The sequence below is a fragment of the Simochromis diagramma genome, unplaced genomic scaffold, assembly GCF_900408965.1.
Source record: "Simochromis diagramma unplaced genomic scaffold, fSimDia1.1 OVJJ01000545.1, whole genome shotgun sequence".
Lineage (NCBI taxonomy): Eukaryota > Metazoa > Chordata > Actinopteri > Cichliformes > Cichlidae > Simochromis > Simochromis diagramma.
In genome coordinates this window covers 3,603,931-3,739,506 of record NW_024387371.1, presented here as the reverse complement: position 1 = coordinate 3,739,506, position 135,576 = coordinate 3,603,931, and the positions used below count along the sequence as shown (strand labels likewise).

Genomic DNA, 135,576 nt, shown 5'->3' with positions numbered 1-135,576 from the left:
TAATGTAATCTATACTTAGGAAAAGGTAAAATATAGAATGAACAAGATGAATTATCTGGTCCAGTTTTATTCTGTTAGGCAGATTTCTGTTAACTTTAGCGCGAGCTATATAGGCTATGCTCTTTCTTCCCATTCCCATTTCTGCCTTCATTTAACAGAGAAGCACTAGATGCATGTTTTACCATATCTTTTATTAAAAATACCTTAAATGAACAGCAGATTCTCTCTCTCTTGATACCACCAGAAGCTTGATTTCATTCATTAACAACATACATGTAAATATAAGTCCCTGTCTGGTTGGATTTCTTTTTTGGCTTCCGTCCTCCAGCTCATTTGAGGGAGACACACACATAGACACACACAACTGCTAATGGAACTGTTGCCAGGAGGAAACATGTCCTCATAAAAAAAATGTGGATGAGATTAAGCACTGTATGTTCCACCACTGATCACAGCATCTCATGACGTTAATGCGACTGACATCAACAGTAAATGCAACCTTTTAAAAACAGAGTACCTGTATGCTGGACTTAGAGGTCGCAATGAGCGAATCTTAACACTCCATAAAAGCACGAATGAATCATCTCAGGTGCTTGTTCAGCAAATAGGCATAAAAACACTGGAAAAGCAATTTATTGCTAAAAAGATATTGCTTTGAAACACTTTTGTTTTTATGAAAGCAACAAATATACAAAGAATCCAAAGCAGTGTTTGGTGATGAGTCTGAGAAACCATGCAGTCTGTAAAAGTATCAAATAAATTGCCTCAAATTGGTATATGACTCATCTATTTTTTAACCTTCTCTCATCCCTGTGTGTAAAATGTTTTGGTGTGTTGATGACCATTATAAATGTCATCTGCAATTATTCTTCAGAGATTTGTCAGAAACCATGAATGCTTTGATTAAAAAACCCTGTTACCATGAATCAAAATGAAAATTCAAAGCAAAACAACGTTGAATTTGAGATATTTGATGTCCTACCATAATCCCAGTGATAGGCCAATTAGACATAATTTATACTAGCATTATAGTTATACTAATGGCATCATAAATTAAGGTAATTAATGCCCTAGCATTCCTGCCAAAATACTTATCTTCATAAAACACTTGGATGGCTCTTTTTAAACTTCATATTTAAAAGTTGTGACACTAAACTTTGTTGACTCATACTCTGTTGACTTATTAATTTAAGGTTTTATGTGTCAGGACAATAAAAATCATCTGGTTCTTAGCAGGTCTTAAAATTATTCAAATACAACTTCAGATGAACAACAACGCATGATATATTACTTTGTGTCATTGTTTATTTATCAAAAATGAAGCCAAAACATAGAAGGTGTGTGTTACTACTTCCATAGAAATTAAGTGGGTAAGTAGCAGCCAAGCATTGCGAATCACAAGCACTTGATTAAATAATCATCAGCAAGAGGAGCACATCTATAAAAGTGAAGGGTTATAGGATGGTTTCCAGACAAGCTGAAGTCCATCATTCTGCAGTGAGAAACATTATTCACAAGTGGGAAACGTTCAAGACAGTTGCCAATCTTCCTAGGAATGAATAGCCCACCAAATTCACCCCAGGGTCACATCGTGCAATGCTTAGAGAAACTGATGAAATTTGTCAAGGTTTTTATAAAGCTGAATATGAAATTACCACGTAAAACAGGTTATTCTGTTTATGCCCTTTCCTAGCTAGTTAGATGCTGAAGCACCACCCAAAAAACTTTATTTACATCTGCACCGTAAATGCATCACAGGGTTCAGAAGGAAAAGTGTTGGAGATGTCATTTTTATTATTACTGAGCAAGTATCTACATCCTGTCACTGGAAGCAACACCAGGCTGCAGCACAAGAAAAATCAACTCATTCAATAGTACTATGCATTAACCTGTCTATCCGATTTAATTACTCATTAACTGAAGGCGTGCCAAAAAGTAACTGCCAGTATTTGCCAAAAAGTGATTGCTGGGTTTTAAACTGCTGTAAATGACTTGTTGGCGGCCTATAATCAGTGAAACATATCTCTTATGAATGATATCAAGTCATTTTTAGCTAGAAAGAATATTCCTGTCACAAGGTAGAAGCTGCAATCAGTTTTTGGCAAAGTGACTTTTATATATCCTTTATTTAACCAGGTTAAAAGGGTCACCGAGATTAAAAAAAATATAATCTTCAAGAGAAGCCAAGAACACAGCAAAAAACGTAAATGATGTGACATAAGCCAGAAAAGGACTGGAACACAGAAATAATGCAAAGTCATACAGATACTTGCAAAACAGATCATTTCTTTATTTCCTTTTGATTACAGTTTATCACATAAAAATAACCAGATAGAAACATCAGCAGTCAAGTTTTGTCACGTCACGTAGGTGAATTTAATTTTTCACACGCTATTCATGCTATCTTGTGATAATGAATTTATATGGTGCCCTAACCACGATGGCTGATAACCCACTAAGCTACGGAAATAATGGACTCACTAAAGGTTTTGGTGAACTAACAAATCCTAAATGGCCGAACAACAACCGTTATGATTGAAATATTAATTTCCTGAGCAGCACTGCAGGGGATTTTCCATTAGAAATTAGATTAGAAAGCACATTTCTGCGACATTTCAGATTGTCCATAAAATCTACTTTAAAAAAAAAAATCTTCTTTAGATCTCAATAAACCATCAAGCGCCCAAGAGCATCACAGGTATGCACAAAGTGTCAAGTTTTTTGATCTAACGTTCAAAGAAGCTGCCGTTTGCCTTGATGATAGCACTGGAAATATCTTACTGAGCTGCTGTTTGTCACTTGGAATGGTTTTCCACTGATGCCGTTTTCTCACAGACCTTATTATGGTCACAGTTGATCATGATTTAGAAGTAATAACCCATGAAACAGCATTACCAACGTGGCATCATGAAGACAAAGAGCCCGTTGATCAATCAAAAATAAATCTGTTGCCAGTAATTGCATGAAATTTGTCCTTTGTGAAATTAAAGAAACATCCTGTATCATCACAGACCCTAGCGTTCATACCTGTGGCTTCGGTTCATCTTGGATTTCCGCTACTCAACTCACACTGGAGGCAAAAGGGGAGGAGAGAGGAGGTCCCTCAGGACAGAGAATCAACCGTTGCCTATATTCTCTGCGCATAATTGAACAAATTAGCAATGAACAGCTGTTACCTGTTAAAATGACCCGCTTTCATTTTATCACCATGGACAAGAGGTCTGATAGCATCTGCATGCTGCAGCTGTCAGCCATTCTGATTAGGTTGCCAATTCCGGCTTTCAATATATCATGACAAACATAATTACCTCAACATCTCTTTTTATGGATTCTACAAATCGCCTGGCGCACAGAGCATGCCAAGTGACCATCAATTACAGCCACGGTCTGCTGGTAGCACGTCCACTTGGCTGCTTCGACTTTGTCAACCTCTTTCCTTTCGGAGAAAAGATGGTCTTTAATGTTACTGTAGCTGAAAGCCTATTTCACGTTTTTAAATTAAGATAATAGCGGGTGCACGAACTTAATAGTCTGACCTCAAAGCCTCCCTGCTATAGACTTAACAGTGGTACCACCTCTTGTAACCCCATGAAGTAGAAAGAAACTACTTGCTGTGACGTCATCCTTTTGCTATTCAGGGAGTTCAAGATAGAAGACCTGAGCAATAATAGCCATTTATAAAGTTTTGGCATTTATACTGTTGCAGTTAAGTGGCTGTAAAAGAGTAGTTAGAATCAAAAGAGTACAGGTTAATTGCCTTAAAGTGAATGAAAAAAACGACCCCATGGTGATGGATTTTAAATGAGGGTGGAAATTTCTGTTGATTGTACAAAAAGAAAGAGCAAAGTGAAATAAAAAACAAAGAAAGTTATAGTCACGATTAGATTCAAGTTCTAAAGAAACAAAAAGGTAATCCTCTTAAATATTATACTGCGAGAAAAGACAAAAAGGCGCTAATTTCTTTCATTATAAAATGAAGAAAAGATTGTGGAGGCTGATGTTAAAGGAGTCACTTGGTCACATGGGTATTATCAACGCAAACTCCCCCTCTGTCAGTTACAGTATTTACTCTATGTTAGCTTTAGGTCTTTTTGGCTTGTCAGGAGTTGCTAGAGAATCAGCCCTTTTATACACGAGTATCAATATGAAGTAGCTGATGCTGATTCAGTTCAGAAAATGGAATAACGTGTTATTTTCCACACTGGCATCATTTTAACCCTTGGATGCACAACCTACCAATACCTACACTCTTCCACGAGTGGGGTCAAAAATGACCCCAAATAAAATCAATGCATTTTGCTATAAACTCGGTTGTTATTTTTCAAAATCTTTAAAACAAAGAGTTGTAATATTTTCATAGTTGAGATATTCCTCATAAAACATGTTTGTGCCATGAGGCACTTTGCATTTTTATTTATTTTTTTCATTAATTTTAAGAAATTGCAGTTTTGTATCACTTGCATCACTTTTGTATGCTTGCTCGGCATATACTGCAGAAGCTGGGTCTTCCCTCTGAAAGGCACAAGTTGTTCATCCACTGTAACACAATCACTGAGGATGAATTTCTGCCTGCAGTTGACCAGGAACAGGCCCCATATGTAGCAGAAAGCTGCCATGTGGTTTGTTTTCAGTCGGTAGGTTCTGGTCCTCTTGTCATCAAAGTGCAAGAAACGGCGAATATCTTCAAATCTTTGAATTGACATAGTGGCCTTGTACAATGGGTTATGCAGAGGACTCCCGAAAAACACACCAACTGGTACATCCCAGTTCTTCTCACTTCCTGCAAGAGTGGTCAATCAAATGAAGGCCAGGAGCTTATGTTTGATTACATTTTTCCACTCTTTTCCCCTGTCTGTGGCTACTCTTTGTGCCTCCATGTTTGTGCATGTCAGCACCTCTTCCATTATATTATCAGACATGAACATCTTCCATGCATCTATTGGGGAGGCAGTACTAAACCCAGGTGCAAGCCCTGGCCGACTAATTCAGAATATTGTGGCTAGAGCAGTAAGAGGGGCTCATTGTGTTAGACTCAATATCCATTTCCTCTTCAGAGGACTCATCAGAGGACTCCTCTGTGTCTGACTGGCCTTGTTCAGTGGGGGGGACAGTAGTCTGGGTCCTGTATATCTTAGATGTCAGATTCTGAGTCAATGCCTCTGATGGGCTCTTCATCCCATCCATCCTGGATCATTTGTAGGGCCACAGGGATCCTAGCTGGCCTCATAGCAGCGATGCTACTTTAGATATTTAAAGAAAAAAAACATCAGAAAGGACAATATTTGAAATGCACCGAAAACTATAAACAGGGCTGCACATAAGTGGTCCACAGGTGTGCAATCGCTGTTAAAATAAAAGACGCACACCAGATAAGAAGTTGGAACGTGCGTTTGCGTACATTAAATGTTCTGCAGGAGGACAGACATTTCTTCAGAACTCTTAAAGATGTCAAAGAACCAAGCTCTGTAAGCAATTACTTTGGTGTTCTTCCACGGCAAAAGAAGCGCGTGTTCTCAGAATTTCCGGGAATACTTTTATTTTGACAGCAAATGCACACCTGCAGACCACTTATGTGCAGCCCTGACTATAAATCATGTATGTTAATGTGTAAAAATTAATTCCTGATCCATCAGAAGTGTAAGTGGGACAGTCAGAGTTGCTAAGAATGAACGTTTCTTAGAAGATTCCATAGGAACTGCTTGGGGTCATTTTTGACCCCACTTGTGGAAGAGTGGGGTAGTGATACAAAAACTGGATATTTTTTAATTAATGAAAACATAAATAAAAATGCAAATGGCCTCATGTTACAAACTCATTTTATGAGGAATACCTGGAATATGAATATATTACAACTTTTCATTTTAAAGATTTTGAAGAAAAACAACCCCAAGGGTGCATCTAAGGGTTAAAAAAGATCTTTGCGACACATTCAGTGATGGAAATATAAAGAACACTTGTCTTTGTTTTAACTCTGCATTTCCTCTGAATTCAGATTAAATGTCGAACACCTGCCTGTTCAGCATTATTACTGCAATTTGTAGTTTACAATTAGCTCGACAAAAGCTTTAGACAAATTCCCACAGACCTCAGCGGGTGTTATTTTGTGGGTACAAAGACATCAAAATGTGACATTTCTAATTAGTTTCTGTATGAATATATTTTAAGTAACACCTTTATCGTTAGTTTTCCTTGACGACAGCACAAGAAACATCCTATGAAGGAAAAAAAAAACATGCGCTGCAGTCAGCTTCAACCTTTGAAATACTGGACATTATTCCACGAGCCAAACGATGTCTCATCTTAGAGGCATCTTAAATCCTCCTCCTCCTCGATTATGTGGTCACACAGTACACCAATCAACAGCTGACCTTTTACTGTAGGAACAGACATAAACACAGCAGGAGGAATGTGGGTGTGATATGTAGGCTAAGCAGTCAGGGAGAAATGATGAAGTAGAGAGGATTGGTTATCTACAGATTGTCTCATTTGTGCAGAATAGTGATTTGGAATAGATCTCTTTTGGATCACAAGTCTTTACTTGGAAACTTCCAGCTCTGGACGGCAGCGATTACACAAAGCATCAAGAAATTTAGTTAGAAGAGCTAAGTGGTAACATAAAACAAGCCAAAGGAAGATAGAGACTCAATTAGCTAAGTCCCCAATAAGGTACACTGTAAACTCTTGAGACCCTATTTTTGCGGAAATGAAGAAGATAGAAGATTTTCAACCGAGCAAGCGAGCGCTAAGGGGATTTAAATGTAAGGCATTTCACACCCACCAAAACCATACAAACACTTTTTCTGTCGAGGGTTTTCTCAGACAGCCTAGTGTAGCTACTTCCCCAATTCCCAGTGCAGCATCTTCAGATTAATACTTCATATTTTAGTTATGAAAGCAAAGTGTTTATTGTTTCATAAAAAAATAAAGAAATTTCCTGAACATGGATTTTTTTATTTTATGTTATTGTGCAAATGTACAAAAGGATTTCATCTGAAGATTTTATCATAGGATGCACAAATAACTGCTGTCCATGGATATTAAAATATTTGGGTTTGTGTGTATGTGTTGTGAATGTAATTTCAAACAAAGCATGCACAGAGAAAAAAAAAAATACAACACAGCAGTAGTTAATACAGCAGCTCCATCCAGGGCCATATCTTGAACCTGAGTGTAGGTAAGTGCTGACAGGCGGTCAGATTGTGCTGACAGTGTGTGTATGTGAGTGATAGATAGCTACTCAGTGAGTAGCTGTGGAGCATAATATGATTTAAATGTAAGAATGGAATCTAAATCTGATTTCAGATAGTACTATGGGCCCAGAGCTTCTCTCCTTTACCCCCGTCCCTCGCCAGCCATAATGCGGTCAGCTGCAGCTGTTTTCTCCGAGGTGTGGTCTCACTGACCCGGGAGGACAGATTATCAGTTTCAATCTCAGCCTTTAGATGCCTCTTTGAAATGAATCAAAACACTCCACCTTGCCAATGGTGTGTGATCTTGGGTTCTTAGAAAGCGTGAAGCGACTACATTCTGTCGATGCGGTGACTTGTGGAAAGGAGTGGAAACTTTCGTGATTGTTTCCCCTGCGTGGTTTGACTGTTTGAACCCGCTCTCATTTCTCTGGAGATCCCACTCCTCCCCTATGGTGCATTCATTCTCTGAAAGGATTAGATGAGGAGTTCACTTCAGGGGCATCAGGCAATCTGCATACAATAGTCCACCACAACTGTGAATAAATCAACATTGATGTAAGACAATAAAGTCAATGCGGTGTGGCTATTTGTTTATTCTTATTACACTATTACACAGAGCTATGCACTTTGGATCATTCGGAGTAAATGCATTACTTAAAGAGGATTCAGAACACAGACTGCCTATGCCATCTCTATTTCACTCAATGCGTGCTCCATCTGTGTCCCCAGAGGTGGTCCGGCAGTCCACTAAAGCAGCCATTAGACGGATATCCAATCAGACTTGGGCCATTCGCTTCTTCCAGCATCTTCTTCTGTCTGCCACATCCTCGGGCTATCATAGAGGAAATGAAAGTCACTGATGGAGAATCTGAGGTAATGGTATGGATAGATAGATGACTGGTCTGAGTGTGTTTTCAAAGCTCTCTTGGTGTATATATATATAAACACTGACATGACTGAAAAACCACAGGATAATCACGCCTGCTTTGCGAGGAGTAATGTCATCGAGTGTATAGGAAAATTGCATCGCGGGAGGATGGTTATCAGTCAGGGTTGTAATGTTATTGTTAGCGATGAGAGCTTGTCTAGGTCTGGATTGATTTAATGCCGGAAAGTTTCCCAGCACGGGCTCACCCTGACCTTTCAGGGGAAAAATTAGATTTTGGAACTTGCCTCCCATGTAGCTGCCAAGTCACTGAGGTACTGTTAGTCCAGACCCACAAAACCACTCCAACCAGTCAGTCATGAGGGGAAACAGCCAATTCAATGCTAATAGGTTCAACGCTAATGCTAAATTCTATTTTTGTCAGAAAAATCATAACAGAAGCCATAACAGTTTTCTTGTCTTCAGCTAGCACTTTGATATGTGCAGTGAAAACTGATTTGTCGAAATCTGCTGCAGATAAATTGGTGCTGTAAAACAATGCACATACACCTGCAATTAGAGTAGATAATTATGGCTGCTGCTTGTTTCACCTCTTTGAATTCTTTTTTCCAAGATAACTTTGAGATAGCAGAGAAACTTGAAAGCAAAATTACCTCTGACAAGCAACTTTCTCGTGTTGCCATTCATAGACATGCATTTGCATGCATGCACAGTCACACATTCGCACACACTGTACTGTAAAAAAGAAAGAAAGAAAAAAGCAGTAAACAGTGCAAGTATTTAAAAACCTGAATGTCTCTGATAATAATCCTAAACCAAACCTTTCAGATCTGACAGCTTGAAAATGTCAAGACAGACGAGATTTTTCCCCCCCTAAATTATTAACATAGAAATGGAACTGGCATTTCCGATTCTGCAAGATAATATGTAATCTTGACATTTATCTGTTTATAGATTCAACATCCAAATCCAATCTTTGATATTTGCAGGCTTTTGTCTTTTTTAGTCCCCATAGGAAAAACATTTCACTGCTGTGTTAGAATAGACACAGCGGGTAGCTTTAAGTGGAGTCCGATTTTCAACAATTGGGATGCTGTGAAAAATATAAATAACAGAATTCAATAATGTGAAAATCTTTTATACCATATGTTTAATTAAAAAATTGTACAAAGAAAAGATATCAGATGTCCAAACCAAAAAAAAGGGGAAAATGTTGAATTTAATTCCAAGATTGAACAGATTGTCAGTTGGACATGTCTCTAACAGTCTTTTCAGCTCACTGTGCCGAACGTTATCAAGAATCGTGTCCTAACCTGGAAATAAATAAAAATTGCATAGCCTTTGATTTTCTGACCTTTTAACTTAAAATCTAATAATAATAATAATAATAGTAACATAGGCTTTGATTCCAGACCTTTTAACTATAATTTTGCTTTATTGTTGGTGTCTTGATGTTTTAGAGGCCCATAAAAAAGCTCCTCTCCTATTGCTTGAACACCTCAGCATCTCCTCCAGTGATGGGAGCAGGGTTCAAAATAAAAAGCAACTCACAGTTGTAAGACCCAAACGTCCGTCAGGCAATGCCTCTCGAAAACACAAACAAACTCTGGCATCAGACTTGTTGGAGTTTTTAACTCATGGTGAGTTTCAACTAAGCAGGTGCACATATTGCTGTTTTTCACTGTTGCTGTGGGGCATGCTTATTTATCTGCTCCGATCCCTGTGGTAAAGTTGGTAGCCAGCTGTTTAACAGTGGCCCATCACGCTAGTTATTTATTTATTTATTTTTTGTATTGTTCTGAAAGCACACTGTTGAGCAGACCAGCAAGGGAGGACTACAAGGAAGAATTAGCTTTAAAGGCTGCTGCTACTGATGATGAAGTTTGGTGACAGAGTTTTACTTATACAGACGCATGACGATATGCTGTGAAGAAGTATTTTTTCCCTCAATTCTTTCCCCCCCCCATTTGTTACACTTACATGTTTCCAATCGCCAAACATAATTTTAAAAGGAAGTTGTATAATGATCTAATTTATTAGCAGAAAAATGGTATCCAAACCTAACTGGTCTTACGTGAAAAAGTAATTGCTCTGCCATGTTAAATCATGAATTAACTGTGATTAACTACATTTTTTGGAAAGCAACTCAAATTCACTGGCCACACCCAGGTCCGATTACTGCCAGACCTGTTCAATCAGGAAATCATCTAAATAGAACCTGTGTGACAGAGGAGGCGGTGCAGCGCAACACATCATACCACAATCTCAAGAACAGAGGAGGAACAATAGTCACTGACATCTATCTATCTACAAAGCCATTTTTAAGCCTTTGGGACTGCAGCGAACCACAGTGAAAGCCATTATCTACAAATGGAGTAAACTAGCGGCAGTTGTGAACCTTCCCAGGAGTGGATGGCCTACCAGAATTACTACAAGAGTAGCATCAATGACTCGTCCAGGAGGTCACAAAAACCCCAGAATAGCATCTAAAGGTCTAACTTGTTTCATTTAAAGTCAGTGTTCATAATTCAACAACAAAAAAGAGACTGCCCCAGTGTCCGTGGCAAAGTAGCCAAAAAGCATCTTGATGATCCACATAACTTGTATGCCGTGGACTGACGAGACAAAAGTTGAAATTTATGGAATGTTTGAGTCCCGTTACATGTGGCATAAAACTAACACACCATTTTATAAAAAGAACATCATACCATCACACCTGGTGGTAGTAGGGCAGATATGTAGGGGGGAAAAAAGCAGAAAGAGGGGGAAATACTTTTTTCAAAGCCTTGTGGCTTTTAATTTATTTTCCAGGTTTGTTGAAGAAACACGATACATGTTAAGAAACCGTTTATTTAACAGAAGCTGTTTAGCCGCAGCGTCTGACTCGAGGAATGGCAGTGTCAGCACTGAGCCTGTCTGCCTGTCCGCTGTTTTGGCCACAAATAAAATGTCCAACGCTCACTGCAAAGGTTCCCATGAAATTTGGAACTGATTGTCCCCCGAGGATATTCCTCATATTTTTCCCATTCCCTCTTTCACGATAAAGCTCACATCAGTGGTTTTAAGTAAATTGTCTCACCAACTACGAAAAGGGAGACATTTGAGGCACAATTTAATGCCCCTACTAGAGTTACCTAAATTTAGCACTTTTATGACTTTTTGCCACATGTCATCAACAGGTCAAAACTTGCTTTGCAGCTGATTACAAACTAAACTGGTGTCACCCCTTCATCCTTGGCTATACCTTACTTTAAGTGCTAAGTAGCAAATATTAGCAAGGTGGCACCCTGTTAAACATTAGTATGTTAATACATCATTACAGTATGAGTATGTTAGCATGCTGACATTAACAATGAAACGCACACGTGCTCATTCTTGATGAAGTTTCAAAGTACATGTGAAAGTCATGCATAATCACCTCGGACAGGTGTCCACTATATTTAAACCATATGCAAGCAAGTTCTACTGGGGATCAAAGGAGCCCTGCTCACCACATTTTTAAGTATGTATACTGCACTTCTAGAATATATCAAAATATGTGAAATATATTCGCTCATCTTCATAACTGTCAGTCAAAGACATTATCCTGTGAGCAGCCAGCAGCCTCTCATTATGCAAAATCAAACAAGGCAGTGGAATTGAGTTTGGTGTCCCAGAGTAACATAAGCAAATATAGCCTGACAACTCATATTGGAGAAGACTTAGAAGTCTGCCTATGCCTGGATATCAATACAACAAAGACAATGGTTTGGGCACCTACAGGCATGAGATACCTTGTCTGCAGAGGGAACAGAACAAACAACTCTGTAAGCCTCAAATCCACCAAATCTGAAGGAATACGGGGAAGTGCTTTGGTATGATCCTTCTACGGAAATGTCCATCTGTGTGCGAGTGTGTGTTTTTGTGTATAAATATCCTTAGATCTTCTAAACAGCTAAAGTTATGAAGTCAGTGCTTGTATACAATGATAATACAGCTGTTATCCTTACAGACCAATGTTACACAGAAACGCATTCCCAACTTCCTGTTTTGATGGGTAAGAGTCTCTTTCATTTATTTATTTTTTAAGTAACATGTGGTGATAAAAGATATATATTTAATTAGCGATCAAACAAATTCTCAGGTTCTGCAGCTGTCAGAGATCTCAGTTCTAATGTGGTGCGCCAGTGCCCTCCTGTGGAGCTCTGCTCTGCACCTCGGCTACAGCTTGTATCTGCTCTCTTCACTGCTACTTGCTAAAAAGAAAAAGGAATGCTGAGGCATTAAAGTAAGAAAAGAAACAGTGTCCTGGCTTAATAAAGTGCCATAAAGTGAGGAAATGGATGTACGAAAGAGTACGGTAAACAGAATTTTAAGGGGCGAAAAATGTAAATCAGTTTGTGAATCCATTTTCTTTTCTTTTTTAAAATAGATTTTAATTAGTGTAATTACTTATTTAGCTCTTTATTTATTAATTTTTTTTAAAAAAAAGGTTTTTTATTAAATGTTTCATGTTATTTCTATATGTCATTTTTATTGATAAACAGTTCATTTTGGAAATTATTATTGTTTTTGTTAAAATATCAAATAATGAATTTTTTTACAAAGAAATTTTTAGATAATTTATTATATTTGTTTAGACATTAATAAAGTAAAGTTTGTAAATGAATTGACTATTGCATAATATTATTGTCCAATAAATCATTAATTCATGAAAAGCATTATTACAATTACTTTTCCCAAGGGGCTACTTAAGTAAGAAGAGCTCCACTTAGTATTCATTTTATCTCTTTATGAGCTAAATGGTATGGACTTCCACAACAATACCAGTTTTCCATGTGGCCCCTTGGGTTTAATTATTCCCCACATCTGCTCTAGGTCCTCAATACACAAGGACAGCTTCAGGACTGTGGACTGTAAATAAAAGATGGCTGCAACCAAGCAACATAAAAAAAAAGACATTTTCCTTTTTTTCGCACATCTATTTATGTGAAATAAAAAAGGAGTCAAGAAAAATGTTGAAGCTTTTTTTATATTAAGGTACATCACAGTGAAATAGTGTAGCATGTAACTTCAAGTGCCAAAGCTGTGTAAACCGTACTGTATCACTTCAAAGTTTGCATGATGTAACAAAACTCTTCTTTAGTTTTCCTGTTGTGGTGAATGAAAAGACATTTTTGACTGAAAAATAAGATTACAGTGATGGATCACTAAACCTAAACCTCTTCATGACTTCTGGTCTTAACTTAATCTAAAGACTGGCATTACCTTTACTGTAGTTCTTTAAAGAAGTCAGCAAGAGGTTGGGAGATTAAAAGTTGAAGTTTTATTCTGAGCAAAACATCTTTTGATAACATTTCAAGGTTGGAGGGGAAATTAATTCTTAGTGTTCTACTATAACAGGCTTCTATTTATGTGATTTTGTGGACCAGGACTCGTCATTCTTGTGCCTAATGGGTGCAGAATATTAGAATTTTTTTAACGTGGAAAGAGAGAAACCACTAAAGGCATGTTATCCTTTTACATCACATTTGTCTTTTTCTGAGAGGACATTTTACTACCTATTGAAAAGCATGAACAAAAAGCACTGTGAGGAATCATTTTAGAAATATAAAAGCTCCTTGAGTTGAGCACGTATTTTAGAATTTCTACTTCATGGTCTACTTCTTTGATGCATCTGAATAGTTTGAAAGCTATTTACTATGAGCTGTAGAACACTTTCACACCCAGAAGAGATGGAAAATTCAGATGTTATGATTGGACAAGACATAATGTAGTTTGTCAAATCAATATTATGAATTACAATCAGACCATGAAACAGTCCACCTTCTAACTTCATTAGGACTTGACCACGAAGCTCCCAGCACCAGTGTTTGTGCTGATGTTAATGCCAGAGAAGATTTGGAAGTCTGCAGTCTTGAATCAGCAGAGGGTTGCTAATGTTTTCAAATTTGGATAGGGGCTTGATTTTATGCCTCTTTGGTAATGGGACTGAAAATGTCTGAATTCCAATTCCACATTGTGAACCTGTCAGAAATTAAGACCATTAAGACAGAAATAGTTGTTTATGTTTTATTTGGAGAACTTTTTCTCTCAATCCATTATAAAATAGCAATTAAAAACCTTTTTGTTTGAAAATCCTCTATTTACATATAAACAAGTAGCTGTGCAAATTTTACAAGATATTGGCAAAAAAGCATAATATTTTTGTCTCCTTTTGTCACATAATTGTACAAGAAAAATAAGACATTTTTTCATAATTCAAAATTGTCAAGTAAATCTACAAGTAGATTGAGTATATACTTAATCTACTTAAGTATATACAGTAATAAAACTTGCTGATAAACATCTTGTCATAAAATGCTAAAAGGTATAAAGACCAAAATTAGTATGTGCACAAAAATATAAACAATTTATAGAAGGTATGTTCATTTGATTGATTAGTTTTAGAAAACTGATCTGTCAAAGTGCAGTTGTTGCTCTGCATTTCACGTTTACCCAAAATAACCTCTATCATTCATAAATAAAAAAAAGTGTGGACATTCAACTTATTGAAAAAAATGTAATTCAATTAAATCGCTGAAATTAGTAATAATATTGAATCGATTTTAAAATTGACTTTAAAAATCACATTACAGTAAAAATACCCCCAACCTGGCTATGTTAAATTATTAAGAGCCATTTCATTTCCAAAATCATAACAACCTAGTCTTACTTGGTAAGTCTTTAGTTCTGTGGGTGACATTAAATAAAGGCATCATAAAAAACAAAAACAAACAAAAACCGGCTTATTTATTTGCGACAATTTTCAAAAAAAAGGAGTAAAATTACCATTTTTGTTTTCAGAATTTAAATTTTTCATTTTTCTCTGCTCTTCTAAATATGTGGACCGTGAGCTCGCTTCCACTGCAGAAAATCTGCCGCTAAAAGTTTACACCGATGACTGCAATCACACTGTGATGAATAACAATTTCTTTGGAGAGGATTTTCACTGTGATTCAGTTCTTGACGTAAATGTCATACTGACATCAGTGAAGAAATGTATTAACGCTACTAGCAGCTGGAGATGGGAAAGGAAATCTCAGTACTAAACAGTTGCAGTCAAAGTTTTGCAGCTCCACCAATAACAGCGTATACTCTCAGTACGCTTTGTTTATCATTTCTACATGCACAAGTGCAACAGAAGTCACATTCTGTTGTTCAGACAAACTACAGATGACGGTGGCAACCTGCTAGCAACTGCAAGGAGATGTTCAGTGCAGCACCATATACTTCTAGGGAACCAACTTCACATTAGAAACAGCAACAACCTCGAGCAAACATTCACCAATCATTGGCAGAATACATCCTTTTCCCTGGCAACAAGTGGTTACCAAGGGTCACTGACCAGCCTAACTGCTGCCTGAATGGACCATAAGAAATTTATTTCACAGTAGTTGCCAGCAACCTACAGTACCTACTTTCAACTGGTTGGAAAAATGCACATTTTCCCCTTCTGACTGGCGATTACCAGATGGTTGCCAACCGATCTCTAGGCTTGTATGTGGGGTGTAAAAATCGCAGCAGTGCTGGAGCGCTCCAGAGGTTTAAAAGGAGATGGCCCAAATTTAAGTCAGGTAAAGCTGACAGGTAAAGGGTGGAGTCACGATACCTTATGAGTACATCTTACCTAGTTGCTTTTAATTACTGACGAGCGACATAAAGTATTTAAATTCTCTGTAGAAAATACAAGACCCTAATTAAAAAGACTTCAAAATTTGTGCAAGAACTCTCACCATAAATCAGAAATCCTATGACAGTGAGCTCTAATACCACCTCTACACTGCACACAATACATGACACATAAAATATCATTGATTCCAATCACAGACAAAGATAAAAAAAGAAATAAAACAAAACAAAACAACAGCCAACCAACAACGACAACTGTATCCCTAAAAAATCCTCTCATTCTACAAATCTGGAGAGAAGTGTTGGATATATAAAATTCCTTGATCAACACATTCTAATCCATATGGCTTAAACTGTTAAGAAGGCAACTCAGCAGATGATAAGACTGGTTAAGATTAATCTCTGTAAAACGATCCACAGGCATTGCTAAAATATAGTATAAATGTACGATAAATTAAAATCTCTGTTAACGACTTAAATAAACAAGAGTGTCTGCCAAGCACTTCAAAGAGATTTGCTGCTACAGCACAGACGCCACTGACACACGTTCTAAATCTGAAGTGTTCGGTTTGGTAAAGACATTGTTCTTTTGTGTAGCATGAGGCAGTGCATCTTCATCGAGTGTGGTTGGTTGTAACTGCAGAGCTGAGAGGCGCACTGAATTCAGGGCCAAGTTCCAATATTTGCTCCATTTCTCCACTGAAAATACAAAAGTCCTTTTCTTTAAGAGGCTTTTAAAAGCCAAGGTCTCTTCAGCATGACTCCCACAGACAGATGCCTCATAATTCAACAGTGGGTGATCAAAGGAAGTACCGGCAGGAAGGGTCGGAGCCGATGGTCCACTCTGCCTCCTTAATGCCACTGAGTGAAACTAGTCATTTTAATGCGGGTGCTATTTGAGGAAGCCTTTATAGAGCAGGTGTGAGTGACTGGTTCCTCTTTCATTCTCCAGACAGAAGAGCAGGTCCCTGAGGTTGACTCTAGTGATGCGCTGTCGCATAAACTGTCTGGAGCCTGTTCCACCTGAGCCTCCAGTCTGAGAGGGACACGACCCTGATCCCTGGAGGGTGAAACAAAGCAAGGACACTCAATTTTTCATCAACTGCTTTTGTGAATCCAGAAAACTTCAAAATAAGCACATCCCTACTTTGGGTTAATCACACCTCACCTCTGCATTGGCACCTCTACCCGGTGAGTCCATTTTCCGCTTTTTCCTTGGGCCGATTGCTGCCAGCGCTGTTAGGTTGGCTTCTCTCTGCCTGATTTGAGCCAGCTCCTGCTGCTGCATCTGAAATACAAGTAGTAACACATACATTCAACGTACAGGCAAACTCATAACAATGCTTCAAAAAGAAAGCAATCACCCAGGATATTATTTTAGCATATACTTACTTCTTTGGCCTTCTGTTTCAGTCGGAGTTGCTCCGGGTCTTCTTGCCGTGACCGAGACTGAAATAATATCGAGGACATTTTAATATTTCAAAAAGGATATGTAGAATTTATTAAATGACTTGTTTTATTCATTCACTCTCTCAGTTTCCATGTCTGGCATTTGGTGATGGCAGGGAAAATGTATATTAATGACAATGACCCAAGAGCACTCACTTGCCTTCTCTGTATAATTATGCATACAAGATTGTTTCTGTCAGTGATACCGTGTGTCCTTGTTCGAATGCTGTTACCTTGGCAGCTTTCAAGAGGATCTCTCTCTCCTGCTCTTCCTTCCTTTGCTTCTCCATTTGATCCAGCTGCTCAAAGAATTTGAACTGGGTTCGCACATCGCTCGCCTGCTCATACTGTTCATCTTCCTGGAATTGGCATGAAAAGCGAGGACAGACAGGAAAATGAAACAAGAGATCTTAAAACACAGTAGTGAGTGGGTCTCCCCTACTCTACAATTGCAATCGATTATCACCTTAAAAGTCAAGTTCTTCTGCTGTGCAACATGTGACACCTTTTCCAGTATGTCTTGCAGGCGCTGCTGTGTGGCATGGGAAATGTAGTTGATCACATCTGTGCCCAACTCACTGACACTGAACTTCTTACCTGTCGCAACAGGAGTGAGTATGGATAAAGCTTTAGACGGTGTCAGCATACTGAGGAACATGCTGTGCATTTTCTCGGCAGTGTACGTCTCTCACCAATGTCCAGAACTATCCGGGTGAGTAAAGAGGTGGAAAGGAAGGTCTCGTCCTTACAGGAACGAGTCACCATGCCAACAAGCTCGGAGTTGGTTGCTAAGATACGGGCACTCTCTTCTGACAAGTTGACTCCTGCCATTGAGGCCACATCGTTGATATCGTCATCGTCCCTGGAGAAGAGACAAAAACAGTTTTCTTACTTTTTGTGTCTTAAGCACATTTATACAGAATAAATACAACATTAAAAAAACCCAACACAACACACACAGAGTACTTGGCACTGTATGATGACAAAGAGAGGTGTTATCCTTAACAGAGATGGGCAGTAACGTGTTACTGTAATCTGATTACTTTTTTCAAGTAACGAGTAAAGTAAGGGATTACTATTGCAAAAACGGTAATTAGATTACCGTTACTTTCCCATAGGAACGCTGCGTTACTGTGTTACTAAAACCGTGATTTTTTTGCGAGAATGTCTCATGACAGTGACGTAAGCCAGGTAGTGACAACAGCTGTGTGCAGATCAACAATGGATCACATATCGATTGTGGGAGAGAGTATGAGCGTGCAGCGTTTAAAGCGTGGAAGCACTGACCTTACTTTGAGTTTGATTCCATAAAAAGTTACAAAAACATTAGTGTCCGTTGTGCGTGGGAAGAAAACTTCTTTTTACAGCGAACAAAACCCCTAAACAAGCACCGAGTGCGCAACGACGTAATGGGAAATTCACAGAGAAACTCGCGGATTCTTCAACTGACCGCAGCACACCTGCACCAGGGTAAACCTCCGCCTACTCTACTCCTGCTTTACAGGTGAAAATAGAGCAAAAGGACCGCTGAATCTTTGACTTTATTTATTTTCTGCTGTGTTTTACTTGCATCTATTTGAAAGACTGAGTGTAAACACAAAAAATATTTTATTTTATGTGCTGGAATGTGCAGAAAATAGGTTTAAATGTTAAACTAATTTATTCAAGTCAGAGAATGTTGCATATAATTAAATTTTTGCTTGATGCATAAAGTTAAAAGATTAAAACTGATAAAACAAGTTAAAAAAAAAAAAGATAATTTTCCATTTGATTACATTTTGTATGATGGATTATGCAGAAAAAGTAGAATTGGGCTGAAAGCTCTATCGCTTTATCACCTCTTCAGGTTGTAAATCGTGTTTTTAAAAAGTAACTAAGTAATTAATTACTTTTGAAAATAAGTAATCAGTAAAGTAACGGGATTACTTTTTGGGGGAAGTAATCAGTAATTAGTTACTGATTACTTTTTTTAAGTAACTTGACCAACACTGATCCTTAATATGGGTATTCACAGGTGTACAGCTCTGGCTGTGGTCCCAATCACCTGTATTTATAACCTTCTATTCATGAGGCAACCAATTAGAAGCACTTGTTTAACACAGTTAATGAACTAAGGAGCTGCACAAAGGATAATAAAGTAAATAATTTCTGTTCTGAATTGTGAAAAGCTACTCTAGTAGAGGCCAAGACTGAAAATATGGTGCTAGAAGTCAGTATGACAGGTAAACTTTAAGATAAAAGTAACAACAGCAATAAATTGCATCAATTTATCTTATGGTTGGCACATAAAAAGTTATGACATCACGTAAGTTTCTATGGATACTTAATTCTCTGTGACCGCATATACAGATACTGGTATTTAACAGTGAGTTGGATTTCTTTTTTTTTTTTGGTCTCTCGTACCTGAAAGTGCCTCCTCCTTCCTTCAGCTTGTTCTTCTGAGCTGCACCGAAGGAAGGCTGACTGAAAGCTTGTATTCCTTTGGGTGCTGGAGCCAATGTCTGCTTCACTGCTGGTACTAAAAATCATAAACAGTAGCAAAAACAGGTTTTCTGTAGTGAATTTAGACTAATGAAAGGCAGCTGCACCTAAAACTATTAGAGCACACAGTAGAATTTGAATATACACTTGACTCTTGTATTCTTGGACTTTGTGTCTTGCAATTACAAACAGTAGCCACAAGGTGGTAGCACTTCCATAGACGTGTTAAATGCATTAAAGACAGAAGCTAAACTCAAGCGGAACAGCTGCAATTTAGTGGATTTTAGTGATGCTATTGCATTAGTGGACCATGGGGATGTTTCCATGGATATCCATTTGAAACTGTATGAGGTACCAAAGTAATGAAATCCAACACTGAGACTGAACATTGAAACTAACTGTACATTGATCAGTGATAAACCAGTAATAAATATCAGTTAAGCATTAAACAAATATTAATATGACCCACTTGTTTGTAGCTGTTTGATAACCTGTGGCTGGCCCACGATGATGCGACTGTGAGTTTGTCCTCTCAGTGTTACCACGGCAGACTGAGCCAGCGTCACCGGTGGCCTCACAATGGTCCCCTGTTGCTGTGGTACTATCTGTGCACATTCAGAAAAAGACTAAGAATGAGAAACCTAAAAGAAAGCACACAAATGAAAGAAGTAGAGACAGGCATATATTCAGAAGCGTCCACTTGTTCATACATGTTCATCAATATATTCCAATACAGGTAATAGCAAAAAAAAAAAAAAAAACATTACCAGTCCCGGTTTACTGTGAGGCGTCTGTGTAAGGCTGATAACTGTGGTTTTGGTTGTGGCAGGGCTGGTGGTTGTAGTGATGGTGGTGGAGAGAGGAGGTCGCAGCACCACAGCAGTGAGTGCTGTGGAGGCTGCTGCTGCAGGCTGAGGGCTCAGCTGAGGCAGCAGGCTTTGTTGGATGAAGGCCTCTGAATCTGGGGTCATCTGGCGCAGCGCTGGAAGACTTCTCTACAGTCAGAATGAATGAAGTGTGTATGTATTCAGTTCATAATGTGAATGAGTCAGTTAGTTGTGGTTATTGTGCTGCGGTCTTGGCCAGAGTACTCTTTAAAAAGAGAGGCTTTTACCTGGATAAGTAAAGAATATAATAGAAAGAAATCTAACAGAAGCAGCTCTTAGTGATAAATGATTAAATTTCTATCATTTCTACACATCACATAGTACTCTAAAGAAACTGTAGTGCATAGAATTTAGTTTATGATGTAAGTGAAGTTCATTATGTAAGTGGAGTTCAGAAAAGTTTTTTTTCTTTTTCATTTCTGTTCTTTGACTTTTCAACAAGAAACTATTGCAGAAGCTATATGAAACAACATGCTTTAGAGATTTTTAAATATTATGAAATAGCTTTATTGATTTGATTATGAAAGAGAAATGCAGAGAGAATAAATTTGCCCCATCCTTTCTAGATTTTTAAAGCTACCTGTCTGGCTACTACATCACCATGTCAGCCAGCAGAGCAGATATTTCCTCTAGTTTTTCAGTAGCATTTAAGTCCATGTGTGACAAATTGCTATAGCTTTTGGCCTGGTCCTGATTAAGGCTGCAAATCCTCCGCTCACCTGCACTCTAATCTCTGTCATGGAGTGGGTACATGTGTGTGAATGCACACCTAGCAGTAGAAGTCACCAACCACTGGCTTCTTTTTGATACAGTGAATTTTAGGATTAGCGTTAACTGCTGCCTACAAAACAGGTAAAAGATGGCTTGCAAATTTTACTTTCCAAAATGCTGTTAAAAAATTGGTCAAGGTGAAGACCAACACAACCTTCAGATAAAGTTGCATTTGTTTGGCAGGAATGCAAATTAAAGTCCCATGTGACCACAAAGGAGCTTACCTTTATATTGTGGAGCATCTACATTATCAGCTTTCGGCCCAAAATCACATGATAACAATTGACAACACTGAGTAAACTGTTAAGGGGGAAAATATTCTGCTTTGAGGCTAGAAATAAGGTTTCCATGAAATATTAATCAATTTAAGCAAAAATGCTGCAGTGATCCTAAGCATGCCTCAGAACCATTATTGAAAATCTGTGGGCAGATCCTAAACATACCCAATGGACAAGATGTGCAATAATGTGAGAAAATTCTCTAATCAAAGACAAGAATCTTGATGGCTTTTAAGTTTGTGAGTAATACAGTGCTCAAATGTAAGTCCCAAAGTTACAGAACAATGTAATAACTTTGGTTTTGTCTGCAGGTGTGTCACTAATCTCACCTTGAGAAAAGGTACAAGGTATGGCTGCGGTGATGAGTTGAGCTCCTGGTATAACCTACTGGTAAAATCTTCTGGCTCTATCTTTGCTTCCTGTTACAAGGAAAAAAAAAACAAAAACATGATGGATGAGAATACATCATACATAAATAAACTTTGAAGGAATTTCACCAGGAGAAAGATTAAGTGTCAACCCAGAGAAGGTAAGAGGGAGAGAAGTACCAGTAGGTTCTTGACGAGCTCCTTAACATTGGCTGTGGTCTCAGACGACTGTTTCCCGCTGGATGCCAGCTTGATCAGTGTCGACAGAAAATTTCTACATTTTTTCACATTCTCCAGCGTCTCCTGCAAGCACACACAAATATTTTCTCTCAAATATTTACATAATACATGAAAAAAAAAACATTAAATAGGGTGGAGGGAAAAAGGTATTTTTTGCTGTTCATCAATCATGGTTAGCAATTCTCTCTTACAGCTGTGACAGGTGTCGGAGTGACAGGGGTTGCAGTAGCTCCAACGAGCCCCACCCTCTGTGCTACTGCTGTGGAGGCAGATCCGGGCTGCACTGTGGTGGCGGTTCCTAGCGGCTGTCCTGCGGTGGTAGCAACTCCTCCCAGCATGATGGTGTTCTGTGTGTGTCAGTGAATATGCACTTGAAATTAGACCCAAGAAAAATGATGAGGTCAGAAACAGCTTTAACACGAGCAGGCCTGTTGAACAGTGCATTTCCTTTTTTTCACATAACACTGGTGTTCTATGAATTTTACTTTTTATATACACAAACGCTTTAGAGCTTACTTTAAAAGCATGATCTGGGAAAAAAAACTAACAAGGTTTAGCAAAAATATATTTAAGGAATTTCCATGGCAATAAGGACATAAAAGATGAATAGAAGCAGCAATGTTTTTAAAAGTGAGCAAACAAGCCAGCCAGAGAGGAACTGAAAACAACTGTGTTGACCTTGTTGCAAAATCCCATCCTTTCACGCCACAGTTAGACCGTTTGGCAGAAAAATTGACCATATAATCTATGAAACAGATTCTGTGCTTGCTTTTTTTAAAAACCATCTCACAGTAGGAAATCAGTCCTAACGAGTTCATGGAGGATACATTCAGCTTTTACTTGAGCAACAGTAATAAGAGTCTTACTTTAATATTCTCATATACCAAGAACCTTCTGCACAGCTGTTCTCAGCAGGTGTACAGTAACAGGCACACATTCCCTGACAAATAGAAAAATTATGAAGTGTAATTCATTTCAAATAACAACAACACTCTGCAGACACTTCAGACACACCGCTGGCAATTCTAACTGAAGCAAATGTCATGTAAGTAGCAGCATGAGTTAGACTAATTTGGGTCAACTGTGTGAGATTAATGGAAACAGGATGTGACCGAGATCATAGTGAGGACCACTTGTCCAGATGTAGAAGATGAGAGAGTAGTGGTTTTAATCCAGGTCACAAGGGGGTATGAGAAACAACGACAATGAGATTTGTTTGTTTTTTCCTAAAAAAAAAAAAAAAAAACCTTTAAATTATTCTTAATGTTAAAGATGATTGAAAAGATGCCTGGGTATGGCTATATGTAGGAACTGTTAAAAACAAATTGGGAATGATTCAAAAACTACACAGGAGTTTACGACCAAAATTACATGAAACCATTCAAGGTTCAGAGAATTTGGAAAAATCTCTGCACACAAGGAATGAGGCCAAAATCCAGCACTGAATAGATGTTATGTTTGGGCTGTTAGGCAGACCTACATTAAAAACAGAGATGATTCTGTAGTGAAAAATCACATGAGCATGAGATTGGAAAAACTTTAAAAACTACTGTCAGTGAAAACAGTTCATAAGTGCATCTACAGGGGCAATTTAAGACAACTTTTTAAGATACTCTTTCCCTTGGTTTTAGTCTATTGTAGGGTCTCAGATCTATACATTTTTCTAAAAAAAAAAACATGTTGAAATTTGATCATTTGATTTACAGGTGATTCTATTCCTACTTTAATAATGTTTTACACAGCTTCGCTCTGGACAAGAGTATGCAATGCCTGGGTTCAAACCAGGCCAGGATGTTTGACTTAATCCATTAGGGATAGTATGAAAAAACAGAGCTTCCCAAGGAAAACCGCAAGAGCATAGGGGGAAAATGCAAACTGAGCCTATGGGTTACACTTGGTGTTATGGAAATGAATCATTTGATTTAAATATAGTGAGAGTTTACCTGCAGAACAGGAGGCCTCTGTAGTGCGGTGGTAGCTGTCACAGTGGTCTGAACTGTGGAACACTGTTTAATAATGGTGGTGGGAGTAACAGGACGAGCCAGCAGTGGTGCACCTGGTGCCTGCAAGGACATATAAAAGAAGATGTTACGCTTTTGGCAGACAGTGGAGCAGCAGGGGTTTTTCGGACACATGCTATATTGCTTAATAATAAATAAATAAATAAATAACAAAAATCAGAAAATATTGAAAAAGTTACATATTAGTAGTAGTATATAGTATATGTTTTTAAGTTGGATGCAACAGTTATTCTGTGGAACGAAAATTAAATCAGAAATACTTGTTTTGTAAATGTTTACCAAGCAGAGGCACAGTATTTATGTTGAAGCAGTAACCAAAACTCAATTATAAACAGAAAGTAAAATAGTGATTAAGTTTATCCTTAATTTGAAGTTACAAGAGAGGTGTAATGTGAAAGAAGTTCAGCACAGCTTTCTTTGCATTACCTGGCATGTCAAAAACTAAAACCCCTGCTAGAAGTGAATGGGTATCACTTCAGTGGTTATCTACTTCCAGTGTTAACGCAGGCTTTCTGCCTCAGGCTCTGTGGACGCTCACAAAAAAAGGGGGCATTTTACGCATCACGAGTGCCGCCTACTTCGATCAGATGACGATAAAACGTGATAAAAATCTATAAAGAGCATAAAAATTTTACATGCAATATAAAAGAAAGGAAAATGCAACCCCATTACAAGTAAGATAGGAAATTAATGCAGCAGAAAATCATTAATCTCGGGATTTAGCGCACTGAGGTGTAAAATAAACATTTCTATTTGAGTTAATCATTTTAATGCCGAGTGCACTCTCAGTCCTGCTTAGTTCTAAAATGACGGCTGCATGTTAGAGCTCTGAAACTTTCAACTGGACACATTTAAACATTAAATGGTACTGTCCCAAAGCCTGATAAGGGGACTGAAAATCACTTTAGTGAAAATTCAGTGAAAATGTGACAATTTACAGGTGACTTTAAATTAAAAACCCTGAGCACGGCCTGCTTCCAACCAGGTTATGTGTTTAGCATAAGTTATCACTGTGAAAACCAGATAAAAAGGAACATATTTATGTATATGTAGCTTTAAAAATGATATGTTAATGTTACTGGTATAGACAGCATTGAATATGTCTATGAATCACTGTAGATGGGATGTGGATGACCAGAGAAGAAAAAAAAAAAATCAATAAAAGACAACTAATTTGAATTAATATAACTGATGTTGGGAATATAAACAAGAGTTTACTGGTTTTGCCTACTGAACTTTATTTCAGTAAAAATTCACTTGTACTCTTTTACTGTTAAAGACTTATAAATCAAATGTGAATTGGGAGGAATTACCTTTTTTGGGTTCTGAGAAAAAGTCTGAGAACCAACTGTTACAGAAGGTTTACAGAACTGTACAGGTATCTGAGTCATATTTTCTGCGTTTGACTGTATCTAGCAGATCTGTACCTGTAGGGATGTGATCTGGACAGGTGGAGTGCTTGTGGGAGCTGGAGGTCGTGGAGTCATGGCGCTTTGTGACTGCGACTGAGCTTGCATTTGAGCCAAAGCCTGCTGGGGAATCATCAGCAGTTGCCCACTCTCACTGCGAACCAAGACCATTCCTGTACGTGCCAAATATCCAAGGAGTTAAAATATTAAAAGGTCATTATCTTCCTGTCCCAATGAGTTACCAAAAAAAAAAAGGATGTATGCACGCATGTATGCATCAATAGTGAGCCCTATTTAGTCCTAAGCCACTCAGCAACTTGTCAAACCAAAATGAGCCACAAGCATGTTAGCAGAGTCTGACTGATATATGTGACAATATTAAAACATTTATTTTGTTAGGAGTATAATGCAGGAGAGAGAGACTTGGGGCAATAAAGGAATAGTTTATACAGAAGAACAGCCCCATTTCAGTCTTTACAAAACTCTGTCTGCAAAAGAGCAGAGCAATCAGTGATGCAGGGATGAGCGGCGTCTTCAAAGTAAATAGAACTAATAGTAAAGTTAATAAACAATTACCCCACCATTTTCCTGTCTCAACATAACTCTTAAATGCTTAAATATGTATGCCAGTATACCCATATTTATTATTATTGGAATTTTATATTTATAAAAAATTGATATTACCAGAAAAAAACATTATCAGTCAGGGTCTATATGGCAGCATAAATAAAAAAAGTTCAAGTCACAATCCACCATGCAAAAAGCTAAAAACATTCTTGTTTCTGCTCAAAATAACATGTCTTCTTGCCACCAATTTATTTTTATTGTATGGCAGTGTAATACTATGCACCACAGCCTTATGTCAACAGTGTCTGTTAAAGAGGTGACAACATGACTCTACTACATAATAATAACACAGACATTCTAAGACTGGCCAAATAAATGGCCAGAGTTGTTTCATCAAGGCTACAAAGTGGGAATACCTTGGAATCAGAATCAGAAGACTTTATTTATCCCCAAGGGGCAATTAAATCTGCCATGGAAGAAATCTGCCATTAATACAGTGGCCTACAACAAAGAACTATATCCTACAGAGAGGCCACAAAGGGGATTTTCCATTCTACACTGCAAATAGATGCATTTGTCAAAAATGATGTTGTTTGTTTTAGGTCTGTATTTGATCTGGATTCATTTTCTAATATAATAATTCTTTATTTTATGCTATACTGAGCATAAAATAGAATCACTGCACTTTTACAAAACCCTGAAATAACAGTTCACAACTGAGACAAAAATGCTAACCTGAAGACTTTGCATACTCAACACATGCATCCCAGAAAGTTGATTCAGTTCATTTGAACGTGGCATTATCAGTCAGAGAAATGTTTCATTATGCATTCAAGTGACTTTATCAGTCAGTCACTTGGATAAGTGATGAAATATTTCTCCCACTGAAAACAGTGCACCCAGAAAGAGGGAATCAACTTTCTGGGACTTCCTTACATGCATTATTGAGCATGCATCAATACATTTTAACACATGCATCCAAACACACGTAATGCTTGAGAGATATCCTGTATATTTTATCCAGCTGGTGCTATTATAATAGGATGTAATCGTCTCAGACAAGAAACTAAAAAGAATCAATAGACTGGAATGGACAGCTACACTGATAAACTATATGAAGAATGTGTTGGCTGAGTTCCACTGAGTCCTGCTTTTAATCTGCTACAGAACCCTGGCCACCTCTAAAGTTGCTACTAAGCTACTACAATGTGTTTCAAATCATCTATTGCCTGCAAAGGCATCTCGGGAAACCGTTAAAGTTAATAATAATAATAATAATAATAATAATAATAATAATAATAATCTTCCACATGCGCTCAGACTTTACAACTCAATTACCTGGAGGCAGCTGAATGTTTTGGATATTTGGGGCGTTTTGTTGAGGCTGAGCGAGTCGAGGAGCTAACACCTGTGGAACAATAGTTCGTATTCCACCGGGAGGAGTTGCAGCAACTGTTGAAGGTACTGAAGTCCTCAAGCCCTGCAAAACAGTCGGACTCCTCACTGTCGCTGTCGTCCCTGTAGCAACAACTGAAGCCACAACGTGGGCACCAGTAGGCAAGATAACTTTTGGGCAGTCAGTTTTGCTAGCAGGAGAGCCAGTTGTGCTGGTAACACTGACAGACGGTGACGTTAAAACTGTGGTTGGACTGCCTGTACTTGGTGAAGGGTTCATGGAGGTTTGCATAGGTGGCCTCACCAGCGTGATTGTGGGAACAGTTTTCACAGAAGGCTGGGACGAGATAACAGACGAAGTCACAACATTTTGCGCGTTCAAAGTAGCTCGGATAATAGTACTAGGTGTTCCAGGCAGACCTGCTGCGCTTGGTTTGCTCACAGAAACAGGTCCGTTGTTGAGGAGTGTGACAGCACCGGGCTGCGAGTTGTTGCTGTCAGCGGGTCCGCCTGCGGTTATTTGACAGTTCATCACCACGGCACCTCCATTCAGAGTTTGCGCATCGGTCGCTCCAGGTCTGCCAGCGCCAGCTGTTGCATCTAGTGTAACCATAACAACTCCGCTGGCTGCGTCCGACTTGGACTGACTCTGAGTGGCTGTCACACTCGGTCCTGCCGTCGATGTGATCCCTGCTGCCCCATCCATGCTTGAACCCAGGGACCCCGTACTGTTACTGACACCTCCTTGCGCTCCTGTCCCTGCAGCAGCGGAAACACATGAAAACAAGGGGAGGGTCGAGCAACTCTCCGATTCGCTTTAGTTTCGGGACACAGACAAGTGAAGCCAAATAAGCTATAACCAGCTGAGTAACGTGACCAAAATTAGCTAATGTTAGCTAACCGGAGTGCGCAGCTATCTTACCTGCTTTAGCAAGCTCTTGTTGTGAAAGTCCCATTTTGCTACCCTGAACATTTAAACTACTACCTACAGCTGAGTTTCCGCCATGATTTTCTGCAGACGGGGCCCTAGCGGTTGTGTTATCGCGCCTTGTTTCTGTTAGCTCAGACTCCAGGGATCCAACTAGGTCACTAACTACTTTTTCGTCCACCTCTGTGCTCAAGAAAACATCACCCAGCAAATCGGAGCCCGCCGCCATCTTTTCCCAGCTACGCTCGTTCGTGAGACGCATGCGCCGATTGGATGCATCCTCCGTGACGCGACCTTAACTCGCCTCATGATTGGCTGTTGGATAAAAATAAAACCTGGAACAAATGGTTGCGAGCTGCAGTGTAAAGTGCCACCGCAGTCGGACTATTTCGCTGGAAATAAGCGACACCGCTCACAGAGCTGTGCCTTGTGGAGCATTAGCACATCGAAGAAACTGTCAGATAGTTCTCATGCACCATCACATGATTTCAAAGATGTTTGCATTACACTATTTTACTCTCTGAACAATCCAAAATGGCTGCGTTGATGCTATTTTTCCAGGACACCCGCAGTAACCGCCTAGTGCTCACAGACAGTAGTGATGTGAAACTACCTGGATAGTAAACTTTTGAGAGTGCAGATCAGCACTTAGGCAGCCAGTTTGCATGGTTGTTTGTGCATCACAGGACTCAGCCTTTTAACGCCGTGACTGTGATTTTTGTTGCAACTTATAAAAATTATCTAAAAAATGTTTTTATGAAAAAAAATATGTACCATAAGCACAATCATAATTATTGATCGAATTCGTAACAAATCATAGATTACGAAAAATTTCAAACGAATGGGTCACAAGTGAGTTAAATCAAGCCGTGGTGATTGGCATTCATTTTATTGCCATCAATGATTGCCAGGTGCTTCAATCAGGTCAGCTGTGTACGCCTATAAATTGTTTCCGGTTTTACTAGGACTCGAAATGTGCCGTGTGATGAGTCTTTATAGAAGTTTATAGCAACGGCCCCGGATATTCTCGAGCCATGGCTTCGAAGCCATACATTGGCTGTAAAGTATCACTCCTCTCAAAAGCCCAAAATCGTTATGAAGGGATTTTGTATACTATTGATGCAGCGAACAGCACAGTAGTTCTGGCAGAAGGTGAGTTATTTAGCTATCAGTGTTCTTGAAAATCTGTCAGCGTTTCAAAAACTTGCTTTTTAAGTTTTTTCTCCATTTCTAGTTATTGTCATTTAATCTTAGCTGCTGGCAAAGTTTCTGGGCTGCCTTTCCTCATAACAGCCATCCCTCAAGAGTCTCTCCACCTAAAGCAATGCATTACCAGGGACTGTAACATCTAGTCCTTTTAACTGAATTGGAAAGAAACTGGGCAAGTGAAATATGGGTGGAACTTTCCTAACTTTATCCATTGTTTTTCTTTTCACTAGTCAAGTGTTTTGGAACTGAGGGACGGCCAACAGATAGGCCAACGTCACCCAAAGATGATGTCTATGAGTACATTACTTTCCGGGGAAGTGATATTAAGGATATTACACTGGGTGAACCTCCAAGGTATCACCATGGCCTGCCTCAGGATCCTGCAATAATACAGGTGTACAAAAACTGCTTGGTTACACCCTCCTTCTAAAAACAGACTAAGTATGTATATGTGTGTTTAAACATTAACATATTTGGTTCATCCAGACCTCCAGTTCAGGCGCTTCAAGCATCCAATCTACCGTTGGATCACTCAGCCCCTTAAGGATGCCTGCCTACAACCAGGTTGCTGCTAGCTCTCTGCTTAATCAGCAGTATGTTGCAGCTCTCGGCCTTGGTAAATCAATGACAGCAAGTTTCTAACAAGTTAATTGACTAAAAAAATAAAATTTAAATGGGTTCTTTCTATACTACACACTTCGTATCCTTCACCCAGGGCCTTTACTTCAAGGCTTACTTGCTCAAAGAGGTCCCATGGTGGAAAAGGCTGTTCAAACCGTCAGTGTAAAGACATTTAGGCAGAGGAGAGGTGCGAGTGGATCCCAGCAGCAGGAGCAACAAGAAGAACAAGGACAGCAGCAGCAGCGGAATAGGAGGCAGCCCAAGGGGACGAGAGGAACAAATATTCAAACCACAAGGGTCACTGAAGCCACCAGTGAGTAAACAATGTTGCAGCAATGAGAAGGAAATGCTGTTAAAGTACTGTGATGTTTCCTAAGTGAAACAGGTTGCTTAACTGTGGAGGAGTATGTATGTTTTGGGGAAAATAATGGGGTATTTTTCTAGGCAGCTACATGCACTTAAAACTAAGTGTAGCTGTTGTGGGTGTCTTTGCAGTGCAATCAGACCCAAGTGGATCCACTTCTCAGGACAGTCAGCAGCAAAATGCTGAAACCAGGCCACCTGCTAGAAAAAGACAAGGTATTAAACATGCAAGTTTCCAGTAGACTTGAAAATCAGAAAGGACATCCTTGTATACAAAACAAACTTGAGGTGCACTTAATAAAAAAAAAAAAATAATAATAATAATCTTAGGACCTCGACGGCGCAGGAACCGCAGAAGAGGCCAGCTGATGGTGGCTGATGCTCCATCTCCCACCCTTAAATTTGACACAGACTTTGATTTTGATTCCTCAAACGCGCAATTCATTAAGGAGGTGCTTGAGGAGAAGTTCCAGGAGAGGCTGACTCCAAAAGGTTGGTTATCAGCTGAAGTTGCCAATAATGCACCACTTTTTTTTTTTTTTTTTTTTTTTTTTTTTTTAAATCACCTGCTTTGTCAGTTAATTCTCTTTGAAGGAATGCTGTCAATTTAAAGGTATGCATTATTAATGTTGTGGCATTTTCATGGAAGTTGTGCTCTCATGTAACTCTGTTTGAATGAGTTAAAGGTGTGGTGACAAAAATGAATGTTTGAATAGAAGTAAATTTGCATTCAGGTAAAATAAGCCTTCTAATGCCATGTTTCTCTCTGGCATAGATAGATCTATCTAGTGGTTGCTTGTGTGGGGTTTTCTTTTTTTTTTTATTTAAATAAATCCAATAGCTGAAAACCAGGGAATTGCTCTGTCCTTCCACTGTCAGTACCTTTTTTTTTTTTTTTTTTTTTTCTGTTTTCAGATGGGAATTCTGAGGGAAGGGAAACGGAGGGGTTGCAGCTGAGTTCAGGGGAGGATCGTTTTGGTCCAAAGTGCTACTATGACAAAGCAAAGTGTTTCTTTGACAACATCTCATCTGATAATGGGCTCAGGTAATCAGCTGACTCTCTTTGTCTTATATAAAAGCTGGTCTTTGTACAGATATGTGCTCATGGCTATTTATGTACATCAATGGTTTCAGACTGACGTGGGCAGAGGAGCGAAAGCGCAATCTGGAGACTTTTGGTGTCCCTGGGCGTTTCCTGAGGGGCCAAGGATTCAGAGGTGGATATACCAGAAGAGGACGAGGTGCTGCTCGAGTCTAACTCAAAGAAATGCAACTGGGCGGCTGTACAGATCAGTTTCATACAAAGGCAGTAGAGTAAAGCCACCTTGAATGATTCCGTACCCTATTTCTGGAAGGTACTGGATCCCCTGTAAGAACCTTGCCCCCCTTTTCTTGACAGACCTTTTGATGTTTAGCACAGTGAAGAAATCACAAGGGCAATAATGAAGGCTGTATTGCATTTGGAAGAGGTGCTATGCTGTGCATGTTTGTTTACAGTCTGTTTACTGGGATACGTGATGGAACTAAGCCATCATTATTACAGCTGTGCTGTAACCAGTCAAAACGTCTGTCATTAAAAAGTTTAACATTATTTCTTTGACATTTGACCTTGTTTTTATGTGGGTAAAATTTCCTCCAACTTTTTTTTTTTTTTTTTTTTTTGTGTTTAAAAGGGGGAAACCATGAATGCTTCAGTTTCTACTTTCGTTTGCTACTTGCACATTTGTAAATTCTTGCTTTTGCCTTTTGGGAGTATTAATCAGATTTGTCCATTTAATGTTGCATAGTATTAATATAATGAACTAAAGGCGCTTTCAGACTTAATTTGGTATAATCAAGGGAATGAGTTGAATGTAAATAAAATGGATGTGCTGATACACCTGTTATGAGACTAAAAGACATTTTGTTGCACAAGTAAGCATTTAAAAATTCTTAGTTGTACAATCCTAATTATAAATAATCTGGGATAGTATCTGTGTTCTATGGCTGTTTCTTTGTCCTTTTAAGAAGGATCACTCCTTTAAACAACGTTTGCAATATATTCAAGATTCTATTATATAAACTGGCAAAAAAAAAATTTTTTTAAAGAGTAAATGTCACACTGAATTATAAGATTACACGTTCCCTGATTCAGCACTTGATGGGCAAGTGCTGTTGTAAAAAGTGTAAACACTCCACAGTGACCGGTGGGATTCCCACATTTCCTGAAATGCTGAAAGCAACTTTGGCTACAGCTGATCCTTAAAGCTTTTGCGCACTGAGCAGCGTGTGCTCCAAGCAGACTGGTTTCTTGAATCAAACGATACCCCGTCTACAGTGAGGGAAAGTGGTAGGCTACTCACTGCCTGGACTATACCAAAATCTGAGGGAGAGGGATTTGTCCCTTACCATCATATCCCTTTATATGCATGTAATTATTTGCACGCAGATAATAAATAATAGCTTAAGGGAAATGCTCTTTTTAATGCCATTCAGATAAGTCAAGTGTTTTCTAATTTTCCATCTTTCGCGACATGGCTCTGGTTTGGTCAGTACCCCTATTCCTGGTAATGGAGAAACTATGTAACCAAATAGAAGGCTGCGCTCGAGATAATAAATATTAGAATAAAAGCGGCTCTTTTATTTCCCATATGACAAAATGTCGGTGGCGTTTTCATCGGCGCGCCCCAGAAGTAAAGGGGAGGTGACACAGCAAACCATTCAAAAGGTAAAAAAAATCCTAAAACGTCGCGACATTTCTATTTAGATATTCTAGCATGGGAGTATGTGATCCCCCTCCAGTGCAGAGAAAGTAGCCAGTGGTGAATATCAAAGAAATGGCAACTGGTATTGTAACGTTACAGTCAATTGAAGGTGCGAACCAAACAAAGCCATCGCGGTGATGTAGACGAGCGCTCGGCTTAACGCCGGCTGGATCTCTGCTTTCTTGGTGATGTTGTCTGTCATCCTCGCAGATATTTTGAGACGAATGGGAATATTTTAGTGTGAGAAATTGGAAATCAGCTTTATATTTCCTCGCAAGATGGTTAACAAGAATTCTCAAAGCAGCAGCTCTGCCCTGGTGTTTAATTAAGTAGGCTATAGATTGAAATTGAAGGCAGGTGTTACAGTATAGGTCCTAGGGCACCGCTTTTATCCTTGATTGAACCGTTTAGCGCGAAAGTAAAACGTAAACCCTATCCTTGAAAGCCAGACTTTCAACCGGCGTCCTAAATAAAGACAGTGAAAAATGAGTTCTTCTTTTGGCTCTGTTATATAAAAAGAAAATGAAAAAGATGACCCAGAAAAAAACACTCAAGGGCTGGATAAAGTTCTGAGAATCAAGCACAGCACTGTTTTAATAGAGTATTTGTTAGTTAATAATTTACTATACACTTATAGGACTTCAGATACAGTGGAATGAAGTTGTTTTATTATTTTCCAAAGATGCTGGATGAAAATCATCATTTAATACAGTGCATAATGGATTACCAAAGCAAAGGCAAGACGGCTGAATGCACACAGTAAGTGGTTTTTTCTTTCCTCCCTGACCAGTACCTGCTAAATATCAAAGCATAGCACAATTAAGACTGGTTTTCTTCTTCTTCTTCCTCCAGGTATCAGCAGATCCTGCACAGAAATCTTGTTTACTTGGCCACAATAGCTGATTCAAATCAGAACATGCAGTCATTACTACCTGCGGTAAGTGTGATTTGTGACTCCAGTAATAGCAACTATGAAATATAAGTATACACTGTGTCCACTGAGAAAATAGAACATTAATCGAAAACAGAAAATAGATGCATATAAATACAGTGTGAAAAAAATGAACTGCATATCATTTATGACTGCCGCTACTTAAATATTACGTCTCTACACCTTTAGCCTCCGACTTCCAGTATGTCTTTGGGTTCTGGAGGGATGGGCCAGAGTGGGGGACATGCTCAAAGTAACCTCAATGACAACATGGGACCAGCACTGCCCCCGACATCAATGATGCAGAGCCAAATGAGTAATGGTGAGAGTTAATTGCATACCTGCGTTTTACAGATAAGCCCTGAATCACTTATTTCAGCCCAAAGATGCCTCCCGATTTTGTTGTCTGCCCAGTGTCTTGCTTGCTCGTCTGATTCTGACTTAGTTGCATGTTTGTCTGCAGACACAGTACCATGTCTTGTCTGCCACAGTGCCCGCACTTCTATATTGCTTCATTGCCTTTAAGTATCTGTGGTTTTAAGTTCAGCCAATGAGTCAGATTGTTTCACAGTTATGTTACTATATTCCCTCTTCTTGTGAAAAAAATATACACACATCCTTAACGTGCGTTACTCTACCTTTGTTCAACCATGCACGTCTCCTGTGAAGATGAACTGAATGTGGGGCCGTGGTTAACATGATATGGCACCACAGGGGAATGTGTGGTGGCTGCTCTGACTGTGCGTGTGTGTTGTCAGGGCCCAGCCATGCCCCCATGCAGCAGCAATCTGGTCAGGTGCAGTCGGCTATTCCCTCCACCTCCCTCAGCCTGCCAGCAAGCAGCTATGGCAGCTCGGTCCCTGGGTACAGCCACGCTGCGCCCTCCTCCCAGGGCAGCATGATCCAGGGCCCTGGGCCTGGTTATGGCTCTTCCTCCTCTTCTTCCTCCACATCCTCATCCTCTTCTTCCTCCTCCCGCAGCAACCTCAACATGCATTCCAACCAAGGTGAGCCAGGTATCGTAAAGCCCAGTCATCAGGAATTGGTCTCTAAACCATCATGATCTGATAGTCAGGAGTTACCATCTCTCGAGATGCAAGATGCCGTACTTGTTGTTTACTCGTTTATGTGTATTATGCAAGATTTGGCATTTAGAGGATGGGAATGATGAAAATAATCTTTTCAAGTTTTCAGGGTGAAATACTGTACATGGTAGCTGTGCCCCTTTTGAGCTTGCATAAAAAACATGCTTGCATGCATATCTTAAACTTTCCTCCTGTGTAACAGACAAATACGAAACACATTCAGTTCATCAGTGAGGTGTCCTGCCTCCCTCCTTCTTCCCTTTGCTTCAGGTTTAACTTCTCCTACTTTTTGAGATGCACCCCTTCTTTCCCTGGATGTCCGTGTGTATTTATCGTACTTCTGTTAATGCGCTGACTTCGCTGGCTTTGTTTACACTTAAAGCAGCATCTTGAAAGCATTTCTTTAAAGATATTTTTTTAAAAGACCCTTGACTGCTGTATGCTATGGATCCCTTTTGGCTTTCCCCTTGTGTCCTGATTGCCTTGGACCTCCTTCTACATTTGTTTGTTTGTGTAACTATACACATTTCTGTCAGGCTCAGATCTGGAAATTCTGCTTATGCTCCAGAAGGCTGTGCATTCTGAAGCATAAGCAGAATTTATCAGCATTATAGATGAAGTTTATCTCTATATATTAATGTACAAGATCTCCCCCTCCCCCCCAAATAATCCCACCTCCTCCACAGTCTCCATGATGCACCAGCAGTCTGCCACACCACACTACTCCTCAGCCCAAGCTGGGGGGCAACATTATCAGGGACAGCAGGCTATGGGCATGATGGGTCAGGGCAGTCAAGGAAACAGCATGATGTCTCAGAGGCCCATGGGATCCTACCGCTCTTCTCAGCAAGGTAGGTGGCAAGATTTCTTTACGCTGCTTTGGTATGGCTGTTGTTTCAGTGAGTTTATTTGGACTGATTTGTGTACTTATGTACACTTGTGTGGGTGGGTGTGTGTGAACACCTGAATGTCTGGCGAATAGTTTTCCAGGTCTTCCAAGTGTGACGGTGGTTGCCAGTATCTAAGTTTTGAGATGGATTGAGATGAAAGCCATAGTTGCTGCAAAAGCCCCTGATAAGTAGGTAGTATTGGTAGTATGATGTTCCAAGATTATAAAACGAGAGTGATATTAGACATCTGGAATTGTGTAGGCTCTAGTTGCCTTCCTGTAACTTTAAGAAGTAGCCTGGAGATGTATCACTTGTGTCACTTTAAGTTCCCATCTCTGTAAATCACTTAACTTGCAATGTCAGTGCGTGCCTAATAATAGCTCCACTCTGTCCCTTTGTGTCTTTCAAAGGGTGCAGGCTTTGAAGGCATGTAGTAACTTAGATTTAGAAGAAGGATGTGATACTAATTCCAGTGCAACAGGCCGTACCCTATTGCATTATAGTGTGAAGTGCTTCCAGATAGATGTGTGTTACAGGAATATTGTGTCCATGGTTAAGCTGTGTGGATTTCCCACCAGCCTTTGGTTGTGCAGCAGCTGGAAGGGATATTTTGATTATCTATAGCTAATTGGTCATATCTGGAAGTGCAAAAGACATGTACAGTTGTGGTGAGAAGTTTATATGCACTCATCATGGACATGGATGTCATGGTAATCTGGCATTTTAAATGATTTGAATGATTTCTCTGAACTGTTCTTGGAATGATTGTACAGCAATCAGTTGTCTTTAGTGCATTTGTTGTTAATTTAATGAAACTGAAACCAAATATCAGTGTGGATGTATGTATATATTGTAACCTGTCTGAACCTGTGTGAATCTGAATTTATTGAATTAAAGATGTATGTTGTACAATCATTCCACCCCAGAAAAATCATCAAAACCCTGAAATTTGCATGACATCTGCCCATGGTGAGTGAATATAAACTTCTGACCACAACTGTATGTTTTAGATTGCTTTGGTATGAGTGCGTTCTGTGATTCTGCCCATCTTTGTATGGAATTTTTGGCTTTGTTGTAGATTGAAGGGAGATTAGACTATGCTGACTTTTGTTACAGTTTTCAGAGTACTTGTTATTTTGTAATTTTTTTATTCTCTAAGATCCAGTTCAGATAAAAAAAAAAAAAAACGGAAGTGGAATCTGGAGTTTCTGCACACCACCACCAAACAAATCCTAATTTTCCAGAATAACAGACCTTCTGTACTTCACACTTTATCTTCAAAAATTGCATATCATGCATTTTTCATTCAACCAAGCAGTGCAATTGTTTCACTTCAATTACTATATCTAAAATTTGGGTAAAAAAATAAATCTTCCTTCATATTATTTTTATTTAATATTATCAATTTAATCTATTGAAAATCATTTTCAGTGACTTGTACAGTACTCTATTTACACATAAATTATAAAAACATCATTACTGTAATATTAATTATTTTTATTTTAAGCTATTTTTAGTTCTCCTGGCCACAGCCACTTAGTGTCCAACACATGGCCAGTTGGTTTGACCAGTTGTTTAACCAATCATGGTCTTACCTGTCTTGCAGGATCTGCACAGCAGTACATGGGACAAGACGAGTTCTACGGAGAGCAGTATGGACACACTCAGAGCTCCAGCGAGCCCATAAACCAGCAGTATTACCCTGATGGTAATCATGCACATCCATAAACTTCATACACACAGCTTTCAAACACACAACCCGCATTGTAGGTCATTCCATTTCCCTTTAGCACTGTCCTACAGGCCTGAGCCAGATTTATTGCTGAAGCTCTTCCTCCCAACTTTTCACTGTGGGAGACAAAAGTAATGAAAAAAAAATTGAAAACTCTGACATTGGTCTATTTTCTGCCACTGTGTCTGTGTCCATACTGTCCCCTTTGGTGTGCCGAAATTTCAGATTTCAGAGAGCGATATAGCAGCGTGTCACAGAGAGAGCTCAAACTTCATCTGGGGTGGTTTTTAAAAAAAAAAAAATGCTTTGTGTAATACGTTGAAGTGAAAAGGCTGGCAAAATGGTGTTCGTGTGAAAATTTGTTGACAGACATTTATTATGAATGTTTCAGCTGCAACCTGCAAATAATAACTTCTCTTTCGTCTGTCACTGGATTTTGCCTTAGCAGAGGAGTTTTTGCATGTGTTGAATCGTGTTCTCTGCAGGTCACGGGGAGTATTCATATCAACAGTCCTCTTATGGGGAACAAGGGTATGATAGATCATTTGATGAATCCTCACAACATTACTATGAAGGAGGTAATAACATTTCTTAATTTAAATTGCATTTCTATATTTTATTGTTTAAATAAATACTTAACTATAGTAATGTGCATCTGATATGTCTACCTCCAGGTAACTCTCAGTACAGTCAACAGCAGGCCCAGTATCAACAGAGCTCTGGCCAGCAGCAAGCCTTCAGCCAACAGCAGTACTCTTCTCAACAAGGCTACAGTGGACAGCCCCAGGGATATGGTGAGAGTGACTCATACAGTCGGTTTTGTGCATCCAGGCAAATTTAAACACGCACATAAAACAACTGAAAACATCCACCTAATTGAACTCCTGTGCTACAGGTCCAGTCCAGGGAGGATCGTCTCAATATTCTCAGTATCAGCAGAGTCAAAGCCAACAGTATGGATCCTACCGATCTTCCCAGGGAGGCCCTGGTGCGCAGACGCAGAGGCCGTTCTCCTATGAACAGGTACATGAGATGTTTTAACTTAAAGCAAAATATATTTATTATTTAGGTATAGACATACTGGCACAAGTCTGTGCACGAAACAAGAGTAATAAAATAACACAGGACCTTGCTAGACCCCTTTGTCTCAAAGAATTGTAATTGAATTTGACCATGATCTAAAACACTGTTTCCTGTTTCCTTATATAATTACACAGAGCAACAGAAAATCAGATTCATGTAGGACCAGTGAAGTAAAAAAAGATGTTGTAGTGTGTGTCTGTTTTAGTACTAATAGAAACATATACTCTGAAAGCACCATGCAGACAGTTGTGGTCAGACGTTTACATGCATTCATCATCAGCATGAATATGGTGTAAATGTTCATTTCCCACGGTGGAGAGCATGCATCTTTAATGAATAACTTGTTCTTATGTACATGCTTCTTTAATGACTTAAAACCAAGAATTGGGTGCACATCTTTGAAATTATTTTTGGGTTTTTTGTAATCCACACAGGCTCAAAATGTTATATACAGACTAAAATATATACCTACATCTCCAGTAGTATTTGGTTAAATGTTCTTTAGCAATTTGCACCTCAACCAGACACTTCTAGTAGCCATCAACAAGCTTCTGACATAATCCAAGTTCAGTATTTGGCTGCTCTCATTGGCAGAACTGGTGGAGTTAATTTAAATTGGCTGGTTTCCCAGCAGAGAACCTTTTAAGCATAGTCCAAAGATTTTCAGATTTGCAGATTCCACTTCATTTCATGTTTGAACCTTGGGAATTCCCTGGGTTGTTTCTGAGTATCCTAAACAATTTCCTCTCATCTGAGGGTGACATTTTGGTCTTCTTCCAGATCCTGGCAAAGTAGTGACACATGTGAATAATTTATATTTATTTATAATTGTTTGAATTAATGATCCTGGAATCTACAGCTGTTTTGAATTGGCTCTAAGAGACCGTCCCAACTTGATTAAATCTACAATTCTCCTTTTTAGATCTCCACTTTAGAGTTTCCCAGACATTTCCCATTGTTTTAAGTATCGGTCTACATCTTGAAGATGTATGTTAGAGTCATTCCACTAAAAAGAACAGTTCAAAAAATAACTAAAAACCAAATATTGTCTTTAAATTTATGCCCATGATGAGTATATGTAAATGTCCAACCACAACTTTAAGCAGTATATAAATAAATAAATAAATAAATCAAATTAAACATATATTTTTTCTAATTTCAGGGTCAATATGGAAATTATCAGCAATGAGGCAGCACAATGTTTTGCTGGTGGAAGAAAATGTGCGATGGAACATTCAACAGTAATGAACTGGGCTCAGCTATGGATTAGATCAGGCTGCCATCAGATTTATTATCCTCTCATTAATCATCATTCTAGCTAAAATAATTAATCCAGTCAAATGTGATGCTTCCCTCCTCCGTTTTAATTTCAACAGGGTTGTAGCTGGTTGTGGTGCTTGCAAAACCAAGGCAGTTAATGTAACCATTCTATACAAGCTACTAAAAAGGGCGCTGTGGAGTTGTCACATGCACCTCAGCCACATGCACAAATAAACTTGTTCTCTGTCCCCTACCTTTATTGTTTTAAGAGCTTTTGATGTTATTTTATTTTTGGTGCACAGCGCAAGTGAGACTGTGGGACTACAAAAAAAAAGCTTATTAGCCTTGAAGAGAATATTCTTTGATATTTGATAGAAGACTATAAATCTTGCTCTTATTCCTGGTATAAACACTGTTATATCTCATGGTACATCCTTAAAAAAAGGTGAAAATGTTGGTCGTTAAACCTGACTTGATCATGGGGTTTGTCTGTGTTAGTCAAACTGTGATGTGTTGCTGTGTGGTATAACATTATGTGTTTTCACTCTCTACATATGTCTTGCTGAGGTAATCGACATAATAGATAGTTGACAGACGAAAACTTAAAAATGTGTATCATTGTCCATGATAATCTTACATCGTGGTAGTATTTTTGACACTATATTTTGAGTGGCATCGCTCTGCGCCGGCTTATAGCGTCTGTGCAGAGGTAAGGAGTGTTGCGCTCTGATGCCATAAAGTAATGATTTTTACATAAAATTGCATTGCCACTTTGTCTGCACTTTATTTTACAGTGACAGTTTATGTATTGTCTAATATTTTGTATCGTAGCGTGATTCAGGCTGTTTTTAAGAGATGATACTCAAAAAGCCAAAGTAACACAGGAACAGAACAGTAACATGTCCTGCACCTCAACTTCAATAAGTGCAATACACTCAGCTCCGTCAGTCATGTTGAGGTTGGCTCTTACGGTGAACTTTACGTGATTATATGTAGTTTTTTTTGTTTGTTTGTTTGTTTTGTTTTTTTACATACAGCTGTGATAAAGACAGAGATTGTTTGTCTCAAGTTATTCAGTGTTATGTTACAGGAAAAGAACAGAATGTGATAGACTATTTAAGAATATTACTTCTTTATTTACGTGACTTAGAGGCAGATATGTGAATATATCAAACATAAATCTTACTACTTTAGCAGTTTTTTTTTCTTTGTAATTTTTTTTATTGCTATTATTTGTATTAGATCAAGGATTTCATGTAAGAAAAATAATACAATTGTTGCAGCAGTATAATTTTTGTACTTGTACAAGAATTTACCTTTTTCATATTTATTATCGATCGATCTATCTGCAAGTTATTTCTTTGTTTATTTAGTTAAAAAGAAATCAGACAACTTTTTTTTTTATTTCTGTGGTTGTGAGGGTCCAACTTAGCAGTATTCTGTTATAACATCTTGTTGTAACTCAACTTACCTCAGAGGGGAAGAATAACACAACAACTGTGGTCATTCTGCAGGGGTTATCAAGGATGGGAGATACCTGGCTGTCAAACAGCTGATTAACTATGTACCACTTAACACTGACAATCACAGGCGTCTCTAAATTGGTATCAGTTTCTCATTTTTACTGTGAACCAAACATGTGCGGCAAGTCGTTTTCCAGTTCTACGTAGTGTGTCATCACTCATGGGTGGTATGCCTTGTTAGTGTGCGTGTCGGTGTGTGTGTGGATGTGCGAGAAGGAGAGTTTGATGTGCATAATCCAAATATGAATGTTATCTACTTATCTATTGTAAGACTGCATCGCCTGATCTTTTCTGCTGTCTTTTGTTACTATTTGCTATACAAAAATAAATTGACATTCACCTTTTGTGTGTCTGGATTTTGTCATCTGAACGTGAGTCAGAGATTCTTTAATATTTCATTGTATGCTCATTGGTCACTTCATTAGGCACACCTGTTCTTCAGATTACTAGGCAATAATTTAGACAACTTAATATGCTCAGGTTTAAGCCAAGCATCAGAATGAGGAAGAAATGTGATTTCTTTACTTTGTAGTTGCTGGTGCCTGGTGGGCCATCTCTAGGGTTTCCAAAGAAGGGTCTCAAAAAGAGAAAATATCCAGTGAAGAGCAATTCAGAGTAAAAATGTCGCCAGAGAAGAATGGCCAAACTGCTTTGAGCTAAGAGGAAGGCAGCTTCTTAAATCTATTCAAAGAAGAAGTAAGGCAATTTTAAAGGCAAAAGGGGGTTTCAACCTGGTACTTGTAAGGTTTACTTAATAAAGTCTCCATCATGTGTAGATTGCAACATGGTTAGGTCACAACCAAACTTCAGGAGCCCTTTTTTTTTTGTTAAGGTAGACACATTTTAGAGTTTTGAGTTGAAAATATGAGTTCTTTGGCGGTTCAGGTATGAGGTTTTCTTTTCTTTTGTAGCACAGCAGGTGGCGGTAGTGGACCGCAAAGCAACGGCAAAGACTGATTTTGACCGGTGGGGCTTCCGTAGATGTGGTGGTCGTAGTCGGTAAACGTGTGATGGGTAGTTGCGATCGTTTTGAAAACGCCAAATAATTATACATATATAAGGGAAATCCATGAATGGACATTTAGATTTTATAAACCCTTACCTAGTTCCCCGATAGTTTCCTGTTTATCACGCTGGTGGAGATGCGTATTAACGTAAACGGTCGACGTGACATTGACAGATCGCTTTTAGCTACTTTAAAACTGTAACCGGTGTCTGTTTGTTGAACGCTATAATGTTGGCAGCGTTGTCTCGATTTAAAATCCCTCGCCGACCATCCTCGGAATTACTTTTAAGATGTATTTTCAAACAAAAGGTCGAAAGAGGTGAGCTGAGCCCCCTCACACTCAGTTCTGTGACTTGCAGTAGGAAAGTCGGCGGTGTCAGAGATGTCAGCACCTCGAGTACACTGTGCACCAAAGTCCGCGGAAACTCCAAGAAAAGGGAGATGTCTGAAAAGAAACTGGTATGTTAAGTTAAAGCGTATTTTACACGTCTTATTTCTCTGGATATTTGCATATTTACAAAGCATAAACACACCTGTTGTGGAGACTATCAGAGTCGTAAGCATGGTTCACTCTACTGTGAAATTGCTTCTTTTTGCGCCTCACAGACCCGTCACTTTGTGGACCACCGCCGTGTGAAGCTGGTGGCTGGGTCAGGGGGTAAAGGGGCCAGCAGCTTTCACAGTGAGCCTCGGAAAGAGTGGGGTGGACCTGATGGAGGGAATGGAGGTGATGGAGGAAGCGTCATTATAAAGGGTAAGTTTGATTGGTTACAGGAATGTTTATTTGCACTATTTGCTATGTAGAAGTCAATATACTCTCAAGAGCAAACATAATTTTTCAATCTTCCGTTGTTCAGTTTCTGTGAGCCTGTGTGAATTGAAGCCTCAGCTTTTTGCTCTTAGCTGGCAGGAGTGGCGCCCGATGTAGTTTTTATGCTGCTGTAGCCCAACTGCTTCAAGGTTCAGCAGGTTGTCTTCCTATCAGCTCACCTCTGACCTCTGAAATCAACAAGGCATCTTCACCTGCTGAGAACTGCTGCTCACTGGATATTTTCTCTTTTCAAGACTGTTATGTACAAATCTTTGAGACCATTGTGCTGGAAAATTCCAGTAAACGAGTTTCTAAAATACTCACACCAGCCCTCCTGGCACCAACAATCCAGTCACATTCAAAGCAACTTAAGTCATGTTTCTTCGCCATATGGTACTCTGTTTAAACTTGAGCAATTGGTCTTGACCGTGTCAAGATGTTTTATACATTGAGATGTTGCCATCTGATTAAATATATGTTTTAATGAGCACCTGGTGTACCTAATGAAGTGGCCGGTGAGTGTGTATAGACAGGAACCAAAGCCAGGATCAAATGGACAATAAATTCTTCAATAAGAATGAGTTTCTTCATGCTTTTATACGTATTCCTTTTTTGTCTGCTTTCAGCTGACCGCTTTGTCAAATCATTAGCACAAGTAGTTCCACTTTACAAGGGGGAGGATGGGGAATCGGGAGGCAGCAAGAACTGTTATGGTCGGAATGGCAGCCCAACCTACATTCGTGTGAGTCCCTGCATTTCATCATAAACGGCACCCACTTTGATCATGAGTCTGGCCTGACCTTACTTAACCTCTCCTGTGATGTTTTGTGTGTGTGTGTGTGTTTGCTTTTTTAAATCTGTAAAGGTACCATTAGGAACTGTAGTCAAGGAGCAGGGCAAAACCATACTGGACATGACTGAGCATGGTCAGGAGTATCTTGCTGCATTTGGAGGGGCTGGAGGGAAAGGGAACCGATTCTTTCTGTCAAATGAAAACCGTTCTCCAATGACAGCTACTCCTGGAATAACAGGCCAGGAGCGGCTCCTTCAACTGGAGCTACGTACCATGGCACATGCTGGACTTGTGAGCAGACCCTGTTTCTGAAGAGAAAACTGGCATCAGACTTTTCATCAATGCAGATGTATTGAAGTGTTTTTATTCTCTTTCATCCCATCAGGTTGGCTTTCCAAACGCTGGGAAATCATCTCTGTTGAGAGCCATCACCAATGCTAGACCTGCTGTGGCTGCTTACCCTTTTACAACTCTCAATCCTCATGTGGGCATAGTCAAGTACAGGGATCATGAGCAAGTTGCAGGTAGGTGGTTTTAAGCAAAGATTCTAATTGTCTATTGTAGGAGGAAAAAAAAGGTTATTATTATAGTATATTACAGTATGATAAAGTTGAATGATGTTGTGATTTTTTTTAAATTTTATCTTAACTTTATGCAGTTGCTGACATCCCAGGGATTATTCGAGGAGCCCATCTAAATCGAGGCTTAGGAATCTCCTTCTTGCGCCACATAGAGCGCTGTCGTTTCCTCCTTTTTGTTCTGGACTTGTCGGCTCAAGAGCCCTGGACCCAGCTCCAACATTTGCGTTATGAACTGGACCAGTATGAACCTGGACTGTCCCAGCGGCCTCAGGCTATCATAGCCAACAAAATGGACCTATCTGAGGCCCAGGAAAAGCTGGAAACTCTTAAAAGCCACGTTTCCCAGAGGGTCATCCCTGTTTCAGCTCTCACAGGACAAAACACAGAGGAGCTCATTCTCCACCTGAGAGAGTTGTATGATGGCTACATCCAAGGGGGAGGTGATGGGTGAAGGGAAATTCAGTGGTAGGAAAAACTGGCTACTTGCTTAATAGAAAATGTGTATGATGAATATTTATATTGGACAATTTAGTCAGTATTTTAATTTCTCAATAAATAAATAAAATAATAAATAAAACATAAGAGTTTGGTGTTTAATTAATGATGGTATTTACACATACAATATTTAAATGTATTATTTTATAAAAGATGAACAGCAAAAAAGATTTTCAATGCTGCCTTTAAGTTTTACTTGATCAATTTTTTTTTAAAGATATGATTTGTCAGGAGCAAAGTTATTGAGAGCTGAAAGTAGATGGAATTCCTTGCTAAACCAGCAGAGGGCATGTTTGTCATGTTTTATTGAACCTCAGTGGTAGTTATGTAAATAAAGCTCCATATAGTCAAAGTAAAGACATCTGAGGGTTTGTGGAGAACTTAGTACAGTTACTGTGGTGAGCAGGAAACTTCAATTGATTTTTACAAGCTCATAAAAAGATTGGTGGTTGTGTATGTGTGTGTAAATCTTTAGAAAGTGGTGTCACTACAAGCTAATATTTTGGGGTAAATCTAAATATGACTTGCAGCTTTCTCTCCTGGAGCTGATGTGGTTTCAGAAATGTGTGTTAAATTTTCTGTCAGTGAACGTTATATGAGTTTTGAATTGAACAGAGTAAAATAGCCCATTATTGTCATTGTACGTTGTGGGTACACCGCAGCAGCTGTGCAGGAATAAATAACAAACAGGAGAAATATATACAAAATGCTTGGTCAGAGTAGAGACTATGTCCGAAAAGCCCAGGGGAAGAAGGAGTTTGAGAGATAGATATGTGTAAAATGCTAATTATAAAATCAGTACAGCCAGTTGGATAAACGTTGTTGTCTATCTGAGTTTATAATTTATAATGTTTATAATTTGATTATCAAGTCTGGTCCTCCTTTCATGTGGAAGCAATGGGCCACATTCCTAGCTATAATATGGTATAGCTCTTTGTGCACTTTGCGCAAAACAAACCATGTTAATAAGCTATATTCATTTTGTAAGTCTAAATGCGGTTTTTAAATAATTAAAAAAGCTTTTACTTACAAAGCTGCACAATCACGTTCCTCCACCAGGGGGCGGAAGAATCAACAAAAAACAGCCCTGATACGCTGCAACTTTTAAAGTTAAATTTTAACAAAGGATTTGATAATGTTTGCAGGCACAAATAATAATTGCCATATCATTGTAACCTGTTTCTGGTCAAGAGATAAATAGACCTTCCAACTCAGGTTTGTTCACCATCATCTGGAAAAAAACAAAGATTTTTTTTCTCTTTAGCTAACAGCGGTTTTCTTCACGAGCTAGCATAATAAGTGTGTCCTGTTTGGTGTTGTAAGTCAAGGATCAAGTAGACCGGAATTTCGCTATATATGATCTTTTTTCTTAACCAACAAGAGGTTAAGAAGTCTGTAAAACCTCATAGCTGATTTTATTTCCTTTTTACTTTATCTCTGGATAAGTTAATTTAAAACAAAAATGTAACCCAAGCAATTCGATTTAAAACTACAGTTTGATAAATGTATATGTATTGCTTATGCTTCTTATGTCTATTACTTCTTATGTCAATAAGATGTATACAGCACTGAAAGCAGTGTCTGATGTTTTCAGAGTGATGTGTTAAATGACCCAGTATATCATCAAATGCCTCTGGGGAAGGATTAGCTGCCAGCCCGGGAAAACAAGGTCAGGAAGAGCACACTCAGCAATTTCTCCACTTTTAATTAAGTGTAGGGATGAACCTTTACAAGAGGTACTTACATCACTTTCCAGAATAAATAATAAATAATTTTTTTTTTTTTTTTGCCATAACATTATCAGGGTTAAAGTTGCTGCTTATCATTAAAAGAGAAAACTCACAGGAGAATTGTATTTTTGTCTTTATGTATTGATCATCTTTAGCTATAACAACAACATTTACAAGTTATCTTATTCATAATACTTGATTAATTTTGATCATGTGTCCTACCTGTAAACAGCAGCATGGCCAACAAAATAATTCCCTCTCCTCCTAGTGCAGATTTCATTACATGACAGTTTGGGATTTCTGAGTATAAGCAGCTGCAAACAGTAACTGACAGGTTGTGGAAAGCTGATTTCCCCTGGTGGTCAGAAACTTCTAGCAACAGCTCATGGTGATCGGAATGAACTGTAGGCTCTTTAACCAAGTTGACTGAATAACCTGTGTGTCCCAAATGAATGCATTTTCAATTGCATTGCTAACAGTCAGTGGATTTTTTTTTAATTTACCTAAAGGAGGCTCAGAAATTTATTCAATATATTATTTTTGTGAGTAATATAAGGTTGAGTATCTGCAGACTCTAAAGCTTACCAGTGACAGGGTCAATCTTCCACTTGCCCTCAACATCTCCATGGAGCTTGAAGGTGAAAGGGCCACTGTAGGGCTCAACATCTGAGTCTAAGGCTGTGATGTTGGCAAAGGATTGTCCGTCAGATTGGCACATTTCAATTGTGCTTACAACCAGGTATGGAGTATGATCATTGTCATCTCTAACATAGATACTAAGAGTTGCAGTGCTTGTCATTTGTGGTTTCCCTGGTGATTAAAAAGTATTGCACCTTGTTTAGAAATGTAATGAGGAAATGTAAATGAATAATGGGCCAAATATGTGAATACTTATTGATTCATACCATCGTCAACAGCACATATTGTGACTACATAAATGTTGTCTTTAACAAACTCTGACTCTCGATCCAAGGGCTTTGATGTTGTTATGTTTCCAGTGTCAGGGTCCACTTTAATCCAACCAGCTGGATCGTGTCCTATCATGTATCTGAAATGGTTTGTTAGACATTTTCAAAGTGTCTACTGATGTAGTAATGCTGTATGTTTTTGTCTTGTAGAAGTGACATGTAGTTGTATAGTTGTCAAGACTTACTTAAATGTGTTTTTGTTGGCAACATCAGGGTCTTTAGCTGTGAGTGTTGCCAGGTATTGGCCTTCCTTAACATTCTCAGTGACCACAGTTTCTATGGAAGTCTTGTCAAAAACTGGAGGCTCATTGACATCCTCAACAGCCACGATCACTTGACGGCTGGATGCAACTGCTCCAGCCACGAAGCTCATTGCAGACCCAGTAGCAGCGGAACCAGATATGGTAACTACTTCCCAAAGATCAGTGGAGCTGTGTTTTTCCACTTTGCATGAATAACAGGGGATCTCATTCTCTACAGTGATAGTTATATTCTTCAGAGCACCATCTTCGTAGTTTAAAGCCTGTAAAAGTAATTAAGATTCAAATCTTGTTTGGACTATTCAAAATAAGTTGCTGTTCATCAAGTATTTACATTTTTTAACTTCTACCTCTGCAAAACGTAGATATGGTTAAAGCTTTAGGTGCTCTGTCTGAGGGTCTGATATCAACTCTGGGAATCAGGGAGTCAACTCTGCAATTTGAGTGATTGTAAAATGTAATTGTAAATATGTGTGTGTTACATAATCACAAAAATACCTTTTCCACATGGAGTAGCCCATCGTTTGTCTCAGGATCTGTAGTTATTCTAAAGTTGTTGTTTGTGTCTCCTTGGATTGTATATTTGGCTCTCCAGGCTGGGGTTCCTCTGGTGTCTTCATCATGAACTTGTATACGTGACACAAGAACATTTGTCTGTCCTTCTTTCACTTTTTCTGGGCCCTCAGGTCACAAAACAGAAAGTTGTAAAATAGGAAATGATTTTGATTGAATAAATTTGTCACGTTTGATGATTAAGATTAGGTACAAGATTAGGTATTAGATTAAGATTATGATTTCAGATTAGGCACAGGTGTGTCGGCTGCAGATTGGAGGCGCTTCTGGATCAGGGGTCACCACGCTCTCACTCTCCCGGAAGCGCGAACGTCCAAACATAGCTGGGCTTGGAGGGCCGGGGGAAGAAGGCGGGAGAGAAACACACACGCACCACACAAAACACACCACAAGCAGGATGTCCAGAAAGGACCGTCCGACTGTGACACAAATATTGTGACTGAAATAAGTAACTGCTAACTGTTTGCTGTGTGATGACAGGAAGGTGATTATTTCCATCTTCTATATTGATTATGATGGTGCAGGAGCTGGATAGTGGTTTTTCTCCATTGTCTTTGGCCTCCACTATAATGGTGTATTTCTCAGCTGTCTGAAGGAGAAAAATAAAATATTGCTCATCTTGAATGTAAATGGATGTCAAACATATTGAATTTAGTTGTACTATTGAAATTTGAAGAGATTCATGTTGAAAGATTAAAATGGAAAGTTTTAATTTGAGAATTTTGCCATCAAGCAGTAATTTCTCTCACCTCATGGTCCAGACATCCTTTAAAAGAAATGACTCCAATGCCTGTCTCATTGATCTCTTTGAAGTAGAACTCAAGATCCTTAGGTTTAGGTTCGACTGAAACTATGTTAAGGTCAACTTTGCTATATATCTCACTTATGTCTTGATCTGTTGCTTGAATTCTACCCACTTCAGTGCCTGTTAGTATCAAAAGGAAATAATGATTATGTTATTTAGATTCACTGTCACAAAAACATAATTTTGACACCGTAGCATTAGTAATTTAAATAATATTTCTTTCCAAATGAGAAAATTACCCTGTGATGTTGACTCTTTTATGGTGAAAGTGTACTTTTCAAACATAAATTTTGGAGGGTTGTCGTTTGTGTCCAAAATCTCTATATAAATCCCGAGCTGTGTCTCTAATTCATGTTTTTCTCTGTCAAGTGCTTTAAATTTAAGCTGCAATGGAAAGACGAAATAATCAAACCTCACTCCATGCATAGCTTTTACTTTCCATTTAGATATATATTTTTTAAATTTCTTCTTACCTTAAGAGTTTGATATTGTTCATAGTCCACCGAACGGAGGACTTTTATTTCTCCTGTATATGAATTGATTTCTAACACTTGCGTTGGTTCCTCATCGACACCTTGTCCTTGTATCATAAAAAGAACGAGGTCCTTCTCAACCTCCATCTGTATCAAACATAAGACACACGAGCAGTGAATTTTGCAACTGTCCTTCTCTGTGTCATGATATGTGTTACATTTTAAGGCATACACTCACTTTGCCCAGTGAATATGGGAAAGGTCCCTGATAACCTTCATCAATAGTAAAGGAATTAATGATCCAGTTTCTTTTTTGACGCAGCAAAAGTTGTGAAGATGATCTGTGGACTCCCCAACACTGCAAAAGATTACACTGGAAACATTTCTTGCAGTAAATGTGCAGCACAGCATATTTATGAGTATCATATATATTATATATTATATTATATTCTTAGCAGATTTTTAATCTTTAAACACTGGCTATAACTCAGTATAATGTTGACAGACATAATAATTGACCAAGATAGTTGTGTAATTCTTAATGATTTAATTCATACGTGCTCCTTCTAGTTCTTGAATATGAAAATAAATAGTATAAACGTTAAATTAATAAAATGTCATTCTCGTGTTCTTAGTGCTATTTACAGTAAAATTTGTGTTGAAATCTGAGGCAGTAAAAGAAAATTTGGAAGTAAACAGTAAGTACTGTTTTAAATATTTAACTTTTACCAGAACCAAAAGCAGAATCGGGTGTTTCAACTCCATATTATATCCAAGAGATGGCTCGCTTTGACATTTGTGCAGTCTACTCACTAAATGCATGAGTGGAAATTCAGCTACGTGCCAGTATGAGCTTTAGAAGACAGATGGGAGGGTTTATATTGGTAAATGGGCCTTTAAGTTCATCCATCCAATAATCTGAATCTGTATCATAAATGTGTGCTATACTTTGCTATACTGTACTGAATGTATGTAGTTGTGTTTTAAACAACAACCCCGGCATCCCCCCAACACAGAAAAACCCAAAACAAAACAAAAAAAACAACAGATAATCATACATATATACTGGATATATAATGTATAGCATACAGTTTCTTCTCAGGCAGTTCGTTTATAGGAAACTGATATGAGATCAGCATGCTAGATAAGCTGCAGCTGGCTCCCTGCTCTGACTTCAGCATTTGCCATCTGTGTGTTGTGGGGAAACAGATCTAGCTTCACACAGGTTTCCTGTTAATAACCACCCTGGTAAGCATGTGTAATCTAGAGGAGTTAGAGTGCAGTATGAAAAGTGTTGATGATAGAACTTGAAGTCAACTCCTGCTATGTCTGGGTTAATAAAACATGTAAGATGAAGAGGTGGAGGGACCACCAGCATTTTCAGATGAGTGGTTCTGAGAAGTCACTGACTTAACTGAATGCACAAAGTTTAACCTGATTTTGCTGAAGTAATATGCTAATTCCTTCATTTTTCAACAGTGTTCTGCAGATGGAGGAGTTGGCCGTCCGATTGGGGTCTGGAATGTGGGGCCTCCCTGCTACTACGGAGTCTGGGCGGTCTGCTTCTCTCCACCCCAGGGAAGAGGGTAACACCACCTGGGTCAGGGTGCAGTTTCCCCCACCAGGGGCAAGGGTACCTAGACCTGGGGTATAGAGTACGCTTGGGGAGTGTGATTGTGTGTACAGTGTCTATTTATGTCTGTCTCCACGTTGGGTGAGTGTTGAGTAATCGCATATGAGAGCATGAGGGTGGGAATGGATGTTTGTATCTGTGTGTGCCTGTTTGTCTGTGTCTATATGCCAGGTTGGGTATCAGATGCCACCTCTCTAGGGACATCTCAGGCCCTCCAAGGTATGGAGGCCTATCTCCCCCCACCACTCTCCCTGCCAGTGGCAGACGCCCTCAGACATCGGTGTATTGGTGGTTCTTTGTGTCCAGGGATGGGTGTCCAGGTACGCACCGGCTCACTCCTGGTGGCTGCTTATCGGGGCCTGGAGCCTGGGGTTCGCTTGGGCCCCTTCGGGGGTGGGGCGTCCTCGACTTCTCGGCCTGGGGCTCGGTCACTCTGGCAGAGCTGGCTGCTGGCGGAGCTCACAGGCACGTCACTGCAACCCCCCCTGGCTTCTGCTCTGCGGCTGCTGAGTGACCCCTCATCCGGGGCTCTCCTCAGCTCTTTCCGGGAGAGTGGCTTTCTCAACAGGTTATCCAGGTGAGTGATATATGTATTTTTTGTCTGTTTGTTTTGTTGGTTTCTGTTTTTTGCCCTTTATCACCGTTCCTCTTCCCAGCTGTTTTTCTTTCCCTCTTTTTTTCTCCCTTTTCTTTCCTCCAGTCATGTGTGTTATGTGTGTAGCAAGTGAAAATAAAATAAAATAAACAATAAAATCAAAGGTGAATCAAATAGACCAATACGGCAAGCCGGGATGGTCCATTTGGCACCAAACGGGACAGGCGGAAAAACAAAACAAAAACGGTGTTCTGCAGATAATCACAACTAACCATTTGAACAGTGCTTTAATTCATCTGATTTTTTTTCCATTTTATAAATACATTCTTAAATAAATACACCTGATATAAACTTTTAAGTCAAAGTTTAAAAAAGGTATTTTTGAGCTCATTAACAGCTGTTTATTTGGAGAGATGTAGTCCTTACTGGACAGCCAACACAAACATATGATTATATTTAGTACATGATGCACTACTCGAGATTAAACAGTATCTCCAAAGTGTTGTGATTTACAGATTCGCTTGCTAGGCCTCTTTGGGTTTTTATCAGGAAGGGCATCCAGCATTAAAATATGTTGGATCAAAACATGCTGCTACAGTCTGTAGCGACCCCTTGTGGATATGGGAGCAATCAAGTAGCACTGGAGGTTAAACAGAAATATTTAAAATGAGCTCAACCATAAACAACTGCATCATTAATACTGATTCACACAACACCGTAAGTACTTTTTCTTTTGATTGAATTTATGTATGGTTTCACATTAATACAGTTTTATGTGTAATATGCTATTGTTACTTTTGCTAAGGGATCTTACATGATCTCTCCAGCACGTCATTGTGAGCTCAAGGAAATAATTAGATATAAACTTTATAATATTTCAGCCAGTTAGGTGTGCAGAACAGTGGTGATGTAAGACTTTTGCACAGAATTGTACTGCAGCCTTCCCTGTTGAAGTTGATGTGGTTTTAGAGAATTCTGTGTCACATATTCTTGCAGTGGGCATACTGGGGGGTGCCAATGCTACCCCTCAGCCTCCTAGTAGATACAACTGTGGTATCAATTTCAAACTCCTTGTCGTCTTGTTCTCAAGATATTGCATTCACAGAATTTTCAGAAAACCTGACCTCTGACCTGGAGGTCAAGGTCACCAAAATGCAAACTCATCTGAAATTTTTAGTAGCTGCACCTTTTGTATGAAATTCAAAATCCTACATCACCTCATTTTGTGGTCAAGGTAACTGGGATTCTGACCCTTTTGGGACCTGTACAACTGCAGTGAAAACTCTGGCTGCACTGACTGTCCCAAGTCTGATATTAGATGCATATCTAAAGATGCATGTGTAATTTACTTTTTGTGAATAAAATGTTGACAGAGGCTGCCAAAAGCAGCACGATGAAAAAATGAACCCCCCCCCCCAAGGTTTATGATTATGGAAGTTGAGACATGCCATAATCAGTGGCGTAACCAAGCTGATGAGTAAATCAGATGCTATCATGTGAAATACGAACTACAAGCCATGATTCAATAGTTTGTAGAACCACCGCCAACAAACTGAAGTCTAAAATGGTTGTGGAGGAATTTTGTCCCATGTCGTTGGTTCTGTTTTAAAAGGTTTGCAGGTTTTTATTTATGCAGAGTTTTTGTAAAGTCCTACCACAACGTGATTCGTTAGTTTTTTTTTTTAGCTATTCTGTTGTAGATTTTCTGGTGTACTTGGAACCATTGTCCTGTTGCGTGACCCTTTTTTGGCCAAGCTTTAGTTGATGGACTTATTATGATTTATTATCAGTATTTTTCTGAACAAGTGGAGCAATAGAAGTTGACTGCTTTGAGACTGCTTCCTTTTTACTTACAGTTGTTTTTATCTCTTTTATGTTCAGATTTCCATCTGTTGCAATAGACTAATAGACTAGTCTTTACTAAAAGCACATTTTGGCATCGAATATGTCACCCCAAATAAATAAAGCTTTATCTACAGAAAAGTTTAGGATTTTGACTTTAACCCATCTGACAAATCTAAAGCTTTGATAAGAAACCTGAGAGTTATTTTACTCATCTTTGGATGTTTTTTAATTAGTGAGAAAAATGTGCAATGACAAAGCTTACAAGAATGCCATTTATAATGAAAAACTAATTCAGTCAGGCTTGTGTAGAAGCTTCTGACAGATTTAGACATTAATGAAATGTGAGTAAGTCATTAGATATTTACTAAGTTTAGTAAATATAATTTTAATGCACTTCCCAACATTACCTTTGCTGGTATGAGTGTTCAGAAGTATTTTTACTGTATGAATATGGCTTAATATAACTAGGCACAAATACAAATATAACAATTTCTTTGTAAAACCACAAGGAGTCAGTGTTTCACAAGAATTAGATTAATAAACATGATAGTGATAGTTCTATAATGAGAATCTTGTTTGAGAGGTTCAGATTAACACGTTTATTAGTATTACCACTATACAAACATTTGATGCACATAAAACATGGTTACAATGATCCTTAGAAGCATATTAACTAGTTTATTAGATGCACCCAGATGCTCAGACAGTGTGGGAGAAGGCCGACCATCCTCCTCACCGAAGCAGTCAGCAGACTTACTGTCCTGCATGTACAAACATGAACACACCCATACAACCACAGATACCCGAGAGCACGCCCACACCAGCACCTTTTGATAACGTGGAGTCTAAACAACAAAATGAGAACAAGTTTGACAAGTTTGTCGTGCCAAAATGGAAATACTGTGGAATTACATTACAGCGGCAGTCATCATTTATTCTGGAGAAAGCTTTTACTTGCACAAGACACACCTGCATGCCTTTAAGATTCATGCATTCAAGCTTAACTCTGTTTTTTTTAAAGGCCTGACAACCTCTAATGGACAAAGAAAACAGTTCACACGCTTGAAATATATTATTTCGCAATAGAAAAAGATAAAAAAGTGACCTTAAAAAACACTTTTGAGAACAGAAGCTCAAGATAACCCAAACGAAAGTAGAAAGCATTACCCTCTTAGTACAATTGATCTTATGTTTCGCAAAGTGCAAATAAGCAGATTTGATAAATACCATATTCACCCCTCTGCATTAGTTTTTGCATTACCCAGTCTTTATTGTAAACACTATGACATGACACTGCATCTTACCATACCATGCTCCCAGACAACTGAATAAATATTTATGACTTTTCATATTGTACCTTATACTTGAGGTCTAGTGACTTTATTGTGAAATGTAAACCTCATTTAATGTGAGTTTCTGCCAGTTTAGTTCATGGCTTTCCTCTTGGACAAGAGTTGCTGTTTGGATTTTCTGTATTGTGGTGACATCACTAGGCATGCAGATTGAGGCCAGAGTAGTGAACTTGTCACACAGATCCATTTCAGGGTCAAAGGAAACATCAGCAATGGAGATTGAATCAAGCTCAAAGTTATGCTCTGTGTCTCCCTCCTCATTATATACACGAGGCACATAATCGCCCAGTTCCTTTCCTTGTTCCTGGAGAGCATTTATCCTTCTTGGTATTATTACCTCATTTAGTAGCTGGTTTCGGTGGTCAAGTCCCATATAATACTTAAAAAGTAGAAACAGGAAGTTGTATGAATTTTCTTTTTTGAAATATTATTATATTAGAATTTAAATAGGAATTAAGGTAAGACAAGACTTTGTAGTTGCCCATAAATGACAAAACTGTAGAAAATGTTGCTTTACCCCATGCTTAGATTGAACCTGCAGATGTGCCATTCCTTTGTTGGATGATCCTCCGAGTGACTGAAAAAATCAAGCATTTAAATAGTTAAGCAAAATTCTTAACACCGGACTATTTAAATATGACACATGTACTTAATGATAACAAGAGTAAGTACAAGTTTTATAAGAAAAATCTCTGTACCATGCGCATAAAGCTTCCACGAGTAAAACCTTGTGCCATTGAGCTTTCCCTTTGAAAAGCTGAGATTATTGACCCGGTTTGTGATGCTCCACGTACGGCTTCATCTGTCAGCTGAAAAGAAACCAAACAAACAAATGTCAAAGAATGACAGCATTTCATGGTTGAAATCATTTTAATTATGATTAGGCTTGTCATCCAAGCCTATCATACTTGGATCATGTTAGAGCAAGGCTGTCAGTTGATACTGTACTTTTCTGTGTTTAAAACCTTTTAAAAATAAAAGAGCAAGGGACTAAAGAAGAACACATTACACAAGTTAAACCAAGTAGCATATATTATGCTACTTGCATACTACTTGCATAATAATATGCACACACAGTGGCTGCTCTCTGTCCCGACAAAACTGTGTTCCCGTCTTTGACTTGAATTAAGGACTTTTATCAGTTATTCAGTGTTTTAATGAGTATTTGGCAGCAGGATTATGTGTATATAATCATCTCCAATTATGTAATAATGCCAATATTCATCTTTATTATCTATCCTGTAATATGAGGCTGTTGTTACATCGACAATACCTGTTAGCAACAAAATTTGTTCCATAGTAGGAATTGCATGCAACAGCCACTTCATTAGGAATAACTGTTCAACTGCTCATTAATGCACATTTCTAATTAGCCAACCACATTCCATCAACTCAGTGTTACTGGCAGAGGGGTGATGGGGAGACGGGTGAACTGCTTTGAGTTGCTAGGATGGCAACAGTAAAAACTACTCGATCCTCCCAGGGTAGGCAGAAGTGCATCTCTTAATGGAAACAGGGAAACCTGAAACCAATGGGCTACAGTCTTCTGATGGTTCCTTCCAGTAAAATAATGTGCAACACCAAAACTGGTTTCTTGAACATAACAATGACTTCGCTATACTCAAATGGCATATTTTAATTCACAGTCTCCAGATTTCAATCCAGCAGAGCATCTATGGGATGTGGTGGAATTGGAGATTTGCACTTCTGCAAAATTTGTTAAACACTATCATATCAATAGGAACCAACATTTCTGAGGTATACTTCTAGCACCTTGTTGAATACATCCCATTCTGACGACAAAAGGCTACTAGCAAGGTGTAACTAACAAAGTGGCTGGTGAGTGGAAATTATAAAATAGTTCTGGAAAATTTAACATCAAAAGGACTCATGTTGCTTTACCCCATGCCTGGATTGCCACTGGAGATGTTTCATTCCACTATTTGATATTGCTCCCAGTGACTGGAAAAATCAAGCATTAACTGGTTAATACTTTTGAAACTTCACAGAAAAGCAAAATGTCAAGAACCAGCAAAATCCTTAACAACCACTTCGTCAAACAGATGTACTCAATACTACTACTACTACTAATTATACTAATACTAATAATAATCTCAGTACCTTCCGCATGATGGTTCCACGAATAAATGCTGACCCTGATCCTTCCCCCCGGTACTGTGAGGTTAGTGAGTTCATTTGTGATCCTCCATGTACTGCTTCATTCATCAGCTGAAGAAAAAACCGCAAAACAAACACATCAAACCATGACATTGTTTCCTGGCACAAATGATTTCAATAAGAATCCATTTGCTAAAGTCTATGATAACATACAATGTAAAAAAGCAAGGCCAGCAGATTGTTCTGTGCTTTTTTAGTTTTCAATCAATCTCATAAAAAAAGGACCAAAACCTGAAAGAAATAAAGACTTCATTTTTTGTTCTAAGGCTAAACAGTTTCTTGAAAGAGCAGGGGACTAAAAACAAGGACAACTAAGTAGCATCTATTAATGCGTATTATTAGTTGTTCTGTGTTCTTTTGAGTATTAGGTAGCAGATGTGTGTGATCCAGGCCAATTCAAGCATGAGTTGCTGGCAGAGGGGTGAGAGGGGAAGGGTCAGACTGCTTTGGACTGACATGAAGCCAGCATTAGTAACCACTTGTTACTACCAGGATAGGCAGAAGAGCACCTCTGATTGCACAACACCTCAACTGTGAAGCAAATGGGCTACAGCAGCAGCAGATGACCACACTGTCACTCTTGTCAACTAAAAACAGGAAACTGAGGCTATGTTTCACATAGGCTCACCAAAAATGGACAAGAGAACATTGGATGTATTGGCTTCTGTTGTGAAGTATATGATAGGAACAGTTGCATAAACAACATCTAAGCACAGGTTCATCCATCCTTATAGAAATGATTCAATCAGGTGGGGGTGATGTAATGGCGTGGGCGATATTTTCTTGGTATACTTTGGACCCCTTAGGACAAAGTCAACATCATTTAAATGCCACAGCCTACCTGAGTATTACTGCTGACCACGTCTGTCCCTTTATGACCACAGTGTACCCAAATTTGGATGGCTGCTTCCAGCAAAATAAGGCACCATGTCACAAATCTCAAATCATTTCATGCTGGTTTCTTGTAGAATTAAGTCAGTTCTGACAGAAAAGGTGGTCCAGCACTTTCAGAAGGTTTCATATGAAAAGAAATATTACATACCCCACTCACAGATTGTCCCTGGTGATATCCCATTCCCACGTTTGATCCCCGCTGTGACTGAAAAATCAAGCATTTAAATACTTCTGAGATTTGATAAATTTCATGAACAGAAAATTATGATGAGCAAAATTCTTAACTTCTACCTGTTTAAGTATCACAGGTTTACTTAGTGATAATAACAAATAAAACAACAGTAATCATAATATCTGTACCATGTGCATAAAGCTTCCACGAATGAAAGGTTGTGCCACCGAGCTTTCTTTTTGATACTTGAGGAATTCTGTGCTGGTTTCTGAGTCATTTAGAAGAAACGCCTGAAAAACATCAAATATTTCTCACAATGCATGGTATATTACAAAAATGCTCTTTACAAACTAGTTATTACAATAATATATATTTTGTAGCACTTACTGGACTCATTTTCACAGTTTTAACTTGAGATATTTCTTGCATCTCATTTCCATTCTGATTCACAATGGCCACCTTGACAAAGTAATGATGTTTTAAGGTTTTTATACCAAAAACGAGAAGTTATGTTTACATAATTTCAGTCATTACAATTGCTGAAGTAGGGATAATTACATTTAAAAAGTCAGGCAAAATGAAAATATCCAATTTGTACAGTTTGTAATCTTTAATTTAAAAACCAACAAATATCTGTGTGAGTGAGCATTTGAGTGTGTGTGTAAGTGTGATTTATGATAAATGTATTTACTGAACAGTCTGTTCCTGGATTCTCAGTGTTAGACTTCATCAGTTGTTGTTCAGAAGATAAATCCTCTTTGATTTCCAAGATCTCTTTTTTGCAGGACATCAGAAGAGCCAAAAGTAGCAAACCTGGAGCATAAAGACCACACACACAAATATATGACATACAAAACATGCTAGATGTTTATTGCTGTTATAATTCTTTTATTTTGTCGTCACTTTTACTTTTAAAAAATATTTTAAAAAACTGTTTTTCAAAAGCATAAAAATAAGTACTTAAATCTAACTGAAAAACACCCATCGAAAACTCATTTACATTTTTTTAATGTCCAAAGCTTATTATTATAGTCAAAGTTATTTCTTATTGTTAGACCTTTTTTATTATTATATTTTAATCGTTTTTAAATAACAACAACAACAAATATAAATGAGGATATCTTATTTATAATGATGGAAATATTTGAAACATGTGTCCAACCTGTAATCAGCAGCATGGCCAAAAAAATCATTCCCACTCCCCCTGCTCCTAGTGTGGTGCCAGATGTCCTCACATGACAGTTTGGGGTTTCTGAGTCTAAGCAGCTGCAAACAGTAACTGACAGGTTGTGGAAAGCTGATTTCCCCTGTTGGTCAGAAACTTCTAGCGACAGCTCATGGTGATTGGAATGAACTGTAGACTCTTTAACCAAGTTGACTAAATAACCTATGTGTCCAAAATGAATACATAATCAGATGTATAACAGTCATTGTGGCAGTCTATGTATATACTACTTATACTTTTATATAAAGGAGGCTTAGAAGTATATTTAATACAAGTGACACTGTTTTTGTGAGTTATAAACGGTTGAGTATCTCTAAAGCTTACCAGTGACAGGGTCAATCTTCCACTTGCCCTCAACATCTCCATGGAGCTTGAAGGTGAAAGGGCCACTGTAGGGCTCAACATCTGAGTCTAAGGCTGTGATGTTGGCAAAGGATTGTCCGTCAGATTGGCACATTTCAATTGTGCTTACAACCAGGTATGGAGTATGATCATTGTCATCTCTAACATAGATACTAAGAGTTGCAGTGCTTGTCATTTGTGGTTTCCCTGGTGATGAAAAAGTATTGCACCTTGTTTAGAAATGTAATGAGGAAATGTAAATGAATAATGGGCCAAATATGTGAATACTTATCGATTCATACCATCGTCAACAGCACATATTGTGACTACATAAATGTTGTCTTTAACAAACTTTGACTCTCGATCCAAGGGCTTTGATGTTGTTATGTTTCCAGTGTCAGGGTCCACTTTAATCCAACCAGCTGGATCGTGTCCTATCATGTATCTGAAATGGTTTGTTAGACATTTTCAAAGTGTCTACTGATGTAGTAATGCTGTATGTTTTTGTCTTGTAGAAGTGACATGTAGTTGTATAGTTGTCAAGACTTACTTAAATGTGTTTTTGTTGGCAACATCAGGGTCTTTAGCTGTGAGTGTTGCCAGGTATTGGCCTTCTTTAACATTCTCAGTGACCACAGTTTCTATGGAAGTCTTGTCAAAAACTGGAGGCTCATTGACATCCTCAACAGCCACGATCACTTGACGGCTGGATGCAACTGTTCCAGCCACGAAGCTCATTGCAGACCCAGTAGCAGCGGAACCAGATATGGTAACTACTTTCCAAAGACCAATGGAGCTGCGTTTTTCCACTTTGCATGAATAATAGGGGATCTCATTCTCTACAGTGATAGTTATATTCTTCAGAGCACCATCTTCGTAGTTTAAAGCCTGTAAAAGAGCATAAATGTTGGAGTCAAATTGTTAAATGTTGTTGATGAAAGATTTTTAATTTTGTGATTATGCTTAGTTGTAGCTTCATTTAAAGGAAGAAGAGGTTGTGAATTGGAGCCAACACAGGAGGAGAGATTGAAGCCATATGTGTAGAGGAATGCGGTGACATACGAGACAAACTGGCGCTCTCCCTCTCTTTCTCTCCTTTTATGGGAATGTCTGAATCTCTATACATACAACTTTACCTCCTTTTTCAGCAGATAAGCGAAAGGTTTTCTCCTTTTAAGGAAAATTACCAGTTCCATACATGCCACTCCTACTGCTGTGGAAACTTGCTTTAAGTATAAATAAAGGATGTTCTGAATGCCCTGGGCGGTTTTTCTGTGTCACATTTGTTGAGCAGTGACCGCCCATGCGCATGTAAAAAATAGATATCTGAGTTGTAAGTTTCTTTGCCTTCTAACAAACTTTCTCCTCACAGTTGTCATTGTGTTACTTAAATTTGTAAGTCATGGAAATAAAAGGCTACAGGATGGCTGTTTATTTGATTCTGGCTAGGAGACAGGTGAGGAGTGTTCAGCTCCCACAGCCAGTCTCCTTTGCTAGCAAGTAAAAGCTGTTCATCTTGTTTCTTTGCTTGTCGTTAACGGGAATAGGTTTCTAAACCAGCGGACCCAACAATAACTTATCATATTTTTCCAGGGCTTTGGTTAAAACTGTTTGCTACCCGATTAAAATTGCTTTTAGCTTGAATAAAGCCATATCGATTTGTTAAAATCCCGAATCGATTTTTAAATATAAATGTATTTTGCCAGAAATGCCAGAATCTCACAAAACTATTTCAGCAACCACAAAACAGCTAAAACAGTAAATGAAAGCAGGTAAATGGATTCCACAAAAAGACTCACGCACAGAGCGCGGACCCGATGCATCACAATGAGTGAGATTTCGGCTTTCTTTCACGTAAACAGTCAGTGCTGAAAGTCGACAGCTCACAGATTCTGATAGGTCGGGGCTGCGCTTTGTGTTTTTGTCTTTTTTTGCACTAGATTGTAAAGCTGTAGGTTTTGTCCCTCTCCAACCAAAATAGACTGAACCAGCAGCAAAAGAAGATCAAAACTATGCTTCGCCGCTTCACATTTCACTTTACATAAACATTGTCATGAATTCCCTCTTACTTTTGCTGTTTTGCTTCCACTATGATAAAATCACACTTCCTGCACAGCTATCTCTCTCTCAGTGCACTTCAAGAACAGTTTCCCCATCTCAAATCTGTTTTCTGCATGATTCGCTTGCTTATTTCCAAGCAGTCTACTGTTGTTTACAGCACTGTTGGTCACTGCTTTTTTTTTTATATATAAATGACTTCTGACAACAAAGTCTCATTTCTGCTGTTCAATACTGAATAAATATAAACTTTTTAAACTTATGTGAAATTGCAAAACGCTTAGCTGTGTCTAATAAAACCTCTGTAATTTTGTTCTGCTTCACTTTAGCAGCATCAGGTATGTTCATATGCTGAGTCATGGTTTTCTTCCAATTTTTGTTCTACTTCAAATTATTTTTAAGGTTATCTGCTATAAAAAGCCAGGCCAGGAAAATCTCTTTCATATTTTTCTGTGTTTTATATACTAATTTTTGAAGATAAAAAAGAGCTTATGTTGGTTAATTTAAAAAATGTGACAGGGTTTTTACCACAGAGACTGTTTTGAACTACTTAGATCGGAAAGTTTAGTCTACTGTAAACATAATCACAAAAATACCTTTTCCACATGGAGTAGTCCATCGTTTGTCTCAGGATCTGTTGTTATTCTAAAGTTGTTGTTTGTGTCTCCTTGGATTGTATATTTGGCTCTCCAGGCTGGGGTTCCTCTGGCGTCTTCATCATGAACTTGTATACGTGAAACAAGAACATTTGTCTGTCCTTCTTTCACTTTTTCTGGGCCCTTGGGTCACAAAAGAGGAAGATGTACAATAGGAAATGATTTTCATTGAATAAATTATTGTGACTGAAATAAGTAACTGGTAACTGTTTGCTGTGTGATGACAGGAAGGTGATTATTTCCATCTTCTATATTGATTATGATGGTGCAGGAGCTGGATAGTGGTTTTTCTCCATTGTCTTTGGCCTCCACTATAATGGTGTATTTCTCAGCTGTCTGATGGAGAAAAATAAAATATTGCTCATCTTGAATGTAAATGGATGTCAAACATATTGAATTTAGTTGTACTATTGAAATTTGAAGAGATTCATGTTGAAAGATTAAAATGGAAAGTTTTAATTTGAGAATTTTGCCATCAAGCAGTAATTTCTCTCACCTCATGGTCCAGACATCCTTTAAAAGAAATGACTCCAATGCCTGTCTCATTGATCTCTTTGAAGTAGAACTCAAGATCCTTAGGTTTAGGTTCGACTGAAACTATTTTAAGGTCAACTGTGTGGTATATCTCACTTATGTCTTGATCTGTTGCTTGAATTCTACCCACTTCAGTGCCTGTTAGTATCAAAAGGAAATAATGATTATGTTATTTAGATTCACTGTCACAAAAACATAATTTTGACACCGTAGCATTAGTAATTTAAATAATATTTATTTCCAAATGAGAAAATTACCCTGTGATGTTGACTCTTTTATGGTGAAAGTGTACTTTTCAAACAGAAATTTTGGAGGGTTGTCGTTTGTGTCCAAAATCTCTATATAAATCCCGAGCTGTGTCTCTAATTCATGTTTTTCTCTGTCAAGTGCTTTAAATTTAAGCTGCAATGGAAAGACGAAATAATCAAACCTCACTCCATGCATAGCTTTTACTTTCCATTTAGATATTTTTTTTAAATTTCTTCTTACCTTAAGAGTTTGATATTGTTTGTAGTCCACCGAACGGAGGACTTTTATTTCTCCTGTATATGAATTGATTTCTAACACTTGCGTTGGTTCCTCATCAACACCTTGTCCTTGTATCATAAAAAGAACGAGGTCCTTCTCAACCTCCATCTGTATCAAACATAAGACACACGAGCAGTGAATTTTGGAATTATCTTTCCTTATTTCATGATATGTGTTACATTTTAAGGCATACACTCACTTTGCCCAGTGAATATGGGAAAGGTCCCTGATAACCTTCATCAATAGTAAAGGAATTAATGATCCAGTTTCTTTTTTGACGCAGCAAAAGTTGTGAAGATGATCTGTGGACTCCCCAACACTGCAAAAGATTACACTGGAAACATTTCTTGCAGTAAATGTGCAGCACAGCATATTTATAAGTATCATATATATTATATATTATATTATATTCTTAGCAGATTTTTAATCTTTAAACACTGGCTATAACTCAGTATAATGTTGACAGACATAATCGTCATAAACACAATTAGTAAAACAATTAGACATATTTTTAAAATATTTGTGTTGAAATTTATGGCAGAAGTAATAAAAGATTACATGTAGTTTTACATACTTAAGCCTTACCAGAATCAAAAGTAGAATTGGGTGTATTAGTTCCATTTTATATCCACAGAACGGCTAGTTTTGAAGTGAATTCGTTGCAGACTACTACTTGAATGCACTTGAGTAGAAACTCAGCTGCATGCCAATGTGAGCTTTGGCAGAGAGATACCGGTGGGAGGGATATCTTTATAAATCAGTTGTATATGTCTAGCCATGAGGTAATCGTAATCTTTATCTGTATCTGTATGGGTGTGTACAGTTTTCACCTTGACTAACAGTACCCGCTTGCTTGAAAACCTATAATGATGCTAGAAAAGAAAAGAAAAAGAAAACTAAAAACCACGTAAAATCACATTTAAAAACATAATTAGTCTATGATATTATATTATGTATTATAATATATTATATAATATAGAATAGATAGAATTGTATTGTATTGTATTGCATCTGTGTGTCTGTGAGTATATGTATTTGTAACTGTATCTTGGGCATCTTTTATAGGTTCACTTAAATATAATATATATATATATAAAAATATATCTACAATTACCAAATATGTTCTGTTAGCTGACACAAGTGGTGGAGGCATTTTTGCAAGGTCAGTGTTAAATGGCTTAAATGAAGAAAATCCCCAACACACAATTCTCTTCTAAAAGATTTAGAAAAATTACAAAAATGTCCAAATATGAAACAAACGAAGGCTGGCTAAAGATTGTTACACAATACTGATTGTATTTTAATACAGACAATTTAAATGTTGACAATAAAGACTAATACATGTAGTCACAGCACTGATTCAAAGGGAAGGACAAATGCGTTGTCTGATTTGCTCCGGATGTCACACATTGGAGTAACCTCACTCCAGAGTTAACTGCATTCCATTTGTAAAGTTGGAAAAGCAACTTTTTAAATGCTCTATGTCAAGGTACAATCATTCATCAATTACCATTAATATAGTACAAGGCCTTTTGTGTGATTAAAACCGCTTCATATTCACAAATAGAACATGGTTAGTGTTCTGTGTATGATTTTATTTAGTGAGTCTCAAATGCACAAAAGTAGCTGTACAGATTCCAAGTTTTACAGGTTCCCTGCTGTTTATATGCAAAGCTGTCATAGGATTGTGAAATCTTGGTTGTATGGCTTCTCTGACTTTATGAACTTTTATACACAAATTCAGAATTTCCACTTCAAATCAAATGCAGCAAAAAATACAGAGGCAACACATGACTTATTTGTTTCATGGTGGTAACCCGAGCCCTTGCGTGCACAAGTTAGCACATGATACAACATTATTAGAATTGCAATGTTTATTTTTTTCTGCTATACCAAGATGGCAAAAGTTTTGGGAGATCTTGCAAAAGTTCATCTTTATTTTTTTTTCTCCAATGTCACTTGCGGGGCTCCGTACAGGTCAATTATCCAAACTTATCTAAAACGAATTGTATTTTTAAAGTTTTTGTTTTAATGTTTTTAATCTAGTGCTTGTTAAAATGTTTACCTAAACACATATAGTCCAAGAGTTTGGTTGAGGCTTTCAGCACCTTTTTGTCTTGAAGTGTACCTTTTCTCATTGTGTCCAGATGTTCTAAACCTTATGAGACCACAGCAGGTGTTTCCAAAATGCGCCTGGCATGTTCAGACTTCTAGTGGAAGTCAGTTACAAGTATAGCATGTTGGGGATAGGCTACACAAGCCTTTCAGTGTTTCAGGTCTTACAGATCTTTCTAAAGCTACTTGACAATGCTTTTGTTGCAATTGTGGTAAAGACGCGATGAAGTCATTACAGAACTAAATGAATAGAAACTCATAGTTTTCCATCAGTTAATGATGAATGATTTGAGTGCCTTATTGTACACATTTTTATTTAGAGTTATATAGCTTTATAGATATTCTTTCTCGGCCAAGAAATGAAATGGTGTTTTCTTTTCGGCTTTTGTGGTATCTTCATTTAGAAAGCATGTTTGAAAATTGTACCAAAAAAGCAGCCCAAGAATCAGATTCATTCCCTTCAGGTTTGAGGCATGGGACTTTTATTTATAATGCAAATTTAAAACACAAACTAACCCAAGTTCTGTCAGCAGAAGACAAATTAACTTTATGCAAATACTGATAATTTTTGTAGTAAAAATGTTTGTGACTAAAAAAAAAGAAAGGGATTAAAATTGGGGTAAATAGCAGATTTAAAATACAATTTTGTTCTTCATAACACATATTTTCATGACTAATAGTAAGCTCTACTGTTATTTACATTTTTTTATTTGTTTTTAATTTTTAATTTTTAATTTTAATTAACCCTGACAGCAGAAGTTGGCAGCTTTTGTTACAAACTGTAACACTGTATAAATATATAAAATCTTGAAACTCTGACCTACTGAAAGCTTGCTAGAACACAGAAAAAAATAGTAAATAGTATTTGCTGATGCCACAGTCAGTTAAGTCAAATATTTAAGTCAAATAAATAAATCCCTTTAAAATTTGAAACCAAATTAGAAAGAAATTAGTTGTGGCTCAAGACTTTTGCATTTAGTAAAAGAAAAAAGAAAAAAAGGTGAGACTAACATGGTTTATGTACTTCCACTACCCTGCATATTACTACAGTCTTGAGGACAGAAGGAGTTAAGGACTTTTAATCTGTTGCTTCAGGTTCTGATTAATCAGTATCTCTTCCCAGAAGGTGGAAGGGTTGGAGGAGTGGGAGGGTATTGGTAATGTCCACAGTGGCTCATAATAATAATAATAATAATAATAATAATAATAATAATACAATTGTTTTTTTTAAGTGATTTGATTTATTTCATTTAGCCATTGAGCTGAAGGAACTAAGCAGGAACTTGCATAATTATCTGGAAATAATAAACAATTACACCACTCCTAACTTGAGGCCCTTTTCTCAAGAAGTGATTTGATTGCTGATAATAAAAGCTTTCATAGTTGTTTCGCTTTCTTTCAAACTAAGTGACAGAAATCTTTTTATGTATTTTAAACACATCAAATTGAGTAGCAGCAATAATTTGATCCTCTTTAAAACATTGTGTTCAAAGCGTTGCAGTCAAATTCAAATAAAGGAAACCCACACGCCATGTCATGGGAAAAGTAAAACCATCAGTTTTGGGAAATCAAACCAGATTAGATGTCAGCAATTTGAGCCTCCTTACAGAGTGATGGGTTAAACTTATTTACCCCTACAACTACTGAAGTTTGTGGTGGCACTGTGCAGCTATGGAGATCTCCAAAACCTTCAGAAAAAAAACTTTGTCAATTCCTCTGAGTCTGGTAGGGAAAGGGAAGAAGATCGCTTTCTGGAAAATAATGTACACAGGAGTATACATTTTCAGTGACTTACCAATTTGTCTATGATTTGCCTATTTAGTGATCAGGAATAGAGCCCTGGCTCCTGTCTGCTAGGATTTTATTTTATTTTTTTACTGTTGGGATGTTCGTCTTTATTATTAAAATAACTATTTTATGGCCTGAAGCAAAACAGCCTTTCAGAGCCTTTACCAGCAGCACTGATGAAATCACTTCTTCAGAAAACAGATAAGAACTGTTAATGAACAACACCCTGCGTGGGAAGATCATTGCCAAAACCACCCCATGCAAAAAAACAAAGTAAAATAACTAAACAAACTGTTTTTCTAAAACAAGCAGGCTTACTTTAAAAACACAGAAACCCCCTATGCGTTCTTGTATGTACTTTAATCACTTTAATCCATTTAGTCATTCTCAAACTTTCCTACTGTAGAAGCTAAAAAAAAGGTTTTAAGAAAAAAAAGTTTAGAATAATAAAAGTCAGCAAAAATGCATCAACAAGTTCAAATTTTAGTTTCCTTTTGAACCATGATCTACCGCACCTCACTTACACCAGCCAGAAGAAATGGAAAAAATGAAAGTGAACTTTAAGATTCTTTACATGTCTTTAATGCCCTTATTATCGCCTCATTCGATGCCTTCATCTGTCTGTTTTTGTTTCATATTATGTTTTATTATTTATAATCCATGTTTTGTCTTTTTATGAATTCTGGCAATTCATTTGCACTTGTAATAGAGAAAGGTTTTTAAGTTATGCATGTGACGCAAACATGTTCATAGATTTGTTTAGCATATTACCTTCTGTGGCTCACCTTGACTACCTGCTGACATTTGTCAGTATTTTAAAAAACAAACAAGTTCAGACACTTGCTGAAAGAGCTATGACTACACGGCTTACAGTCAGCACAACACAACAAAGCACATTGTTAAGGAGCTGTCACAACGTTTTACAACCAAAGCTCAAAACTTTGCACAAGTGCAGACAACCCAACTCAGTGTTACAGTGATATTTCTATGCAGTGATGTTTTTGAAGCCACACTTTAAGTAGTCGGGTTAGAGGAGCATTGTGCAAACATGAACTGAATAAATATAATTAATTGCTGTCATTAGAAAGTGTAAAAAAATCTTTGTATAATTTTAAAAAGTTGAAGTATTTCAGCCCAAAAACTACAATCTTTATTTTAATTCCTAACAAAGAAAACATTTTTTACAAATATGGACATTTGCTCTCTATTCTATACAGTTTCCAATTTTTCTATATTACTTGTAAATCACTTAAAATCAGTGTTTTTATTGTTTTAGCCCCCGGAACAAGTCTGTTACCCTTAGATCAGCTCAATCAGTCCAACCGTCCAGTAAACTCAAAAAATATACCTGTATACACTTGCTCTTCTAAAAATAACATTTCATCATGTATCTTGCTTTTTTTTGTTGTTTTTTTAATTTCATTTTTATTTTCATTTTTTTATTTTTTTTTATGTCATTCATTTTATTATGTATTTTATAAAAATGTGTTATTTTTGTAAAGTATTTAAAGAACCTTGTGACTGGTTTAGAAAGGTGTTATAGGAATAAAGTTTGTTATTTTTGTATCATGAAATGCAAATACGAAAACTAAACATTAACATTAACGTTTTAATCTTGTAGGATATCCAGTGTTAATTCCAGACCAGTATGTCACTCGATCATCAACCATAGGCCAAGGACATTTCTAACTTGCATGAACAATAACCCATTATGATAAGCCCTGTGTTCTCATCAAAAATCCTTTACAAAACAGTACTCTAGAAAAATGTGACTAACAGGAGTCATCTCAGTTTCAACAAAAGAAGTTCTGTTAAATTTCCCAATAATACTGCCCTGACAAAGCAAACTAAAAAAACAAGAAAACACACCTAATCCCTTTCAAGTTATTACATTTCACAAACCACTAGTGCGTCACTAGCTGTGCAGTGCATTAAATCCATCTTAATGCCAACAAAATATATCTGGCTTAGGATGAATTAGATGTTATAGTCCATAATCTTTAAGTAAAAATATTAAAACGTAGTGGTGTATCATCTCTGCTCAGTCTGTATTTTACGGAGCGAAACTTGGAATACAATTTACATTTCAGCAGTGCCTTTTAAAGCTGTACTTTCTTTTTTTTATTTGCCTCATCATACATCTGTCCCAAAGTGTTGAACTTTGGCCCCAAATTATCCAGATACTTAAAATCCTCTCCCATGTCGTGGAATGACAGTTTATCCAATGACTGAGATATGCTGCCATCTCCTTCAAAGGCATAGCTGTGGGGTTGGTATGTTGGGTGGTCAACAACATTTCCATCAACCTCGTTACATCTCTGTGGAATTTAGAAGTCAAAAATAAATGGCTTGGCTTAATTTGTAAAACAAACAAAAAAGAAACATTACTCAGTATAGCGTTGAATTGCATTTGGTACAGCATGACTGCAGCCCTTCCACACATCATTGCTGTGCAGTCAGTGCAGTTTAATGAATGTGATCGTCAATAAAATCAAGTGCATTATAAGCCATATACAAGGCATGCTTTGTGTGAAATAAACCTCTTACCCTGTTGATATGGTCTTCAATGCGGTCAGCCGATCGAAGGCTGAAAGAACGTTGGTAAATTGATGAGCCGGCCTGCTTACAGAGAACAGGGTTGTCAGCTTTTATTGCATCATATAATGCAAATGCATAATTTTCATAGTGCTTTGTTAACATAATCACTGATTATCAATGTTTTGTAAAATATGAAGCCACATAAGAGTACTCCTTACCCGATAGGTGTTCATTCTGTTTGAGTTCCATGTAGAGTTCATCCTCTAAAAAAACCAAAACAAATTGTTCACTGGAGACTTAAATTTACTCTGAAAATCTGTGTATATCTATCTTTTTCTTAATGCATTCTACACTGTAGCATAATATTTTAGAGATCTTTTCACACAAAATTATTTTTTAACTGCTTCAGCATCTACCCACTTTAGTAATTGAGTAATTAAATACTGAACATATAATAAAATGAAGCAAAGCTGCCATCATGTGTGTTTGTTAACATAAGAGTAAATCTGTGAGTATATTTATAAATGTTGTATTTTAATATTATATTTAATATTGGCAGTATAGAATAATAATACTTGTAATCAAACATCCTCACTAATGTTTCACTTTCTTTAAACTACTTTTAGTAGTATTTGTATGTGTGTAAAAGCTAACAAGCTAGCATGAGTTAAATATTTTATCCAAAAAAAGGTAAGGCGGTATTTTTTAACATAGGGGTTCCAGCACCCTCTTGTGGATCTAAAGTGATAGCATGGCTATTCATCATAGAGTTTACCAGTGCCTAGTACAATTCTTTTATTACAATATGATATTATTGTTATTATATTATATATTAAAATAATTTTATCTAGAAAATAAATAGGGTAAGGTAAACGGTTAAGAAGGAAACGTTGTTTTTATTACAGCCATTATGACTTACCATGCTTCTCATGCCATGGCTCCTGTAGGTTTCTTGTTGATGCATGCCTAGCGAGTGTAACTGTAGGAAAGACACAACAAAGCTAAATTAAAAAAAAAACAACAAGCCCTGCTCCTTTGGTCAGATTTGTGCCTTAAAGTTAAATATTTATGCCCATAATTAGGGATATATATTGTTAGGATTGTATTCATATGATACAGACACTGCTTATTGTTTACCTTTATTTATCTACACTTTTGTTGATGCTACAATGAACATTTTATTGTAAAATTAAAAGATTACATTGATAATAGCTGCTTTTAGACACTGACAAGTTCAGCCGGCCTTCATACTCGAGAGCTATGCTCGGCCCAGCATAACCATGGGTAATACCAAGTTGTTTACCTGTGATTGGCAGGACAGCTCACACGAAGTTTAGGATAGGTCAAACAAATTTGTGATACATACTCTTGATTAGACTAGGGGGGAGTTGGCTATCCTTTATAAATGAGTTTACAAGGGTCTACAACGTTTCAGGATATGTAGCAAGTCTGTCTCCATACAGGTAGCTTTTTTTGTAAAACACATAAGGGGTGGATGAAAGCGGTTAAAAAAAGATAACTTTTCTACATGTTGCTTAATGGTCGTGGAACACATACTGCGATCCAGAACCACCTTTTTCACTTGTAAAAGATTTGATTGTGCTCACAGTAACAAGAGTAAATGTTCATTCCATAAAAATGTTCTCTTTCAGTTCATCAGTTTGTCTTCATTGCGGCACCTCTTGTCTGTCAGCTACATGCCAGTGAGTGTCAGAGAAGACACACCTTTCTATTCTCACATGATGTTCTTCACTCGGCAGGTACCAGGGTGTCTGCTAGTCACTCACATCTGTTTTATTATACGAATGAAATGGTTTTCATTGCCTTAACTTGCATTCAAGAATGAGTTTGATTTGGCTGTCAGATCTCCAGTGAGAGCCATGTTTAAGACAAGAAACTACAGTAGACATGTTTTTTTCTGATATAATTCTGATCCAGTGAAAAACCTACTTATAACTATTAAAATGTCCCTGTTTATTAAAGCCACTGACAAGTACTCCTTAGCAACTGGGTGTTTATTTTCCATTTAGAGAACTAAAAAAAACAAAAAATAAAAAATACACTGTTCACTTCAAGATTATTGTTTCAATTCTTATTCAACATTCAACTCACTTCAAGTAAATAAGCAATGTATACTGAACTAGAGATGGACCGATCCGATATTATGTATCGGTATCGGTCCGATACTGACCTAAATTACTGGATCGGATATCGGAGAAAAATAAAAAATGTAATCCGATCCATTAAATATCACGAAAGCACCTCACAAAACTTGCAACACGCCGTAACTCGCCTCAGAACGTTAGCAGTCGGAGCAGTATGCATCACGTGATAGAGCAGCTGTGGCATGCGGGACCTGTGGTGGTCTGGATAGCATTTGGAGCTTCACTAGCAACCTGGCATTTCATCTCAGACAAAGTTATCCCGAGAGAAGTAAAGCAAGTGTGTAAGTCCATCTTTGAATGTTTGTAAAGCATTCCTGCGTTAAGCTTAACAAGCGACTGCCTCTTCTTGCTGCTACTTCAATCATGAAACTGCTTAATGATCAGCTGATCGGCTTTTCTGTCGCGACTCCGTCTCTCTTCTTTGTTTTTGGCCCACTTTGCACCAGAAAGAGGAAACCAGCGGCTGAACAACAGCAGCACGTTTAAGCTTGATAAGCTGTTGTTAGAATTTATTTAATATAACTTTCTACACCAGGATCCTTTTCTACGCAGCTGACGGCTGTAACTGTGCAGGGGCGGATCTAGCAAAGTTTAGCCAGGGGGGCCGATAGGGCATTAACAGGGAAAAGGGGGCACAAAGACATACTTTTCTTTCTTATTCTCATTTAAAATGTCTGGCTGTTATTAAATAATTATCTGAATCTTACACCCAAAGTTTTAATCTGATATAAAATGTATAGAAGTCCATTACTGTATATAGTAACTGTTAAGTCTAATATACCCTAGTAAGCTATAGTACATTTTCCTTTGGGAAGGTACCATCTGTGCAGTCTGCAATTTTGTTGAAGAAAGATGTTGAATCTATTTAATATTTCTTGAAAAATAATTGATTTCTGTGCATTTTTTTTCACACTGCATCAAATTAAGGTTGATTACGTCGATTAAGCATCATGAGGTGGAGCGTGAGGGGTGGTTCCCTATTTTTTATTTATTTATTTTTGTTGTTGCTGGGGGTTGGAACCCTATTAGTTAGGTTGCTTAATATTTACGCTAAGTACTCTTTAAAATACCAGAATAGGGAGGATGGTGTAGGTTTAAGTTTATTAGATTGATCAGTATTGCTGAACTATGAAATTTTTTTTTTTGCATACAGGTATAACAGAATAGCTTTAGTGTAGTTGTTGTTTTAAACTTGAGTATGAACTTATACAAAATGCAGCAAGATATTTAAAAAAACAGTTTTGTTGATTAAAAAACACTATATCGGATTCATATCGGTATCGGCAGATATCCAAATTTATGATATCGGTATCGGTATTGGACATAAAAAAGTGGTATCGTGCCATCTCTATACTGAACATAAAATAAAGTGCATATATTATATAATTAAAATATCTAATAAAGTATTTGCAGAATATAGCCAAACATCCTCTACTTTTTTTAACTTCGCCTTTTTCCATAAAGTCAGCACTGTCATACATGACTCTTCACACCCATTGTACAACTCATTTTAACCCCGACTTCTAAGCATTTAAAGAAGTGCTTAGAATTGGTGCTTGTTCTGAGTTTATGAGATAATTTGTGCTAGAGAAAAAATTTGAATGCTTTTGGAAAGAAGAGAAGATGAGCTTCATTTTTGGTGTATCACGGTATAATAAAACATTTACAAAGCACTGCTGTCTGGAGACAAACAGAAAAGTGAGCTCTGCATAGTAGATTTTACCATGTGCATTTTACCATAATTGCTCAACCTTTTTGGAATTTTTGTGGGCTATAGTGGAAATTCAAAAGCTTTATCATCAGGGAGCAATAAGTAATTTTGTCAAGGGACTTGTAATTGATGCTATACTTTAGGACCAAGCAGTCTGACACAAGAATCTGTTTAATAATGGTCCTCAGTACCCATTCCAAAGCTTAATTATCATGTACACTTAAAATAAACAAAAGAAAATATTTTAAAAAGCTTTACTCACCATGGTAGACGCTGAGCTGTTGTACCTATTTACGTCATATAGTCCTTCTGTATCAATCTGGGATAGATAATTGAGCAGAAGAGGTTAATTAAGCATTGAATTAAGAAAATATTCAAGTTTTATAAAAAATGTTTTAAGTTGAATTACTTTTCAATTAAAAACATTTCAACAGGTTTGAAAATGAAAATGTATCTATAGCACCTTCTTCTAAATAATAAAACTTTATGCTTTCTTAAGTGCTCACAAACTTCCCAAAACTGTATATTCATTGGTACAGAAATCACTTCCTACCTGTAGCTTACACTTAAAGACCACCATAGAGATTCACAACTTAATGCAGCAAATATGATCAGTACATCTAAAAATGAAGAAGCTGTTCCAACTTGTCTTCTCTATGATGTGCTCACACTTTTTAAATGTTTACCTTGCAGACTGTATGCAAACTTTTTCCTATAGCTGTATACACAGCATACATCTTAACCACTGCCTTACATACCTGTCTGTCATCAAAGAAAAATATGATGACAACTGGATTATAGCTGCCATTCATTTTAAGCAGGATTAACTGACACATTTTGGCTTCTCTCCTGATGTCTTTAACTACACTGTGACTGTGTCCAAATTGGCACAACTGATGTCTCTTTTGGAAAAAAAAAATCCTTCACCAAAAAAGAAAGAAAGTGTCAGAGTTGAGAGGTTGATCACCTGCATGGTATCCATCTGACCATTTGTCACTGCCATATTATCTACTTGTGACTGCAAGAAACTGGGCTCGGTCTGAAGGAAAGAGAGAATATTAAAAAACATGTTTTCCTTGGTGGAGAAATATAGCACACCATTGTCTTGAATTTACATGCACAGAACATAACAAACCCACCGTGCATGGAGAGCACCCTCCTTCTTGATTGTACTGGATTAGAGTCTGATTGCCCTCATCTTGTGGCAAAATCTTATCTGGTCCAAACTTGCAGAAAAATGCAATTAAAAGCACTGCAGACACACATGAAACAAATGCTAAGAACACAGTGTGCATCTTGTCTTTGTGTTTTATTGAACTGTCATTGCCATGGGTACCAGAAGGTCTCCCAAGTAGTACATTAAAGTTGGTTGGGAAAGCAGAAGAGCTGAGTCTTCCTTATGAACAACAGATGTGACTGTGGTTGTACTAAGGAGTTCTAAAAGTGTAACTGTCTGATTGGGTTATTCCTAAAAATTAAAGCATTTCTTACAGTGAAACTGAAATTGAAAACAAAAAGGTTTTGCGGTCAACACTTGTGTATCAATGCTAATACAGATTTTTTTTTTTATACCTTCAAAAACACAGGAGACTATAATCTTATTAGAATTTATAATAGCTCAGTTTTGTCTTCTCACTGATTTTAATACTCACACAAAAATGCAAGCAATCCTATAATAACCAACCCAATGCCAGCTGGTCCAAGACGGGTTGAAAGCGGCTCTCTGCTGTGACAAACATCATTTTCATCACATTGACACATGATCAATTGCAGAGTGTCATGTCCAGCTATGCCCTGTTGGTCCATAATCACCAGGGGAATGGAATAGTTAAGATAAGGAAGTGTCTTCTGGCTAACAAGAGATACTTCCTCACCTGTGTGGGGTGAGAAAACAGCATGGGGGTTTGTGGATTTTTCCCAGAAATGTTTGTTTAATATAGAAATGAGGGTTAACATATATCTAAATGTACCAACCATAGTCAGGTTCTATTTTCCACTGTTGCTTTTGTTTTTCATCCCCCAGACTAAAGTGGAAGGGTCCACTGTAAGGAACGGCATCTAGGTCCTTTGCACGCACCTTGACCTTGTTAACCTTGTTTCCACACATGACAGCGCTGTTGTTGACCAGTTTAGGAGTATTGTCATTGATGTCCGCCAGGTGGATCCTGACAGTGCATGTGCTCGTGGCTGGAGGCTGACCTTTGAAACCACAGCAAAATTAAAAAAAATTGCTTTGTTATTCCAAAGATTTGTTTAAGAAATTATCCAATTTATTTTAACAATAGTAGAGCTTCTGTGTACCATCATCTATGGCAGCTATGACGACTGTGTAAACATTCTCGTCATCAACAAATCGTGACTCTCTGTCCATCCTCTTAGTTGATTTGATTACTCCTGTTTTGGTATCAATGGCCACCCAGTCAGCTGGATCTGTTAGGAGCTCATACCTAAAGAGTAATCAGAGAGTGGTGCAGAACATATTAGATGAAAATACTGAGTTTTAGCTTGTGGAAACCAAAGTTGTAGCTTTTTGTGTACTGCAGTGCAAAGGGCGTTACTCCCTCAGTAGCCATTTCTAACTTAATCATGTTATGCTTCACTGTGACACCTACTGGCCTTACAATGGTAAGGCCACTGTTGTATAGGCTTATTTTCTGATAATCTATACAGGGAGTGCAGAATTATTAGGCAAGTTGTATTTTTGAGGAATAATTTTATTATTGAACAACAACCATGTTCTCAATGAACCCAAAAAACTCATTAATATCAAAGCTGAATGTTTTTGGAAGTAGTTTTTAGTTTGTTTTTAGTTTTAGCTATTTTAGGGGGATATCTGTGTGTGCAGGTGACTATTACTGTGCATAATTATTAGGCAACTTAAAAAACAAATATATACCCATTTCAATTATTTATTTTTACCAGTGACACCAATATAACATCTCCACATTCACAAATATACATTTCTGACATTCAAAAACAAAACAAAAACAAATCAGCGACCAATATAGCCACCTTTCTTTGCAAGGACACTCAAAAGCCCGCCATCCATGGATCCTGTCAGTGTTTTGATCTGTTCACCATCAACATTGCGTGCAGCAGCAACCACAGCCTCCCAGACACTGTTCAGAGAGGTGTACTGTTTTCCCTCCTTGTAAATCTCACATTTGATGATGGACCACAGGTTCTCAATGGGGTTCGGATCAGGTGAACAAGGTGGCCATGTCATTAGTTTTTCTTCTTTTATACCCTTTCTTGCCAGCCACGCTGTGGAGTACTTGGACGCGTGTGATGGAGCATTGTCCTGCATGAAAATCATGTTTTTCTTGAAGGATGCAGACTTCTTCCTGTACCACTGCTTGAAGAAGGTGTCTTCCAGAAACTGGCAGTAGGACTGGGAGTTGAGCTTGACTCCATCCTCAACCCGAAAAGGCCCCACAAGCTCATCTTTGATGATACCAGCCCAAACCAGTACTCCACCTCCACCTTGCTGGCGTCTGAGTCGGACTGGAGCTCTCTGCCCTTTACCAATCCAGCCACGGGCCCATCCATCTGGCCCATCAAGACTCACTCTCATTTCATCAGTCCATAAAACCTTAGAAAAACCAGTCTTGAGATATTTCTTGGCCCAGTCTTGACGTTTCAGCTTGTGTGTCTTGTTCAGTGGTGGTCGTCTTTCAGCCTTTCTTACCTTGGCCATGTCTCTGAGTATTGCACACCTTGTGCTTTTGGGCACTCCAGTGATGTTGCAGCTCTGAAATATGGCCAAACTGGTGGCAAGTGGCATCTTGGCAGCTGCACGCTTGACTTTTCTCAGTTCATGGGCAGTTATTTTGCGCCTTGGTTTTTCCACACGCTTCTTGCGACCCTGTTGACTATTTTGAATGAAACGCTTGATTTTTCGATGATCACGCTTCAGAAGCTTTGCAATTTTGAGACTGCTGCATCCCTCTGCAAGATATCTCACTATTTTTTACTTTTCTGAGCCTGTCAAGTCCTTCTTTTGACCCATTTTGCCAAAGGAAAGGACGTTGCCTAATAATTATGCACACCTGATATAGGGTGTTGATGTCATTAGACCACACCCCTTCTCATTACAGAGATGCACATCACCTAATATGCTTAATTGGTAGTAGGCTTTCAAGCCTATACAGCTTGGAGTAAGACAACATGCATGAAGAGGATGATGTGGACAAAATACTCATTTGCCTAATAATTCTGCACTCCCTGTATGACCAGGTGTCGATAAAGACATGATTAGATTAGCTTGGGATAGCTAACATTTCTTGTTGCTTATCACGCTTTGCAGGATCTGTTTTTTCTTTCAAGAAAGAAGAAGAAATAAAAGGGTTTAAATAAAACCCTTGTCAGTCTCTATTTTATGTTGTAGCTTACAGGCAGAATGAAAAATCTTGGATTCACATTAGACTCAATCAATGAGATTATCATGAACTACAGTACAGTATAACTCAAATTAAGTCAACTGACCCAACCTTTATGTCAAGAAGTGTTATTGCTGAGGAGATTTGGGCCACTTGGGGTTTGTTCTATAAACATAGCAGATTTAGTCATAATTTAGTAACTGAGTATTATCAATAATCAATGCCGCAGAGTTTTACTGGCACAAATGCAATTTTATTGGCCTGTAAAAAACTTATATATATTATTATTTGTAAATATTAATGCAGTTTTATTAATATTTTATTTTATTTCACTTTAAATCAGAAAAATGATGTTACGCAAGCCTTGAAATATGCTTCTAGATATGTTTCTACTGCAAGTCTATTCTTAGGCACAAATGTGGGTGAAGCACTCAGGTTTACATGGGGACAACTGAGCGCTACACAGCCGAGTGTTATCAAAGAAAAAATTTGTGTTGAGGATTTTTTTATAATTGAGTTATTCGAATGACTCAAAGAATCATTGCAGCCCTTATATATTTATGTCAATCAAAATAAGCTTTGTAGAAAGGTTGTAGACACCCTACCTGGTAATATTAGAGTCGACATCATGAACCTTTGGCTTGAACAGCACCTTTCCTGGCTCTGCTTCCTCCTTCAAGTGTATGTCATCTATAGCTTTTTCAAACTCTGGTGGATCGTTGGTATCAATCATTTTTAGAGTGACATTGGCTCTGTCTGTAGGTGGATTTGTGCCAGCACAAACAAATATGTCTTCAATGTTTTTTACTCCAATCTGCAGGTTTATTGAAGTTGTGCGTTCAAAATTTTTTTTCTGAAACACACAACACGTACACACACAAACAACTTTTATTAAATGCTGATACAGTTTTTGTGATAAAACATTAGTGGACTAGTTCTTCCCAGAGTAAAATAATCAAGTTTTTAATCCAAGTGAGAAAAGCAGAATTACCTTGACAATACTCAGGACACCCTCATTTGTTTCTGGATCAGTTTCAATTTTGTAGATTCCTTCTTCATTCCCTGCAATAATGGAGTACTTGGCATGCCATGCATCAGTGTTTGGAGTGTCTTTATCCTCCACAGCAACTCTCAAAACATTAGTAATGGTCTCCATTTCTATTGCTTCACCGTTGTACTAAAAAGAAGGAAAAATTTCAAACGTTTAATATAAGCGTCTGTTAAAAAGCACTTTTAGTAAGTAAAATAATTGGTACCTGTCTCTGCTTAAATCTTGGTTGGTGAGTGTTCGCATCGACAATGTTCAGGGTAATAACAGCAGTAGAGGACTGAGACTTTGGCTTTGTTCCACGATCTTTTGCTTGTAAGATGATGGTATACTTTGTTGCTTTCTGAAACATATAAAATATATTTGAGATATTTGAAAATTCAACATGTTTATTTGCATGTACATTAACTTTTCAAAGATTTAGCAAGAATATCGCAATAAATCTCACATCATAGTCAAAGCATCCTTTTAAGGTGAGTTTGGCCAGTCCTCCTGTAAGCTGCTGCACAGCAATTTTGGGCTCTGCTGGAGTCTGTGAAACCATCGTGATGTTAAATTCAGAGTTGGGTGTGTTCTCCTTATCTTTGTCTGTGACCACCAGGGTAACTGGCAAAAGGCCTTTAAGAAGTTGGGTAAAGACAAACAAGGAGAGTTGGAGAGTAAATGTGGGATAAAGAAAAGGTTTTCAGTCAGGAAAACATAACTATAGAACTATGTAGTATGATTATAGTAAGATGAAATATGAGACTTTGGTTTGAAATGATTCTATATTCTCAAAGAGTCTTAATATCATTTGTTTTATTTTTTTAGTGTTTGAAATAGAAAATGTGCACACTATGAGTTATTTACCACACCGTATACTCACTTCCTTGTATATTTTCTTTTACATTAACTGTTACTTCAGGAAGAGAGAACTTGGGTGGATTATCATTTATGTCTTGTATTTCAACATCAAATGCTAGTTCCTTGTCTAGTTTTTCACCCGTATTTCTGTCCAAGACATCAAAGTTAATCTGTGGATAAAAAAAGACGCATACACTTAAAAAGCATCAATATCAGTTGCGTTTATTGTCAGAGGAATTTATATTCCAGTATTAGCTCACATGGTAAAGTGGCTTTTGCTCCCTGTCCACTTTTTTATGTGCAAAGACGGCTCCAGTGTTTTCATTGATGGTAAACACGTCCGGCACACCTTCACCACTTAAACGGAACCTAAAGTCTTTCCCCTGAGTCTTGTCGTTATACATCTAGTCAAGATACAATCAGGCTGTTAATTTTTGCATATTAGATTTGTCTATAGTCACCAGTCATATCATTTATCAGTATCAGTTATTTCTTTCATATAATTTCCTTACCATTGAAATCTCTATGGGGTACTGTGCATCCTTCTCTTCTTCTAATTCAATTGTAGATAAGACCCATCTTCTTTTGGAACGCACCAGGAGATCCTGATAAGGCCAAAATATGGACCAAACTTTACACCAGCTTTGTTTTCTACAGAAAGTTATTTTACAAAAATAGCCTTAACAAACAGATGAAGTAAAAATTATGTTTACCCTTTTGGAAGGGCTGCTGTACTTGCTACCATAACAATCTGCCACGGCTGCTGCAGCAACCTATATGCAACAGGAAAACATTGCTGTGAGATTCAGTTGCTGTAGCAAACTTCAATGTGCACTGGGACAGAAACTCAGGTCTCCCTTCTATCACAAAACAAATATACACAGGAGTCCCTTCACACATATGGGGAAGTCAGTTTCTTGTTCAAATTAATCTGCATGTTAATAAGAAAAACAGAATCATTTGTACAAGTATTGGAGAAGGAACTCATGATGAATGTCTCAGTGAATAATAAGATGTTGTTTTTTTATGACAGCCTGATGACAAATTAACAGCAATGAGTGGGAAGTGATCATTATTTAATCAACTCCTGCAATTCTAACATAATTCATGAAGTATAATTGCATTGAACTAATGATTTTCAGGTGAACATCTGTAGCATTGTGTAACTGCGGGCCATAAGTGACCTGAAATGAAACCTTGTCTCTTCTTTCTTGCTCTCTTCCTTCCCTGCCTTTACAGACTTCCTCTGCTCAAAAGCCATTGCTAAGTTACTGTTAAGGGCACATATAGACAGCTAAAATAGTAAATAAATCATTAACTTGAGCACAAACAGCAGTCCCAGTGCTTAATGTTAACAGTTATAATCCTAAAGTTAAGACAGGTCAAAACAGGTTAATGATAAGGAGAACCTATAGTCCTATGTCGGGACATGCAGAGATCTTCACACACAAAATAAATATCATCAGAGGTGGGAAGCAACAAAGTGTAAATACTAGAGATGGACCGATCCGATATTACGTATCGGTATCGGTCCGATACTGACCTAAATTACTGGATGGATATCAGAGAAAAATAAAAAATTTAATCCGATCCATTAAATATCACGAAAGCACCTCACAAAACTTGCAACACGCCGTAACTCGCCTCAGAACGTTAGCACGTCGGAGCAGTATGCATCAGGTGATAGAGCAGCTGTGGCATGCGGGACCTGTGGTGGTCTGGATAGCATTTGGAGCTTCACTAGCAACCTGGCATTTCATCTCAGACAAAGTTATCCCGAGAGAAGTAAAGCAAGTGTGTAAGTCCATCTTTGAATGTTTGTAAAGCATTCCTGCGTTAAGCTTAACAAGCGACTGCCTCTTCTCGCTGCTACTTCAATCATGAAACTGCTTAATGATCAGCTGATCGGCTTTTCTGTCACGACTCCGTCTCTCTTCTTTGTTTTTGGCCCACTTTGCACCAGAAAGAGGAAACCAGCGGCTGAACAACAGCAGCACGTTTAAGCTTGATAAGCTGTTGTTAGAATTTATTTAATATAACTTTCTACACCAGGATCCTTTTCTACGCAGCTGACGGCTGTAACTGTGCAGGGGCGGATCTAGCAAAGTTTAGCCAGGGGGGCCGATAGGGCATTAACAGGGAAAAGGGGGCACAAAGACATACTTTTCTTTCTTATTCTCATTTAAAATGTCTGGCTGTTATTAAATAATTATCTGAATCTTACACCCAAAGTTTTAATCTGATGTAAAATGTATAGAAGTCCATTACTGTATATAGTAACTGTTAAGTCTAATATACCCTAGTAAGCTATAGTACATTTTCCTTTGGGAAGGTACCATCTGTGCAGTCTGCAATTTTGTTGAAGAAAGATGTTGAATCTATTTAATATTTCTTGAAAAATAATTGATTTCTGTGCATTTTTTTCCACACTGCATCAAATTAAGGTTGATTACGTTAATTAAGCATCATGAGGTGGAGCGTGAGGGGTGGTTCCCTATTTTTTATTTATTTATTTTTGTTGTTGCTGGGGGTTGGAACCCTATTAGTTAGGTTGCTTAATATTTACGCTAAGTACTCTTTAAAATACCAGAATAGGGAGGATGGTGTAGGTTTAAGTTTATTAGATTGATCAGTATTGCTGAACTATGAAATATTTTTTTTTGCATACAGGTATAACAGAATAGCTTTAGTGTAGTTGTTGTTTTAAACTTGAGTATGAACTTATACAAAATGCAGCAAGATATTTAAAAAAACAGTTTTGTTGATTAAAAAACACTATATCGGATTCATATCGGTATCGGCAGATATCCAAATTTATGATATCGGTATCGGTATTGGACATAAAAAAGTGGTATCGTGCCATCTCTAGTAAATACTTCGTTACTGTACTCATGTACAGACTACTTTTTACTTTTACTGCCTACATTTTTAAACAAGTGTCTATACTTTCTACTCCTTACATTTTCAAAGCAGCTTTAGCACATTTGGGTGGGTTATTATTTTGTCTCTGTGACCCTTCAAACATCAAACCGATTTGACCCTAAACAGAAACACGTGAGTGGCAGTCCTGTTCATGCATTAATCACCAGAGGATGTTGCATAAAAGAGATGACGTGTACCAAATTTACGGGTTAAAAGTAGACCGGTGCTTTTTGTTTTTGTTTTTGCCACAACACCGGAACAACAGCAGATCTACGGAAGTCGTGTTTGTGGTACTTTGGCATCGAAGCTAGTCCTACAGAAGGGGAGTGAATATACGGGGAGTGATTTTTGTGTTTTGTGTCTTTGTTGGTTGCTCTAATGTGTTTAACATATCTACAAATGAATACTGACATTACTTTTATAGAGAATAAAGGTGACCTTGGTTCTTGCAACCTGTAGAAACTATTACACAGCCTCACCATATGGCTTAGAACAAATGACATTTTTAAGTATTAGTTTAGTTTGTTCATGATGCTTATTTTCACCAGGGATCACACACAAAAACAGATGTCTCATATATGGCAGCATCTGAAAAAGGACTCAAACAAACAATTTGCAGATTACTAGTAAGGTGTACCAACCTCTGGTCTTCATCTTGTTCAGGTTGCTGTGTAACTGCTATAGTTGCACAAGCTGCACACCCTAGCACACAACCATGAGCCCCACGAAAGTGTATAAATCCCCAACAACTCTGTTACAGATACTGGCACAATACACAGTATTTTACTGAGAGATGACAGGAACTGTTGGGTGGAGCTGGCAAGAGGGGAGCTCTAGGGTCACTGCATACTACCTTGACCAAAGCCTTTCAATGAGGTCCTACTTATACATATCTATATATATCTGTATCTATCTATCTATCGATATATAATCAAAAGTTTAAGACCACTTGAAAAATGGCAACAACAAAAAAATTGCATGGCTGGATCTTAACGAGGTTCCAAGCCGGGCTTCAACCAGTGTTGCCAACTCCTCAGTAAGGAAAATCACTATTGGCTGTCCTAAAAGTCACTAGAAGTCGCTAAATTACGTCATTGTCATCTAATTAGCATAATTGGTCATGCTAATGTAATTGTAACCTGTTGGAGAGAGAAATAACATCGTGGAAGAGACATAAAGTCAGTAAAAAAAAGTCTTAAATGCATTTATAATTTATTTAGAACTACAAATTAAATTTATTTTAGCAATTATTGTTTTTTTTAATGTAACAATTCCAACCCTGCTCCTTTTCCGGGCTTGGACCGGCAAAAGTGACCCGAAATAGGCACTCTGGTGGAGTTACCTTGTGTGTGTGTGTGTGTTTATAAGTAGTTTTAAACCTTGTGGTCCACAAAGCAACATAACAGTAAAAGAAGAACTGACTGCGTTACGGTCAGTGCGGGAGCAGCGGCTTGGCTCATTCATTCATTTGCAGTTTGGACGCATAGGTGTGAACATCTCCTGCCCTGATAGCAGCTGGGGAGGACTATCCTCCGCCTGTGAGCGCTTTGGCACGAGCGAGGTGCCCACCGCAGCACCGCTGCTTGTTGAGAGTAAGAGCGATACGCGCTTTCACGTCAAAAAGTCGTCATAAATAAGTCTCCAATAACACCAAAAAAAGTCGCCAGATTTGTCGCTAGTCGCTTTTTAGAAAAAAAGTCGCTAAATATAGCGAAAAAGTCGCTAAGTTAGCAACACTGGCTTCAACATGCTAGAAGAAGAAATGGGAGTGAGACAAGACATTTTTTGAATATGCAATTTATTAAAAGCACTCCCATTCCTTCTTGTTGCATGTTGAAGCTCTGCTTGGAACCTTGTTAAGATCCGACCATGCAATTTTTTGTTGTTGCCATTTTTCAGGTTTTCTTAAACTTTTGATCAGGGCTCTATATTTAGTTTTTGTGTATAGTTTTTTTTTATTTATATATACTTTTATCCACATTCATCTTAAAGCCTAAAGGTCTTCTGTAAGTTTCATATAAAATAAACAAGTGAAGAGTGTGCTTAAACCTTTGCAACAGTATGAAACATTTTGTGCTTTATTTTAATATAATTGGCTCCCTTAAATACAAAATATGGAAAACCATTCAAACAAAGTACCCAAAATTTGTTGAAGTCATTTATATCAATATTTTCTGGATTTTTTTTTCTGAATGAAGAATAATCATCTGACAAACATGCAGTATTATAGCATTTAGTTTACCAAGTGCAGATGACAGGACATATATTATGTTATTAGCTACTAAATAAAATAGTAAATAATTAAATGAGCTTCAGACAATAATAGGAAGGTCTGTAGGCTAGTACATATAGTACGATGGATGAACCTGGGAGTGAGCATATAGGTGTGTGAGCAAATAGCTTCTTGATTGATTGTTTTTCCCACAACAGAAACTAAATATACTGCAAAGTAAATTTAAACACCTAAAGCACCTGAGCACCTAAAGGCTTATTCACCGAATACACTGTGTTAAAGTTCATAGTCCACAAGCTGTAACAACACTGCATAGAACAAGTTCTGCTTGCGTTTCTCATCTATCTACCTGCTCTTGTGAACGGATGGGAACTTATACATTAACAGAAGCTAAATGCTCTATGCAGGTTAATGTAACCTGAAAATATCATTAGATATAATACAAATAAACATTACAGAAAAAATATCAAACATTGAAATTGATGTTTATCTTCAGTGGTGAATACAATTATCTTTTTTGGGTTTAACAATAAGAATAAGAAAAAGAATAACAATAAGAATTTATAAGACAATCCCTTATCAATACTGAAGATTATTAAAAAGGTTGTACTCACCAACAGAAAAAGGGAGATCCTCATCTTGCTCTACACTCCTTGATATCCTCTGCTGGAGTGCTCTGAGTTTCAAAAACAGCTTGACTAGGAGTGCGGGAAAGCCCTGCCCACAGCTGCTGTAGAGAGCAGATTGGCTGACTTTCCAGTCTACACAGACCCGCGTCTTCATGCTGTACTATTTGATGTATCAGGGTGCAATAAATGTATTTTTTTTCCCCAGTTTTGTGCCGTAAAAGACCAGTTGGTTTTGTATTATTTATATATATATATATGCATCCCATAAATGTGCCTGTATAAATGTCCTTCATGAGAGAATGTATAAGCTACTGTGAGTTTTTAGTCTGTGGGTGTGCTTCGCAGCTCAGGTGTACATCCCTCCAGCTCTACAGCTCAGGTTACCGTGTTTTATTTATGCGCGGCCTACATCATATGCAAATGAAGTTTGAATCCACAGATCCTTCAGCTTAGTCGCTTTGAGAACCTTTTAAGCACACAGGTAAAAGTAGCTTCACTCATACTCAGTCAGTGATATATTACACACACTCTGTATGTGCCCTCTCTACCTGCGTATTCCTATAATTCCTAAATATTTAGTACTGAAGCTTTGCAGTTCTTTTCAGACTCAGAGTCAGTGGATTTGAATTGTAATTAACAGTTATTATCATATAATCCTTGACTAATGGTAACTGTGTCCACCTTGCCAAAGGCAATGCTTTTTGGCAGGTTTTGGAGGTATTAGTTTTGGCTTCCACAAAGTTGCAGGTAAACAGTTCCCGCTGACTAAGCCTGGTTATTAAAATGACGCATCTGTATTTAAGGAGGTGAGGCACATCTAAAAAAATTAATTTGGATGGTGATTCACTACTTTAACACGGAATCAAATTACTTCGTCACTGATGTTTAACACATAATTTATTAAACTGATATATGAATACTGCTATATTCTTGAATACTGTTTTCTCTCTCCCATGGGCTATGTTTTGTCCCGTCTCCCTATATATGTATATGTATATGTATACAAACTTGAATTGAATTGAAATTGAATAACTCTGTGTACTTGTACTTGTGTTGTATAAATTAAAGGGATATAGAAGCTAAATCAGAAAAAAATTACATTAAATGGGCCCTAGTGTAACTTGACCACGACATCCCACATATAAAAAAAAAAGCTTCCAGGTGTTTTGTTTCTTTGTTTTTAAAAAAAAAAAAAAAAAAATTTAAAGTACACAAAATGGGCAAGTGCAACTCATATCCTGGAGCCTTCCTAAGCAACATAAAGAAGGTTCAAATTGTAAACCTTAAAACTCAGTAAAAAAGTAAAACTACCAAGCCTAAAGGAGTACATTGATAGACTGATGCCATTACTAAATGACACGTGGCCACTAAAGAAAGAAAACTAAATTCTTTAATCTCTAAAATCTACGGAGGAGGTAAAGGTCTGACAGCTTTTACTATCAGAGTTATGATCTGAATGTGCTAGTTGTGCCAAATACATTTTGCTTTTCCATCATTAGCTCTATAAATACTCTATAGGCTTCTCTTGTTAAGATGTTTTATCTGTTATTTCAGTTATTACGTAGCAGTATGACAATCTGTAAGGCAGGACAGGCTGGGAAAAAAAACGCCACACTCTTGTTTATTAACCACTTTCAGTTAATGTCAGTTAATGAGTTCTAGCTCTTTCTAACCTGTTTCAGTACACCGTGATAGGAGGGGAGACTTTGTTTCTGTGGAATGCAAGAATGAAAGTATCTGTAGGGTTTGACACTAGCGAGGCCTGGCCCAGTGCCAATAAAAAAAGAGAGCTGCATAAATCGGTGGCTGTTTGGGCCTCCTACTACTGTTTGTAGTAGGATTGTTATGATACAGATAGTCACTATACTGGACTATAATTTCAGAAAATTATAACTATAATTTTAACTTGTCTGTAGAACAAAAAAATACGGTGATAAGGTGTATATATGACAATATATAAATAAAAAAAGACCAGAAGTAGAGTATCTTTTCTATCGTTCCATTGTGTTCCAGTTCTAGTGACTTGGCATATTTTATACTGATCAAATAGAGTTGGCAAGGTTGCCATTGTTTCTCTCTATTTCCTGGTTGACCTTGTTTAGCCTCAATCTGGCGCTGCTTTGGAGAAACACAGAACTTTTTAGACAACAATAATTGAGTTTTCTTAGTAAATTAACACTGTCATTAAAGTGTTGTTCAGTGCTGTGAACGTCAACTATGTATTGATTATATGTTGCAGACAAGGACAGCTACACCCGACAGCCAAGTAATCATTCCTGTTATACTTGGCCTGGAGTCTGCCTGGGCCACATGTGCGGCTGGTGCATTGTAATTAAAATTCTCTCGGGAGAAGTCACAAAAAAACAGGCAAACATGAGGGCATCCACACGGACTCATCTGATGAAATTTATGTAACTTGGCCCCCAGTGGACCCTAGCAGACTTGTGTGCATGGAAAGTATTACCAAGGCTTTAAGCTGCTATTGAGTGAAAATCTTCCTATGAAGATTTCCAGGGATTCCTGATATATTTTAAAACATGTACACCTGTGTGAAGACATATCCGCAGAGCTTCAAGATGACAGTGATTCACAGGCATTTAAAATTTCACATTTTTGCATTTTCCATAGATGAGTTTTCAAGTGTAAATACCTATTCTTACATATTTATCCCTATATTTGTTTGATAACAGGAATAGTGATGATAGCATCACAATGAGGAGGGCAAACCCCAAATCTGAAATAAAAACCTTTTTCAAAAGTTGATGTAACAGGTATTACAATGAAACAACATGAGATATGCATTAAATTATTGTCTCGACGACTTTGGACCAGTATCAGAAAGTTCTAGGTAAGACTATGGAGCCTTGAAAGGATCAGCAGAGAAGGAACCACACAATGATAGAATAGATGTGATTTGAGTAGAAACTGTATTGAAAGTTGTAAAGTTTACAAACCCTGCCTGTCTAAAGCCGGCTTCCTACAGTGCACAAACGCACATTAAAGGGCCCAAAAATAAAATCAAAACAACATCCTCTTTAAGGAAATTCTCCAAAGAGTTTCAATTAAAGAGCTTCTGCTCCCGTTGCTCAGTCCACTTCTCTTTAGAAAGAGAAATTAGAGTTCCTTGTGTGTGTGTGTTTCTGTCCATTGGTTCTAACACTACCCGGGTAGATTTTTAAAGTGTTAGTCTTATCTGTATCAAGGAAGGTAGTAATAGTCCTGAGGTTCGCTGAAGATGGATCCCACGGCTGGCCACACCGCACTCGGGTCCGTCGACAGTCACTCTCTTGGGATTGGCTTGCCACAGGGTTCAGATCTCAAATGATCCAGTCCTGGTCAAAAACCAATCGGAGCTCGTGGTGAGATAGCTCGTCCAGCTGACGCAGCTTCCCACGGCCGTATTTCACAGATCTCAGATCCAGGATCTTTCAGCTAATTTGGCGGTTGCCTCGTGAGTAGCGGTTGCCTCGTGAGTAATGGCTTCCACAACAGGAAATGTTGACTAACAGAAAGTCATCTCAAGGCATACTCGCCTCCTAGCGGCGGGGAGGGAAAATTACACCTCCAACCTTATGAAGCAGCACAACCCACAATTCTGATGTAGGTTACGCTCTCCCCTCCTGAACTCTTGCACGTCCCTGTGCATGACAAGGTTCATACAAATGTTTCTTGGGGGGAAAGGCAAGAGAAGAAGCAGGTGCTTCACCTTCATTTACCAGGTCAGTCCATGCAGCAGTCAACCCTTGGAAGAAAGACTTCACCACGGTGACAATTGGTTTCCCCAATTCAGTGTAGTCGAGCCTCATTGGTGGTTGACGATCCCGCTCAGACCTCCTGACATGGATATCGGCGTTAGCTCGTTCCTCTACTTCGCCACTCTCCTCTTGTCCTTCAGTTCCAGGATCATTCATCATATCCTCCAACCTGTCTGGGAGGACTGGGATCTCTTTAGGTTGGTCCTCACTTAAATCCTTGACCTCGTTAAGCAACTCCTCTTCTCCTGAACTGCTATCCAGCGGCATCCTTTGTCCCTCAGATTCAGTGGATGCACTATCATCCATCTTTGCTTCTCCCACAGATTCATGGAGTTCAGGTGCTGGTACGTCCGCAGCAGGAGGTGAGGTCTGACCATCATCTGGAGTCTGCTCATCGCCACATTGATCTGTTTCATGGTAAATTGATGTGGCATCAGGCATAACATTGGCACCTTCCGGAACATCCGTTGACTCAGTGGAGATTGATGTCAGGTTATTCTTGGCGTGACTGGAACCTAGGTCTCTTGGGGCATTTTGCCTTGCAGCACCCCCAGTCGTCTCAGAGACTGGCTGTGTTTCGAACCAGGCAATGGGAACAATGTCCTCCTCGTCTGAAGACTGGTCAAGCTCCGTTGTGCTGTTGGTAGTATTCTGACGTGTCCTAGGCTTTCTAGCTCGTTTGGGCTGAGCACGCTCCTCCGTTGGTGCGGCAAGAAATCCGCATGGGAGTAAGAGGTCACGATGCAGCGTGCGCTTGGGACCCTCGCCATTCTCTGGTCTAACTGTATAGACTGGGAGGTCTCCAGCTTTCTTTACTACCACATGGACTGTGGACTCCCACTTATCAGCGAGCTTGTGCTTTCCTCGGATACGCACGTTTCTGACGAGTACTCTGTCGCCAACGCCTAAAGCAGAAGGACTCACTCGCTTATCAAACCGAATCTTATTCCTCTCAGCTACCTTGGCAGCAGTTCTTGTGGCAACTTTGTAGCTCTGCTCAAGGCGAGATTTGAGGTCCTGTACGTATTGGAAATGTGACTTGTGTCGCTGTTCTTTCACTGGTAACCCAAATGCGAGGTCGACAGGCAACCTTGGCTGGCGTCCAAACATTAGTTCATATGGTGTGAACCCAGTCACCTCACTTCTGGTACAGTTGTATGCATGGACCAACGGCTTTACAAAGTCCTTCCAGTGAGATTTTTCTTGACTTCCCAGAGTGCCAAGCATGTCTAATAGAGTGCGGTTGAAGCGTTCCACTGGGTTGCCCCTCGGGTGGTATGGTGTTGTTCGTGTTTTGCGGATGCCCGCAATCTGACAGAGTTCCTTGATCAACCGCGACTCAAAATCAGGACCTTGGTCACTGTGCAGCTTCTCTGGGAATCCATAATGGATGATGAAATTGTCCCACAACCACTTTGCAACTGTTCGAGCCTTTTGATTTTGTGTCGGTCCAGCTACAGCATACTTGGTGAAGTGATCGGTGATCACGAGGATGTCCTTTGTGTTGCTTCTGTCTGGTTCAACAGACAAAAAGTCCATGCATACTAATTCGAGTGGTCGCGTCGTTGTTATATTCACCAGAGGTGCAGCTCTCTCGGGTAGAGCTTTCCTGCACACACACCTGGTACACGTCCTTATTTTCTTCTCAATGTCCAAAGCCATTCTTGGCCAGTAGAATCTAGCTCTGACTAGATCCACTGTGCGTTCCTTTCCCGTGTGACCCATGTTGTTGTGCAGACTGGTCAATACCACGTCCCGAAGTTCCTCAGGCAAGACTAACTGATGTTGTGGGTGTCCCTCTTCTAGGCGTGTTCTATAGAGGATGCCATTTCGGAGCTCAAACTTGTTCAATTCTCTCAACAAGAGAGGCAGATCTGGAAGCTCGGTTCTTAGACTAGGTGGTGGTTTCACTCCGTGCTCAATCTGGGAAATGACATGCTTAATGCACTGATCAGCTCGTTGCTTGTCCCTGAGGTCCTCTTCTGAAAGGTTTGGGACGATGGGTAGTCCTCCAAGCCCGTCCTCATGACCAAAACTGTCAGGCACCGCATCTGCAGAAATGGCCAGGCTTTCAACCAGGGAGATACTACCATCACAGTCCATTGCATTGTCGGCGCAATAGATAAGTTGTCTCTCACAAATGGCTTGAACGACCTCTGGATTAACCACTTCAATGTCTCCTGGGTCAGATAGGTGATGTTGAGTGAAACGACGTATCCTGTCCCACTCTTTCTGAGATGGTAGGTCATCACGCAGATTGCCGTGAGGGCGTCTCGACAATGCGTCAGCATCTCCATTTTGTTTCCCAGGGCGGTACTGGAGCTTAAAAGAGAAGGTGGAGAGTGCAGCCAGCCACCTATAGCTGGTTGCATCAAGCTTGGCAGAAGTAAGTATATAAGTGAGAGGATTGCTGTCAGTGACCACCGTAAACTGATTGCCATACAGATAGTCACTGAACTTCTCTGTCACAGACCACTTTAATGCCAGGAACTCGAGCTTGTGAGCCGGGTAGCGGGATTCACTACGTGATAATCCTCTGCTAGCGTAGGCAACAACACGCAGCTGCCCCACCTGCTCCTGATACAAGGCCGCTCCGAGGCCGGTGGAGCTTGCATCCGTGTGTAGGATGTAGGGCAACGTGGGATCTGCAAAGGCTAGAACTGGGGATGTTGTCAGTTTGTCTATAATCATTTCAAAGGCCTGCTGGCAAGCGGGTGTCCAACGGTCCAGAAATGGTTCTTTTGGGTGGTAGTACTGCCCACTCTTGTCTTTTGACTTGGGATGCTTCTGAACAGGTGGGTACCCCGATGTCAGGTCATTCAGAGGCTTTACTATGCTTGAATAGCCTTTGATGAAGTTCCTATAGTACCCGCAGAATCCCAAGAAGGCTCTCAGCTCTTTTAGGCGGTCAGGAACTGGCCAGGTCCTTAATGCTGCTATCTTCTCTGGGTCTGTTTCCACTCCCCGCTCCGACACCACATGTCCCAGATAACGAACCGAAGACTGGAAGAACTTGCATTTTTCTGGAGACAGCTTCAGCCCGTACTCCTTCAACCGGTTGAGAACCTTGATGAGTCTGGCTTCGTGTTCTTCTAAAGTCTTTGAAAAGACTATCAGGTCATCCAGAAAAACTACAACCTCCTTCAGGTTCATGTCACCCATGCACTTTTCCATCAGCCTCTGGAAGGTACTTGGGGCGTTCGTCACTCCTTGTGGCATGCGATTAAACTCCCAGAAACCAAGCGGGCAGACAAAGGCAGTCTTGGGCTTATCAGCTTCATCAACCTCAATCTGGTAATAACCAGACTTGAGGTCGAGAACACTGAACCACCTGGAACCAGAGAGTGCTGTGAAAGTGTCGTCCATCCTTGGGAGTGCGTACGCATCCTTCACTGTCTGCAGGTTCAACTTCCTGTAATCAATACAGAGGCAAACTTGACCATTTTTCTTCCTGACCACAACAATGGGAGATGAAAATGGAGACTCGCTCTCACGAATCACTCCAGCATCAAGAAGTTCTTGAAGATGTTTTCTGACGGCTTCCACATCGTTTGGGTGGATTGGCCGGGCCCTGTGCTTGAATGGTGTTTGGTCAGACAGCTTGATGTGATGCTTTACTTTATCTGTCCTCCCAAAGTCAATATCATTCATGGCAAAGACTTCAGGCATGCCATTCAGCTTTTCCACAATTCTGTCTCTCCACTCTGGAGAAATGTGAGATTCCCCAAAGTCAAAGACCAGCTTAGGTTGATCAGGGGACTTGGATCCAGGTAGCTTGGTTGGCTCCTGACCCTCCGTCGCACTCTGTTTGTGCGGTAGAATAGCCTGGATTGCATTGAGCTCAGCAATCACGCTCTTGGCCGGAATAGTGATGTCGTGCTCAGACGCATTAGAAATCACAACTGGTAGCCTGCATGGGGATCTGGTCGGTATGTTAAGGAGGCAGGTCTTTACTAGAAGTCCTCCAGGCAGAGATGATGTAGGGTACTCCACAATGGCACACTTCTCCGACTGGAGTCCCTTGACTGCTACAGTTCCCTCTAAAACAACAGTTTCTCCAGCCGGAACAACCTTCTTGTCTTTCCCATGCATCCTCACCACTCCAATGTTACTGTCATGACATTGTTCATGTCGCAGTTGTAATACTTTCAGCACAGTCTTGTAGCCATCTGCTGAAGGGTGGTGGATCACTGGACCTTTCTCTTTGTGCATGTTATATGCCACATCAAGGGTGTTAGTACCAATCAGTACATGAAAGCCAGATGTTCCACTGTCTGGGACCACTAAGGCCAAGGTTGGGACATCACACTCCTTCCCCAGGAATTGTTCTGGGAAGGTGACGGTGATTTTAATGTAGCCCAAATAAGGCACGGGTAACCCATTGGCACCTTCAACTTCCAATAGATCATACAGTGGCTCTATCTGTGTTTTGAACAGATGTTGATCAAAGAAGGACTTGGTAACCGTAGTCACTTGTGAACCTGTGTCCATCAGACAGTTAAACTGTTTATCTTGGATCATCACTTAGCATGTGCTCTTTGTACCTATCAGTTTTGGGGAAACCTTCGAAAGGTGTTTCCTGACATTACACTGGTTCAAAGCAGCACTTAATTTAGGTGTAGCGTCTTTATTAACAGGGCGCTGGTGAGTTGCTACAGCCTCAGTTTGCCCTACAACTGAGGCTACATCTAAAAATTTTCATTGGGAGTTAGATGGTCGGTTGCATCCCAAAGACGCTGCTTTTCTCTTAGCTGACTTCTTTTTTCATCAACGAGAGTGGGGTTTGGTTCGTTAGTGCAAGTTGAGGAAATGTGGCCATCCTGACCACACTTGAAACAATACCAGGCCTTTGGCCTTGCATTCTGTTTTGGGTTGGATGGCTTCCAGCTTGGTGCTCTAGGGTTAAGTTTAGGTGGTAGTGGTTGGCTGGATGTGTGCTCAGCGCTCCCCTTGGGTTTCGAGGTCTTTTGGGGTTTCTTTGACATCAATGCAGTAAGCTGGCTCTGAAGAGATGCGACCTGCTGTTTGAGTTCTGCCAATGTGTTGGACTCGGGTGGGATCACTACTTGCTGGCTGCAGGCACATGTGCTTTGCGAGCTAGTAATGGCCCGCTGTCGATTTGAGCCGAGGTGCTTCTTCATGCGTGTGACTTTGGCTGCATGTCTATCCTCTTCAGTACGGATCTGTAACAGGAGCTCTGCAAACGCTGGAGGGTGACTTTTCTTTTCTTCTAGGTTGAGGTCAGAGAGCAAGATGTTGTCCCAACAACCGCGGCAGAATTGCTTGAGAATATATTTGTCTGCTTCTTCAGCAGCAATTCCTCCCCTCTTAACAGCAAGGTTTAGAACAGCCTGGAGGCGGCAGAGGTAAGACGAAGCCTTTTCACCAGGATCCTGAAGAGTGTTCATAAACTGGGCGAAAAGTTCTTCGCCATCTTCAACAGTTCCAAAGGCTGCATCCAGCAGTTGAAGGTAAGTTTCAGGGGTAGCTTCAGGACTTAGCCTTTTAACAATATCTGCTGCAGGGGAGAGCAAGCTTTCAACCATTTTCCGAGACTTCTGAAGATTGGACAGAGTGGGATCTTTCCTGAGAAGCTCAGCATGTGATCGCCATGTGTCGTAGTCGGTCTCATTACTGGGTCTTGGGGTTTTTCCTGAAAATGGGTGAAGCTTGATGGGAAAATGTGGATATGTGTTACAGTCACTTTTCCTTACAATGTGTTCAACGATGACCTTTTGAACTTCAGGTGGATGGAGGTCACTCTCCCTGATGGGTAGATTTTGCCTCAGGATGGTGGGTGGCTTTGGTTTGGGGAAATCTTGGCCGGAATCTGTTAAGGAGGGACTTCTGAACATCCGGTGCTCTGAGGTTGCAACTGTTTCAAGAGATGTGTCGAACGGTTTGGCTACAGATGCCTCATCAATGCTGTCTGTTCCAATTGCCTCACTGATCTCTGACATCATGTCTCTCAGCACTTCTTCGTAGTCTTTCCCACTTAATTTTGCCAATTTCTTTATCTCATTGAGGTAGGTTTTGGTAACATTGCAGCCAACCTTCGTAGTGTAAATGCTAGCCAAAGCTTGAACGAGATACCTGACACTTGGGTTCTCTTTGAGTTCATGCGTGTAAGGCAAAAGAGGAGATAAGGCTTCAATGGCGGCACCATCTTGATACTCAATAATCAGGTTTTTATAAAACTCTGATTCAGCATCAGTTACTGAAACAAGCCTAAAAGAACCATATTTCTTCAGAAAGTCTATAATCTCCTCATCTTCTGGCGATTCAAGCAACCCACTCACAATCACTGCATTAGGGACTTTGATACCTGAGTTAGCTATGAACTCCATCTTTGGCAATGACAAACAACTTTTAAACAACTTTTTTTTTTTCATACAATTCCCCAAACTTGAGATATGTTTCACTGCTGACACTTAACTAGGCTCCTGGCTGGCTCGCCACTTTTGTAACAGGTATTACAATGAAACAACATGAGATATGCATTAAATTATTGTCTCGACGACTTTGGACCAGTATCAGAAAGTTCTAGGTAAGACTATGGAGCCTTGAAAGGATCAGCAGAGAAGGAACCACACAATGATAGAATAGATGTGATTTGAGTAGAAACTGTATTGAAAGTTGTAAAGTTTACAAACCCTGCCTGTCTAAAGCCGGCTTCCTACAGTGCACAAACGCACATTAAAGGGCCCAAAAATAAAATCAAAACAACATCCTCTTTAAGGAAATTCTCCAAAGAGTTTCAATTAAAGAGCTTCCGCTCCCGTTGCTCAGTCCACTTCTCTTTAGAAAGAGAAATTAGAGTTCCTTGTGTGTGTGTGTGTGTTTCTGTCCATTGGTTCTAACACTACCCGGGTAGATTTTTAAAGTGTTAGTCTTATCTGTATCAAGGAAGGTAGTAATAGTCCTGAGGTTCGCTGAAGATGGATCCCACGGCTGGCCACACCGCACTCGGGTCCGTCGACAGTCACTCTCTTGGGATTGGCTCGCCACAGGGTTCAGATCTCAAATGATCCAGTCCTGGTCAAAAACCAATCGGAGCTCGTGGTGAGATAGCTCGTCCAGCTGACGCAGCTTCCCACGGCCGTATTTCACAGATCTCAGATCCAGGATCTTTCAGCTAATTTGGCGGTTGCCTCGTGAGTAGCGGTTGCCTCGTGAGTAACGGCTTCCACAACAGGAAATGTTGACTAACAGAAAGTCATCTCAAGGCATACTCGCCTCCTAGCGGCGGGGAGGGAAAATTACACCTCCAACCTTATGCAGCAGCACAACCCACAAATCTGATGTGGGTTACATTGACATCTTATCTTTTTAACAGTATGTGAATGTGTAAACCTTCCCTGAAGAAACCAAATATAGTCATTTGTAAAACGACCTGTTCAACAAGCTTAAACATGTGGGAAAGTAATTTGCTTATTTTCATCTGCTTCCTTGCAGCCTCCACTATTTTCAACACAACCGCAGCGTGCTTGCTAGGTTGTTGAACCAGACAAAATGAATTCTGGCTCTATGAAGAGTGTTGGCTGGTTAGTTGACAGATTCTTGTGGAGTTATCTGCAGGCTTACAGTAGTTGCCTCCAGAGTCTGTATATGTGTGTGTGTATTTGTGGGAGCACAGTGCCAAACCTCTCCAAAAAAGTTATAGTGTAGTAAGTACTATCTTTCTAACAATACCCATACCATTATATCAAAGCAGGAAAAGGACCATAGGTGGAATGTAACAATAATGTTTACTTAAGTAACAAATAATTTACTGCAGCCCCAAACCTTTGCTTGAGTGTGAATTAGTGTTAATGTGTTAAACAAGAACCACATAGTTTAGGTGTATATATGTATTTAACTTTTATGATAACATTTAGACCATTTAATGTTATGGACATTTAGTTTTTATGTTGGTGTGTCTTTGCTCTGTATCTTGAAGTTATATTATAAGTTTATGTAAATGGCATATCAACCTCCTGAGGGCTTTTTGGATGGCGTGCCATAAAGCTGTCAAAATGAGCTGAATTGAGAGAAATCCTGCTGAGGAGCTTTGTACATAAATTATATACAAACAGCCTTCATCTATGGAAAGACAGGGATATATTCTGCTCACTGCCTCTCATGATTTCTCTCTCTGAATCACACACATAGAGGTTCTCTAAACACTATATATACATTAAAGTTGAGATAGTAAGAGAAAAATAAAGCAAACAAGGAAAAAATAAATAAAAAAAAGAATTGGGAGTTGTAGGAAAAGCTTTCTCAATAACCAATTCCAATGAAGACTCCATTTTCAGTGAGAAGGTAGTGTTATTGATATTTTTCTTGGCATCAAACTAGTGTTCACATTTGCTTAACGATTGCACTAGAGTAACTGATGCCTAAAATTTTTTATCCATGGAAGAAGTTGCTCATAGTTTGGTTTTCCCAAAACTTCAACATGAACAAAGCAATCCAACAGTGCAAACAAATTAGTCACAATCATTTTCAAATATCTGCATGACTTTTACCAATCACTACATGTAGCACCTTGTCACACAGAGATTTAGTTAGGTGATTTTTCAAAAATGTTTCCCACTGCAGAGTCAGAACATAAAACATAAAACTCTTGGCACAAAAATGAGCTCCACCCTTTAGACCCAAGTAACCTTAAGGCTTTTATGTTTGTCACGCAAAGATGGCTTTTACAACCTGCTGTATTTTCATGAATTGTTTTTTTTTTTTGTAGTCTTCTTTTTAGTTATTTTCTCTGTCAATGAAGTTAGCTTTCTTTTTGTAATTTGTTATTCTTTCTACTATTCTGTCACTATTCTGTGACTATTAACAAATTTAACATCCCAAACCCACCTGATACAGTACAAAATTGTCGATTTTCTGATAATAATTATTGTTTGGTTGATAAGAATTATATTTACATTATCTTAAAAAAGAAGGAGTAATTAATTACATGTTCTTTAAGATTTAAGTGTGTTACAATTATGGAATTATTGGAAGAAACCACTTATAGGCTGTATTTTTGGTGCTTGCACCTATTTAGCTTCTTTCACTAAGTTGCTGAATCAGTGGATATGGTGCACAAATCTGCAGTTCTCATTTTAAAACAAAATAGGGTTTAAATTTGAACTATCTGTGATTCCTTGACATGATATTCAAAGCAAATTTTCATTGCTCTGGTAGTAGCCCTGCCACAAAAGATTATTTTGATAGTCGACTAGTCACCGATTATTTTTGCGATTAGTTGACTAATCAGATCATGCATAAATTGGAAGTAAAACGTACAGCTTATTGCACCAGCATGCATCTGCTCTTATATAACTATCATTATCTTACAGCTTGAAGTTTTTAAGGTATGTGCTAACTAAAAATAAAGACAAGATGACAGTTTATTAAACTTTTAATGAAATTGGCAAATTGTCTCGGTGGAGTTTAATAAACTCAGCCGTCTGCTCCTTGCTATCTAAAATATAATAGGACACCGGAGTATATTCTCTACCATCTCACACTTCAGTTTTCTGTTTGATGTTTATTCAGCTGTGTGAAAACGATAACTTTAATCTCAGCCAAACTGATTTACTCAGGAACAAATAAAACACTGAAAAAAGGCAAACAATAGGATTTTTACGTTATCCAAGTGACTTATATATCGTGTTTAACTGAAGTAGCAAAAGACCGCGGGGGGTGTTCTCGCCAGTTCTAGTGAGCCTTGAACCCTGGCTAGCTATCGAGCTGGTGGGTAACAGACCTCTCCGAAATCGTCAGAGCACTTTTGCAAATATGTGATGTCTTGATAAATCGAGCAGATATATGAAGTTTACACAGCTACATTCTTGCCTGAAAATATGTTAAAAGTTTATTTTGTGACCCAGAAAGAGTAATATTAAAACTCAGTAGCTGCCGCCATTGTTGGAACATGGAATTGGCTGGGCTGCGCTATGAATTCTGGGATAGGTTGGGCCACGAAGGATACACCCAACCCATCCTTCCAATCTGGAGAAATGAAGGACGCATTTGTCGGCCGCATTTGAAGAAACCTTCAAATTTGAACAGCCTTCGTCGCTTTGCTGTAACGTAATTGGCCAACAAATGCGGCCTCCGAAGGATGAGGCCCATGAATTTGGACACAGCTACGATACCGGAGACTGCTTCTTCTTCTTCTTTGGCATGTAACTGCAGCTGGCATGTTTGTATTGCATTGCTGTCATCTTCTGTTTCGGTCCATTACACTCTTAAATCCAACTACTTAGTCCTGCATCTTTTAGGATCTTACAAAGCTTCAAACAACGCGTCGACTATAAAAGTTGTCGTCGATGATTTTGATAGTTGACGTAATCATGATTCGTGATGGCTACCAGATAGGCAGCCCTATCTGGTAGCCATCTCTGTACTGTATAACAAATCAGGAATTTAACAGATCAAATGTTTAGAAGTCAAAACTTGTTTAAATGATTTTGTTTATACCGGCATTTGAGCCAGCCAACTTGACTGGAGAAGCTGGAACTTAATCAAGAGTAAACCTCGAAAACTAGTTTTTGTCTTTCAATTTCAGTAAATAACTAATTTGGCATTTGGATTCTAGTTTTACTATTCTTTTGTTTGTTTTTTGTACAAAAAACATCACTTTGAAAAGTCATTATAAAAACAACAATTATATTTAAGTATTAAAAATATTATTTCATTATAGTGCTTGAGCATAAACCATAAGCTGGTGGTTAAACCATTACAAAAAAACAAAAAAAAAAACCCCCAAAGAAATCTTAGGTCATAACCTAATTTAAAACATACATGCATCTATATTCTTCTGCTTATATACAGGGTTGCTGGTGGGCTGGAGCCTATCCCAGCTGCCAGGGGGCAAGAAGCGACTTAAAAAAACTGACATGAGTATTGCCTATTGTAAAGTGCCAGTTACAATATTGTGTTTGAAAATGAAGCAAAGTGCACACAAGTTCAAACCTGCATATTAGGTTCAGTACTTGTACTTATTACTGCTATACCTGCCTCTAAAGTAGGTTGATACTGTATGAAAGAACCTGGCCTGACCTTGTCAGTTAGAAAATAGTTACACAAGACAATGCACAAATAATAAATATAAACACACAAAACTGTTTTAAGTGTTAGTCAGTGTCAGTTTAGTGAATGAAAGGTGTGGAAACAGGTATATTTGCAGCTGGTTTAATTATACAGTGGGGCAAAAAAGTATTTAGTCAGCCACCGATTGTGCAAGTTCCCCCACCCAAAATGATGACAGAGGTCAGTAATTTGCACCAGAGGTACACTTCAACTGTGAGAGACAGAATGTGAAAAAAAAAAATCCATGAATCCACATGGTAGGATTTGTAAAGAATTTATTCGTAAATTAGGGTGGAAAATAAGTATTTGGTCAATAACAAAAATACAACTCAATAACTTTTGTTGGCAATAAGAGAGGTCAAACGTTTACTATAGGTCTTTACCAGGTTTGCACACACAGTAGCTGGTATTTTGGCCCATTCCTCCATGCAGATCTTCTTGAGAGCAGTGATGTTTTGGGGCTGTCGCCGAGCAACACGGACTTTCAACTCCCGCCACAGATTTTCTATGGGGTTGAGGTCTGGAGACTGGCTAGGCCACTCCAGGACTTTCAAATGCTTCTTACGGAGCCACTCCTTTGTTGCCCGGGCGGTGTGTTTTGGATCATTGTCATGTTGGAAGACCCAGCCTCGTTTCATCTTCAAAGTTCTCACTGATGGAAGGAGGTTTTGGCTCAAAATCTCACGATACATGGCCCCATTCATTCTGTCCTTAACACGGATCAGTCGTCCTGTCCCCTTGGCAGAAAAACAGCCCCATAGCATGATGTTTCCACCCCCATGCTTCACAGTAGGTATGGTGTTCTTGGGATGCAACTCAGTATTCTTCTTCCTCCAAACACGACGAGTTGAGTTTATACCAAAAAGTTCTACTTTGGTTTCATCTGACCACATGACATTTCTCCCAATCCTCTGCTGTATCATCCATGTGCTCTCTGGCAAACTTCAGACGGGCCTGGACATGCACTGGCTTCAGCAGCGGAACACGTCTGGCACTGCGGGATTTGATTCCCTGCCGTTGTAGTGTGTTACTGATGGTGACCTTTGTTACTTTGGTCCCAGCTCTCTGCAGGTCATTCACCAGGTCCCCCCGTGTGGTTCTGGGATCTTTGCTCACCGTTCTCATGATCATTTTGACCCCACGGGATGAGATCTTGCGTGGAGCCCCAGATCGAGGGAGATTATCAGTGGTCTTGTATGTCTTCCATTTTCTGATGATTGCTCCCACAGTTGATTTTTTCACACCGAGCTGCTTGCCTATTGTAGATTCACTCTTCCCAGTCTGGTGCAGGTCTACAATACTTTTCCTGGTGTCCTTCGAAAGCTCTTTGGTCTTGGCCATGGAGGAGTTTGGAGTCTGACTGTTTGAGGCTGTGGACAGGTGTCTTTTATACAGATGATGAGTTCAAACAGGTGCCATTCATACAGGTAACGGGTGGGGGACAGAAAAGCTTCTTACAGAGGACGTTACAGGTCTGTGAGAGCCAGAGATTTTCCTTGTTTGAGGTGACCAAATACTTATTTTCCACCCTGATTTACGAATAAATTCTTTACAAATCCTATCATGTGAATTCATGGATTTTTTTTTCACATTCTGTCTCTCACAGTTGCAGTGTACCTCTGGTGCAAATTACTGACCTCTGTCATCATTTTAAGTGGGGGAACTTGCACAATCGGTGGCTGACTAAATACTTTTTTGCCCCACTGTATATGTATTTGTAGGAGATTCCTTTTTTGAGCTCAAAGTTTCAGAAGGAGGCTTTGTAAATGAAGCACACACAAAAAGGGGTTTACTAAGGTTTGCAGCAGACATTTTGCCACAAAGAAGCATGTCTTACTTTGTACCTGATGTGGTTTTGATAGATGATAAGTAAGTGTTTACTTATTTGGAATGGGAGGAGGAGATGTAAGTGCGTAACTGGCAAAGATGGATGGAAGCTATGGCTTCAGTGCCAATAATATGGCTCTGCCCTGTAACTCTTCATTGAGTCCTCACCCTGCATATTCAGAGCCAAGCCTAGCATATCCGTGCTCTTCAGTAAGTAGTGTCCCAATGAAGCAGACCAGAACCTACCTGAACTGAACGGTGTAAGAGAAAGGAGGGGAATCCCCTCAGCCTCACATAGTCTCACACAGCCTGTAGAAAAAACATGCACATGGCACAGTAGTGATATCTTCATTAACATATGGATAAGCTGAGAATTAATGGTAAATGTTATATTTTCTTCAAGACAACATAAAAGTCAGCTATTACAGACAATTTAAGGTTTATACAGTGGAATAGTTTGTAATAACGCAGCTCCTCTCTTAGTTTATCAGGAGAAGATCCAGATGATTTACACAGAGGACAGCAGTCCCCAGCACCTTTTAAAAAAGAATAGTTATCCTTGTATCAAAAACATTGATTTACCTTCAGCATCTTCTTATATATATGATTTGTCTGTATTTCTTTTGGCGTGCTTTTATGCATTCATTTTGTTAGTATGTTACTCTCGCCAAATTTGGTCTATTCATTTTTGGCTGTCTTCGTTACTGGATCACCCACAGAACTCTCCACTCCCATTTGTGAAACTCAAACTAGCAGCAATTTGCCCTGCTTTGAAAGTGTGGCTCCTTAAACTCTGGGCAGGAGTTAAGAATTTTCCCTAAAAGTGTGTGACGTCTGTAAAAGCTGGTTGAAATGGGCTGGAATGAGCTTATTATATTATATTATATTATTATAGCCAGTATTGGAAGTCAGAACCTGACTAACAATGTAGTGGGTAGAGGGTGTTTTATTCTTATACATTAAAATACGTAATTTAGGTTGGTGGTGCATTGAAGGCCCGCCACAGCAGTGCTGTTGTTAGTCTACTTAAAACCCACAGGGTATTACACAGAAAACATGAGCAATGGATGGAGTCGACAAAAGTAGTCAGAATGTGGTTAATAGTGAAGGATTGACTGTGATTCCCACAAGCTATGTGGTTTACAGCTACATGTTATAGTGTGTTGCTTTTAAGCAGTTCAGCAAAAACGCTGCTTGTCATGATGATGGGCAAAACAAAGAAGCCACAGATAGCAGTTGCTTCTATGAAAGGCAATCCAAAACAAATTTGTCAAACTGGTTGAACTAGAAAGCTAGCTGCTGGGCACTAAAGCAGCCAGTATATTATATCTTTGTGAGTTGCCATTAAAATTTTTTACATGTAGTGAGGTTACTTCTCTTGCAGTCTATTTATTATGCAATGCTGGAACATCAGAAACAACAATGAAGCAAAATCCGCAAAATCTGAAGCAAATGAAAATACTTCCAACTGTTCCAACTATTATTTTTATTTTTATTTTGCAATAAGATGCACACATCATAGGAACACTGTATAAAGGTTGATTTGGAAGTACTCACAGGGCCGAGCTGGGGAATGCACGAAACTTTTGGCATCTGCGTAGACACACATTAAACACTGAGCATTCACACACAAACTGCTTTCACCTGAGTCACTGCCACTCCTTCTAGCTATAAATATGCAATGTCCAAAAAACATGTCAAATGGAGAACAGGTGCCACCTGCATAGTTCAGTAATGCAACACTAGTAGTACTGAAAACATATGAAGTTGTCACAAGAACAAAACACCATGCATTTGTAAATACAATATTTCCATTCATGATTCTGTAGTTTCCACATGCATAAAGCAATAATTTATAAAATCTTAAAGAAATATAGGTTTTGGCAGAAGGAGGAGGGTATTCACTGTGACTCGTTTTGGTGACTCATTCTTTCCATCACAATGAGGAGAGTTCCCTGACTTTTATTGTGTATTTTCCACTTTGAACTCTGTATAGGCACATCACCCTTCGAGCCAGATGCTGGCAGATTGAACACTTGCACAAAGGCATGTTCACACTAAAGTCACAGATAATGGACTAAACAGCTCATTCTAACTTTTCTTCTTTTATATCGATCACTGAGGTCTCAAGGTTAAAAGTGGAGCTTCACTTAGAAAAATGTTTTCACTTACTTGTTTTCACTTTAACTTTTATCTTTCTGTGCTGGATAAAAACTTTTGTCCTTTTTAGACTCTCAGAATTACTTTCTCTTTCTTGAGAGGAAGAACTGAAGACAGTGACGTGTTGTTTTAGCCTTGCTTAAATGTGTACACATATACAGTGGGGCAAAAAAGTATTTAGTCAGCCACCGATTGTGCAAGTTCCCCCACCTAAAATGATGACAGAGGTCAGTAATTTGCACCAGAGGTACACTTCAACTGTGAGAGACAGAATGTGAAAAAAAAAATCCATGAATCCACATGGTAGGATTTGTAAAGAATTTATTCGTAAATCAGGGTGGAAAATAAGTATTTGGTCAATAACAAAAATACAACTCAATACTTTGTAACATAACCTTTGTTGGCAATAACAGAGGTCAAACGTTTACTATAGGTCTTTACCAGGTTTGCACACACAGTAGCTGGTATTTTGGCCCATTCCTCCATGCAGATCTTCTCGAGAGCAGTGATGTTTTGGGGCTTTCGCCGAGCAACACGGACTTTCAACTCCCGCCACAGATTTTCTATGGGGTTGAGGTCTGGAGACTGGCTAGGCCACTCCAGGACTTTCAAATGCTTCTTACGGAGCCACTCCTTTGTTGCCCGGGCGGTGTGTTTTGGATCATTGTCATGTTGGAAGACCCAGTTCGTGTCATCTTCAAAGTTCTCACTGATGGCAGGAGGTTTTGGCTCAAAATCTCACGATACATGGCCCCATTCATTCTGTCCTTAACACGGATCAGTCGTCCTGTCCCCTTGGCAGAAAAACAGCCCCATAGCATGATGTTTCCACCCCCATGCTTCACAGTAGGTATGGTGTTCTTGGGATGCAACTCAGTATTCTTCTTCCTCCAAACACGACGAGTTGAGTTTATACCAAAAAGTTCTACTTTGGTTTCATCTGACCACATGACATTCTCCCAATCCTCTGCTGTATCATCCATGTGCTCTCTGGCAAACTTCAGACGGGCCTGGACATGCACTGGCTTCAGCAGCGGAACACGTCTGGCACTGCGGGATTTGATTCCCTACCGTTGTAGTGTGTTACTGATGGTGACCTTTGTTACTTTGGTCCCAGCTCTCTGCAGGTCATTCACCAGGTCCCCCCGTGTGGTTCTGGGATCTTTGCTCACCGTTCTCATGATCATTTTGACCCCACGGGATGAGATCTTGCGTGGAGCCCCAGATCGAGGGAGATTATCAGTGGTCTTGTATGTCTTCCATTTTCTGATGATTGCTCCCACAGTTGATTTTTTCACACCGAGCTGCTTGCCTATTGTAGATTCACTCTTCCCAGTCTGGTGCAGGTCTACAATACTTTTCCTGGTGTCCTTCGAAAGCTCTTTGGTCTTGGCCATGGAGGAGTTTGGAGTCTGACTGTTTGAGGCTGTGGACAGGTGTCTTTTATACAGATGATGAGTTCAAACAGGTGCCATTCATACAGGTAACGAGTGGGGGACAGAAAAGCTTCTTACAGAGGACGTTACAGGTCTGTGAGAGCCAGAGATTTTCCTTGTTTGAGGTGACCAAATACTTATTTTCCACCCTGATTTACGAATAAATTCTTTACAAATCCTATCATGTGAATTCATGGATTTTTTTTTCACATTCTGTCTCTCACAGTTGCAGTGTACCTCTGGTGCAAATTACTGACCTCTGTCATCATTTTAAGTGGGGGAACTTGCACAATCGGTGGCTGACTAAATACTTTTTTGCCCCACTGTACATAGCAGACATAAAGTTAAACATAAATGCACCCTTCTGGAAGTCTAAAGTTAAGAATTGAGCTGTATTATGCAGCTTTTGCATTTGCATTAAAAGTCTTTCCAGCACAAGTTATTTAGGTCATGAGATCTTGGTTTCATAGTCACGGCCCTTTGAAATGAGTCACACCTTCAGGAAGGTGTTCATAGAGAAGTCTGATAACTTGCATGATGGGAATAGTATCTGTTGCACTATAATTGCCAATTAAGAGGGAAAATATGATCCAAGGTGCCCAGAATTTTTACGTTTCAGTGTGAAACGTAAGGAAGCTTTATATTATTACTACAGGTCTCTTGAATTTCCTTTTTCATGTATGCAAGCCATAGATAAAGATTTGAACTGAAATGCAATTTCAGTTCAGTTTTGTTCCTCACACGGCTGCTTGGAATCTGTAATTTCAAGAATGGGGAGGAGGGAAAATTCCCTCTGGCAGCTTCAACTTTAAGCCATTTCCTTTCAACCAAAACAAGTTACTGCATGAGCATGGAATGTCCCATATGGAAATTTGCATACAAGCGCTATTAGTGACACAGCCCCTAAAAATTTCAGTTAGTAATTAATTAATTAAGTATGCCACAGTTATTTGGGTGTACACTAAATTCCAAAGGTATGTTCTGGATAAGTACACTTTCAAAAAACATTGAACTTTGCCACTGGGCCAGCCATGCTGGGGTTTGCATCCATGTGGAGGAAATTCAATTACATAAAAAGAAAGAAAGAGACACAGAGAACGATTTTTGCTCCTAAGTGATTCAAATTTAGGCTTTATCATGATTAGTCGGATGGTATCTTTCCTCAGCTTCTTCATCGTCTGATTCTTCATCCCTAGTTTGGGGCGCAGAGGTCAGCAGCAGAGTGTCTGCATGGACTTCTTCATCATCCGACTGGATCACAGGTGTGTCCATGCCACTCGCGCTGCTATCACTGGAAGCAGACGATGTAGACGAAATGCGAGACTGCGAGCTACGGAACGGCTCATTTTGTCGTTTCAGAGATGCACACTCCCTGTAGACAACCTCGGCATCTTCATCGTCTTCATCGTCTTCCTCACCCTCTGCAATTAAAGTCTGTTAGAATATGTTGGTACCTGTCACCATGTTTAAAGTCTGAACAGGGTTTGATCAGGTTCACCCAAATGCCCCTTAATGTCATATAAAGCCTTTAACTTTTGACCCAAAGTGCCCTGCAGTGTTATTGTTATTCAAGTGAGTTTTGTCCAGAGAAGTAACCAAAAATGTCAGTACACCTAAATATTAGAATATGTGAATCAAGACAGTATTTCAGCACAGCACTGTGTCATTGTTTGACAAAATATAAAAACAAAACAAAAACATTTTTGTAACAAAATGTCCTATTTTGAAAACAACATTTTTTTTTATGAAAGAAATGTTAAAAGAAATTCATCACCAAATGTACACAGATCTTGAAAGGGCCAGAGTAAGTGGTGTGCTTAAAAAATGTCTGCATGGGAAATCTATGTACAAGAATAGCTTTTGAATAGTATAGTGCAGGGGTCTGCAACCTTTAGGACCCAAAGAGCCATTTGGACCCGGTTCCCATGTAAAAGAAAACACTGGGAGCCGCAAATACTTTTTGACATCTAAAATGAAGATAACACTGTATATATTGTTTTTTACCTTTATGCTTTGTGTGAACAACTAAGGTGTGTTGCTTATGAAATCCATGAAGTGCTACAGACAAAATTACATTTTATTTATGTAATTAACACATTTTGAACTCTTAAAGAAATATAACAAAAGGAAAGACACCCAGCTGAACTAAAATGATCCAGCAAACGAAACCCTTATATCGCCTTTGGGCTTTTGGAGCCTTGGCCTGACTTTTAAAAAATAATTTAAAAAAAGCACTATGCTGCTGAAAAAAGAAAAATAGATATTTGCAAAATTCTTCCTAAATATGTATTTTACCTGGTTAATGTGTGTGGCGGGGTGTGGTCTGCAGCGCCGCTGCAGGGGAGGCGGGCGCACCTGAGCAGCACCCGCAATCACGCCTCGCCGCCTTAAAGTCTGTGCCATCTATGCTGTTGTTGGTACGTGTTGGGCTGTGAGCTGAAAAGCTACAGCCGGCTGTATGCGTACAGCAACCGTGTGTGAAAAGTGGTCAATAAAGAGATGCTGAAAAGCATGTTCATGCGAACATCGTCGGGTCTGCCGTGGTACAATGAGACTTCTGCTCCTGAACCTCTGAACAGCAGGATTGTAAGCTGTCATCTGTGAGGCGGGAACGGTGTTTGTTTTTAACATAGTTCACGGTGGAGAATAGCTGCTGACATAATGTGGATCCGAAGATCCATAATTGGCCTACTTGGGGTTGAAAGTCTCGATAAATGCACGGCGTTTCGGCAGGTACACCGGCTTCCGCGAGTGTGACGCTTATTTTGAGCAATGAAAAAATAATAGAATATAATTTTATTTTTATATTTCAATATCACAATAATCTTCCAATTTAGAACTACAAGTTAAAAAAAAAAAGAACTAACATAAATAAAATACACTTCAGCTAAATACTTGTTTATTACTAATTTATTTTCCCAAACCACGCGGAGCCGCACTATAAGGACTAAAGAGCCACATGCGGCTCCGGAGCCGCAGGTTGCCGACCCCTGGTATAGTGGCAGCAGATTAATTGTGCCCGAGAGGCAAACGGTGCACCTGGAAGTGGAGATGCCAGAGCTCCCTCATCTGCTTCTGAGCCTGAGTTGAGGAACACATCAAGGGCTTCATGATCCGATACATCCATCAGGTCCATCTGCTCAAGGGTGTCCACATTCACCTCCATCGAAGAGATACTACCCATGGGGGCTGCATTAACAGGATATAACTCACACATTATCATGCTCATATCTATCTATCAATCTATCTATTAGATAGGGATTAGATAGATTATCACTCACGCTTCCTATGGTCAATCTGCAGTTGGGCAGTAGGTAAGTCATTATCCATGTCATGCTGGTAGACTTCTTCAAAAAAGCGCCGTCTCTCTTTTAGTTTTAGGTGTTGAGCAGAGTCATTGTTTAACAGCTTCTGAGTCTTGTCTGTCTCAGCTGATCAAGAAAAGAGAGAAAAAGACAAGAAAGCACATTAAAGCACTGGCTTTACATTCCTTTCAATGTAGCACTGTGTTATACTAATAACTAGGAACAGAAGGTGTCTCTTTTCTAGGGTACAAAATGTGGGTTTCTTTTCTTGATACAGAAAGGCTCTAGAAGGGCAGCTCTTCTAAATGCAACATAATCTGTTAGTCAGATAAACATAACAACAACCTCGCCCAGTAGTAGTGGAGTAGTTTCATAAATCAACCTAAAAACGTGCTTAGAACCTTATATTTTGATTCATTCTGTTCGGCCTTTAGATGGAGTTAGGTTTAAACAGCTTTTTCATGAAAGTTGGCGAACAGGAGAAAGGTCAAGGGATCACGTCACCTCACATTCCGTTTCATTGTCTGCATCTTTAGAAACGTGAAGCCACCCATTCCTTGGTAGTTGAGGTGTGTTATATACCTCATATGAGCTGCAGTACAGGATTAATTTTTCTAATGCTCGCCTCATAAAATCAATAAAGAAATAAAGGGACAACAAAAGTTTCTTTTCATTTTTTTGTTCTCTTGAATTCAAACTCATACCATGAAACAGATGACATGTGCCAAATGAATTCCAGAAATGTGAGTGTAGCCTACTCGTCAGACTGGTAAATAATAATACGTTTCTTTTAATGGTAAATAATAATACGTTTCTTTTATTGGTAAATAATAACCACACAACCGTCATGCAAATAGAAACAAGTGTTATGTTGTTTCTGGATTGATTCAGCTGTGCTTTTTTTTTTAGTTTTGTCAGTAACTTTCACATTTTAAGGCTGTGTGAAAGTCATTGGATTTGTGGTGTAGTTCACACCTAGCTATCATGCCAAGAGCTGAGTAATAACAAAATTCTGTAAATGTTCATTAAATATGGAAGGACGCAGGACAACAAACACAGCTCATAAATGTATCTCTGACAGCACTCAAAATTGTGTTAGTCTAGTCACAAATTTTGTGTCTGATACGTTTAATGAGTAACTAAAAAGAATGGATCGTTTGCTATTTGGAAGGGCGGTGATTCAATCCCTTGTACCTCCAGTCTATGTGATTTTCAGTAGCTTGGACAAGATACTGAAAGTTGTTTCGCATACATACATTGTGCGTGTGTGTGTTTAAGTATTAGACAAAATGTTTAAAGGCATAAAATGAAAGTGCTGTATGAGGCTTGTAGGAGAAGGTGCTTTGAATACTCAGCTGGAGTAGAAAAACACTATAAGTAGCAGTCAATTTACCAATGTTTTCTTGCAGTTATACGAAATCAGTATCCTACTTTAAGTCCCCATTCACTTCTTAACGTTGCACTACTTTGTACTAACAGTGAAACTCACTGATATGGAGAGTCTCTAATGAGAAATTGTCATTTTTGCTTTTCCATACTTTATTCTTTCCTCTTCTTCTTTCTTTATTGCGCTCTTTCCATGTTTGTTTCACTCAGCCCTTATGTAACTTTACCTAACGCAAAGAAATGATGATGCTGGTCTGACCTCTAGTGTTCACAGTCAGACTCACATATAGTTGGTGAATCGGTTCAGTGAAGTCTGCTGAAGATTTTAGGGAAATGGAGCTATTTTTAAACTATTAGTATGAAAAATAAGATAGTATTTGTCCTCAGTTCTGCCACATGCATTGTCCTCTACTGGGTTGACAGGCTGTGATTGTGTAATTGTGCTACATCTTCCTCAGCAAACACAGGGCCTCTTTCCCCCCCAGGCACCCTTAGCTGACACTTTGAGTCATGTCATCATTGTTTTGGGGATATGTGTACATGCATGTATGTGTAAATCTGAAAGTGTCAGCATGTTCACATGACTAAGTGCTTATGCATTTATGCTATTTAGTTTGTATTCTGTCACTCAGTGAACTCAACATGCTTTTGATGTCAGCACATGAAGAGAAGTATTTACTTTTCTACACTGAGCATTAATGTTCTCCTGCCTGAAAACAAAGACAACAGCCCATTTGTGTCACCCTGGGTCCTCCTTAATTTCTTTCTCTCTCCAGAGACCTTGTTAGTCTGCCGGGTACTTTTTTCTTCCCTGGAAGATTGTGTCCACTGTCATCCATGAGTGATAACCCAATATTCTGTCATTCAATTGGTCTGAGAAGGAAGTTCTGTCCCTTTGCCTGCCCCTTTAAGCAGTTGGTGGGAAGACAGTCAATGGAAAAAAGTGTACTGTGTTTTTAAGCATATACCACTGCCAGACCATAGATGTAATAAATGAACATGTCAGTACTACACTAGCTTAAAAATACAAATATACTCAAACCATCTGACAAACTCAACTGTTCAAAGATTTAAAAAAAACAAACACTTGAGACTCACTTGAAGAATGACTTTCATGTTAAAACGGGCAATGTCAGAGATATAATTAACATGTATATATGTTAAACAAACCACAAAGTGGTTGCTGGATTTTGCTGCCAGTTGTTAGGTGAAGTGGATCACAGAAAAGGGCTTCACCAACAGCTTTCTTGTAATTAATTTGGTCACTATCAGATTGCTGTGATCACCCATTTAGTATGGAAAAAATACTAACTTCTTTGCAAACACTACTACTGGCTGAATGTCAGTAAAGCTTGAAAAAATGTTGACTTTTAAAGCAGAAGTTGGGTCTCACTGCTGCAGACATCACTTTTACTTTGAGTCTCACTTCAAAGTAAAAGTGAGTCTCCATTTTGGATTTGTGTCACACTGTTTGGAGTATCACTCCTACTCGGAGGGCAGCTGGTGTGTGTTTGCAGGTTACCCTGCGTCTTCCATGCAAACGACCAAAGCAATTGCACTTTCACCTAACGACTACCACCATCCGCCTGCAGCCATTGGCCAGCTAGATGGCAAATACACATTTTTTCATTGCGACTAGTTGTTTTCGGGGTTGCTGACAAGTCAAGTCAAGGACTGTGTGACTGGGGCCTTAACTGATGATTTAGCACTCCAAACCCTCTGATCATTTTTAACTCCAAAAAATCTATATGTTGACACACATAAAGCAAAAGCGAAGGCCTTCCTGCCAATAGTGCAGTGATTACATCTGTTTTTCATATAGAGTTGCTAAAGCTTTAAATGACATGGCTTTATTAGACTACACTCCAAAACAAAGTTGTTCAAATCAACAGTGAATTGCAGGAGGAATAGTATGAAACTTAATATGATCTTTGACTAAATAATGATGGAAATGCAAACTACTAAAATCACCCTTCCACCATCTTGCCACCTGCCAGTGTCCATGAATATTTTAGAGGAATCATTTGGCAACAGTGAAATTATTGATACAAATTAAGTACTTACTTACTTAATAATGATGAAACTTGACCATGATTAAACTGAACAGCTTACATAAAGTTTCGTTTTGCCCCTTGGCCATATGGAAGTCTCTTTCTCTCTCTGTATCTCTGTGACTCTCTCTTGCCTTCTTCCTCTTTGTCTGTTTATCTAAAAATCATATTGCATTACTAGTTGAGTTGACCAATGGACATGTCCAACCCCCACACAGTCTCAGCCGCATGTCCCCATCTGTCTGCCCTGACGTGGGAGAGAAACATATATGTAAAAAACTGACTCATTCAGATAACCTTTGGGTTTCCTGCCACACTGCTGTGGAAGACGTGTAGGAGGTATCCATGCAAATTGGCTAAGGTTACATTACTACCAGGCAGAGGTCATAGCTTCTAGAGGGAAATCTTGTGCTTTTGACAGGGATTATTATTGTTATTAAATCCCTTATTTAAACAGGTTGTCACTGAGATCAAGATATGTTTTTCTTGAGAAACCAGTGAACAAAAGACAAACTAAAGAGTAGACTGACTTGTAGACATGCAGACAGATGATACAAACACACATTGTACACACATGTATACATTACACAAATATACAGTAACTTTCAGGGACTCCTATGTTAAACTAATGAAGAGGACCTAACCTGTTGTTTGGTGTTTTCTAGTCAGCATAATGACATCATACTATATCATGCATGATTCCAGGTTTTATAGATATAAATTAGATGTTGTACCGATAATACCATCATCTGTGATGGTATGATAGTGCAGAATGGAATTACTACCTTGCATATCTAGAACAACAACATCAGGGCATGTACAGGTTTTAGAGCAACATGTCCTCGCATCCAGACAATGTCTTTTTCAGGGAGGGCCTTGAATATTTTAGTAAGACAGTACATTAAAGTAGCAGATGCTGCATGGTGGTAAACATGGCCCTGTCACAAATTCTGTGAGACATGTTGCTGCAATTAAATTCAAAGTGATTTACTTTTTTTTTCTTGAAATAGTAAACTTTCTCAGTTTAAGCATAGATATGTTTTCTATATTCTGTTATGACCAAAGTGGAGTTGTGAGATTTTCAAATCATTTTCTGTTTTTATTTGGAATTGGGGGTTGAATAAGTGTTACAGCTAATGATAAAATCTCTTTTGACCTGACATTGCAAGTACTGTGTGTAAATGAAATTAAAGACCAGAGTTAAGCTGGAAAGAGAGCCCTATAGATAAACACCAGACAATTTTCAAGACTGATAAAATAATCGTAAATGGTGGAACACATCCATTTCTGTTCACACTCTTATATAAATGTATGCAGCAAAATACAGGTCACATAGAAAGCGCTTACTAAAGGTGGGTCAGCAAAGAGAAAGCAGATGATGTGTGAGTTTTACTTTGTTTTGGAAATGCAGGCCTCAGGACAGGAAGCTTATTAACAATACAGAAGAAAATAAAATCGAGAGAGTAAACGAAAGGAAAAATACAAGGCTACAAATATGTGGGTTCCAAATTGATTCATCATATTTATTGCAAGTGTTACTGTGTGTTAAAACACAGTGATATAGTTACAGTCACTGATTGAACCAGAAGAAATACTTATGTATAACTGCTGTGTGCAAGAACCACCTTCCATCTCAAACTCATTCTGCAGATGATTATCCTGGAGCTGTAAATGTGCTGTTATCCATAGTGCTGTATAATAAGATCCATTAATTAGAAATTGACTCCCAATTAGAGGTAAGTAGGTGGTACGCTAATAAGCTAGATATGGTATCTTTTGAATTTCACATCAAACCAGAAAAACACATTACGTAATGCACTTTTGCTCCGGTGCTTTTGATTTTGTGCTGTGCAACCAATGCTTCTTTATATTTTGCTAGGAAAATGAAAATAGCAATTTATTGAAGTATGTGCAAACTATTAAATTAAACCATTTCAATATAAATGCAGTATATAAGACAAAACACAGCCTAAACTATCTTGCAAGCTTTCTTGTAATTTATTTAAGTAGTCTCCAGGAATACTGCTGGCATTCAAGGATATGCTGGAGAGATCATGTCTCTCGGCTGGCCTGAAATGCCTTGGTGTTCCCCCGGACAAGCTGGAGGAGGTGGCAAGGGAGAGGGAGGTTTTGATTTTTCTGCTTAGGCTGCTTCCCCTGCGACCCGGCCACGGATAAGTGGAAGAAAATGGGTGCATGAATAGATGGATGGATGGAATCCCACGATGCTTGTGATCTCTTACATGACGTGTTCCCATCCCCTACCCTGACCCCTCCAGAAATCCTTTCTTGATCTCAACCCACATCATATATACTTAGATCTTACTGTTACATAATACTTGTACCATCCTCATCTGCACACCCTACACTGGACTCCTACTGCATGAGGACTTAGTTCAATGGTTTGATTGCAGTGTATATTAATGTGTGCAGCCAGAAAAAGAGAATGAAAGAAAGTTTTTCAAAGGAGGTTTTTCAAAGAAAGCTGATTGTTGTTCTGCATCCTGAATCGGCTGTGTATTGTCCCTGGTTTAAAGTAACTGTAGTGTCAGTGATTTGAGGATAAAGAGCTTTTTAGGTCTGCTTAACTCAGCTACACCTCTTTCTGACAAATACAAAGATGCAGTGCCACCATGCATGTTTGATGCTTTTGTTATCTGACATTGCATAGAAATAATAGAGTTTGCATTAATATGGAAAGTTTTCCTTCTTCTTATTCTTATCTACATTCCACATTCTTTTTCTTTAAAACATTTCTGTGCATGCATTGATGTTGATCCGTTCTCCAGTGAACACAAAAGGTATTGATGATGTGTGAGTTTCTGAGCTTGTGGATATATATGAATTCCAGGGCCAGAGGTGACAATTAAGCTGAAGCACATGATTTTCTTTTCTTCCTTTTGTTCCTCTAATCACCGGGGCATGATGCAGTGTCCCCTTCAGCTGTTCTGCTTCTGATAAACTGCAATGCTTGGCTTTTATTATTGGATATAAGTGTCTTTTCTGTGATAACAACATTCATCTTTCAATATATGAATATGTGTTATTGTAATGGTGCAGCTGTATATCAAGAGTTCTCTGCCACTGCACTATTCACTGGAAACAAATGTTCCTATTGAACTGGAGAGTCACATGGTGTAACATGTAATCCCCTTGTGGCAAGTGGAAAGAAATCCCATGATCATCTTTCCATTTTCAGTGAATAGAGATTGGGTGCTTATGTGCGTAAGAGAGCTGGTACAGCAGTCACACTGCATGACCAATAACGTGTGACAGCCCATCCATCTTAAACCCTATCCTTTCTCTCCTACATCTCCTAATTCCCCCCCGGAGACCCCCATCTAACAGCAGTATACAGCTTCATAATTTTTAGAAATTACTACTAGTATTTACCGAGCCAACCACTCCTTTCTCCTGGCTTTGTAGCAACAGTAGTCCATCAAGCATAAATCATTTATGAGTGAGGTCACTGCACCACAACAGCCACCTCCCCCGATGTGGTTCCTCACTCCTTTCGCTGCCCACACTCACATATCCATTAAACACACAGCCATGTGGCAGATAGTAAATCAAGACTGGTCATTTACAGTATGCTCTTACTATAACACCTAGCATCACCATTATACTAGCCTATGTTATACTACAAGAGACACAGCCTGAAGCCTAGATTCAAGAATACTTAACAGTACATTAAACTACAGTTTAATACATATGTGGCATCACTCTTTTATTTATTACTTAACATTTTTTAATGCTTCTTAATACTTTATTAGTTATCTCTCATCTCAAACTCCTATGGTAAGATTATATGTAAACCTCCTCTGACCACCCACTCTCTATATGTCTGATCAAATTTTCTGTTCCCAGGCTGTTCCCATTCCCAAAACCATTAAAGCACTTCACTCACAGCTGAAAACAAAGATGACCTCCAGCCATGCCATATTTAGGCCAGTCTAAACAGTGCTTTTATTGGACATACATTTTTATTAATCTTCCTGTGTACAGTACTGCCCATACACAACCCCACAGACAAAGACATTATTAAAGAGCACATTAATATAGCACATTACTCTGTGGACACTTTAACATTACACTGGTTCAATTATAAATCTGACTGTGTTTCCCCAGAAAGTAAATCAGAGTCAGCAGATCTTTCCTGTTACTATAAGAAGAAACTCTAAGAACTAGTTCTTATCCTTTCACTGTGATTAAACAACATCAGCATTACTCATGTTGTACTTCTGTCCAGCTCATTTAGCAGAAAGGAAAAGTGGGATCATATAAACTGATAAATGAATCATGGGTAATAATTTATTACCAGATTTCAGTAACAGTCTTTAAATAAAGTTAACATAACATGCATGTCATACCTACTGTCTACCTACAAAGTAGAGTGTATGTTGTTTTGCTATCTTATAAAAGAGCTTAATGATGCTAAATGAAAGATGTCATATGAAGGAGATGTCAAATATATTTTGAGGCTCTGGATGTTGGGTTGTGAGTCATGTAAGGCTGTTGCACTAGGAGGAAATTAGAAATCTCAGTTGTATATTAAGACTTTCACTGCCTGGAATATTCTGAAATGTGCTCTTGAAAGCAATTTGTTAAATTACCCTCGTAAACTGAAAAAGAGCTACAATACTAAAGCTACTAAATTACTCTGCAGAGTAATTTCCAGTGTGGGTCATAAAGTTATGCACTGCAGGTCTGTTTACTGCTTTGTTTTTCTAACTACATTTCTGTTAACTCATTTACTTACATGCCTGACGTTTTTTGAGGTTAGTTGACCCAGCAGACGACATGGTTCGATGGTGTGGGACTGGTCGAAGAGCCTTTAGAAGCCTTTGAAGGTGCTGAATTTGTCTTGTCCCCTCCTGTCAAGGCTCCAGGACAGAATGCTGGTGTGTTTGTAGAGGATGGTCATCTATCCATTACATCTCCTGGCTTTGGTACGGGCGTTATTAAAGATGTAACATTCACATTATCTCCCTTTGCTCTTTTCTGTCTTTTCTTCTGCTCTGCCTTTCCTGCTGTGCTCGCTGACTCTTCCTCTCCCCTCCCTTTCTGATCGCCTTTGCTGTTTTTTCTAGGTTTTCCCTCTCACTGCTTCACACTTTCATCTTGGCTGCCTCTTGGTGTCTCGCACGCACACACGCAGTCTTGCTCATTCTGTCAGACAAGCTCAGTTGTGTTGTAGGGTGGCGTGTGTGTGTGTGTGTGTGTGTGTGGCTTGAAGGGGTTGATAGTGGGCTAGAGCACTATGGCCTGTACCAACTGCTTATGAGGGGGGTCATCAGGACATCTGGATTAGGAGGAGTATAGTCTTTTTACATAACACTGAGGAGTGTACCAAATATAAAAGCCTCCAATTTCAGTTATCCTTGATAAACATACGTTTTTATTATTTGCAAAATTAACACAGTTTTGTTTTGGAAGTGAACTCAAATAAGAAAACCATATGAGAAAAAAACCCATGACTGACTATCATGTTCTCACAGGGTGAAAAAGCTGACAAAAGTCAAAATATCAAGGTAACATTAGACATTATCTCACCTTGTGACAGATGTGTGTTCTGCTTCCAGTAAAGAAAACAAAATAGTGCTTTTTCAACCACAGTACCACCTTCTGGCATTAAGGAAGTGCAGTCAGACATGGCAAAATGCAAGGTGTGACTAATTTGTCTGCTGGGAGATTATTCTTTTACATCGTTGCTTTAGAAACTATTTGTCCCTGAGTATGTTATATCTGCTTCTGTTTCTGTTAGTGTGACATTTTAAGTTTGATAAATTGTAGTTCAACCCAAGTAATTCAAATTTGGTCAAGTGTGGAGTGACGGCATTTTCTTCTACGTTCATTTACAAACATTTGGACTGTATGATAAATGGGAACACTTAAATACTGATGTAAACATACTATTAAAAAAACAAAAAGAGGATAATCAGTTATGTGAAGCTTCAATAAACTAAAAAAAGTTATGCCCTGCTTTTATTGGAAAAGTTCATAGTGTGCGATATCTACTTACAGTAGCTTTGAAAATGGAAACTCGTTGCAAGGACAGAATATTGTTGACTTTTCAGGAGTTCTGGCAACTTAACTTACCTTTTTGCCTAACTTGAATATTCCTTTGAGGTTAACAGTAAAATGAAAGCTTCAGTGGCATGCATTTTTACCTTCAGAAACACAGAGGTTTCTGTTGTCATGTACAGAATGAAAAGGTCATTAAAAAGACACACGTTACTTAAAATACTTGTTTAAAAGCACACATTCACACTTCATACGTGGGAGATGGAGTTACCAGGCACTTAGGATCACTCTCCCTTTCTCAGTAAGAGTCTTCAAACATTCAGTTGCATCACACTTCAGCTGCAACTAATGCCATGGAAAACAGTGCAGACTTTGTAAGGAGAAGAACAATAAGATACGACCGATCGTCTAGTTTTTCTATGAAATCTGAGGTTCTCAGTATATTCTTAAAGTTGCACAGCTCAACAGACAATCTGTTTAGATTTATAACTGAAGGCACTCCAACTCAGCAGTGTCCTGTACAGCCTGACTTTGGGGACTTACAGTAACCCTTATGGTGGCTGATCTTTCTAAAAAGAGAAAGATTTTGCTCTCAACATATAAACCCTTATCCACTTAGAGTATGTTAGCCTACTTCTCAACAACTCACAATCCCTCATTTGTGAGTTAATATTGGCACCTGCAGGTGAAGACTGTGTATTACAGTTTATTTTAGTTCACATATCAACAGAAACAGTTTTTTCACAAACTCAGTTTCTGTGTTTACATGTGAACAATGAAAACAGAGATTTTTATTAAAAAATAAAATGCTATTCAAAATATCACATTCTGCTGTGTGAGGATATTCTGAATAATTTGTATTTGTATTGGAAATTAAAATATTTGTGAGATATTATGCATTTTGTGCACATGTACTCACACACACATAAATGTATTGTGTTGTCCATAGGAGAGAGTTTTGTTATACAAAGACTGGAAAGCAGAATAAGTTTTTAAAAAGTGGAATGATACCTGAAATGTTACGAATATATTTACATTTATTGATAGACATAATAAACAACTTTTAACTTATTGGGCCACAATGTAAAGTTGAAAATAGTATCAACAAGCCCAGGAGAGATTTGCATGCTGTTGCTGATGCAGCAGCATGGAAGGTAGGTAAGGTAAAGGCTTGCACATGTAAAAACTGAAACATGCTCCTGTAATTGCACTATAGGCTATATGCTGGATTGGAATTACTGAGAGCAACAATTTGCAGAAAGGAAGATAGGAAGCAGCCATATGTAATGCAATGCAGGAACAGCGACTCCTTTTATTATAGAGGAGAGCTTCCAGGATTGGTATCATGACGGGATCGTAGACGACAAAAGCTTCCTTTGTTCTACAGTAAATTGGACTAAGCAACATAAATGAGCTTGCCATACTTTTTTTGGTACGTTAAATGTGTGTTTGAAACTAATTAGTAAATAAACATCCTCAGTTAGTTGGCTAAGGAAAAAGCTAGCTATCAGAAAAAAAGCTGGTGTCCGTTCACTTTAGACAATTTTCCATGCAGATGAGTTAATTTACCCTAACCAAAGAATTTCAGTTGTACTTGAATGCTCATTAAAAAATCACAGTCACTAACTGTATAGGCCTCTGTTACTGTACTTTTATTAAGAGCATTAAACCTTAAGAACAACAGGTAGGACTCTTTCAACTCCTCCGCTAAGTTTAAATTATTATTAAACAGGATTATGTCTTTTCTCCACATATGTGTGGACAGTAACGGTAAAGTAAAACATTTGAGTCAATTAAAAAAGGGATCAACAATTCATTGCTAGTGTTAACTGAAGAAGAGAAGATTGAAAAGACTAAAAAAGACTGATATACCAGTATATCATTAATGACGCAAATTCACTGAACTGCAGCTGACATACTGATAACAGGGATGGTGCCCACAAAACAAAACTGGGTTTAACCAAAGCTGGCTGGTTAAAAAAAGGCTGTCTGTGTGGAAGCGGTTTATCTCTGTTTGTAACAAACATTAAAACTATTTAAACTCTGGTAAACAGTCTGAAACAAACCCGCCTCTCCTTGAATTTTTCATCTTTGTTCAGTATTTTGATGTTAAAATATCAAGTTAATTATACCACCACTGCTTTTACTCAGCAAAACATTAGAAAATATAGCAAAGCCTAATACTTATGAGTTGAAAGCAAATGATGATTTTAGAAATCTGTTAATAAGTTAAAATATATGCTTAATTTCATTTGAACTATGGATCTTTTTTCAGCATAAACTCATTTAGCTTTGGTGGTTTTGGTTTGGTTTTGATTCTGTATAGCTTACATCTTTTGAGAGATAAAATATGAAACATTAATACACTGTTCAAAACATTAAAGGAATTTTAATTTTTAATCAAAGTATAGCATAAAGCATCATCAAACAGGATATTGAGCTGGTCAGATAAATAGCAAAAGGTGTTGTTTTGGTGCTAATTAAATTAATCAATTAAATTAACAATAGGTTCACTTAAGGGGCAACAATGAGAAATCCCCTTAAACAAGAACGTTATTAGCAAAATTCTAAATAATATAAATGTCCACAATTCAAAATGCTGGGTTAAAAGTTTTCACCAACATGAACGTTGACACCTGGTCAGGCGTGGATTATCCTGCAAATAAGCCTGTACAACTGCATCACCACTGCAAGGCCAGTAGGTGTCACAGAGGAACATAACAAAAAGTTAGAAATGGCTACTGAGGTAGTAATTCCCTTTGTATTGCAGTACACAAGCAAACTACAGCTTTGGTTTCCACCAGCTACAATTCAGCATTTTCACCTAACATGTTCTCCACCACTCTCTGATTTCTCTTTATGTATGTACTCCTAGAAAAACCAGCTGAGAGGGTGGCCACTTATCATGTCAGCTAAGAAGATGGACAGAGAGTCACGATTTCTTGATGATAAGAACGTTTACACATTCGTCATAACTGCCATAGATGATGGTATACAGAAGCTCTACTGTAGTTAAAATAAACTGAACAATTTCTTGAAGAAAGGCTTTATTGTGTTGTGGTTTCAAAGGTGAACCTCTAGCCACTAACACATAAGCTGTCCAGATCCATCTCGCGGAAATCAGTGACAATACTCCAGTGACAATGCTCTCAGTTTTTATGCCTTAACAAAGTATAAGACTTTTTTTACTGAGAATAACTTTTTTATTATTTGTATTTGAGCTATATTTAAATTTATGAAGACTACTAGACTATCATTTTTCTTTATATGTGAAACTTTGTCCAAAGAATAGTGTGTTGTCTTCAACAGTGTGTAACGTGAGTGATGCAACAGCATATATAAACATTGCTTTACCATAATTATTTATAATGTCTGCATATCCAATTCATAGTATATTGGTGCAGATATGAGGATAAATTACATTACAGGTTTGTAATATAAGCCTGTAATATAATGTATCTCTCTCCATCACTTGTTCCCAGGAAAAAACAAAAAAATAATAACATGCATGAAAATAACCTTGTACCAGCGTGGCTGTGGCTCACGAGGTAGAGCAGGGCATCCACTAATTGATGTTTGTGTGACTGTTAGAGAGAATGCATTTATATAAATAAAAAAAGAGCTTGTATGAATGTGTGTGTGTGTGTGTGTGTGTGTGTGTGTGTGTGTGTGTGTGTATGATACATTGTAAAGTAGAAAAGTGCTATATAAGAATCATTCAGCAAGAAAGAAAAAATGATGAGGACCATAAACAGGGTTTGTGGTGTCGCTTGAGCCAGTGGTATTGGGGATCTTTTCAAAATTGATGGAATTACAAACGTAAAAAAGTACCGATCTACCATATAATAACCTATGGAAAATCTCTGATTTGCAATGGCTTCATTTTTCAGCATGACAGTGACGCCAAACACACTGCCAATGCAAGTGAAAGCATGCTTAGATAGAAGAACACAGAGTGAAATGCTATCAGTGAAGGATCCGCCTCCCCGGGGCCCTGACCTCAACATTATTGATGCAGTGTGGGATCTTTTCAGAACAAACGACAGCCATCATCCAAAGAAGATCTTTGAATGTCCTTCAAGAAGCCACGAAAACTGTTCTTGAATAATTATTTCTACTTCAAGAAAAATGCGGTTTTCATCCTGGTCGCGGAACACTGGACCAGCTCTTCATCCTCTCAAGGATACTTGAGGGTGCATGGGAGTTTGCCCAACCAGTCTACATGTGTTTTGTGGACTTGGAGAAGGCATTCGACCGTGTCCCTCGGGGTGTCCTGTGGGAGGTGTTGTGGGAGTATGGGGTGTCTGGCCCATTGCTACGGGCCACTAGATCCCTATACAACCGTTGCAAAAGCTTGGTTCGCATTGCCAGCAATAAGTCGGACTCATTCCCGGTGGGTGATTGGCTCCGCCAGGGCTGCTCTTTGTCACCGGTTCTGTTCAGAATTTTTAAGGACAGGATTTCTAGGCGCAGCCAAGTGGTGGATGGCTTTCACTTTGGTGGCCTCAGAATCTCATCTCTGCTTTTTGCGGATGATGTGGTTCTGTTGGCTTCATCGGGTGAGGGCCTCCAGCTCGCACTGGAATGGTTCGCAGCCGAGTGTGAAGCAGCGGGAATGAGGATCAGCACCTCCAAATCTAATGCCATGGTTCTCAGCCGGAAAAGGGTGGAGTGCCCACTCCTGGTCGGGGATGAGTTCCTGCCCCAAGTGGAGGAGTTCATGTATCTCGGGATCTTGTTCGCAAGTGATGGGAGAAGGGAGCCGGAGATCGACAGACGGATTGGGGCTGTGGCTGCAGTAATGCAGACGCTGCACCGGTCCGTTGTGGTGAAGAGGGAGCTGAGTGTAAAAGCGAAGCTCTCAATTTACCGGTCGATCTACGTCCCTACCCTCACCTATGGTCACGAGCTGTGGGTAGTGACCGAAAGAACGAGATCGCGGATACAAGCGGCAGAAATGAGCTTCCTCCGAAGGGTGGCTGGCCTCTCCCTTAGAGATAGGGTGAGAAGTTCGGCCATCCGGGAGGGGCTCAGAGTGAGGTGGAGCTGCTGCTCCACCTCAGCTGGCTCGGGCATCTGACAAGGATGCCTCCTGGGCGCCTCCTGGGTGAGGTGTTCCGGGCATGTCAGGGAGGCCCCGGGGCAGACCCAGGACACGCTGGAGAGATATCTCTCGGCTGGCCTGGGAACACCTTGGTGTTCCCCCGGATAAGCTGAAGGAGGTGGCTGGAGAGAGGGAGGTGTTTGGGGGCCTCTCTGCTTAGGCTGCTGCCCCCGCGACCCTGCCTTGGATAAAGCGGATGAAGATGGATGGATGGATGGATGGATACTTCAAGAAATTACAAGAGAGTTCAGGCTGTTGTCATTCCAATACTGACTTTCAAGCTTGTTAAAAATGTACAGACTCTGTTTCTTCTTATATACTCTGTTAATTTAGGATTAACAGAGTATATATACTTGGAATGTTTCAGTTAATCCCCCTACCTTTTTACCTTTTTCCTATCAAAATATAATGAAATGAGAGGAAGCTCAATACTTGCAGGCAAGTCTTATGTTTTTCAGAGACAAAAATGCAGGTAAAGATATTTTATTTCTCCACAGGCTTGAGTGATAGTAATGGTTTTCAAAATCCACAGATATTGAGCTTGCGTATGCAGTGCCTCATGGGCAAGGGTGGAACAGGCAGGTTTCTCTAGAAGCTAAGCGGGCAGGCACACAAGGAGAGAATCTGCAACAGAGGGTAACAGAAATTTTAATTACATGGCATTAAGAAAATAAGCAAGCAAAGCCCCCAAATCTAGAGGACTAAATAACACTACCAATCGCTATACCTCAGCAATCCAGCAAGGTTTGGTGATGGGGACTGGAGTTATATACTACAGATCGATGGAATCAAGTGTACCACTGGACTCACTGGCCGTGCATACACCTATTTTGGCACATTATCATGATTATCATGCAGATACACAGCAACATTGCTTTTTATACTGGACACATGGACCTTGGTATCTGGGATAAGCTCCAGCCCCCGCTACAACTCTGAATTGGATAAGGAAAGTGAATGGATGGATGGATGGCTAGATGGATGGACCTTTGGAGAATTGCTGCTCTCCTTTTTTAAAAACAAACAGCAGTCATATATATATATATATATATATATATATATATATATATATATATATATATATATATATGGTCTTGCAGTCTCGGCTGACTGTTCTGTCTACCAGTAGCTGGTGTTTTGCGGCTCTGGTATTCTTGCCAATTCCTTTCTGTGTCCCACTCATGTATTGACCCATGTGCCTGTTCATCTTAGCCGATATGATGCCTGACAGGAGCTTCCATGCAAGACCAGACTGACCAACCTGTGCACTGCCTGGATAGATTACAAGAAGGCCTATGACTCAATGCCCCACAGCTGGATACTGGAATGCCTAGAATTGTACAAGATCAATGGGACCCTAAGAGCCTTCATCAGGAACTCAATGGGGATGTGGCGTACAACACTAGAGGCCAACTCCAAGCCCATAGCACAAGTCACCATCAAGTGCGGGATCTACCAAGGAGATGCTCTGTCCCCACTGCTCTTCTGCATAGGCCTGAACCCCCTCAGTGAGATCATTAACAAGACTGGCTACGGATACCAACTACGGAATGGAGCAGTTGTCAGCCACCTCCTGTACATGGATGACATCAAGCTGTATGCCAAGAGTGAACGAGACATCGATTCACTGATCCACACTACCAGGCTATACAGCAATGACATTGGAATGTCGTTCGGACTGGAGAAGTGTAGTCGGATGGTAACAAAGAGAGGGAAGGTAGTCAGAACTGAGGGGATTGAACTACCAGAAGGCAACATTGCAGACATAGAGGACAGTTACAAGTACCTGGGGATCCCGCAGGCAAATGGGAACCATGAAGAGGCCGCTAGAAAGGCTGCAACCACCAAGTACCTGCAGAGGGTCAGGCAAGTCCTGAGGAGTCAGCTGAATGGTAAGAACAAGATCCGGGCCATCAACACCTACGCCCTGCCCGTGATCAGGTACCCTGCTGGGGTAATAGGCTGGCCAAAGGAGGAGATAGAAGCCACTGACATAAAGACAAGAAAGCTCCTTACCATGCATGGAGGGTTTCACCCCAAGTCCAGCACCCTGAGGCTGTACGCTAAGCGGAAGGAAGGGGGCCGGGGACTGGTGAGTGTCAGCACCACAGTCCAGGATGAGACAACGAACATCCAAGAATACATTGGGAAGATGGCCCCAACTGACCGAGTGCTCAGTGAATACCTCAGGCAGCAGAAACCCAAGAAAGAGGAGGGAGATGAGGAACCATCATGGAAGGACAGGCCCCTGCACGGTATGTACCACCGGCAGATAGAGGAGGTGGCTGATATCCAGAAATCCTACCAGTGGCTGGACAAAGCTGGACTGAAAGACAGCACAGAGGCACTAATCATGGCAGCACAAGAACAAGCTCTGAGTACAAGAGCCATAGAGGCTGGGGTCTATCACACCAGGCAAGACCCCAGGTGCAGGCTGTGTAAAGATGCCCCAGAGACAATCCAGCACATAACAGCAGGGTGCAAGATGCTAGCAGGCAAGGCATACATGGAACGCCATAACCAAGTGGCCGGCATAGTGTACAGGAACATCTGTGCCGAGTATAACCTGGAAGTCCCGAGGTCAAAATGGGAGATGCCCCCAAGGGTGGTGGAGAATGACCGAGCTAAGATCCTGTGGGACTTCCAAATACAGACGGACAAAATGGTGGTGGCTAACCAACCGGACATAGTGGTGGCAGACAAACAGAAGAAGACGGCCGTAGTGATCGATGTAGCGGTTCCAAATGACAGCAATATCAGGAAGAAGGAACACGAGAAGCTGGAGAAATACCAAGGGCTCAGAGAAGAGCTCGAGAGGATGTGGAGGGTGAAGGTAACGGTGGTCCCCGTGGTAATCGGAGCACTAGGTGCGGTGACTCCCAAGCTAGGCGAGTGGCTCCAGCAGATCCCGGGAACAACATCGGAGATCTCTGTCCAGAAGAGCGCAGTCCTGGGAACAGCTAAGATACTGCGCAGGACCCTCAAGCTCCCAGGCCTCTGGTAGAGGACCCGAGCTTGAAGGATAAACCGCCCGCAGGGGCGTGCTGGGTGTTTTTATATATATATATATATATATATATATATATATATATATATATATATATATATATATATATATATATATATAGATATAGATAGATAGATAGATCTATATCTATCTATCTAGATATAGATATAGATATATATAGATATATATAGATATATATAGATATATACACCTTCTGAGATTTACTTACCTGGATGATTGAGCATCCATCAATACACGGTTACGAATATTTTGATTACGAACAGCTGTTAAAAAAAATTAGTCACCGTCAGATGTAACACTGTATCTATCAAAATGATCATGCACAAGTGTGCATCACGAAACACACCCTTAATGAAGGCTGCCCATTCCCGGTGCTGGGAATGATGAGGAGAGGGCAGGGTGTTAAAAAACTAATTTTTAAGCATTTTATGCCATGTGGATTATTAATAATTAAAAAAAAAAGAAAAGAAAAAAAGACCTGTGTCCAATACTGGATGATCTCATGATCTCATACTGCTGCCACCAATTGTCAGGGACCAAGCAGTAAAGCATAAAGGACACAGGTGTTTTAATTCAAAAAGGGTGTTTTATTGACCCAAAAATATGAAAATATATTTAACAAAGCCAAAACTTAAACAGGCAGACCAATAAAAGAGGTCAACTCAATAGACTAAACTCAAGATAATAATTAACAAAACCTCAAACAAACATAAGATAAACTGACCTGCTGAAATGACACACAGGGGGAACTTAAATACTGGTTTAGCTAAACCAAATGACACACGGGGAAAACAAGATGGCTGCCATATAACCAACTAATACAAAACTATTAAACAAACATGAAACACCCCCCAGGCGATGAAGCATGTGGTGCTATCCAATTAGGCTGTCAGTGGTACTTCAGGTCTCCCAGCCCTTTGCAACAACTTTCGCCAGACAGGAGGAGAAGCCAACCCCCAGGTAACTCAAACAAAGAAAGATGTATTAATATAACATAAAACAGAACTTTGACCTTGCAAGGTTAATATATGTGCACGCCATATAAACATTGGACGGTGTGATGGAAAAATACACACATTTAATAAAGAAACAATATTGAACAATAAGTATAATATTTTAAAGTAGTGACTGTAAATTAAACTAAAGTGAATCAACTGGTGGTGAGGTGTGGAGCTTACCATGTGTGGCATGCCATCACAGTGGGAGAGAAACATGTATGTAAAAAGTTGACTCATCCGGATAATCTCTGAGTTTCCTTCCACACTGCTGTGGAAGATGTGTAGGAGGGCTCCATGCAAATTGGCTAAGATTGCATTATTGCCATCTTATGTGTGAGACCTTGATGGAGTTCATAGCTTCTAGAGGGGAATCCCTTGCCTTTGACAGGGGTTATTATTTTTTACTAAAGGCCTTTACCTTTGTGAGCAAGACAGTGCTAAACCACATACTGCATTTATCAAAACTAAAGAACTTGGACTGCTGAGCAGCATTTCAGTTTCGGTTGTATTCACATTTTACACATAGTCTTTCTATTAGTAGTTACCAAATACAGTATTTAAATATAGTTTTTTTCAGAGTTCAGTTTGAATAAGATGTACAACTTATGATAAAAAGTCTTTTGACCTGACATTATAACTAATGTGCTTAAATTGAATTAAACAAAATACAGCCTTATAAATAAACACCAAACAATGTTGTTGTCTTCTTTTAGCTAAGCAGATCCATCCCGCTTTTTTCACACAAGACATTAACTTCTGCTGAACCTCAAATAGCTGTTTAGCTAACCAGATATGTTTTACCCCTCACCTGCTTCCACCACCCACTGATGTTCAAGGAGATTTGAATATCAGTGGGTGACCAGTCTTTGTACAAAGGTAACTATGTACAGTCTGTTTATTGAGGGAACCTATTTTGTCCCGCAGACACTGCTCTACATTGATATATGTTATAAAAGACACATCACATAGATAAGGCTTACTAAATCAACAAAAAATAAACCCTAACCCTCAGCAACAAAGAAAATAAAATTCAGAGAATTGATTAAAAGGAGAAATACAAGGCTTCCAGTATGTGGGTTCAAGATTAATTTGCCATATTTATTGCTGCTATCTATAGTGCTCTATAATAGGAGTTATTCATTAGAAATGGAGTCTGGGTTAGAGTTGGGTAGACAGTATGCTTTTCAAAGCAGAAAAACACATTTCAACATTTTTTTTTTTTCTTTGCCATTCCATCACTTATTTATATTTGGATAGGAAATGGAATTAGGTACACCAGGTTCTTAAAATATGTGGACTGTAAATGGAAATGGAGCATATAAGTCAAAACTGAATTTTAATGAGCCTGAAAATCAATAACTGATATGATCACTTTCATTCTTCAACAGAGTCTAAACTCTGTTAGGCAAGCTTGCTTATTTTTTAAGCAGCAGAAATAGATTTCCAGTCTTCTTGAAGGACATTTCAAAGCAAGTTTTGGATGCTGATAAGAGATTTCCACACTGCTTCAATAATGTTTAGGACTGGCTTCATGGGAGGCCAATCTATCACCGATAGTGCGTCACTGTGTTTTTCCAGGTATGCTTTTACTACATCAGGAGCGTATTTGGGACGATTGTCTATTGTTGCCAGTCAGACACTTTCAGGGTGATATTGCATGGTGGATCAAACCTCACTTCACTTTTCTATGGCCATAACTCTGTCAGTTTTGGCAAGATCCCCAACACCACATGTTGCCACTGATTTTTCAGTGAGTTTGACATCTTTGGGTTACATTTGGTGGCTTTTTTATGTTTGATTGATTCATTGGTCAGTGTTCAGAGTTCACATCCTGCTTCCGTGAGTCTGCTTTTGGGTCCAATCTCCAACCTACCACACAGACGTTAGTGACACTTAGAAAGCCTGGAGAACTACTGGTTAAGACAGCTATAAAAATGACAAGTTTGGCTCCTTAGAAGCAGAATATAAAGAAAGAAGTGGACGCTTGAAACTTTTGCACTGCCCTGTATGCGTGCGCTGTTAGCCTGTTTTCTCCAAAACATTAGATAATGTGAATGAAAAATTTGCAGGATTTTCCAGCCTCATTTCTCAACTATCAATAGAAGAGCCTGAAAAGGACAGTTTTGATGAGGTATTTAAAATCTTTGACTAATCGGCATGTTGGTCAAGGTATTGCAACATGCGTAATGAGTTCAATCTAACTAGTGACAGAGAAGCTAATAATTTACCTGACAAACTGACTTAAAGTAAAGTAAATGCTTGTGCCATCCTCCATCTGCACACCCTACACTGGACTCCTACTGCATGATGAATTAGTTCACTGGTTTGTTTGCAATATGTGTAAATGCATGCAGGATTTTCATGACAGACAGAAAAAAAAGAGTAACAAAGTAAGTTTGTTTTGTTTTTTTTAAAAGAAAGCCAATTGTGGTTCTCCAGCCTGGGTCTGCTGTGTATTATCCTTGGCATGAAGTGACTATAACCTTTGTGATTTAAGGATAAGGGGCTTCTTTTGGGTCTGCTAAACTCAGCTGTACCTCATTCTGACAAATACAAATATGCAGAGCTTTTGTTCCCTGACATTGCAGAGAAATAATGGCATTTGCATTGATTTTGAAATATTTTCCATCTTAGATTCTTTTTCTGTCAAACATTTTAATTCTTGCTTTGATGTTGATCTCGTCTGTAATGAACACAAGTCATATTGGTGGTGTTTGAGTTTCTGAGCTTCTGGCTGTGGGAGTTCCAGGGCCAGAGGTGACAATTAAGCTGAAGTACATGATTTTTTTTTTTTGTCATCCTTTTGATCCTCTGATCACCGGGGTCTGAGGCAGTGGCCTCTTCTGCTCTTTTGCTTCAGATTATCTGCACTACTTGGTTTTTCTTATTAGATACTTTACAAGCATGTCTTATAAGCATATTTTCTGTAATAAAAATCATTCATCTGTAAATATATGAATCTGTGTTAATGTAATGGTTCAGCTGTATATCAAGAGTCCTTGACACTGCACTGAAAGCAGGAAGCAAACGTTCCTGTTGAACTAATGAGTCACATGATGTAACATGTAATCTCCTTGTGGCAAGTTGAAAGAAATCCCATGATCATCTTACCATTTTCAGTTAATCAAGATTGGGTTTTTATGTCTGTGAGAGAGCTAGTACGATAGTCCCACTGCATGGCCATCTATCTTTTCAGCAGTATGCAGCCTCATATTCCCATAAACACACAGCTATGTGGCAGATAGTACATGAGGACTTGTCATTTATATTATGTTGTTCCACCTCTTACTATAACACCTAGTGCCAACATACTAGCTTATGTTGTAATACAGGAAGCACAGCCTGAAGCCTAGATTACAGAATACTTTATTGGCAGTACGTTATTACACAAAGTTATACTAAGTATATGCAACTCTTCATTAGTTCTCTCTCATGTTAAGGCTCCTGTCTTGTGGTTATATGCAACTTAGCACAAAAACTAAGGAAATTTGTGTTTGGTCGATTATTTCCGCTTAAATTGCTTCACATTTGTAAGGAAAATGTTTTTGTGGGTTGAGCAGCAGACTTGAGTATGTCGATTGTGACCATGACAAACTTATCAAATCTTTTCTGCTAATGCCAAACAGCCTATTATGCTGTTGACTCTTGTTTGGTGTTGTTTATTGGATGATTGAATAGGAAGAAACAATAAATGTCGACAGTTAGTCTAACTGTAACATGTGGAAGAACCATCACCTCTTTTTGCAGATAACAAGCTTGGTCAAATATTCCAGTGGGATACCATAATATTCTTCAACCAGTATTTTCTCAAGTCTGCCAATGTGGTTGTGTTGGTCACTCTGGCATGAACAGCAAACCTAAGCTGATCCCACAATTATTCAATGGGAGTAAGGTTAGGACTGCATGCAGGTCATTCCTTCCTGTCCACTCCCAAATTCTGGAGTTAGTCTCTGATAAACCTGCAATGTGGGGGTGAGAGTAATCATCTTGGAAGATAGTTTGGTCCCAGACTGCAGTGACATGGGATTGCTACTGGTTGAAGAATTTCATCTTGGTATCTCTCTGTATTGAGATTTACTTCAGTGATTATTGGATTATTTAAAAGAAATAAAAAGTCTTTCAATGAATATAAGATTTATTGCCAAGGTAAATTGTTATAACAAAGAAATAATTGACCAAAGACAAATTTCCATACTTTTTGTGCAAATTATTATAAAACTCCTCTGGCCACCCGCTCTCTACATGTCTGATCAGATTTTCTATTCCCAGTCTGTTCCTATTCCCAGAGCCATTACAGCACTTCATCCCAGCTGAAAACAAAGATGACCTTCAACCATGCCAGATGCTCGTACTTGAACTGTGCTTTTAGTAGACACATACATATGTATTAATCGGTCTGTGTACAGTACTACCCATACACAATCCCACCCAATTAAAGAATTATTTAAAGCACACATTAATGAAGCACATTATTCTGTGGACACTTTAACATTACACTGGTTCAATTAGAAAGTAAACTGTGTTTCCCCAGAAAGTAAATCATTGTCAGCAGATTTTTCCTGTTTCTATAAGAAGAAATTCTTTGTCAGACTCTAAGAAGTAGTTCCTATCCTTTCACTGTGATTAAACAACATCAGCGTTACTCATGTTGTACTTCTGTCAAGGCTGTCCAGCTCATTTAGCAGAAAGGAAAAGTGGGATCGTATAAACTGAGGAATGAATCATGGGTAATAATCTATTACCAGGTTTCAGTACCAGTCTTTAAATAAAGCTAACAGAACATGCATCTCCTACTTACTATGTCTAGTGGAAGAAACATTAACAAAGTAGAGTGTATGTTGTTTTGCTGTCTTATAAAAGAGCCTAATGATGCTAAATGAAAGATGTCACATGAAGGAGATGTCAAATATATTTTGAGGCTCTGGATGTTGGGTTGTGAGTCATGTAAGGCTGTTGCACTAGGAGGAAATTAGAAATCTCAGTGCAGTTGTATATTAAGACTTTCACTGCCTGGAATATTCTGAAAGGTGCTCTTGAAAGCAATTTGTTAAATTACCCTCGTAAATTGAAAAAGAGCTACAATACTAAAGCTACTCTGCAGAGTAATTTCCAGTGTGGGTCATAAAGTTATGCACTGCAGGTCTGTTTACGGCTTTGTTTTTCTAACTACATTTCTGTTAACTCATTAACTTACATGCCTGGCATTTGTTTTTTTTTGTTTTGTTTTTTTTGCCTGTCCCGTTTGGCTCTTTTGCCATCAGAATTATTGTCTAAAGGCAAAGAAAGATGCCCAATGGATTTACTTTACCAAATTGACCATCCCAGCCTTGCCATAATGGTCCATTTGATTCACCTTTTATTGTTTATTTTATTTTCACTTGCTGAATACGGGACAGACTTGACTGGAGGAAAGAAGGGGAGAAAGAAAGAGGGAAAGAGAAACAGCTGAGAAGAGGGACGGGGGAGAAGGGCAAAAAACAAAAACCAACAGAATGGGCAGAAAAAAAAAAATGCATCTATCGATCACCTGGATCACCTGTTGAGAAAGAAAAAAGAAAACAAGCAGAAGAGAACAAGAGTAATAGAATAAACAACATCACAATGATATATGGGAATATGACAGTAAATACTAAATATTAAACATTATTGTGCAGCACATAAGATCAACAGAACAGTGTACTTTGAGGTAGGAGCCAAAAAGGGTGTAGTTTGTGGGTGTGATCACCCGTGTGTACACCTGTGAGCATGGACGCGCTTGTTTATTTTTTAAAAGGTTCCTTCATGTAATGATCTGCTAGAGGGTGTGGGGGGGCCACAGCCCCGTCCTCCAGGGCATGAAGCAGGTATGGAGGAGATCAAAACTCCAGACATCCAGAGGCCCTCAGAACACAAGAGACCAAGGAAGACCAACAGAGGGGCAGCCGCCCACTGTCCCAGAAAGAGCTGAGAAGAGTCCCAGATGAGGGCTCACTCAGCAGCCGCGGAGCAGAAGCCAGGGGGAGTTGCAGTGACGCGCCCGTGAGCTCCGCCGGCAGCCAGCTGTGCCTGAGTGACCGAGCCCCAGGCCGAGAGGCCGGGGGCACCCCACCTCCGAAGTGGCCCGAGCGAGCCCCAGGCTCCAGGCCCCGATAAGCGACCGCCAAGGAGTGAGCCGGTGTGTACCTGGACGCCCATCCCCAGACACAAAGAACCACCAACGCACCGATGTCTGAGGGAGTCCGCCACTGGCAGGGGAAGTGGTGGTGGGGGGAGATAGGCCTCCAAACCTTGGAGGGCCTGAGATGTCCCCAGAGAGGTGGCATCTGATACCCAATCTGACATATAGACACAGACATACAGGCACACACAGATACAAACATCCATTCCCACCCTCATGCTCTCATATGCACTTACTCCACACTCAACCAATGTGGAGACAGACATAAAGAGACGCTGTACACACGATCACACTCCCCAAGCGTACTCTACGAACCGGGTCTAGGTACCCTTGCCCCTGGAGTGGGGAACTGCACCCAGACCCAGGTGGTGTTACCCTTTTCCCTGCGGTGGGGGGAGGCAGACCGCCCCGACTCCGCAGCAGCAGGGAGGCCCCA

At 39.0% G+C, this 135,576-nt stretch overlaps 8 protein-coding genes across 17 annotated transcripts; 3 read left to right on the top strand and 5 right to left on the bottom strand.

Annotated features, from left to right (window-relative positions):
* Positions 1–14,113: 14,113 nt before the first annotated feature.
* LOC120718907 (transcription initiation factor TFIID subunit 4-like) lies at positions 14,114–29,325 on the bottom strand. 2 transcript variants are annotated; one of them, XM_040007639.1, is made up of 16 exons: positions 29,134–29,325; positions 27,536–28,351; positions 25,649–25,803; positions 24,144–24,263; positions 22,392–22,547; positions 22,141–22,263; positions 21,922–22,011; positions 20,424–20,651; positions 20,126–20,261; positions 19,579–19,693; positions 17,868–18,037; positions 17,642–17,772; positions 17,409–17,534; positions 17,119–17,175; positions 16,895–17,014; positions 14,114–16,786 (listed from the first exon to the last, which is right to left on the bottom strand). In XM_040007639.1, the coding sequence occupies exons 2-16, from the start codon at positions 28,296–28,298 to the stop codon at positions 16,619–16,621; spliced, it is 2,658 nt and encodes an 885-aa protein (XP_039863573.1). In that variant the 5' UTR covers positions 28,299–28,351; positions 29,134–29,325; the 3' UTR covers positions 14,114–16,618. The 2 variants fall into 2 exon arrangements, with proteins under 2 accessions (XP_039863573.1, XP_039863572.1); XM_040007638.1 differs by lacking the exon at positions 29,134–29,325 and adding an exon at positions 28,515–29,096.
* Positions 29,326–29,481: 156 nt separating this feature from the next.
* On the top strand, positions 29,482–32,353 carry lsm14b (LSM family member 14B). 3 transcript variants are annotated; one of them, XM_040007652.1, is made up of 8 exons: positions 29,482–29,672; positions 29,960–30,123; positions 30,216–30,345; positions 30,460–30,663; positions 30,825–30,929; positions 31,044–31,205; positions 31,629–31,758; positions 31,848–32,353. In XM_040007652.1, exons 1-8 carry the CDS (start codon positions 29,555–29,557, stop codon positions 31,969–31,971), a joined length of 1,137 nt encoding a protein of 378 aa, XP_039863586.1. In that variant the 5' UTR covers positions 29,482–29,554; the 3' UTR covers positions 31,972–32,353. The 3 variants fall into 3 exon arrangements, with proteins under 3 accessions (XP_039863586.1, XP_039863585.1, XP_039863587.1); XM_040007651.1 differs by having other exon boundaries at positions 29,484–29,672; positions 30,445–30,663; positions 31,848–32,313; XM_040007653.1 differs by having other exon boundaries at positions 29,486–29,672; positions 30,445–30,663; positions 30,846–30,929; positions 31,848–32,313.
* A 549-nt stretch (positions 32,354–32,902) lies between these two features.
* On the top strand, positions 32,903–42,305 carry LOC120718910 (calcium-responsive transactivator-like). Of its 5 annotated transcripts, none has more exons than XM_040007644.1 (11): positions 32,903–33,420; positions 34,140–34,216; positions 34,310–34,394; positions 34,578–34,710; positions 35,147–35,395; positions 36,160–36,324; positions 37,970–38,071; positions 38,581–38,673; positions 38,770–38,889; positions 38,991–39,118; positions 40,341–42,305. In XM_040007644.1, the coding sequence occupies exons 1-11, from the start codon at positions 33,352–33,354 to the stop codon at positions 40,365–40,367; spliced, it is 1,248 nt and encodes a 415-aa protein (XP_039863578.1). In that variant the 5' UTR covers positions 32,903–33,351; the 3' UTR covers positions 40,368–42,305. The 5 variants fall into 5 exon arrangements, with proteins under 5 accessions (XP_039863578.1, XP_039863583.1, XP_039863582.1 ...); XM_040007645.1 differs by lacking the exon at positions 32,903–33,420 and adding an exon at positions 33,449–33,697; XM_040007646.1 differs by lacking the exon at positions 32,903–33,420 and adding an exon at positions 33,469–33,566.
* A 487-nt stretch (positions 42,306–42,792) lies between these two features.
* Positions 42,793–45,745, top strand: mtg2 (mitochondrial ribosome-associated GTPase 2). Its single transcript, XM_040007650.1, has 6 exons — positions 42,793–43,426; positions 43,574–43,721; positions 44,405–44,520; positions 44,644–44,862; positions 44,957–45,095; positions 45,230–45,745. The coding sequence occupies exons 1-6, from the start codon at positions 43,196–43,198 to the stop codon at positions 45,601–45,603; spliced, it is 1,227 nt and encodes a 408-aa protein (XP_039863584.1). The 5' UTR covers positions 42,793–43,195; the 3' UTR covers positions 45,604–45,745.
* A 1,831-nt stretch (positions 45,746–47,576) lies between these two features.
* On the bottom strand, positions 47,577–50,874 carry LOC120718878 (cadherin-like protein 26). Its single transcript, XM_040007605.1, has 10 exons — positions 50,695–50,874; positions 50,457–50,603; positions 50,223–50,367; positions 49,928–50,103; positions 49,639–49,767; positions 49,104–49,286; positions 48,531–48,868; positions 48,283–48,425; positions 47,963–48,187; positions 47,577–47,812 (listed from the first exon to the last, which is right to left on the bottom strand). The coding sequence occupies exons 2-10, from the start codon at positions 50,601–50,603 to the stop codon at positions 47,577–47,579; spliced, it is 1,722 nt and encodes a 573-aa protein (XP_039863539.1). The 5' UTR covers positions 50,695–50,874.
* A 4,230-nt stretch (positions 50,875–55,104) lies between these two features.
* LOC120718908 (B-cadherin-like) lies at positions 55,105–65,354 on the bottom strand. Of its 2 annotated transcripts, none has more exons than XM_040007641.1 (20): positions 65,054–65,354; positions 64,668–64,787; positions 64,430–64,576; positions 64,198–64,342; positions 63,903–64,078; positions 63,614–63,742; positions 63,347–63,529; positions 61,243–61,580; positions 60,995–61,137; positions 60,675–60,899; positions 60,288–60,512; positions 59,817–59,938; positions 59,513–59,584; positions 59,314–59,415; positions 59,102–59,158; positions 58,003–58,110; positions 57,784–57,843; positions 56,580–56,690; positions 56,399–56,458; positions 55,105–56,260 (listed from the first exon to the last, which is right to left on the bottom strand). In XM_040007641.1, exons 1-20 carry the CDS (start codon positions 65,087–65,089, stop codon positions 55,910–55,912), a joined length of 2,910 nt encoding a protein of 969 aa, XP_039863575.1. In that variant the 5' UTR covers positions 65,090–65,354; the 3' UTR covers positions 55,105–55,909. The 2 variants fall into 2 exon arrangements, with proteins under 2 accessions (XP_039863575.1, XP_039863574.1); XM_040007640.1 differs by having other exon boundaries at positions 64,668–64,802; positions 65,054–65,352.
* A 1,694-nt stretch (positions 65,355–67,048) lies between these two features.
* On the bottom strand, positions 67,049–87,943 carry cdh26.1 (cadherin 26, tandem duplicate 1). Of its 2 annotated transcripts, none has more exons than XM_040007642.1 (19): positions 86,825–87,943; positions 81,769–81,828; positions 81,568–81,660; positions 81,316–81,459; positions 81,078–81,225; positions 80,661–80,830; positions 80,421–80,555; positions 80,156–80,341; positions 79,770–80,017; positions 77,087–77,232; positions 76,760–76,984; positions 76,438–76,659; positions 75,925–76,037; positions 75,753–75,824; positions 75,048–75,104; positions 71,829–71,888; positions 71,128–71,172; positions 70,919–70,993; positions 67,049–70,689 (listed from the first exon to the last, which is right to left on the bottom strand). In XM_040007642.1, the coding sequence occupies exons 1-19, from the start codon at positions 86,846–86,848 to the stop codon at positions 70,471–70,473; spliced, it is 2,442 nt and encodes an 813-aa protein (XP_039863576.1). In that variant the 5' UTR covers positions 86,849–87,943; the 3' UTR covers positions 67,049–70,470. The 2 variants fall into 2 exon arrangements, with proteins under 2 accessions (XP_039863576.1, XP_039863577.1); XM_040007643.1 differs by having other exon boundaries at positions 70,919–70,990; positions 86,825–87,939.
* A 19,381-nt stretch (positions 87,944–107,324) lies between these two features.
* On the bottom strand, positions 107,325–119,151 carry LOC120719206 (dysbindin-A-like). The gene is made up of 4 exons (XM_040008241.1): positions 118,589–119,151; positions 110,369–110,518; positions 110,127–110,276; positions 107,325–108,508 (listed from the first exon to the last, which is right to left on the bottom strand). The coding sequence occupies exons 1-4, from the start codon at positions 118,629–118,631 to the stop codon at positions 108,213–108,215; spliced, it is 639 nt and encodes a 212-aa protein (XP_039864175.1). The 5' UTR covers positions 118,632–119,151; the 3' UTR covers positions 107,325–108,212.
* Between the last annotated feature and the right edge of the window lie 16,425 nt (positions 119,152–135,576).

What these genes read in the sequence shown, in the direction of transcription:
- LOC120718878 (XM_040007605.1), bottom strand. Translation starts at nt 50,603, where the DNA reads ATGGAGGTTGAGAAGGACCTCGTTCTTTTTATGATACAAGGACAAGGT. An exon ending in GCCAACAAAAACACATTTAA is followed by an intron (nt 48,426 to 48,530) that starts GTAAGTCTTGAC and finishes AAACCATTTCAG; the next exon opens with ATACATGATAGGACACGATC. An exon ending in AATATGTGCTGTTGACGATG is followed by an intron (nt 48,188 to 48,282) that starts GTATGAATCAAT and finishes TTTAATCACCAG; the next exon opens with GGAAACCACAAATGACAAGC.
- cdh26.1 (XM_040007642.1), bottom strand. Translation starts at nt 86,848, where the DNA reads ATGAGGATCTCCCTTTTTCTGTTG. An exon ending in GGATCTCCCTTTTTCTGTTG is followed by an intron (nt 81,829 to 86,824) that starts GTGAGTACAACC and finishes TGTTGCATATAG; the next exon opens with GTTGCTGCAGCAGCCGTGGC. An exon ending in ACAGCTCAGCGTCTACCATG is followed by an intron (nt 71,889 to 75,047) that starts GTGAGTAAAGCT and finishes TCTTTCCTACAG; the next exon opens with TTACACTCGCTAGGCATGCA.
- LOC120718907 (XM_040007638.1), bottom strand. Translation starts at nt 28,782, where the DNA reads ATGCGTCTCACGAACGAGCGTAGCTGGGAAAAGATGGCGGCGGGCTCC. An exon ending in AGAGGCCTCCTGTTCTGCAG is followed by an intron (nt 22,548 to 24,143) that starts GTAAACTCTCAC and finishes TGACACACACAG; the next exon opens with AACACCATCATGCTGGGAGG. An exon ending in AGAAGAACTTGACTTTTAAG is followed by an intron (nt 17,535 to 17,641) that starts GTGATAATCGAT and finishes TGCCAATTCCAG; the next exon opens with GAAGATGAACAGTATGAGCA.
- mtg2 (XM_040007650.1), top strand. Translation starts at nt 43,196, where the DNA reads ATGTTGGCAGCGTTGTCTCGATTTAAAATCCCTCGCCGACCATCCTCG. An exon ending in AGATGTCTGAAAAGAAACTG is followed by an intron (nt 43,427 to 43,573) that starts GTATGTTAAGTT and finishes TGCGCCTCACAG; the next exon opens with ACCCGTCACTTTGTGGACCA. An exon ending in AGGAAGCGTCATTATAAAGG is followed by an intron (nt 43,722 to 44,404) that starts GTAAGTTTGATT and finishes GTCTGCTTTCAG; the next exon opens with CTGACCGCTTTGTCAAATCA.
- LOC120718910 (XM_040007644.1), top strand. Translation starts at nt 33,352, where the DNA reads ATGTCGGTGGCGTTTTCATCGGCGCGCCCCAGAAGTAAAGGGGAGGTG. An exon ending in ACAACATTACTATGAAGGAG is followed by an intron (nt 38,674 to 38,769) that starts GTAATAACATTT and finishes GTCTACCTCCAG; the next exon opens with GTAACTCTCAGTACAGTCAA. An exon ending in TGGACAGCCCCAGGGATATG is followed by an intron (nt 38,890 to 38,990) that starts GTGAGAGTGACT and finishes CCTGTGCTACAG; the next exon opens with GTCCAGTCCAGGGAGGATCG.
- LOC120719206 (XM_040008241.1), bottom strand. Translation starts at nt 118,631, where the DNA reads ATGTCGTCTGCTGGGTCAACTAACCTCAAAAAACGTCAGGCAT. An exon ending in CCTCAAAAAACGTCAGGCAT is followed by an intron (nt 110,519 to 118,588) that starts GTAAGTAAATGA and finishes TTTCTTGATCAG; the next exon opens with CTGAGACAGACAAGACTCAG. An exon ending in GCAGATTGACCATAGGAAGC is followed by an intron (nt 110,277 to 110,368) that starts GTGAGTGATAAT and finishes CTGTTAATGCAG; the next exon opens with CCCCCATGGGTAGTATCTCT.
- lsm14b (XM_040007651.1), top strand. Translation starts at nt 29,555, where the DNA reads ATGGCTTCGAAGCCATACATTGGCTGTAAAGTATCACTCCTCTCAAAA. An exon ending in TGTTGCAGCTCTCGGCCTTG is followed by an intron (nt 30,346 to 30,444) that starts GTAAATCAATGA and finishes TCCTTCACCCAG; the next exon opens with GGCCTTTACTTCAAGGCTTA. An exon ending in TCATCTGATAATGGGCTCAG is followed by an intron (nt 31,759 to 31,847) that starts GTAATCAGCTGA and finishes CAATGGTTTCAG; the next exon opens with ACTGACGTGGGCAGAGGAGC.
- LOC120718908 (XM_040007640.1), bottom strand. Translation starts at nt 65,089, where the DNA reads ATGGAACTAATACACCCAATTCTACTTTTGATTCTG. An exon ending in CAATTCTACTTTTGATTCTG is followed by an intron (nt 64,803 to 65,053) that starts GTAAGGCTTAAG and finishes AAATGTTTCCAG; the next exon opens with TGTAATCTTTTGCAGTGTTG. An exon ending in AGGGACAATCTGTGAGTGGG is followed by an intron (nt 58,111 to 59,101) that starts GTATGTAATATT and finishes TTTTTTCTTCAG; the next exon opens with CTGATGAATGAAGCAGTACA.